The 142,202-nt window shown below is 40.5% G+C and overlaps 13 protein-coding genes, 3 long non-coding RNA genes and 3 pseudogenes across 19 annotated transcripts in view; 14 read left to right on the top strand and 5 right to left on the bottom strand.

Moving 5' to 3' along the window:
• LOC115731447 (disease resistance protein L6-like) overlaps window positions 1–804 on the top strand; it is a 12,967-nt gene extending 12,163 nt beyond the window's left edge. The window contains exon 5 of the mRNA XM_048271358.1: window positions 415–804. Coding sequence (XP_048127315.1) covers window positions 415–804 — 390 coding nt within the window. The remainder of the gene's footprint in view (window positions 1–414) is intronic.
• A 529-nt stretch (window positions 805–1,333) lies between these two features.
• On the top strand, window positions 1,334–3,040 carry LOC115729633 (disease resistance protein RPV1-like). The gene is made up of 3 exons (XM_048285964.1): window positions 1,334–2,884; window positions 2,928–2,952; window positions 2,997–3,040. The coding sequence occupies exon 1, from the start codon at window positions 1,551–1,553 to the stop codon at window positions 2,817–2,819; it is 1,269 nt and encodes a 422-aa protein (XP_048141921.1). The 5' UTR covers window positions 1,334–1,550; the 3' UTR covers window positions 2,820–2,884; window positions 2,928–2,952; window positions 2,997–3,040.
• A 3,258-nt stretch (window positions 3,041–6,298) lies between these two features.
• LOC115729632 lies at window positions 6,299–10,109 on the top strand (annotated as a pseudogene).
• On the bottom strand, window positions 8,968–9,532 carry LOC125316753. Its single transcript, XR_007199834.1, has 2 exons — window positions 9,422–9,532; window positions 8,968–9,180 (listed from the first exon to the last, which is right to left on the bottom strand). It is a non-coding gene; the product is annotated as an uncharacterized LOC125316753 (long non-coding RNA).
• Window positions 10,110–27,867: 17,758 nt separating the features above from the next.
• Window positions 27,868–43,849, bottom strand: LOC125316754. The gene is made up of 3 exons (XR_007199835.1): window positions 43,838–43,849; window positions 30,366–30,369; window positions 27,868–28,001 (listed from the first exon to the last, which is right to left on the bottom strand). It is a non-coding gene; the product is annotated as an uncharacterized LOC125316754 (long non-coding RNA).
• Window positions 43,850–48,226: 4,377 nt separating this feature from the next.
• LOC115732324 (disease resistance protein L6-like) lies at window positions 48,227–72,500 on the top strand. Of its 2 annotated transcripts, none has more exons than XM_048285942.1 (4): window positions 48,227–48,556; window positions 67,657–68,370; window positions 68,442–69,538; window positions 71,666–72,499. In XM_048285942.1, exons 2-4 carry the CDS (start codon window positions 67,782–67,784, stop codon window positions 72,053–72,055), a joined length of 2,076 nt encoding a protein of 691 aa, XP_048141899.1. In that variant the 5' UTR covers window positions 48,227–48,556; window positions 67,657–67,781; the 3' UTR covers window positions 72,056–72,499. The 2 variants fall into 2 exon arrangements, with proteins under 2 accessions (XP_048141899.1, XP_048141898.1); XM_048285941.1 differs by lacking the exon at window positions 48,227–48,556 and adding an exon at window positions 67,216–67,273 and having other exon boundaries at window positions 67,697–68,344; window positions 68,443–69,538; window positions 71,666–72,500.
• LOC125316747 lies at window positions 48,550–55,576 on the top strand (annotated as a pseudogene).
• On the top strand, window positions 57,122–58,248 carry LOC125316743. 2 transcript variants are annotated; one of them, XM_048285986.1, is made up of 3 exons: window positions 57,122–57,445; window positions 57,578–57,625; window positions 58,045–58,248. In XM_048285986.1, exons 1-3 carry the CDS (start codon window positions 57,183–57,185, stop codon window positions 58,223–58,225), a joined length of 492 nt encoding a protein of 163 aa, XP_048141943.1. In that variant the 5' UTR covers window positions 57,122–57,182; the 3' UTR covers window positions 58,226–58,248. The 2 variants fall into 2 exon arrangements, with proteins under 2 accessions (XP_048141943.1, XP_048141942.1); XM_048285985.1 differs by having other exon boundaries at window positions 57,122–57,517.
• Window positions 72,501–73,186: 686 nt separating the features above from the next.
• Window positions 73,187–74,344, top strand: LOC125312638 (disease resistance protein RPV1-like). The gene has a single exon (XM_048271357.1). It carries the CDS (start codon window positions 73,187–73,189, stop codon window positions 74,342–74,344), a length of 1,158 nt encoding a protein of 385 aa, XP_048127314.1.
• A 7,152-nt stretch (window positions 74,345–81,496) lies between these two features.
• Window positions 81,497–82,113, bottom strand: LOC125316748. The gene is made up of 2 exons (XR_007199829.1): window positions 81,960–82,113; window positions 81,497–81,857 (listed from the first exon to the last, which is right to left on the bottom strand). It is a non-coding gene; the product is annotated as an uncharacterized LOC125316748 (long non-coding RNA).
• An 18,950-nt stretch (window positions 82,114–101,063) lies between these two features.
• On the top strand, window positions 101,064–105,860 carry LOC115729766 (transmembrane protein 87B-like). Its single transcript, XM_030660391.2, has 5 exons — window positions 101,064–101,419; window positions 102,355–103,288; window positions 103,989–104,084; window positions 104,208–104,344; window positions 105,399–105,860. Exons 1-5 carry the CDS (start codon window positions 101,163–101,165, stop codon window positions 105,520–105,522), a joined length of 1,548 nt encoding a protein of 515 aa, XP_030516251.2. The 5' UTR covers window positions 101,064–101,162; the 3' UTR covers window positions 105,523–105,860.
• A 482-nt stretch (window positions 105,861–106,342) lies between these two features.
• LOC115729104 lies at window positions 106,343–108,396 on the bottom strand. Its single transcript, XM_030659548.2, has 3 exons — window positions 108,176–108,396; window positions 107,739–107,839; window positions 106,343–107,308 (listed from the first exon to the last, which is right to left on the bottom strand). Exons 1-3 carry the CDS (start codon window positions 108,271–108,273, stop codon window positions 106,824–106,826), a joined length of 684 nt encoding a protein of 227 aa, XP_030515408.2. The 5' UTR covers window positions 108,274–108,396; the 3' UTR covers window positions 106,343–106,823.
• A 3,400-nt stretch (window positions 108,397–111,796) lies between these two features.
• On the top strand, window positions 111,797–112,498 carry LOC115733330 (non-specific lipid-transfer protein 1-like). The gene is made up of 2 exons (XM_030663994.2): window positions 111,797–112,205; window positions 112,404–112,498. The coding sequence occupies exons 1-2, from the start codon at window positions 111,856–111,858 to the stop codon at window positions 112,411–112,413; spliced, it is 360 nt and encodes a 119-aa protein (XP_030519854.1). The 5' UTR covers window positions 111,797–111,855; the 3' UTR covers window positions 112,414–112,498.
• Window positions 112,499–114,539: 2,041 nt separating this feature from the next.
• On the top strand, window positions 114,540–115,318 carry LOC125316744 (annotated as a pseudogene).
• A 6,429-nt stretch (window positions 115,319–121,747) lies between these two features.
• Window positions 121,748–140,065, top strand: LOC115729768 (non-specific lipid-transfer protein 3-like). Of its 2 annotated transcripts, XR_007199828.1 has the most exons (3): window positions 121,748–122,169; window positions 122,292–122,499; window positions 140,054–140,065. XR_007199828.1 is itself a non-coding variant. In XM_030660393.2 (2 exons), the coding sequence occupies exons 1-2, from the start codon at window positions 121,805–121,807 to the stop codon at window positions 122,299–122,301; spliced, it is 375 nt and encodes a 124-aa protein (XP_030516253.1). In that variant the 5' UTR covers window positions 121,748–121,804; the 3' UTR covers window positions 122,302–122,578. The 2 variants fall into 2 exon arrangements, 1 of the variants encoding a protein (XP_030516253.1); XM_030660393.2 differs by lacking the exon at window positions 140,054–140,065 and having other exon boundaries at window positions 122,292–122,578.
• Window positions 124,849–125,925, top strand: LOC115729106. The gene is made up of 2 exons (XM_030659550.2): window positions 124,849–125,201; window positions 125,320–125,925. Exons 1-2 carry the CDS (start codon window positions 124,878–124,880, stop codon window positions 125,623–125,625), a joined length of 630 nt encoding a protein of 209 aa, XP_030515410.1. The 5' UTR covers window positions 124,849–124,877; the 3' UTR covers window positions 125,626–125,925.
• Window positions 128,389–132,976, top strand: LOC115729767 (probable serine/threonine-protein kinase PBL18). Its single transcript, XM_030660392.2, is given in 6 exon segments — window positions 128,389–128,563; window positions 129,476–130,157; window positions 130,432–130,689; window positions 131,760–131,879; window positions 132,015–132,537; window positions 132,540–132,976. Coding segments are annotated over 5 exon segments (1,647 nt in total). The 5' UTR covers window positions 128,389–128,563; window positions 129,476–129,524; the 3' UTR covers window positions 132,653–132,976.
• Window positions 133,862–137,311, top strand: LOC115729770 (elongation factor P). Its single transcript, XM_030660395.2, has 7 exons — window positions 133,862–134,094; window positions 134,215–134,292; window positions 135,102–135,208; window positions 136,054–136,131; window positions 136,352–136,453; window positions 136,729–136,810; window positions 137,091–137,311. Exons 1-7 carry the CDS (start codon window positions 133,932–133,934, stop codon window positions 137,207–137,209), a joined length of 729 nt encoding a protein of 242 aa, XP_030516255.2. The 5' UTR covers window positions 133,862–133,931; the 3' UTR covers window positions 137,210–137,311.
• Window positions 137,585–139,855, bottom strand: LOC115731414 (pentatricopeptide repeat-containing protein At5g39710-like). Its single transcript, XM_030662076.2, has 2 exons — window positions 139,825–139,855; window positions 137,585–139,358 (listed from the first exon to the last, which is right to left on the bottom strand). Exon 2 carries the CDS (start codon window positions 139,330–139,332, stop codon window positions 137,725–137,727), a length of 1,608 nt encoding a protein of 535 aa, XP_030517936.2. The 5' UTR covers window positions 139,333–139,358; window positions 139,825–139,855; the 3' UTR covers window positions 137,585–137,724.
• Window positions 140,066–142,202: the final 2,137 nt, after the last annotated feature.

The raw sequence follows: 142,202 nt of genomic DNA, 5'->3' as shown, positions 1-142,202 counted from the left end.
ATATGAGTTAGGGTTGTGCTGTTTCACATATAAAGGGCATGAATTTTGCTAGATATATTGAAATGGGGTGTGCATAAAGAGAGGCCTCAATTGTAATTTCAAAAGGATGCAATTTCTGGGAATTCTTCTTCTTTTTTTTTTTTGGTCAGAATTTTCTGGGAATTGAAAAGGTGCAAATTGAGAAGGGCATAGTTAGAAAAGGAGAAGTTCGGAAACACCCTTGCGAGCTTCACATTTTTACATAAATTAGATAAATATTTGTCAAGCACAACCTGTCATTTAAGGAAGCTGAAAGTGAGAAGCCTACACCATTATAGTATGACAACCTATTGAATTTAGTCCAACTTGTCTTAAATATAGTTGGTTTCATCTCATCATTCAAAACTTACGGTCCACAATGCTTTCTAATTGCAGGGCACTAGTAAGATTGAGGCCCTTCGTCTGGACAAATGTGGTTGTAGAAGAAGCTACACGGGTGAACTATTTAAAGAACTCGACCGGTTGAGGTTCCTTCAAGTGAACGCCGCGAATCTCGTTGGAGATTTCCTGAACTTGCTTCCTCAATTAAGATGGCTTCAATGGGAGGAGTGTCCCTTGGATTTCGCGGCGGCCAACTTCCATCCAAAGAAATTAGTCGTGCTTGATCCGTCGTGGAGTGGGATTTCGGAGGACTGGGGAGGATGGGGTCCAGTTAAGGTAAGATGTAGCAGAGAAGGCATATCTCTTGTTGATAATCATGTGTTGTTGAGAGTCCAATCTCACCAAGTTCTCCTTTTCTCCTTTCTTTTTCTCGGAGAGGTTTAATATCCTTACTCGGATTAAGGATTTTTCTCTAGGAATTTGTAGGCACTTAAATGTACGATAAGCTTCTCTCCTTAATATGTTAACAAACAATCATGCTTAACACTAGACATACTGAGAATTAAAAACTTGTTTTAACTGTATTAATTGCAATCTTTTAGAAATATAACTACAATATTTGTGCCCATCTTGAGTTTTTTTAATCCGAATGGTTTGTGGCTTCTAAGTGAATCTCTCCTGATGCATGTCTTTATAGCAATTCTTGTTACATCTGTAAACACTAATATTTGAAAATAAGTGCATTGCTTCATAATGGTTTTTGTGAGGGCGAATTATATGTTAGTTTTGTAAGTGCTAGCCGGTTGATATTTAGCCAAATTGGAAGATATGCCTAATTCAAGAAGAAAATATAGTTAGCAGTTGTATGTCCCTAACATTCTTTTTGCAGCGTATGCTGAAAAATTATTTCTAAGTTGGTTAGTTATAAAAAAAAATTATTTCTATGTTGGTGAGGTAGCCAAACACTACTACTTGAGGAATGTTTAAATAAAACTTTTGTGAGGTAGTGGAGTATTATAGCAATGATTGAATGGGGACTGAGCTATGAAACATTTATATATTCTTCTAAAAAGTCCAAATAAAAGGAGTGGTGGAGCATTGATATTTTTCTATGGAATTTTAAGTAGTCCAAACAAGAACGAAGAACATCGGAAACGCAGTCCAATCTCATTGTTTTTTTTTTTTTCCGGATGGCAACAGAGCTCAAAGTTCTCAACCTCTCGAATTGTCGGTCTTTGAGAAGAACTCCCGACTTATCCACTTTCAAAAGCTTGGAGATTTTATCATTTGAAGGATGCTGGCATCTAGAAGAGATTCGTCCTTCTATCGGTGACATCAAGACCCTTGTCTCCTTGAATGTCAGGTGTTGTAAGAGACTGAAGGAGCTACCGGCAGGAGTTGGTAGAATGGAAAAATTGAGGGAACTTCTCTTAGATCATACGGATATACAAGAGATTCCTATTTCGAGAGGTTGTTTGACGAAGCCGGAGACACTAAGTGCCTCATCTTGTAGACGATTGGCTCAACTTCTAGAATCCATGGGCTCCCTTGTGTCGTTAACTTTATTGGACGTATCCGGGACACGGATTGAAGAATTTCCTGAATCCATTGGTTCTATGAAGGAGCTTAGGACTCTTGATGCCTCTAATTGTGTGTCGCTCGCCCGCATACCTAGCTCCATAGGCCATCTAGCATCATTGCAGTGCTTGTTATTATGGGGATGCCCCTCATTGAGAGAAATTCCTCATTCAATTGGGAACTTGGCGTCATTGGCCGAACCGCATTTAGCAAGGACAGCAATTGCAGAATTACCCGAAAGCATTGGAAATCTGCAGAAGTTGAGGATCTTGGACATTTGTCGATCTCGCATAACGGAATTGCCTGGTGCCATTGGAATGTTGGCGGAACTCCAAGAGTTGAGAGCTTCAGGATGCAAAAATCTGAAAGGACTACCTAGTGAAATAGGCGAACCGGTTTCCCTAAACAAGCTTAATTTAGACAAGTCGGGCATTACGGGCTTGCCGGAAAGCATTTCTAAGCTCTCTTGTGTCCAAAACCCGAGGGTTCGATATTGCCAAAAGCTTCGAGAAATACCAGAACTGCCCTCCGGCATAACAGCTCTATGTATCACCCGCCGTAGTACATCCTTGCCGCATCTTTCCCAGCTAACCCTTCTCAAGAAGCTCACTCTTTGTGATTGCCCTTGGCTTGAATATCTTCCACAGCTGCCCGTTGGGCTATCGATGCTTTCTATTACACGTTGTGGAAAATTGAAAGCAGTGACGGATTTGTCGAATTTGAAGAACTTATCTGAATTGTATCTTGAGGAGTGCTATGAGCTAACAGAAGTCACCGGCCTGGAAGGTTTACGGTCCCTCTATAACTTACGGGTACGGGAATGCCCTAATATATCATGGCTTGATGGTGCCGAATCCCGTGATTCTGCATGCTCGACATGATATCGAGAACCAGACTTTTAGATTAATAACCTCTGTGCAAGTTCTGCATTCGAAGGTTGTGGTTGCTCTCTGGTCATCTACTAATGTGCTTATTTTGTTTACGTGGCCTGTTAAACTTTTATATTCTGTTTGATTCTTGTGTTGCCTGAATTCGTCAGGTTCTTCAAGCTAATTTCAGAGGGTGTGAATCCAATAGGCTGCAAGTCTGCAATAGTGAGTTCATATTGTCAATTTTGATTCTCTATGAATTGTCAACTGTGTTGAGTTTGATTTATCTTCTGCTCATTATTCATTCTAATGTTCGTTAGGCCAATGCGGATTTTGTTCTAGTGATGCTCTGATTCGGCTTTCTGGTATGAAAGTTTGTCTCCTCTGCTCTCCAAATTTCTAATGATCTTGGTCTTCATGATGTAGGAACTGCGAATTTTAGAGCCGTATTTTAGAATTTCGGGGCATAACCTCATATGTAATCCAGAGAAAACTTATGAACTATTACGAGTTTCATATGAAGCTGCAGCAGCACAACTAGTGAAAGAGTTCAAAAGCTTTAAGGAGATACGCTCAAAGAGGCATCTCACTTTATGGTATGTCCAATACTTTGGTCCTGTCCGTCCGTGTATCCTGCACACAACAACTATTGGAAGAGAAGTGAATGTCAAAATCAAATTCACAAAAAAGATAATTGGATATCCAAATGTTTCTACTATGACTAGCTATTATGATTGTAGTATAGGTTCAAACTCAAGACTAGATAAAAGATCTTGATATAGAAGTGAAGCCGGCATAGGTTCAAAATCATTATTAAGTGCGTCCAGAAATTGCATTACACACCCACACGATCCTGATGTTCAACATATTTGGGAGCATCAGTATCCTCTTCCACGGTGCTAGTTGATACAAACAGCATGCATCACAGTCCGGCAAAATCCTCGCTCGAGGATCGACCTTGATACGCCCAACCGATCATTCAACATCACATCACATGAATCAACTCATGGATGGTCGTGTGAATCACCCAGCATCGATCCCCCTCAATCAAGCATCAGCCAAGATAGTCGAGCGGGCGGATGAGGAGGATCATCTACGCATCAGTCCCTGCACAATGCAAACACCGATCAGAATCAATTCATGCATGATGCACAACTTGAGCAGAGCGATCCAATGCACGATGCAGGACTCGTGCGACATAGTGTCGCGCATCATGCATCAGACGCCTCGAGTGACCGATTGAGCGAGTGGGCAGACGAAGAGTCGCGCGTGACCCCTCACCAGCCGAGCCTTCTAGAACATCACATGGGTCTGCAACAGCATCGTGCCGCATCATGGGGAGCTGAACAGCCGCATCAATGCACGCACCATTCAAAATTCAAACGAGCCATGCCAAGCGCATGAGACAAACGCGACAAGACAACGCACGAGCAACTCTAGAGTCACACGAGCTGCTGCCTCTTGTATTATATAGCCATGAACATCAACATTGTAACACACCTTGCATCGCTTTGCATCAGCCGTGTATCATTCAAACATGAATACAACATTATCCCATTCTCGCCATGACTTGTCTGTCTTGATTCACTCTCATTCTCTCCACCAAACACGAATCGTGAGGATGAACATTGTGTGATTGATCCTCGGACCAAGCTTGACTCGTGTGCAGCATCATTCGCATCGCTGCGAGTTGCCGCACCGTCGTGGTCCAAACCCTAGCCCCGTGACACATGCATGGGGAATAAAAATCATTAACTACCAACCTGTCTTCTTTAGCGTACGATGCAAATTCCCTAACAATTGATCTCGATGGGTAATGTCTAAGGTGGAATATCAGTTGGCAAGTAGAAATTGAGGCGACCAAATTGAAGTTCTGTACGTGGAATCGAAGTACTTCGAAACCATGTTAGGATGTGATGATTCTCTATCCCGCTTCTCCGGATATTTACAAAATTGTCCTTAGATTTGCCAATAGTCTTTGTAGGCGCACAAACGTCACAATGCTAAAGCCTATGTCCCCCATAAAAAAGTGATAATTTTTTAGGGTTAATACCACGAAAAACTCTAAATTGGTACATCTGTGATAAATTTATCCAAAATTATTTTTTTGACCACGAAAAACACCAAACCGGTACAGTTGTAACAAATTTACCCCAAATTATTTTTTTGACCACCAAAAATCACAAATTGGCCCTAAACTAATTTTTTTAACCGCGAAAAACCCCAAACTAGTTTATCTGTGACAAATTTTCATCCGTTAAATTAAATTAATACCACGAAAAATTATAAATTGATATACATGTAAAAAACAGAGGGTAAAAATCTCAAACTGGTACACTTATCAATTGCCACGTGTCATATAACTTAGCACTTTAACGGTTAGATTTAACGAAAATTAACGGAGGATAAATTTGTTACGGATGTATCAGCTTGCGATAAAATTGTCACAAATGTACAAGTTTGGGGGTTTTCTGTGGTATTAACCCTAATTTTTTAAGCCCATGAAATATAATTTGAACTATTTATATGGTCTGAACGGATAATGAAATTTCCAATTTGTCCATTATATGCGCTTTACCAGCAAAAACAGTAGAATGGACAAAGAAATTGAAAAAACCAACACCTTAGAGGATATATACAAAGAGAAATGAGGCTAAAAACAGACTCAAAACGGTGAAATACCTTATACCTTAAGAATCGGTCTGAAATCTTCAGGAACCGATCAGAAGCTTAGCTTTATTTTATTTTATTTTATTTTTGGTGGTGGTTGAATTGGACAGAAAAGGAAGAGAACCAGTCTAGTCGGATAATTGAACCGGTTCGGTCTAGGAGGATGAATCGGCTCGGTCTGCAGAGGAAGAACTGACTGACTGTACATGCTATGCATTAGAGGCTGACGTGGTTGATGATTTGGTGCTGACATGGCAATATAACGTGGCAGCCACAGAGATAAAAATATTCGGAAGAGAGAATTGTGTAATATTTTGTACATTTAATAATGAAGAGTACTTGGCCTATTTATACCCTTTACAAGAGAAATCAAGAGTACGCATAATCAAGTGAAGATAATTTGCAATCCGGAGAGATTCGGAGAATCATGAAAGATATGAGAAATCGCCTGATTATTTTCCAACTATTTCTGACAGTTTTAATAAAACAGAGTAACAAATATGAAGTAATGATCTCCTTAGGCCTCATAAATAATAATTTTTGAGTTGAGGGAGTTAAAACATCGCCCCCATCGATAAATAATAACAATGTTCATAACATTAATAATAGTAATAAGACAAGATGTTCACTTATTCTTAGAAAGAAATTGCGATTTGTCATGATATCATCTGCTGTCGACCTTACAGTAACTCCCACGCGCCGCACGTGGGGATGGCTAGATCCCACAAGACGTGGAATTTTCGCACCACCTGCCACGTATCTTCCTTGCCTCTTGCCTTTCTCACTTTGGTCGATCCTCTTGCAGTTTACCAAGAGCTCTTTTGTCCTCTCTGTTGACTTTCCTCGCTCATCACATCACAAAGCAAGCAGAAGACCTTCAGGTCGCATCAATGGAGCGCTGCGCTTGGCCTAAGAACCTCTCCTCAAGCCGCAAGCACGCGATCAAGGAGCTCTTCCATGGCCAGAATCCCACGAAGAGGCTCAGACAGCTCTTCGATGCTCACTCTCAAACTGGCAATGGCACAGCGCAGCCCTTGATTGCGGAAGATCTGATCGTCAACGTCCTCAGGTCTTTCAGCAACACCCTATCCCTATCGAGCAGTGCCGCCGAGTCCTACGAGGTCTTGCAGGCCCCGACCAACGCCTGTGTTAGGTCCGAGGTCTCCGAGGAAGTCTCCGAGGAGAGCATCAAGCCCCCGCTGGTCCCGACCAACGCCTGTGTTAGGTCTGAGGTCTCCGAAGAGAGAATCAAGCCGCTGCCGGTCCCGACCAACGCTTGTGTTAGGTCCGAGGTCTCCGGGGGAAGTGAGAGCATCCACACCCCGGTCCCGAGGTAATTCAGGGAAAAAATTCGTGGGTTTTCTTTTTCCGACTTTATTTAAGTGGAGTTTCGCGTAATTCGACAAACCTATTAAGTTTCTTTTTGGGAAGAACAGTCATATAAAAGGTGAGCATCCCACGTTTGAAAATGACGCTGTGAAGATGTCTCGAAATTTAGGAGAAGGAGAAGACACGAATAGATCGTTTCGCTGTTCATATGATTTTGGGACACAACTTGACACTTGACAGATGATGATTGGATTATAACGAACTTGTCTAACTTGTAGAAAATACAAGTTATTTTTTTTATTTCATTTATCTTGTTATTAGGTAGAAGATGAGAGAGGTTTCATATGGAGCTAAATTTTATATATGGGTCTAAGTAATTCTAAAATGAAATGGAAATTACTCATTTTTGCGCAGAAGGACTTCGGATACATGGACAAAACTGGATCAGAATTTGATAGACGATCGGCACCAATGGAGCACAAATGATCAGCAATCGATTCCCAACTTCGAGTTACCCGCGTACTTCACAAATGATACATACATTTTCATTAATTTCTCTCATTATAGAAATTTGGAGTTCTATTCCATTTTGAAAATTTGACAATGTGCGGAAGCATGGTGTTGATATTCATGGTAGTTTGTGGTTTGAATGTGTGCAAGTGTATGTGTGTGTATGGAATAGTGGGTGTAGGAATGGACAAGGGACAAGGTAGAGTATCCAAGGGATAATATGCTACGGGATATGGAAATATAGTTTCATAGTTTTTATATGGAGTACATATGGTGTGGTTGGAATGGTGAGGAAACTAAGGGACACGCACATTAGTACATGCTCCCCACACCCAACATGAATGATTCCAAGCTCTATTTATGGAGCATTCTTCTTTGCAAGCTGATCTTCTCACGTTCCTTAAGTAGTCTTCAACTCTTGCAAGATTCATTCAAGTTTATAGATTGTTTAGAGAAAACGGATTAATGTTTCCAACACTCGCATAGATTTTTTTATCTGTTCTATTATTAGTTAAGATGTGTACATGAATCTTAATAATTCTGACATGAAATGAGCTCGTCAAACTTGCACAGAGTAGACGTTGTCTTTTGTTATTTCAGTTATCTTGTTAGTGGGCTGAGGATGAAAGAGGTTTTATATGGAGCTAAAAATTATATATATGTGGGTCTGAGTAATCCTAACGTGGGATGGGAATTACTCATTTTTGCGCAGAAAGATTTCGGAAAGACTGGATCAGAATTTCATTGACAACCACGGGCACGAAAGGAGGATGGATGATCAGAAATTGATTCTTAACTCCATGTCACCCAAGTACTTCACAAATGATACATCCATTTTCATTAATTTCTCATGTAGATTTTTTTTATTGTTCTGTTATAAGTTACGATATGTACATGAATCTTAATAATTCTAACATGAAATGGGAATTACTCATTTTTTTTCACAGGATTTCGGATACACGGAAAAGACTGGACCAGAATTTGATCGCCTGGAGGACATATTATCAGAAATTGATTCTCAACTCTGAGTGAGTCGTCCAAGTACTTCGCAAATGACATATCCAGTTTTCATTAATTTCTCATATAAATTTTCTTGGCTGCTCTGTTATTAATGAAGAAATGTACATGAATCTTAATAATTGTAACATGAATTGGGAATTACTCATATTTTCACAGAAAGACTTCCCCTTTATGGACACCAGTGATTCTTCATTTGGGGGAAGGGTACCTATGGACGAAATATGGTCAGAAACTGGATCTCAACTCCGAATTCCCCAGGTACTTCACAAATGATACACCATGTCATAAATATCTCATAAATTGTGAATAATTTTGTATAAAGTACAGAGAAATCAATTCTAGCTTCTTGTCTAAAACGAATAGTATGTGGGATCTTTGCGACAAGTCATGTGTTTCGGCTAAATTATTCATGCTTCTCTCATGATGAAACAATTAAGCAAATAATGGGTTTATTAATGTGTTGATGATGTTCATACAGGAGCGTTTGTTACAGGAGAAGGTAACAGGGAAAAAGTGGACGGATCTCTTAGAACTTAGGAAGAAAGAAAGACATGAAAAGATCGTTTTTTGCTGCTGTTCATAGATTGGACACAACTCGACTGATCATGATCGGAAAAAAAACAGTTTTTTCTTGTCTTTTTATTCATTTATGGAATTTGTTATAAGTTAAATTATGTATGTGGGTCTAAATTGATTCTAACATGAACTGGGAATTATTCAAATTTTTTTTCTGCAGAAAGACTTCAGATACACGGATGAGGATGGACCCCAATTTGATCGACGACGGGTACCAATGGAGCAAATATGGTCAGAAAGCGATTCTCAACTCGGAGTTCCCGTGGTACTTCACAAATGACGTATCCATTTTCATGAATTTCTCCGTTGTTCCTTAAATTTACTAAATTTTAAGTTCACTCTGCCACGGCACGGCACATAATTTAGAATCTAATTGAAACGAGCACGCTGTCGCTGTTCATCGTCTATCATCGTATGTGAAATTTTCTGGGTTACTTTTCGGATTTGAAGCATCCGAAGCCCCGAATCTTCAAATCAAGTGTTGATTAATGTGTTGATGATGTTCATACAGGAGCTACTTCAGGTGCACTCACAAGTTCGACCTGGGGTGCCCCGCGACCAAGCAGGTCCAAAAGATAAATGACGACCCATCCGTTTACAGGACCATATACCATGGCCACCACACTTGCCGGAACCTCGTACTCGAATTGGCCCTGCTCATCCTGGACTCACCAAGCCCTAGGGACTCCTCCATCCTCCTCAGTTTCAACACCAGCCACACCCCCAAGCAAGATGGCGACAGCAACAGCAACCACTCCTTCTCTTCCTTGGCTTTCTCGCTGGTGAAACACGAGCAGAAGGCGCAGCTGTGGCAGCGGAAGCGACGATGACAATAACAACAGCAACAACAATCAGTCTGCATCGTTGGACTACTACGACGTGTTCGAGTCGGCTGGGGAGATCTCTGCCCCGTCATCGGATGAAGGGGATGTGATGTCTAGCTGTCATAGGTTCGACATGATTGTGGGGTCCGATTTCGATGATCTGTTGGACATTGTTGAATGTTGATCTTGGTGTAGCCTTTCTTCTTCTTTTTCCAAAATTTGAGAGGTGTTAGCTTAGTTTAGTTTCCTTGTACAAATGTGTCCCTATGTGATAGTTTGTTTAGAAGACAGAAGTGAGCCAAATAATAGCTAGTGTAGCTGTATCTATGTTGTGGAACATATGTTGAAATGACATGCATGGGAGTTTTATCTATCCTTGATGCCAAAGATTCTCTCACTTTGAGGAACATCAAAGACATGGTCCCGCCCACTAAAACATTTCCTTTGTCTTGGCATAAAAACTGGGAGTGTCCTTGAAGACAAAAGATCGTGGAAAACTCTCTTTTGACGTTGGCAATTTTGGTGAGACGTCCATTGGAGCAATGGCGTCCATCTAACATTAGGGTTGGGCTTTACTTAGAAATACTTAGGTACGTAACCTTGTACGAGGGCTGCATTTACGGTCGATGATGTTGAGTAGGCGCGGAGGAAGCATGAATAGTCACAGACGGTCGCCGACCCAAAGAAAATGGAGAAGAAAATGATGAGGACTTTCCTACAATAGCATCAACACCATCGGCGGAAGAAGCTTGGAATAGGAAGCTGCTAACTTGACAGTTTGACAAGATCGTCTATTATTTCCGACAACACGATCGTTCAATCAATGAATATTTAATGCAAAACACGCGGTGATAGTGCGTGGATCTACGGTTGAGATTGTATCGTCGCACCGTCAGGAAAATACTCGTTTTTGCGCAAAAGGACTTCGGATACATGGACAAGACCGGACCTGAATTTGATAGACGAAGGGTACCAATGGAGCACATATGATCAGCAATCGATTCCCAACTTCAAGTTGCCCGAGTACTTCACAAATGATACATCCAGTTTTCATTAATTTCTCTCACTGTAGAAATTTGGAGCTCTATTCCATTTTGAAAATTCGACAAAGTGCGGAAGCATGGTGTTGATATATATGGTAGTTTGTGGTTTAGAAAATATTTTTCAAAAACAACTCATTTTTCGAGAAACAAACAGGGCTTAAGCATCGTATGTCGAGAAGGCCAGGGATGACCCATCCCTTTACATGACCACATACGGACGACGCCACCCTTGCTTGGTCAGCACGCGCAAATCCCGCTTAGTCATCCTGGACTCACCAAGCCCTAGGTACTCCTTTATCCCCTTAAGTTTCAACACTAGCCTCATTGCCGAACGAGACGTCGATTCTAATTTTCTTTAAAAAAATAATCATCGCATAAGTTTTTAGGATCGTGAAAAGCAGGGAGAGCCGTGAGTTGAGGTGAGTGCGTCGTGGGTGTGAGGTCGGAAGTAAGGGTGAGCAAATCGGACTATTCGGACCGGAACCGGTGGTCCAGTTCCCGGTTCTAGAGGGAGCTGTTTGGTTTCCGGTTCTAGGGTCCTAGGATCGGACCGATCGATTCTTTTTTTCAAAATTTACCCTCTCTTTACTTGTTAAGGGTGTTCAAGAAATTTTACCAAATTAAGAAGCAATTAGTACTTTCTATTTTTTATTCTCTTATGTAGAAGTCTTTTTAGTTATACTCTGTTTTATTTTTTGAAAGTAACCAAGCTCATGTGCTCCATATTAGGAATGACGCATATTTTTTTTGGCATGTGTCCGGCTCAATGAAACTTCCCGGAACCGAACGGAACCGGTGGTCCGATTCTTGGTTTCGAAAAATTGAGAACCGATATCACCGGTCCGGTTCTCGATTATTGAGGGGAACCGGACCGGATTTGGAACCGATCACCCCTAATTGAAAGAACAGAGGAGATCATCTGCCTTCACTCTTTGTTCAAGGTAGGATGTACGCTTCATTTATCAATTTTTTTTTTGTAACTCCTCCATTGCGTGACGGATCGTGGTGCCGGAGTTGAAAGTCGGAGTTCATAGGTTCGTTTCACCCTTCCGAGCCTTGGAGACTCGCTTTTTCCGATCCGCCGGTTCACTCAAGCCGGTCGCGACAATGGGTGCACATTTGATGCTATACGTATACACAAAATGAGACCAGCCCTCTTGTTTTGAAAGAACTTTTCCTTGCTAGGTCCTTATTTAAAATTTTCCTTTATATCATCGACCTAACAGTAAATCGCACGCGCCGCGCGTGGGAATGGCTAGATCCCACAAGACGTGGAATTTCGCGCCACCTCCCACGTGTCTTCCGTTGCCTCCTGCACATGACCATGTGCTCTTTTGTCCTCCTCAAAAAGCCACTCTTTTTTTTCCCTTCACTCTCTCTCTCATTTTCCTCCCTCGTCACAAATAAGGCACAAGATCTGTGCATCTCATCAATGGAGCGTTCCGCTTGGCCGAAGAACCTCTCCTCAAGCCGCAAGCACGCGATCAAGGAGCTCCTCAATGGCCAGAATCCCGCGAAGAGGCTCAGACATCTCTTCGATGCTCACTCTCAAACTGGCAATAACACAGCGCAGCCCTTATTTGCGAAAGATCTGATCGTCAACGTCCTCAGTTCGTTCAGCAACACCCTATCCCCATCGAGCAGCGCTGCCGAGTCCTACGGGGCCACCGAGTCCTACGAGGTTCTGCAGGTCCCGACCAACGCCTGTGTCAGGTCCGAGGTCTCCGAGGAAGTCTCCGAGGAGAGCATCAAGCCCCCACCGATTCCAACCAACGCCTGTGTTAGGTCCGAGGTCTCCGGCGGAAGTGAGGGCATCCACACCCCAGTCCCGAGGTAATCAAGGGATAAAATTTGTGGGGTTCTTTTTTCTGACTTTATTTAAGTGGAGTTTCCCGTAATTCGAAAAATCTATTAAATTTTTTTTTTGGAATAACAATTACATAAAATGTGAGCATAACATGTTTGAAAATGACAGTGTGAAGATATCTTGTAATTTAGGAAAAATAAAAGACATGAAAAGGATCATTTCACTGTTCATATGGTTTTGGCACACGACTTGACAATTGATAGATGATGATTGGATTATCGCGAGCTTGTCTAACTTGCAGAGAATACAAGTTATTTATTTATTAATTTTTTATTTGGGTAGAGGATGAAAGAGGTTTTATATGTAGCAAAGGCTCCTTTAGTTTTCCGAAAAGTAATTTAGAGATTTTTTTTTTCGAATTTCCAGCGTTTATTTCACATGAAATAAATTAATCAAAAAATATTTTTCACTGATAAAAAAAAACACATTTAAAAGTAGGAAAAATGATTTTCAAATCATTTTCCCATACTATTACACTCTCACATTCCTTAACTTTTTGATTTTTTTTTTCTTTCTTCTATGCCTCAGCAAGGCTTGGTCAAAATATAGTAGCATAGCAAGAATGTGCTCTTGGCCGTCCGGCAGAGAAAGGAAGAAAAAAAAAAGAAGAGAAATTTTTTATAAAATATAAAAAAATAAAAAATTATTTAAAAATTCAAAAAATTATTAAACAATTTGAAATTTGTTTTTCAAAAAAAAATTTATCCATATTAGCGCCGGCCGTACCACGTAGAATAATCCACGTTAGCGATTTCCGATCAAATGACGACGCGAAAAATCAAATGAGATTTTCCTTATCAAACATCGGAAAATATTTCCCAATTCATCTTTAGGTCTCAATGAAACACCGAAAAATAAATTGTCATTTTGTGCCCACTGGGCCCGGGTCCGATTCTCTCCCTCGGACTGGATCAAGTCTCGACGACCGATCCAGGTTTGGGTCCGAGAACCCGACCCGGACCCGACTCCATTTAATTAAAAAATAAAAAAATATATTAAATAAAAAATAAAAAAATTTGAAAAATAATAAAAATTTAAAAAAATCAGAAAATTTTCAGAAAATTAGAAAAAATGGTTTCTTAACCTTTTACGCCTAATGTGAATTTTCAAGCCTCAAATTGGCATTGATTGAAGACCAATATCCAATCCGGTCTCATAACACTTGTAATTCGACTTTCGAGTCGAAATTGTTTGTTTAAATATCGTCATCATAGATTTGGTCCGCATGTGCTTATCCCGATCTTTATTTGGCATATTTACATGATTGAGTGTTTACATACATTGTCGTTTGAAAAATTGCCTGTTAATTGCTTTTCCTATATTGTTAGGTTAAGGATAAATAGGTAATTGCACGAAATGACAGAAAAACATTATGCATGATCATTTAGTACTGGTTAGATACCCGATAAGTTTAAAATGATATGCAGAACGTGTGGTCATCTTAAGGAATATCAACTGGTTAGATACCGAAAGGGCGCTAATTATCTAGTTGGCGTAAACAAGTCTCCGAACCCAGAAGCTCGGGTTGTATAGGATCGAGATAACACTCCCGTGTCTCGATTAGTTTCTAGCCGACCCTAAGAGGCTAGTGGCGACTCTTAATAGCATTTTAATTTGCAAATCGGTAAAAAGAAATCCGATGTCACGCGAGGTAGGACTTGGGAGAGTCCACGCCATTGACCGATGGCAATACCTTTAAACCCATCGGACCCTCGGGGAAGGTCGAAGGAGGGTCGCGACAGTTTGGCGACTCCACTGGGGACAAATAGGTTAAAAACCTGTGTAAACTTAGGCCTTAATAATCGGTTGATTGTTTCCTAACTTGATTGCCATTTTGCTGTGTTGTTAGAAAAATCAGGTTAATATGCTAATTTTGTTGTTAGATGTTCGTGTAGGTTGGGAGTTATAAGGGGTGGAGTGATTGTTGACCTATCTGTTTTGCGGGGAGTCGTAGGAATGTATGTTTTACGTATGTATATAGAAGCGATGTTTGATATACCCCGCTATGCATATCTCTCATACACTACACTTTTTGCACACACATCCAGTAGTCAAACCCGGACTGCGACCCCAAGAAATCCTTAGGAGGTGTCAGAAATAGATTGGGTCATACGCAAGTCTGCAAATGGCACGATCATTTCTGATCCCACTCATCATCTCAAAATATGTGTCCCGACCCGATTATGCTGTCGGTATTTTTGGGGACGGTACATCATTTCGTTGTGATGGGAGCCTTTAGCCATTAGCCTACCCTACCCTTTATGTGTCAAAGTTCACTGTTAGCATGCGTGTGTTTATGCCATTAATAGGTACCATTCACCAACCACTGTGAGTATAATCTCTACTTCGTCCCAATTTTTTCAGTGTCACTTTTAGTGATGCTTTTGTTACGTTAATTAACCGACCGAAATACTCATCTATGTTCACTCGTCCGCACTAGGTCCCTAATAGCACATATGGAGACATTCGCGATCGAGCCCGACAACTTATTAGCCGAGCCCGAGGACGCGATCGTACCCGAGATGACGCTAACTCGGTCGGATGAAAGTAATGACCTAGAAGATGATTCCCTGTGTAACCGGCGCCATTGGGATCAAGAGTTCTCGCGAAACGCTTATGTCAGAGGCGAAATAGTGGATACCTTGGGGCAACCCAATGGTGGATATGATTTTCTGGTTAAGTATTCACCCCCGCCTTGGTTCTTTGAGGAGCCCGTCCCGGAGACACGAGCTTATTGGAACGAGTGGGGGGATGAGTTCGACGCGCTGGAGCCCACTAATGAAGCACTTACGCTAATTGAAGCAGAACAGACTGTCGACATCGAAGAGGTAGCTTCTGATGATGCGGTCGTCCCCGAAATAGTACCGAATTTGAATGAGACGTTTATTGGTATGGCAGAGCCTGTTGTAACCGACCTGACCATTGAAGAGGATCTAGGTAATTACCAACTTGAAGACGAGGGCCACGAGGTCATTAACCTCACTTCTAAAGAGTTTACCCGGATAGAACCGGATAACAGTCCTTTCGGACTTGGATATTCAGGAAGCCGTAACCGATCTGATGGCCCCACTGTCCGTTTGCTTCGACATAGGCGTCGTAATACAACTAGTCCATACTCATTTCCCCCCTGGAGTGGTCGCTAAGGACAAAAAGGTCGGGGCAATCAAGTAGGTCGTATGGATAATGCCGCTCGCCTAGGGATAGGCGAGAGTTCTGGTAGCCAGCCTATTGGAAATCCCCTCAAGTTGTTTTTCCCCCGTTCGCCCGGAATGTTAGATGACATAAGCCTCTCCAGCTTAGAAGGGATAGCGCAGCTATTCCAAGAGCCTGTTGTTGACACCGTCATCACACTTCTTGATATCGACGACTTCTTTGGACCGCGGACTCCCGAGGATAAGCCGATCGACTCTCAGAATATCATTCTCGGGGAGTCTTCCGCATGTGCTATCACATCCAAAGAAGCAGAATCGTCGGCTAGTTCCCCCAACTCTCTAGAGTAGGATTGTAAGTTTGTCTGTTTTTTGTTATGTACATATGCTTTTCCCGCTCTTGCCAAGAACTTTGTTGGTGATGTGCCAACCATTTTTTGCATACCCCCAGGTCTCGAGCCGTTGGCTTGGGGGAAATACATATTGTAAAGCGGCTCCCGATTAAATAAAACGAGCACATGTTTATTAAGGACGTGTGAAAGTATACCGCCGATCCCATGACGATGCGATTATGAGCCTAAGTATAAGCCCGAGGACTAGACTTTCACACGCTTCCTAGTTTTGGCTTTTCAAAAAAAAAATCCGGATGACCCGATGATATGAGGGTATTTCCCGGAGCTTACCAATTTGAAAAATGTTGTTGCAAATCTATTTTGAAAAACACACCTTTCTGCTCCTTGTTTATATATTATTGAAATGAATTGACCTTTCTGCATCGTGTCTCAAACATAGCATTCATCAAATTCATGTTAAGAGCGCATGTGACTCGGACTCGCCGGACAACGATTCTTCAGATTCAGGCAGCGATAGTGACGATCCGAAAGGGATTGAGATCGAATGGAGTTGCCACGAGGAATCAAAGCCATTGATAGTTGAGCCGATCATGACAGTGAATTTGGGTACTAAAGATGATATCCGAGAGACCAAAATTGGGGCGGGGTTATAGGAAGTAGAAGCCGCCAGATTGGTCAGCCTTCTTCGGGAGTTTCGGGATGTATTCGCACGGTCGTATATTGACATGCCAGGATTAAATCCGGATATCGTGTAACATGCTCTACCGACTAACCCATATATACCGCCGAAGAAACAACGGTTGAGAAGGATAAAGCCTCAATTGTCTAAGAAGATTGAGGAGGAAGTAATGAAGCTCCTAAAAGTCAATTTCATTGAAGTCGCTCATTACCCGGATTGGATAGCGAATATCATCCCGGTGATGAAGAAAGACGGGAGAGTCGGGGTGTGCGTTGACTACCGTGATCCGAATAAGGCCAGCCCCAAAGACGACTTCCCGCTCCCGCATATTGATGTGCTAGTTGATAATACGGCTGGGTTTAAGCTTTTCTCCTTCATGGATGGTTTTTCCGGTTATAACCAGATTCGGATGAAAGAAGAAGACAGAAGCAAAACTTCCTTTATAACCCCATGGGGAACTTTTTGCTATAGGGTCATGCCTTTCACCCCGAAAAATGCGGGTGTCACGTATCAAAGAGCCATGGTGGCCTTGTTCCATGATATGATGCATAATGAAATAGAACCGTACGTCGATGACATGATCGCGAAGCTAAGATCAGGTGAAGACCATGTTGCGATTCTCCGCAAGCTATTTGAGTGCCTACGTAAATACCAGATTCGTCTCAATCCCGCAAAGTGCGTATTTGGGGCAAAGTCGGGGAAATTATTAGGCTTCACGGTCGGTAGTAGGGGCATCGAGATTGATCCGTCCAAGGTGAAGGCCATATGCGAGCTGCGACCCCCGTCTTCTGTGAAGAAAGTTCGCAGTTTGCTGGGGAGATTGAACTATGTGGCAAGATTCATATCCCAAATGTTAGAGACTGCTAGACCATTTTTCAATCTTCTCAAGAAGAATGCGAAGATTGTATGGGATATCGAATGTCAGACCGCTTTCTTGAAGATCCAACATTATCCGACTTATTCCCCTATTCCGGTTCCACCTGTTCCCGGTGTACCTCTGATCCTTTATCCGACTATCTACAAGGAGTCCTTGGCAGCCGTATTGGTTCGAAAAAGACCATCGGATGGGAAAGAATGCGCGATATACTATCTTAGCAAGAAATTCTCTAATTCCGAAGCCAATTACTCAAAGGTCGAGAAGACTTGCATAGCTTTGGTTTGGGTGTTACACAGATTACGGCAGTATATCCTTCACCATCAGATCATGTTGACCACCGAATGTGATCCCATCAAGTATCTACTGGAGAAGCCGGCGTTGGTAGGCAAATTGGCTAAGTGGCAGATTCTCATTTCTGAGTTCGATGTGCAGACCATGGCACAAAAGTCGGTGAAAGGTCGAGCCATAGCGGACACGTTAGCAGAGAACAATGCAAGACCGCAGGCTAGAGAAGAGATAGACCCTTTTGATGACCATGTTTTACTGGTTGCTGCAGAAAAGTGGGTCATGTACTTCGACGGGGCTGTTAACTTATCCGGATCCGGCATAGGGGCAGTCCTTATCTCCCCAGGTGGCCAGCACCATCCAAGAGCCGCCAAGTTATTGTTTTCGTGCACCAAGAACATCGCTGAATACGAGGCCCACATTCTCGGGCTCTAGGCTGTTGTGGAGATGGAAATCCAGAGACTACGGGTTTATGGCGAGTCGGCCCTCATTATCCTTCAAACAGAAGGCAAGTGGAAGACTCGTGACTCGTAGTTGATCCCATATCACGAGGTTTTGGAAGATATAATCGAAAAGTTCGAAGAGATAGCGTTCGAGTATCTTCCCGCAGCCCGAGAACCGGTTGCGGATGCATTGGCCACCCTATCCTCAATGCTTCAAGTGATCACGGGTTCGGACATTGAGCCATTGAGAATTGAAATCTTAAAGTGTTATGCCTACTCCATGCTAATAGAAGAAGAGACAAATGGAGAGTCCCGGTATCAAGACATTAAGGTCTACCAAGAGACCAGATAGTTTCCCGAGGGTAGTGAAGTAGCCGACAGGAAGTATCCGATGAAATTGTCTTCAAAGTTTTTCCTCAACGGCGATATGTTATACAAGAGGTCATATGACTCCGTTCTCCTAAGGTACATTGACTCCAAGGAAGCCAATCGCTTGATGAGTGAAATCTATGAGGGTGAATGTGACCCCCATATGAATAGCCACCTGTTAAGTAAGAAGATCATGAGATTGGGATAATATTGGCTCACCTTAGAAGCAGATTGTATTCAGCATGTTCATTCCTACCATCGGTGTCAGGTCTATGGAGATAGAATCGTTGCTTCCCCCAATGAGCTGCACCGGATGTCCGAAAAGTAGCCTTTCTCAATGTGGGGGATCGAGGTCATAGGGTCGATTAATCCCAAAGCTTCAAATGGACATCGTTTTATATTTGTGGCAATTGACTACTTCTCAAAGTGGATTGAAGCTAGTTCATACACCAATGTTACAGCCAAGAACGTGGCCCGATTTTTGCGTCGAGATATCTTTGCTCGATATGGAGCGCCGAAGGCTATAATCACTGACAACGATTTAAACCTCAATAACAAGGTGGTTGTGAGGTTTTTGGCGAGTTTCGCGTTCGGCACTTGAATTCTTCGCTTTACCACCCGTAAATGAATAGTGCTATAGAAGCGGCGAACAAGAACATCAAGAAGATTCTGTCCAAGATAGCAGAGAATTTTCATGATTGGCATGAAAGGCTTCCCTATGCACCGATGGCATACCGGACGTCAAGCCGTACTTCAACCGGGGCAACTTCTTTTTCATTGGTATATGGTATGGAAGCGATGCTACCAGTGGAAATAGAGATTCCATCACTCAGGAATTTGCCACAGTTGAAACTATCAGAAACAGAGTGGATTTAGCAGAGATATGAACAGTTGAATATAATCCACGAGAAAAAACTGCGGGCTATCTATCACGGTCGGTGTTATCAGAAGCGTGTGGAGAAGTCATTCAACCGTAAAGTTCGTCCCCGGCTTTTCGAAATTGGTGACTTGGTGCTAAAGAAGAGATTGACATTTATACCGCACCCTGAAGACAAGTTCACACCGAACTCCGAAGGGCTATATGTGATCGAGAAAGTCCTCCTTGGTGGCATGCTGATTTTAGCCGAGATGGATGGCCAAGTCCGGTCGAGCCCCGTAAATGTCGATATGGTGAAAATTTATTTCCCATGAATAAAATTAGAGGCTCTGATGGCTGTTTCATGTGCGGATCCGAGTTACTCCAATTGTTAGCATCATACACATCATACATACATGCATATCATATTTGTGTTGCAGATTTAGGTGTAATACTCAATGAACCTAAGCCAAATGACTGGACCGACTCAATTTGGAGGGCTTTAGGTGCGGGAAATCTGCAAATGACCGACGCCCGAAGCCGCATGAAAAGTCGTGCCCTACCTCAGCGGGATCGCTTAAATAAAAGCGAAACCTCCACTTGATGCCAACAACGTCGTAGTCTGCTGGTTAGGAGAATGAAAGAGGTCCAGAGCGACAAGGTTTGAACCCCGGGGATGGCATCCTAGTGATCCCCATTGTAAAAATGGAGGGGGGGTCCCTTGTAAATATAAAAAAAAAACTTTTTGCACTCATTTCATTTTTTTTTTTGAATAATAAAAAAACTTTTTTCACCCATTTCATTTTTGCAAAAAAGGAGAACATTTCACCCTAGTGGAAAATTGAATGAGGCATTAGGGCGTTTCCCCGCCCTGTATTGAAGATTGAGCTTCAACAATAAAATTTTTGTTGGATCGTATCATTTTTCCCCCAGCAGTGGGTCTGCGAAGAACCGTGTCACCATTCAGCGGTGCATCGGACTCTCTCGATAATTGGTCAAATGGGACAATTTGCAAAATCTCAAGATGCTCTGCTAGCATGAATTCTCGTAGGAGTCGGCGTAAAGAGTCAACTGGTTACTGTAACCCGGTAAGTATCCCTCTCCTAAAATTGCTGTAAGGAGCATGATTGTTCAAATGTTTCATCCCCAATCGAATTGGAGTAAACACACCTATTCGCCCAAAAAAAAAAAAAAAAGAAAGGAGCATCCACGTTCACCGAACCGGTGCATCCATTCATGCATACATGCATCTTGCATTGAAGTCTCCCGCAGGTTCATTTAGTCAGATGATTTCGCTGAATGAAACGGGGGTATTGAGTTTGCCAAGTGAGAGTGATTAGGACGAAAGGCAAACCCCACCTAAACACGCCCCAAATACTCTCTGAGATTGAGTGAAGTGCAAACAAGATTCGTGTCTTGGGACAAAAGATCCATTCGCAATGTGTATAAGGGTCGAAGTGACGAAAGGCAGTTCTTTCTTTTTCCCATACACATTATATCCCTTGCTAGCCACTTTGAGCCTAAATAAGGAGAAATTCAAAATACCCCTGTCAAGAACCATCCCACACCGAGGCAAATGCAAAAGATTGTAGTTGAAAATCAATCGCAGAAAAGGTAAGAAAGATTTAATTACCTTCACTTACCATAACCTTTGTGTAGTAACTTCAGGTGAATTTTTATGGAGGCTCGAAGCATCCCAAAATAAAGAAGAGCATTTCTTTCTCTACCCAAACACCGAATACCATTTGCTATCCAAGTTAAGCTTGAAATCATTCATTTCTAAACCAGAGTGGTGACCATCTCCCCAAATTGGGGCAAGACAAATGATTTACCAGAAAAATTGGTGTTAATGTGAAATGTCTCGAGAGTCTAGAGAGCTCATGAAAATAGCAAAGAAGAGAAGAAAAAAAGAAAAAAGAGGGGGCCAAAAAAGCAAAGTGCCTAGTAAAAGTAAGGCCAAGGCTCATAGAGGAAAAAGCCAAATACTGAAAAGCATTGAGCTTACCATGAACAAAAACAAATGTAGAAAATAAAGAAAAACTCTTTTCTTGCCAAGCAAAAACAGATAGCTAATTGGACTCTCGAGGCATGTTGTAATCCCTAGAGTCATATGCTTTCCCCGAATGAAGCGAAATTGGTAAAGACACCAAAATGGTCACTAACTCGTAAACCCCATAAAAAAAAAAATCATCAGAGCCTATAAGCCTTCCCAAACCGACATTACAACCCATCCGAAGACTCTTCCGATGGGGATGTTTCGAGTTGACATTGAGACTTTACAAAGAAGCTACCGCTTGAAGGAATGGAGTTAATCATTTCTTGTCTTATCTTCCAGGTTCTTGATTTGTAAACTTGGTGAAGATAACAACTTCAAATATTTCCCCAGTGTGGCCTCAAAGCAAGAGAAACCCCTTGTGTAAGCCCATGACCAAGCCGACATTATGGTCCCCGAAAGACCTTTCGCATTGATCAATAATGTATGCATTGTGAATATGTCCGAAACCTTAGACACGAAAAGAGTACGAGGTCTCGAGAACATTTATCCCATAACTCTCAAGTGAGCGATTGGGATCAACGGAATATCCCCAAGCGAGAGTGTGTGAGAAGCCCTTTCAAATTAAGAATTTTAGCCTGGTATACTCAATAAACCCTTTTCATGAAGCAAAATTGTTGTTTTCATTAACCAAGGTTTTCATCTTAAAAAAAAAAATTCATTTTCGGGAACGATAGTTCTCCCGTCAATTAATTTTCTCCATGGAGTCTAATGGCGTAATGCGATTACGCCAAGTAGCTTCCCCGGCGAGTAGACTTAGCTCTATTTGCCCATGCATTTAATGTCATCTACCCATCATTCCAAATATGTTTCATAAGTCCCGAGTTATGTAGGGACTCGGCTTGAGCAGTTCGATTATCTGCGGCGGGTTTTGAATTGTGAAGGAACATATCACAGGTGTTCATTGGCATTAGTATTTGTTCGAGCTAACCTTATTTAGACGGATATGACGCCAAGCGCTTATCAAGAGCCAAGTCACGCGAGTGTAATTCGTGGTGGCAGAGTTCGTTGATGACACTCTCGGTTCATTCAACAAGTTCCGATCGACATGGAAGTGCTAAGGTCAAGAGCTTGTCCTGTACAATCCATAATCAGCTCCGGAGTAGCACTCTCTCCCCATTGAAATTATTATTTGTCGGCTAACCTTCTTTGGATAGGTAAGGTGAACTTTAGCTTCCCAAAGCCCCGTTTCATAAACAGGTTCCTCACTCGGGTAGCGAGATACAATGCTAAGTGGAACCGAATCCTTCTAAAACAGCCTTTTCATGGGTCATAGACCGTGAGTTGAGATTTTTCAAAACAGCCTTTTTACGGGTCAAAGACCCCGAACCGAGACTTTTCAATAGCCCTTTCATGGGTCAAAAACCCTGAACCGAGAACTTTTCAATAGCCTTTTCACGAGTCAAAGATCCCGAACCGAGACTTTTCAATAGCCTTTTCACGGGTCAAAGACCCCGAACCGAGGCTTTTTCCAAGATCGCCTTTTCATGGGTCAGAATACGTTGAATTGTATCGTTTCCTTTGAGGCCAAGCCCATATCATTTATACGATCGTCCCAGAGGTGTGTTTGTTTGAGCTAACATTGCCTAAACGGGTACGGAGAGGCATGGAGCCCCGGAGCCAGTTCCCCGAGCAAGTCCCCTCAAGTCCGGTGAGCCTTAAAGCCCAGAGCAAACGCAATGCCAAGTGAAGGCCAAGCCCGTATCATTTATACGGTCGTGCCATTTCCATCCGAAGGCCAAGCCCGTATCGTTTATACGGTCATGCCATTTCCATCCGAGGACCAAGCCCGTATTGTTTATATGGTCGTCACAGAGTTTTGTTTGTTTCAGTTAACCTTGCATGCACAGGTGCCGAGAGGCGCAGAGCCCCAAAGCCGCTTCTTCGAGCGAGTCTCCTCATTTTTAGTCCCGATAGTCGCTTTAGTGGTTTTCTCAAGCACTGTCGGGTTAGTTTACTGACAAAATTAGGTGTTATTTCATCTTGGAATGGAACCTCTTTGAGCTCCCATTCCAAGAGAGGCAAATGTTGACATCTAATTTTGGCAATCTCATATTATTATTATTATTATTATTCGTTAAATAAGAATACGTCTAATTTATTTTTGTCTTATTGCAAAATGGAAGAAGTAAAAAATATATATGAAACGAATTTAGAAAAAGAAAAAGAAAAATCGAATCGGGCCGGTCAAGCCCGCCCGTGCGAACCTCGGCCTACGTTTTCTTTTCCTCTCGCGGAGAGTAGGCCCACGCGGGCAGCCCAGCTAGGCTCCCTTTTTCCCGCCCAAATGGACAGCCCATCTCCCCTTTTTTATTTTTCCTCAGCCCATCTCTTTCTTTTCTCCTCCTCAGCCCATCCTTCCCTTTTATTTCCCAATAACCCATCTTCCATTTTTTCACCCCACTTACGTCTCCCTCTATCGCACAGATTCACGTCACTCACCATTCCACCATATACTTCACGTGGTCTCTCGCTAACCCACGTCCACATCAAGCGAGATTCACTCCCGTCCACGCGATGAAACTTGTTGAAGGAGGCAAGACAAGCATAAAAGAAGGAGAGGAGGGCAGGCTCGGGGTTGGCCCGGGCGTTCCGTTCGGCGACAAAAAATGGAGAGAAAATAGAGAAAAGGGAGAGAAAGTTGGAGTAGAAGGTTGGTTCGGCTCTAGGAAGAAGTGAGGGGTTCAAAAGAAAAAGGGAAAGAACAAGGGGAGCTCGTGGGAAGGCTTCCCGGTGAGGTTGATAAGCAAGAAAAAGGAGGGAGCAGTGGGTGAAGGGAAGGGAGCCCTCCCCCTCTAGTGCTCTAGATAGTGGGGAACGAGAGAGTAGAAGGCTAGAGAACGCGCATTTGAGGACCGACGTATTTCCTTGTTTGGCGAAGGCTTGCTCACACTAAAACTACTCTCCCACGACTAGTTGGCGCCGTTGTTTGTCTTTTTCGAGTATATTTCTTTTGTTGCCGATATGGAGTTCGATCTCGAGTCCTCGTTAAAAGCTTACCCTCTCCACCTTAATTTGCGCCTATAATTCGTCGGGGCGGGCTATCCGGTGGTCGGGGGTGTCAAGGTCAGAGTTCGTTTTGGCGTTTCGAAGTTGAGTCGGTTCAAGTGGTTTGCGTCGACGGCCATCTCGCGCCCGGCGTTTAGTAGAGTCCCCCGAGCGCGAGCAGAGGCATCGCGAGCTCGTATCGCTAGCAACGTAAGCGTGAGCGAAGGCGACACAGGATTAGAGCCGGCAGCGACACGAGTTCATACGGTAGTGGCTCAGATATGAAGGGGTTTATCGGAACCGAATCGACGATCACACGAGAGAATCAAGAAAAATTGGAATGACGCACGAGATTATCCAGGTTCACCCCAAAATTAGGGCTACGTCTTGCAAAGAGATTTTACTATATTTTTCCGGTTTACAGCCAATTCGCACTTACATAATGATAAAACCGAGCAAAATATATATGCCCCAAAAACGGGCTAAAAAACCTAAAACCTCTTAATTCCACCATACGGGCCAGCTTAAATAAAAGCCTAAATCAGCGGAACCCCCGCCGGGAGGCGCCGCTCCCGAACCCCCACCCGCCGGTCGGGCAAAGGGACACCCGTGTCGGGGCGCGCCCCGAACCCCCGCATCCCGCGCGCAGGGGTCACATGTCGTTGGGTAACACTTCAGCTTCCCTAAGCTCACGTGGGCGTACCCGGTGTGAGAAACAAGGGTCCTCAAAGTATTCGCCAACTCCAACAAGATAGTGACGAGACGATTTGGACTCGGCGAACCCACGAACAGATTCCGTGAGGGAAGCATTGTCGACGACGGTCTAGAGAGGTTGTTGAGGAGGGCCGATATTCAGAAGTGGTCCCAGTTGTCGCCTGATCCAAACAAAGACAGAGTCGGTCCGACGCCAACCGGAGCTCCGACCGTCATGGCTGAATGCGAGGGCACTTTGGATGAGTGGACACATTCGCGTGTCTGTCTCGGGTGCGAACGCAAAAAAAAAAAAAAAAAAAACAAAACAAAAGGACGAACGGTGAGGCGACCAGAACCGATAATGGATGAGCACATCCGACGAGCGAGTCCAGGCAACGCAAGGGTGAATGGAGACGATGCGAGCTCGAGTCCAGGCGACGTAAGCATCAACGGACGGTGACACCAACTCGTGCGTAATCAATTGGTTTCCGGGAGGTCCGGCGGATGTGCTCTGGTAGCGGCGGCGAAAGATCTCCGGTGATGCAATGGCGAGGCGAACGAAGACCAAGAGCGGTGCTGGGTTTTGGTCACGGCTATAGGCGAAGTTGGTGTTGCAGAGGAATAAAAGACGTCGCACGAAGAAGGTAGTGAACAGGGAAGAAGTGATCTTGGGTTGGGGCCGGCCTTGGCTTGTTTGATACTTGGGCCTAACTTTTACTTAATTAAGATCGGGCCTGTGTTAAAATTGAGGAAAGAAGTTCGGGCTTAGAAGGTGTTCCGTGAAGGGCCGAAATGAAGAGGGGCCGTCGGGCTGTGCTTGATTTGGGCGCTAGGGGCTTGAACCGGAGAAGGGCACGGACCCAATTTGGTATAAATAGGAAAAGTGGGCCTAAGCCCTTTTGTGCCCACTGGGCCCGGGTCCGGTTCTCTCCCTCAGACCGGATCAAGTCCGACGACTCGATCCAGGTCCGGGTCCGAGAACCCGACCCGAACCCGGCTCCATTTAATTAAAAAATAAAAAAAGATATTTAATAAAAAATAAAAAATTTTGAAAAATAATAAAAATTAAACAAAATTCAGAAAATTAGGAAATGGTTTCTTTGACCTTTTTACCCCTAATGTGAATTTTCAAGCCTCAAATTGGCGTTGATTGAAGATCGATATCCAATCCGGTCCGATAACCGTTGTAATTCGACCTTCGAGTCAGAATTGTTTGTTTAAATATCGCCATCATAGATTTGGTCTACATGTGCTTATCCCGATCTTTATTTGGCATATTTACATGATTGAGTGTTTACATACACTGTCTTTCGAAAAATTGCCTATTAATCGCTTTTTCTATATTGTTAGGTTAAGGATAAATAGGTAATTGTACGAAATGACAGAAAAACATTATGCATGATTATTTAGCACTGGTTAGATACTTGATAAGTTTAAAATGATATGTAGAATGTGTAGTCATCTTAGGGAATATCAACTGGTTAGGTACCGAAAGAGCGCTAATTATCTAGTTGGCGTAAACAAGTCTCCGAACCTAGAAGCTCTGGTTGCGTAGGAATCGAGATAACACTCCCGTATCTCGATTGGTTTCTAGCCGACCCTAATAGGCTAGTGGCGACTCTTAATATCAGTTTAATTTGCTAATCGGTAAAAAGAAATCCGATGTCACGCGAGGTAAGACTTGGGAGAGTCCACGCCACCGATCGATGGCAATACCTCTAAACTCGTCGGACCCTCGGCGAAAGCCGAAGGCGGGTCGCGACAAAGGGTCCAAGTAATTCTAACATGAGATGGAAATTAATCATTTTTGCTCGGAGAAACTTCATATGCATCGACAAGACTAGACCGGAATTTGATCGCCGATGGGCACCAAAGGAGGCCATATGATCGACAATCGATTCTCAACTCCAAGTTACTCGAGTACTTCACAAATGATATATCCATTTTCATTAGTTTCTCATATACATTTTTTACTTGTTTTCTTGTTAGTTAAAATATAAATATGGGTCTAAGTAATTCTCACATGAGTTGGGAATTCCTCATTCTTCCGCAGAAAGACTTTAGATACACGGACAAGACTGGAAGACCACGATCGTGTCGACGACGGGCATCGATGGAGGAAATATAGTCAGAGAATGATGCTCAACTTCGACTTCCCCATGTACTTCACAAATGATTTACCTTTTTATAAATATCTCATATATTATGAATACATTGAGAAAGAAAACATTGTGTAAAGTAGAGAGAAATAAATTGTTGCTTGATGTTTAGAACAAATATTATGTGGGTTCTTTATAATAAGCCATGTCTTCAAGTTTAATAAGGAACACATCCATTCTGTCAACTTTGCTTCGTCGTGGATCAACAATCAAGCAAATAATGTCTTGTCGCTTATGATTACAGCTGTGTTTGGGGGGCACTTGCAGGAACTACTTCAGGTGCATTATCAACATGGACCGGGGATGCCAACCGACCAAGCCGGTTCACAAGACAAAGGACGATCCACCCGTTTACAGGACCATATACCAAGGCCACCACACTTGCGGGAACCTCGCCCTCAAACCGCCCCCGCTCATCCTGGACTCACCGAGCCCCGGGGACTCCTCCATCCTCGTCCGTTTCGACACGGACATTGCCCCCGAGCAAGATGACGACTTCGAGCAACGTGTCTATTTAAGTGGAGTTTCGCGTAATTCAAAAAATGTGTGGAGTTTCTTTTTGGGAAGAACAATCACATAAAAGGTGAGCATCACATGTTTGAAAGTGACGTCGTGAAGACCTACTAGACACAGGGAAAAAGAGAAGACATGAAGATGATAATTTCTCTGTTCATATGGTTTTGGGACACAACTTGACGGATCATCATTGGATTATAACAAGCTTGTCTAACTTGCAGAGAATACAAGTGTTTTTTTGTTTTTGTTTTTTTAGGTTATTTGGGCAGAGGATGAAAGAGGTTTTACATGGAGTTAAATTTAATTTATGGGTCTAAATAACTCGGCATGCTCATTTTTCCATGAGAGAGGCTTCGGATATTTGGACAGAGGTGTGCTCTCATGTCATGGACGACGAGTTCTCATGGGGGGAACACGGTCGGAAAAGTGATTCTCAACACCAAATTCACCAGGTGCTTCACAAACGATATACATTTTCATATATATATATATATATATATATTAAGTGAACAGAGTCCGAGGAGAGGAGTAATTAGTGTGTTTTAATTCAAAAGGAAATTCGTTTTCTCATATAATTTGAACAGAGTCTCGACCATTTTAATGCCACTTTTAAAGGAAGGCTTGAACACCTCGATTTTGCTTGTTTTGATGCAAGTGTCTATCGATCTCGGTTCCCTTATGGTATCAGAGCCATGGGAGAGGAGTAATTAGTGTGTTTTTGAGTGAAGTTTTATATAAGTTTTGTGGAAAAAGTACTTGAAAGGGGATACCTCCGGTATGCCACCGTGGTCCCGGCAGAGGTGCGTAAAACCGTTGGTCAACGGGGCTTTGAGGAACTGATCAAGTATTTGGAAAGCATTATTTATATAAGATGAATCTTTTAAGACGTACTAATTCTTCCTCTTCAGGTTCAGTATCCGAGGTTTCTCGGACTGAAGGACCCTTGCATAGAGAACAAATTACTATTGAAGACTTTAACAAGTCCATTAAAAATTGGAAAATACCCAAAGTTCGTTATGACCAGATTTACGAACAATCCTCGTTCCGAAAGATCTTTAAATCTTCTGACTATGTGATTACAACCGAGGAACGCGACATTCCTCTTAATTCTGCATATTCTTTGATTCCCCTTTTGAATAAAGACTCTGTTAAAAGACATGCCCAAAAATACAATTATCTTCATTTTGGAATGGTTCAGGTTGGCATTAACCCACTTTTAAAGGAAGGCTTGAACACCTCAATTTTGCTTGTTTTGCGTGATTCCGGACTTTTGCGTTATGAAGATTCAATTTTGGCAACAATTGAGACTTCTTTGTGTAATGGACCAATTCATTTTGATTGTTTTCCTAACTTCTCTGTTTCTTTAAGAGACAAGAACATTTTGAAGTCACTAGTTCTGCAAATCAAGACCCATAATTATGCGATAGATGACGGATCTATTCCACTTTCTCTCATTTACAAAGTTCATTACAAGGCGATGAGTTCCGCTTTTGACGTTCACTCTTTAAACTCGGCACTTAAAAGTGAAACACTACTTTTGACAACTGACATTAAAAAATCAAATTGCATAATTCCGAAGTCCATATCTTGGAATGACGTTTTGCCGGATCAATGGGAAATTGAAAACCCGATACCGCGTCCCATTATCCGAAACGAAAATCCGACGAACATTGTTCAACATCCCGAAGGAAGAGTGACCATCCAATTTCCTCGACGATCTTTTGATTTCTCAACTCATATCTCTTCAAGACCTTCTTTTTCTAGTTCTTCTTCCTGCGGATCCGTAGATTTAAGACCAAATCTACCTCCCGTTATTACTATTCCGGTAAGCAGCCAAGGTGATTCCATTTCTCAAACACAAGGACATGCAACTCCAAGTGCTCCTCCTTTAAATTCTGATTTAAACATTAGTGGTCTCGACACAAGCTCGGGAATTGCAAGACCTATTTATCAACAACAGGATCCGGGATCTCCCGAACCCACACCATCTCAAATGGAGCAAGACGAAGACCCCGATCTTCACGTTTTAGAAAAAGACTTTGAACCGGACCGAATTCTTTTAAGCAAAGAATCTAATTTTGATTATAATACTCAGATTAGAAACTGGTTTTTTGACAAATTCAAAACCCAAGCTTTAAAAATCAAAGACCAATATTATGAATTCCTAGGACAATTAGGAGAGCATATGTTTTTCTTTGATTGGTTTGAAAACCATTTTCTTGAACAAAGAGAGATTTTTAACATTAACAAAATTTTTAAATGGAGATTAGACGATGGTCATGAGATTGATTCTAATCACCCCCCTTTGAGAAAAATTAACATTGATTATAGGACTCGGATCATTCCAAATGCACCTTTCAAAAAACCTTGTGAAGAAGGCAAAGATTTCAAACCGGAAAAGGAATTCAAAAAAATTATTGACCAAAACAATTTTGCAAATCAACATATCCACACGATAGGAGAACAATTGAATAGGATCGAAATGACTCTCGACTCTACGATCTCTTCTCGTTCATTTCCCAATCCTATCCAGCCTGTTTCTACTCCTTCTTCTTCTTTCAATTTAAAACAACCGCTTTTTAAGAATTTTGAAATGCCAAAGAAATTCAGCAAAGAATTTTATGAAGCCCTTCAAGAAAAAAGAAATTTCTTTTTAAAAGAAAAGGAAAGAAAGCAAAAGGCTATGGACATTCCTGTTCTTCAACCTGTTTTGAGCACGCCAAAGGTTGAAAGACCTTTAACAATTTCTAGTCCTAAGGAAGTTGCCATTTTAGATTGTGATCAATTTTCCGAAATTTCTGATACTCCAAAGATTTCTACGCTAGACTCTGAAGATGGTCCTCAAATCAATAGGCTATCTTGGAAAGAACCTCAGAAACTTTATTATTCTCGTGCCACTCCTCCGGATCTCATCAAGGAAGAATCTTCCACTAGGTTCCAGAATAAATATTCTGCCGACGCGATTTATGAATGGAACATTGACGGTGTTTCTGAAGCAAACTTAATCCAAGTTTTGAATCAAATGGTTATGCTTGCAACAACTTACAAAACCATTCCAGACACAACAGACCAGCAAATTGCTTTTATGATTATAGCCGGTTTTTCAGGAACTTTAAAAGGATGGTGGGATAATTATCTCACTGAAGATCAACGAAATCAGATTTTGAACGCAGTCAAAACTCAAGAAAATGGTCAAACTGTTTTTGATGACCAAGGACAGATGGTCCAAGACGCCATTTCAACTCCGATCTATTCTATTTCTCAACATTTCATTGGTGACCCTTACATTGTTCGTGATCACAACCAGGATCTTCTTTCAAATTTAAAATGTAGATCCTTAGGTGAGTTCCGACAATACAAAGACGAATTTTTCCAACGTGTTTTGCTCCGACCCGATTGCAACCAACCATTCCGGAAAGAAAAGTTCCTTGCCGGTCTTCCTATCCTTATCGGAAACCAAGTTCGAAAGCGTATACGTGAGCAATTCGGCGAGGAAATACCTTTTAACATCCTTTCTTATGGTGAACTTGTTTCTTATGTTTTTAAGACTGGTTCTGAGATGTGTAATAACATTAAGTTGCAAAAACAGCTTAAGAAAGAAAAATCTCTCGGTAACAAAGGATTAGGAGACTTTTGTAGACAGTATGACCCTTCTTATGACTTTTCTTCAAAAAAGACATCAAAGTGCAAAGGAAATTGCCCTCCCGAGAAAACCGAACAAAAGAAAAAGAAAAATTTTACTAGAAAACCTAATAAGTTTTCTAAAAAGAAAAATTTTGACTCCAAAAAACAAGTTGTGAGAAAGGATTTCTCAAATTTCACTTGCTTTAATTGCGGGAAAAAGGGACATACCCGCAAATTTTGCAAAGTTTTCAAAAGGATTAATGAGTTGGAATTAGACGAGGAAACCCTCGACCAGTTAAACCAACTCATGATTGATTCGAAAAGTGAGACCTCCGATTTCTCCGAACCAGAGGATAATGACGATGGTCTCCAGTTTGATGAACTTGCAAATCTTTTTGATTCCGACATTGATGAACCTAAGGACCTTGAGAAGGATTCAAAGGTTATTTGCGTTTTGACTAAGGATGAAGAAGAAATTTTAGATAAAATTGATAATCTTTCCGATTCTGAGATTGCCATGAACTGTTTTCAAAAAACAAAAATTTCCACTTTAAAACTTTTTGACAATCCTTACAATTTGACTGATATTTTGAATAGAGGAAAGAAACAGTTTTCTCGACCAACAAATTCTAATGATCTGCAGTTTGAGATAAATGAATTAAAAAAGGAAATTCATTTTCTCATTAATATATATATGAAGTAGAGAGAAATTCATTCTTGCTTGATTATTAAGAAAATCTTAAATATTTTGCACTTTTCTTTCTAAAACTTTTTACCTTTTTCTTGATTCAGTCCTATTGATCGGCTAATGTGGACCTAACGTGCCATTGCCCCCCTCCCCCCCAAAAAAAATTAATGTTTTTCAAGGAATTAGGCTATGTATTAGAAAAATCAATGACCTTACTGTAACTCGCACGCGCCGCGCGTGGGGATGGCTAGACTCGCAAGACATGGGACTTTCGCAGCACCTCCCACGTATCTTCCTTGCCTCCAGCACATGACCATGTGCCCTTTTGTCCTCCCCAGAAAGACACGCTCTCTCTCTCTCTCTCTCTCCTCACTTTCCTCCCTCGTCACAAGGCAGGGACAAGACCTGCAGGTCTCATCAATGGAGCGTTGCGCTTGGCCAAAGAACCTCTCCTCAAGCCGCAAGCAGGCGATTAAGGAGCTCCTCCATGGCCAGAATCCAGCGAAGAAGATCAGACATCTCTTCGACGCTCACTCTCAAACTGACAATAACACAGCGGAGCCCTTGGTTGCGGAAGATCTGATCGTCAACGTCCTCAGGTCGTTCAGCAACACCCTATCCCTATCGAGCAGCGCCGCCGAGTCCTACGAGGTGTTGCAGGTCCCAACCAACGCCTGTGTTAGGTCAGAGGTCCTCCGAGGAGAGCGTCAAGCCCCCAGTGGTCCCGACCAACGCCTGTGTCTGGTCCGTGGTCTCCGGTGAGGAGAGCATCAATACCCCGCCGGTCCTGAGGTAATAAAGGGACAAAATTCGTGTTTTTTCCTTTTTGTGTTTTTCTGACTTCGTCTGAAATGTAATTTGTCTATTTAAGAGAAGTTTCTTTTTGAAAAGAACAATTACATAAAAGGTGAGCATCACATGTTTGAAAATGACTATGAAGATCTCTTGAAATTTAGGAAAAACAGAAGACATGAAAAGGATCATTTCGCTGTTCATATGATTTTGGGACACATCTTGACAAATCATGAGTGGATTGTAACGAGCTTGTCTAACTTGCGGAGAATACAAGTTATTTTTTTTGTTATTTCATTTATCTTGTTATTGGGCAGAGGATGAAAGAGGTTTTATATGGAGCTAAAAATTTTATACAAATATATATGTGTGTGTCTTAGTAATTCTAACATGAAACGGAAATTACTCATTTTTGTGCAGGACTCCGGATACATGGACAATACTAGATCAGAATTTGATAGACGACGGTCACCAATGGAGCACAGATGATCAGCAATCGATTTCCAACTTCGAGTAACCCGAGTACTTCACAAATGATACATCCAATTTTCATTAATTTCTCATATGTATTCTTTACTTGTTTATATACATGGATCTTAATGATGCCTCGTTTGTTTCACGTAATTCGAAAAACCTATGAAGTTTCTTTTGGGGAAGAACAATTACATAAAAGGTGAGCATCACATGTTTGAAAATGACAGTGCGAAGATCTCTTAAAATTCAGGAGAAGAGGAAGACAAGAATAAATCGTTTCGTTGTTAATATGACATTGGGACACAAGTTGACAGTTCATGATTCTATTGTAACTTGCGGAGACTAGAAGTTATTTTTTTGTTATTGGGCGGAGGATGAAAGAGGTTTTATATGGAGCTAAAAGTTATATACATATATACTAACATGAAATGGAAATTGCGCAAAAAGACTTCAGATACATGGACAAGACTGGACCTGAATTTGATAGACCAAGGGCAAGAAAGGATGCATGATCATAAATCGATTCTCAACTCCGAGTGAGTCGCCCAAGTACTTCGCAAATGACATATCCAGTTTTCATTAATTTCTCATATAGATTTTCTTAGCTGCTCTGTTATTAATGAAGAAATGTACATGAATCTTAGTAAGTGTAACATGAATTGGGAATTACTCATTTTTTCACAGAAAGACTTATCGTACATGGACAGAAGTGGCTCTTCATTTGGGGGACGGGTACCAATGGAGGAATTATGGTGTGGAAAGGATTCCCAACTCCGAGTTCCCCAGGTACTTCACAAATGATACACCTTATCATAAATATCTCATAAATTGTGAATGATTTTGTATAAAGTAGAGAGAAATCAATTCTTGCTTCCTGTCTAAAACGAATAGTATGTGGGATCTTTACGACAAGTCATGTCCTTTAGCTAAATTATTCATGCCTCTCTCATGATGAAACAATTAAGCAAATAACGGGTGATTGCTTGTGAATCTGTGATTAAAGCTGTGTTTGGGGGCACTCGCAGGCAATACTTCAGGTGCACTCATAAGTTGGACCAGGGATGTTGTGCAACCAAGCAGGTCCAAAAGACAAAGGATGACCTACCCCTTTACACGACCACGTACCGAGGCTACCACACTTGCAAGAACCTCTTCGGCGGATTCCCCCCAATCAACCTGGACTCACCAAGCCCTAGGAAGGATGATCTGAACCCTAGCCTCATTGCTGAACAAGACGACCGCAATAACAACAACAAACCCATCTTCTTCGACTTTCTATCAGTGAATCAGGAGCAAAAGTTGCCCAGTGAGGATGATCTGAACCCCGCGGCCACAGCCATGACAACAATAGCGGCAACCACCAGTCCACGACCAAAAACTACTTACACGTGCCCGAATCTCTAGAGATGGATCTTCTGCCCAATTTGTTTCGCTTTGAAGCCGAAGTCCCCTTTGATGGAAGTGACTATTTTGACAGACTCCTCAGTTTGATCACCAGCCGCAGCCCCACCCCCCCCCCCAAGCAAGAGGGCGACAGCAACATCAACCACCCCTTCTCTTCCTCGACTTTCTTGCTGGCGAATCACTAGCAGAAGCTGCGCCACGGCGGTGGCGGCAGCGGCGGCTGTGGCGGCGGAAGCAACGATGACAACAACAACAGCAACAACAACCAGTCTGCATCGTCGGACTACTACACCGTGTTTGAGTCGGCCGGGGAGATCTCGGCCCTCTCGTCGGATCAAGGGGATGTGATGTCTAGCTGCCATAGCTTCGACATGATTACGGGGTCCGATTTCGATGATCTGTTGGACATTGTTGAATGTTAATCTTGGTGTAGCTTTTCTTCTTCTTTTTCCAAAATTTGAGAGGTGTTTGCTTAGTTTAGTTTCCTTGTTCATATGTGTGCCTATGTCACAGTTTGTTTAGAAGACATAAGTAGCCAAATAATAGCTAATTGTAGTAATATCTAGTTCTATGTTTGGGGAACATATTTTGAGATTACATGCATGGGGTTTTTGTCTATCATTGATGCCAAAGATTCTCTCACTTTGAGGAACATCAAAGACATGGTCCCGCCACTAGAACATTTCCTGTCTTGGCAGAGGAACTGGGGGGTCTCCTCCTAGACAAAAGATGGTGGAAAACTTTCTCCTGACGTTGGCAATGTTGGCGAGAGATCCAATGGAGCCATGGCGTCCATCGGACCTTAGGGTTTGTCTTTTAGTAGAAATATTTAGGTACGTACCCTTTGTACAAGGGCCGCGTTTACGGCCATCGTTCGATGTTGAGCAGGCGCGGAGAAAGCATGAATGGTTGCAGACGATCGCCAAATCAATAAGACAGACAAGAAAATGATGAGGGCTTTCCCCCAGTGGCATCAAATACCATTGACATAAGAAGCTTAGAATAGGAAGCCGCTCGTCTAGCGGTTTTGACGGTATTGTCGATTACTTCTGATCACGCGATCTCCTAATCAACAAGTATTTTATGCAAAGACCGTGGTGGTGGTGTACGGATTTACAATTGAGATTGTACCGTTCATGACAATACTATTACGGAAGCATTTTCCCGCGGCATAATACTGTATTTCTTTTTAAACTCTCATTTGAAAAGTGATGAGAGAACGTCATAAATGGTTTCTAGATTAGGGTGTAATATGCAATGTGATCCTTAAATTTTAGCATAATATTCAACGTGATTACCGAGCTTTTAATTTGTTTAATGTGGTTTCTAAAATTTTGGTACATGTTCAATGTAGTCCCTAAACGACATGAAAATGTCGGAGACAACATCGAACATTTTCTATATGATGCGGGGGGCTAAGTTGAACATACATCAAAAGTTCGGGGACCATAGTGAACAAATCAAAAGTTTAGGAACCACATTGCATACGGAGCTGAAACTCAGAAATCACGTTGCATGTTGAAGTAAAATTCAAGAACTACTTATGCCATTTTTCCAAAAGTGATTATGCCCCCGCAAAGAATGGATGCATGAATGGCTGGTCAAGTCATGCTGACTAAAAGGAAAAATATCATTAGACCTTATCGGATGCAGACTACATAATGTCTTGGACAAATTTGTTTGAATTTGACAACAGACAAACGCCATGATTTCGATGGAGTACATTGAATTTCTACCAAAACAGCGGTGGACAATTTGCTTTTTCTATCTTCCAGTGGGGACCCGTTCTGTGGCTTTTATGGCGTCAAACTGATTCAGATCATCTCATGCATAACCTTCGATCGAGCTGCTTTAATAGATGGACTCGCCATCATAATTGCCGGTTCGAGGATCTAGTTTTCTGAAGAAAGTGGGACGGAGACCATATAAAAAAGGGGTTTTCTTCTAAATATTGCATACAGTCTAAGTAGAGTTTGACTCCTATAAAACCTATCTTTGGCTAAATTAATCCGAGAGGGAAATTACGCGGAAAGTTTTGATAATCATTTGAACGTGTGAATTTCTGTAATCAAGTTTGACGTGGTGTTTGTTAGAAAGTACTCATTGTCATCTCAACACCCCGAAAGTCCACCCAAGGGCACGTGAAATTTGACTAATAGGGGGTGAATGCACAATCCCCGATAGCACCAACTACGATACTATATTAGAAAGTCCGACTTAAAAGCTTAAGTTGATAGGTGAAGGGTGATCATATGAATATAAAAAGCATATGACATGTCGTCGGGCGATGTGGGACAACAGCTTCAACAGCTTTTTCCAAATATTTTTTAACATATGTGGCACTAACATGGCATTGATGTGGAGCCACGTCAGAAAAAGTCATATATGAGAGAGAGAGAGAGAGAGAGAGAGAGAGAGAGAGAGAGAGAGAGAAACCAAGGGTGGGTGAGGGCTCCTGAAGGTTAGGAGCGACTGGCCTCAAGGAGGGCATGTCGAGGCTCCCGGGCCCTCACATGGTGGTGGCTCGACAACTAGCCACCATTGCACGAGTGCCGATCAACCAAGGGTGGGTGAGGGCTCCCGAAGGTTAGGAGCGACCGGCCTCAAGGAGGGCATGTCAAGGCTCCCGGGCCCTCACATGGTGGTGGCTCGACAACTAGCCACCATTGCACGAGTGCCGATCAACAATCCAAATGTGTGTAATTTGACTATTGATGTGCTTTTTATACAGATTGTGTGTACTTCGAATATTGATGCATACAAAACCTTTTTTGAACTAAATTCATATACGAATTCTACTTGGATTATTATTGTTTCCATCACCAATTTAAAAGAATCTTTACATATTCATCGTTGGATAAATGACATGGGTTTTTATTGGATTATCTACTAAGATTGTTTATTAAGTAAATTAATAAAATTTGTTGTCATCGGCCCTAATCTAACAATGTCCTGACGAGCGAGTGTGAACGGGGGAGCCTTTTCACATGCTCGAAAGTAACCTTCTAAAAACCACGTGGTCGAGAAGAAACCAAAACCAATATTGGGCGAGTTAGATATGCCGTGGAGGCAAAATAACACTCCACTCATTGATTGCCATGTGTCCAAATTGGGCCCACCTTACAGATTTTTTCCTCCCCTCCTTTCCCCTCCGTTACTTCTTCCTTCTGCATCTCACCATGAATCAGGAACTGCTTGCACTCCATTAAAGCTCCAAACATAGATGTGCAAAACACGATGACCGAATTTACAGGAAAAAATCACGAGCGAAACCTCTCGAGCTTTATTGAATGAAACAAATGGAGAAATCAAAACCCGCTTCAAGTTGCAAACCCTTCCTAAACTCACACCCAACCTCGAAAAAACACAAACACCTCAACCTCTAGAAACCCTAAGCCCGAGCCTTCCTCTACCTCACTCTCGTTGCCAAGAACATAAAGCGTGACGACGCCATCGCCAGGCTCGACGATCTTGACCAAAGTGCACGTCAGCAGCTCCCTGCTCTGCGAGCCTGACGGTGACCACCGTCCGGTCGCCTGGAACTTCGGTCGGAAGCTCTACAGCGGCGACTCCGGCCGAAAGCATTTTCACCTTGTGCACGCGAGCTTCAAAACCCACGACGTCGCGGTGGGCTCGTTGAGGGTGAGGAAGAGGTGAACTGCAAAATATTGACGCCATGAGAGAGAGAGAGAGAGAGGAGAGATAAAAAGTAACGGAGGAAGGAAAGGGTAACAGTGGTGAGAAAAAGTCGAAATGATGGGTCCCACTTGGACATGTGGCGGCCAATGATGGGAGTGGTATTTTGCCACCGTGGCATATTAAACTCACCCAATATTTTCTCCTAATTTTATCATCGTTGTTTTTGTTTTTTTCACTTTACTGGCCACAGAGGTTCCCTGCTTTAACATGGTCCTCTTGCAAGAGGACACGTGGACCAATCGAATCAAAAAGCAGAGTGACCTTTCAGATCTAGGGCTTTGAATCTTTCCCCTCTGTTCACACTGGTATGCACTCGACATGTGTATCACGACTTGTTATCATTTAAAATTCAAAATAAGAAAACAATGAAGCTAACCCAATTTTAGTTTTCTTTATTATTATTCTTAACCATCTTATTTAAAAATAGAACGAGAAATAAGGAAGAGCATGTTCAGTGTAACTATCTAAATTAGTCAGATCATATTCTGGTCTCTAACCAGTGTCACCCCCTTTACAAGCTCAAATCGGGGACCAAACCCGTTCTTGTTCTATAGATCCGTGCAATGAATCTGAAATTTATGGGGTAAATTATCAAAAAATTCTTAAACCTACTGTATTTATGTCAATTGAGTCACAAACTTTTTTACATTTTGTCAATTCAATTCAAAAATCGTTGACGTAGATAATTTTTTATAATTATTTTCTCTTCTTCTTTTTTTATATCAAGATTAGTGAGAGTCGCCGACCGATCCTTGTCTGTGGCCGGCTAGAGTTGGCTAGCGGCCTGTGCTGGGCTTGGGAGAGACAAAGGAAAAATAATAAAAAATTATCTACGTCGGTGCTGTTCGTGTCACGTATGTCGATCGACGTCTACGTTAATGATTTCCGAGTAAAATTAATTGGATTGAGTCAATTGGCAAAAGATAAAAATATTTGTGACTCAATTGGTACAATTGTAAGGTTTACAACTAAGTTGACACAAATGCAACATGCTTAAGAATTTTTATACACCCCCTGTATAGAGAAAAGCCGAAAGCTTCACTTAGAAACAACTACTAAATCTTGTTACCATGAGCGATATCGTGTTAAGGTGCACACGCAAGAGTTCTGGCCAATACGAAGTCCATATTAGCAGCATGGGTGTAATGCCAATCAATAAATATAATGGCACATTATTAATTAATTTAAGTTTTTGGGATAATGACACAATAATCCCTGAATTTTGGCCCAATATATAATGTTGTCCCTAAACTTTTAATTTGTTCAATGTTGTCTATGAACTTTAGCCTAATTTGTAATGTCGTCCTTGAATTTTTAATTTGTTCAATGCCTTGAATTTGGTTGAATGTTCAATTTAGTCCGGAAACTATTATTTTTTCATTATTTTCAAGTTTATGGAGAACATTGAACATTTTCATATAATTTATGGACTACATAAAATATGCAACAAAAGTCCAACGACCGCATTAAACAAAATAAAAGTTGAGAGACGACATTGTGACGACCTAAATTTCTACCAGGTTGGATTAACAAGCGAAACGATAATTGTCGAGCTTGGAGTATTTGAGATGGTGAATAATTTAGGCTTTGAACTTTCCCCCTCTTTGTTCCCACACGTATGCATGAACATGTGTATCACGACTTGTCATCATTTAAAATTCAAAATAAGATAACAATGTAGCGAACCCAATTTATTTATAAAAATACAACAAAAAATAAGGAAATGCATGTTTTATGGTTATGGAAACTATCTTAGGAAAGGGTTCGGACAGACCAACCAAATGGAAGGTCAGATTCTATTCCAGAGCAACCCTATATAACCAGTGTCACCTTCTTTAAAGGGTCAAATCAAGGACCAAACCCCATTATTGTTCTTTAGATCTGTACGATAAATCTGAAAATCATCCCCCGTGTAGAGTATAGCCAAACGCTTCACGTTAGAAACAGCTACCAAATCTCGTTGCCCTCAGCAATATCGTATTAAAGTGGACGAATGAGAGTGCTGGGTAAAACGAAATCCCGTATCGGCGGCATGGTGTACGCCCATTAACAAACATATTCTAATTGGCCCATTATTGGTTGGTTTAAGTTTTTTGAGTGAATGTGGATTCAATTGAATATGTTGATGGAGTCAAATTTGAATTTAGACTTCCTCTTAGTGACTTCCATGGACGGAAGTATTGGATTTCTTTCGTGCATCTCGACTCACATTAACAACAAACATAACATATGTAATGACTCCATCAATTCAAAAAGGCATATTCTCACATATTGCTGTTGCAAATTGCCCGTGTTATAACGAGAAACTACTCACATGGCAATTTTAAATCGGGACACCATTACAATTTCCTGCTACAGTTTATGGAATAATTCAATCATACCTAAAGATTTGATTCTTGCTTGGTGATAGTCAAGGAGTAATACATGCCATTTCGTAATGTTGGTGTTTATCTATCTAGACTTCTAGGTATTAATTTCTTTTTTGTTTTGGTGATGTGATGACAAGATATTTGGTTTATTCCTAGTACCGACACATATTTCCTTTTTTGTTGTCATAAGAAAATTTTCAATTCACACAAAACATATCTACATAAATTCAAGACAAAACTAATCACAAAGCATTAGTGCAAATGTGAAAAATAAATCAACTTGATATGGCATGCAGAAACTCATTCATTCCACAGGAATATATATGTCATAGCATCATAGCACAATCAGCGGCTCATCACCGAACTCGCATCATCGTCGGTGAGCACATGTCGAAATTTCCCTATCTAATAGCTACAAATTTGCCAAAAAGTGATGCGCACCGCCCAAATTCAGCATCTTTAGTAGCGTTACTGTGACGTCCCAGCGAGCCACCCACTCGCGTTCTTCCTTTAATCTTTTCACTTATAGCACAAGCGGAAGACAATTATATAACAGGCAGTAAGATCATTCAACAAATGCAATATATGTATCCGCCCGTTTCATCATATTCGCATTATATCCCATTTATGTACATGGGTTCAGAACCCATGGCCAATGGATAAGCACCTCTGCTGGTTCTGCTTCATTTATCAAACATGTGTCTAGTATCCGTGTGGCAATCTTGACATTGACTCGACACTGGTCCTTGTTTTGTTCCTAAAACACCTCACACTATGACTGAAGCCTCCTTCGACTCTTGGCCCCATGGCGTGCATATTTTCGAAATGCATAGTTCACATCGCAAGTTGACCTTAAAGATACCAAATTTGTCACAGTTGTCCACCGCACAACATACACTGCCGTCAAGATAAGAGTTGCTCCATAGCTTTTATTTTGTCAATCATAATTAGACCTGTTAAATGAATAGATTGGGTCGGGTCATGAGTCGGGTCATAAATGACCCGATTCAAATTGACCAATATATTGTAATGCAAATTTTTCGATCCATATTCGACCCAACTCATATTATAAAACACTTCCATATGCAATTCAAATTAGCAAAATTTATGAATTATTAAAAAAATCATATTGCTAAAGTATTGTGGATGATTTTTATATTATTTTAAAAATCATAAATAAAAATATAGTTTATTTTTTCCTTTTCCTTTTTTATTTTCTTTTTTCTTTCGCTCTTTTTTATTTTTTTTATTTTTTCTTTTCCTTGTACTCTGTCTCATATTAACTGTTATGGTCCTTCAAGGAGGAAAGCAGAAAGAAAGGTCCATAGACATTAGGACAACCCGACTTTTCAGAAGCTTCTTGATTTATTTATGCTAGATTAGTATATCTATTAATGTAATAACAGTTTTACTCTTTGGTCTCAGGACAACTTAAATTTCTTTTCCGTGGCAAAAAAGATAAAAACTCAGTTAATGCATGTAGAGACAAATCGACACACCTGTAGCCTATCCAAACGAATTATCCAATTCAGGGCTGGATCTCTGTTGCTGTGTTTCGTCTTGTTTTTTTTTCTTAATTATGTTTTGATTATATTGTTTTGTTCTTTTTGGATTTTCCTTTTATGTCATGTTTCTTTTGGGACAATGTATATGGGGCACGATGAGTGGGGTGTCGTGTTGCTGCTTTTTGAGCCCCAGGGTGGCTCCTAAATCGAACATGTGAAAGTTAAAGCAAGAATTGGGAGTGGTCTCTCTCTCTCTCTCTCTCTCTCTCTCTCTCTCTCTCTCTCTCTCTCTCTACGCTTTATATTTAGAGGATAATGGATTGTCGCTTTGGAAAAGCCAAGACTATTTTACTGGTGCTTCGGATGAGGACGTGAAAGCAAAGAACGGAACAGTCCTGTTCGCCTATTGCTTTTGTTGATTCGGGTAAGGAGCCGAAATCGAACGGAACAATCGCGGTAAGAAAGGGAGGAGGATGCGCAAACGGGCGGATATATATATGTACATGAGTCCATCAAAAGAATATCTGGGAGGTCGAAAGGGTAACTACTCCCCCGAACATCCAACATAGTAACCATCACAGTCCCACAAGCTTCGGGTTGACATCAGCTTCAATCCACAGAAGAAATGACGAGAAATTCGAGAGGGAAAGAGGGTGTCGCGCACGCGGAGGGGGAGAGAAAGAGAGAGGAGAGTGCCACGTGGGGTGCGGGGTCTATGTGGCGGCGAAATACGAGTATACAATTTACTTGCACGGTGGTGGTGGTGGTGGTGCTGGTGCTGGTAGTGGTTGGCCGGATAAAAGAGAGTGGGAGAGTCTCGCTTAAATCTGGACACGAAATTGACCATTGAAAATCTTAATTGGTCACGTCCATTCCCTGAGCAAATTTCTAAATTCCATATCATCCATATTTAATTGTGGCCTGAATAGCATTGGGGGTTAATCGGAGCCAAGGATGTCACAGTTACCATATAAAGACGACTATAACACCAAAACATTGAAAGAGCACCAATGATGTCTTGTAAATCTCAGATCTATATCTATATTGTGATAGAAGATCACTCAAATTTAGATTTAACTCTAAACCGGAAGAAAAGAGCTGTAAAATAGATATTTGATCACAAAAACACTCATTGAACACAGCGAGAGAGGAGCTTTAGAGACTTGTGGAGCTCTCAACTTTCTAGAGCAAGCAACTAGAATCAAAGTGAGCGAACAGATCCGAAGAGAGCATATTTTTCCAAAGCGGTCACGCTTTGATCTTCAAAGCAGGGACAAATCTCTCCACCACTGTGGAGAAAGTCGACAACGACGTCCACAAAATCATCCAAGTAGTCTTGAATGATTCTTGAAGACGAAGAGATAGGAAAATGGAGAAGAAGAGGAAGAGAGAGAGGGAGGGCTCTACTCTCCCTCGGGGACGATCTTCAAAGAAGGGACGTGGGGTTGACGGCTCGGAGAGGGCAAACCCCAAGAGGAGAAGGGGGGGCCCCGTTCCACAACACATATTTCCTTAGAAAGGTCATGTCCTTCTTTCATCTTCTTCTGATCACACTTTTACTTGGTAGGTTACAAGCATAGACATTAATTACTGATTTTTAATTTAAATTAAACTTGCATATATGCAGCGAACTTGTAACAAGCCAGTTAAAGACATGGTTGAGAGAAATCTGATCCAACCAAGAATGGAGGAAAATGCTGCCCTCCTTCTAAAACTATAGCACTCATACGAGAGAATCATAAATGACAAAAACCAGACTCAGCAATAGAGAAGTGAAAATTATGGAAAAAATAACGGTAGAAGTACACTTCAGGTATCAATATTTGTGTACGGAGCTCACTTTGGTGTCGATATTTTTCGTTGGCTCATTTAAGTGTCAAATCGGAGAAAAATCATCACTTTAATGCCAACAGTGAGAGATTCCAGCCAACTAATTACGTGCTATTTGTTTTTAATTTTTTAACATTAAGTGGGAATTTTTTTTTTTTTAAAAATAGGCAACATTGCATTCACGTGGACTTTTAAACTTAAAAATAAGTTAATTTTCTTTAAAAACTAAATTAAACAGAAAAATAAGCTAAAAATAATATAAAAAAAGGCTATTTGTTGTTGTGAGGGCTTGCACAACTCCCACGGCTACCACCCTACCATCGTCGGCAATGGCCGATGAGAGTGGGGATGGGCGAGGGGGGTTGTCGAGCCTCGGCAACTCCCGAGGCCTTCCGGACCCACAACGAGGCTCCATGGCAAGGCCTCGGCGGGGGTCGTCGGGGCTTGGCCATCCTTGACCCTCATTGGCCGTGAGGGTTGCAAGCCCTATTATTTTTTTTTTTATTTTATTTTTATTATCTTTTTTAGCGTATTTGTTTTATTTTTTTTCCATATTATGCGAAATTTTTGTACTAATTTTTTGCTTTTTTATTACTAACCGAGATGCTCCAGCTAGCTACATAAATGTTACATAAGATTTTTGACAACGCTCACCGGAGTTGGCATTGAAATAATCATATAAAAAAAAATTTTGCCCTTACATGATTTAAAAAAATATTGTCACAAAAGTTAGCATTGTATATAAATATTGGCACTTAAGATGGCTTTACGCACGACAATAACTTTTAAGTTAAAACATCTATATAAGAGAGATTGGTTTATAGGTGAATGTTACCAAGTCAAATTCGGTTAAACTACACACGGTAGAATCATATAGTTTCTCCTTTTTATTATTATTATTATTATTACAAGTTTCAATAATATGTTCACAGCTCTTTAAGCATCAAACTAATTCATATTATAACGCTAGTTCCGGTCTCACAAACATTATATTGAACGAATGTGCAAGTTTAGTGATACCAAATAAGTAGCTATTTCCTTTTTTTTTTAAATTAAAGTAAGCTAAAAAAAAATGATGTGTTTTAACTTCATATTTTTGCTTAATCGAAATTTGGCTTTGTTGAAAATCCACTTTTGTAGACGTGCGAGAAAAGACCATTAACATACGAGGAAACACTGTTGTGACCTATAATACAAAAAATTCAATTCCGATGTGACATTATATACATATGTATTCAGGATCCCTTCTATGCGGCCCCGCAACAGAAAAATGAGATTGGGTCCCTTCTAAATCTTTTAACGATTTTTTGATGTAGTCCTTTAGCCGATTTTGGATGGGAATCACTAACATGATGATCTAGTCAATACCAGCAATTTACGTGGCATGGTGGGTGCTGGCTTGGACGGTTTTTGCAATATTTTTTAAAATTTTTGAATTTTTCTTTTTCTTTTTTTTCCTATTTCCTTGTGCTTCACTTTTTTTTTTATTTGATTTGACCTTTATTTGTTTGAGTCTCCATGCAAGATAACTTAGATTTTTCATGTTTTATGAGGGAAAAAGAAGAAGGAAAGATCACATGCAAACCTTTTCATAAAAGAGAAAAAAGGTACTGATAATAGGCATTGGACGATTCTTACATAATCAACTCTCAGGGCTCACGAATTTCTAATCAGTAAACGTAAGGTGGGCTCCCGTGTCTTAGTTGGTCTCTATTAGGCCCATTATAGGTTAGAATGGACTCTAAGTACAAGCAAATGGCATAATTAACAACAAAATTAAGTTACGATGGATAGGGTTCATAAGGGCCCGTTCTTAATCGAAATCGTGGGAGAATTATAAAAAAAAAAAAAGATTATAGATCTATCACAATTATGCTAATTCAATCTAAATCTTTTGCATTTGTGTCTATTCAATCTATTCGGATAATTTTGATAAAAAACATTGACATGGTGCTTGTTCTCGCTCGCCTAAGGCTAGCGAGTCGTCGGTCCTCGTCTCTGGCCGATCGCCGAGATAAGAAAATAAAAAAAAAGAAAAGAGAAATAAAAAATTTTGAAAAAAATTTTTGTATTTGCACCGGCAACGTCATGTCGGCAATTTTTGACCAAAATTAACCGTATGAATTGAAATGGTCCACATATAAAAGGTTTAGAACTTAATTGGCAAAAAAAATTATGGCTAAATTAACATAATTATAATAAGTTTATGATATTTTTGGGAATTTTGATCAGGGAGAGAGGGATTGCGGCTGGGTCGGAAAGGTGCGAGTCGAGGAGGCAGGGGAGGGTGCCCGCAATGGGACGGACGAGGAGCAGAGTTTTAGGGAAGGAAGCTAGTGGATGGCAATGGCGCTAAAAGAACAACGAGAATGGAGAAAAGTGAGAACGGAAATGAGAGGGACCCACAAGGAAAGGAAATGAATAAACCAAATAAATGGATATGGACCCATAAAGGATATAATGGTCAAAGCATTGTGATAGGGAGTGTAATAGTGAAAAAGGAAGTGGAAACAGCATGACCCATATTTTATTGTTGTCTTTTCTCCTTGTGATTGTTATTTTCTCAATGTCTCTCTCTCTATATATATAAACTTCTACATCAAGACTCCGTTCCTTTCGCGAAAAACAAATTTCAAGAAAATATTTTTCGAATTTTCAGGGGTTCTGTTCACGGAAGACAAACGAGTCGAGAAAAATATTTTTCTTACATGGAAAAAGCACATTCAAAAATGGGAAAAATATTTTCCTCATCTTTCATTCCTTCTCTCTTTCACATTTCCTTTCTTTTTAATTATTTTTATTCTTTTTAAGTGTCAAATTTTTTATTTTTCTTTTTTATTTTTCTTTTTCTCTTTTATTTTTCTTCCCCCTTCTTCTTTGGGCCGGGACTCTCCGTGGCCGGTGATCGACAAAAGAGGGTGAAATTAAAAATATATATAAAAAATAAAAAAATGAGAGAATAAAATAATAAAAGAAAATAGAGTAAAATAAAAATTAGAATTTTAAAAATAAATAAAAAGAAAATAGAAAACAAAAAAATTTAATATCATTAAAAGGAATTCAAATCTGATTTTTTATATTGAAAACGAAAAAAATTTTCAAGGTTATTTTTAAGTTTCAACCAAATGCCAGAAAATGTTGCTATTTTCTTGAAAAATGACTTTTGAAAAGTATTTTCCAGAAACACCTCATTTTTCGTGAAATGAGCAAAGCGAAAAAACTCTAGTTGGAAATTTATTTCAAAAGACATCTATATAAAAAACTTTTTTTTTTTAGTCGAAACAGAAATCTATTTGAAAACTCAATGTGGATTGTGAATAAAAATGTAGGAGAACGAGACTTTGTTAAGTAATACAGACATTTCTCCGAAAAACTTAATAAAGTTTCTCGGAGACATTTATTAACAAAGTCTCGTTCTCCTAAATAATCCGATTATCGATACTTTCTTGCGATTGACTCAGGCACATAAGAACATCAGTATTGCTCATTAGTCTTTTTTCCCTCTTTGGTCTGCATAAGTCCACTTACAATGCCAATTAAAAGGGAGGAGGGCCTTTTAATCAAATGGGCTTTTTTAGTTTTTACCACCTAATCTACTAATTAGTTGGCTTCTGTTGGGGAATGGACCATTTGGATTTCTTGATGTCAAGATCTGGGGAGGCAGCATAAAAGACCAAGCTATTCAGATTCCACAGTGTAAAGTCTCCATTCAGTCCCGTGCGCTGACGTAGTTGACCGTCTCCGCGCTCCCTAGGCTTCCGCCGGCGAAGCCAAGGTGACCGTCGACGACTTCGGTCAAGGCATGCGCGACGCTATAGCTCCGGCGGTGGACCCATACAGACGGTGAGTTTTCTGGCTGCGATCCTGGGTGTTGTTCCATTTTTGTTGCCATCTGATGTAAGTGGAAAAAATTATGGCGAGCTTTCTGCAAATTCCAGAGTGCTCCTCCCTAAACGATACGCCTTGGTCTTTCTTCTTCTGTTTTCTTGTTAATAGAAAAAGCAAGTCAAAGTCAAAGTCAAAGTCGTGTTCTCTTTCAATCAAAACACCTGCCTAAGTGGAGATCACAGCAGTGGATGGGTTTTCTTGTTTGAGCGCTCCTCAGGTAATCAATGGCTCCTCGCTCTTCTCTTCTCTACCCTGTTTCCTGCTTTGATTGCTCCATTTTGGTCTGATGAGTTGTATGGGATTTTTCTTTTTTTTTTTTCTGTTCGAATGTAGCTCCGAATTGAGTTTTGAGAGACATTTCTGCAATTCCCAGGCCTGGGATTTCGTATTCCTCTTCTGCCGAGGCTCTGCTCCATCAATCTCTTTTACTGCCTCTGTATTGCTGCAATCCTCTCGAGATGAAAAGAAGAGAACCCACTGGCCCAGAAGATCCGATGTACGGGGCGTCTTCCTCATTGACCTCTCCACATGTAGGTGATTCTGACTGCAGAGCCAAAAAGCAAAAAGGAAATGACCACGAAGTATTCTTGAGCTTCAGAGGGGAAGACACGCGCAAAGGCTTCACTGATCATCTCTATAATAGCCTTGCCAGTGCGGGAATTTATGTGTTTAGAGACGACAACGAGCTCCGTGTTGGTGAGAAGATTGGTCCGGAGCTTCTCTGCAGTATCACGCAGTCGAAGATCTCCATCCCAATTATCTCGGAGAACTATGCTTCCAGCAGATGGTGCCTTCGCGAGCTGGCTCAGATGTTGAAGTGCAAGAGAAGCAGTGGGCAAATAGTGCTGCCCATATTTTACAAAGTGAAGCCCTGCCAGTTGCGACGTCTTACGGGGAGTTTGGGAGATGCTATCAATGCACATATAGAGAATTTGGATGAAACGGTTGTGAAGGAATGGGAAGAGGCGCTTGAAGAAGTCAGTTCCTTGAAAGGATGGGTATCGGACAATGTTGATAATGGGTGCATTATTCTCAACCAAAACTTTGTTTTGTTTCTTAGAACTAGATCTAGAGTATAAATATTGCCATCCTATACTGAAACTCATTATTATTTGGCAGGCATGAAGGGACATTAGTTAAAATTGTTGTCGGAAAAGTTGCGAGCGAGTTAAAAAGGCTCTTTCGGCTAATTGTTCCGAACCAGTTGGTGGGAATCGATGATCGTGTGGAAGAGGTAATGAGCTTGATAGATCCTAAATCCAATGATACAAGGATTGTCGGGATTTATGGAATGGGCGGCATTGGTAAGACTACTCTTGCAAAGGTGTTATACAACAAACTCTCCGGTGATTTTGAGTGTCTTAGCTTTGTGGCAAATATTCGAGAAATATCTTGGCGCAAAGGTATTGAAAGCCTACAAAAGCAGCTCATTTACGATATACTGAGAAGTCCACATGATGTGTCGACTGTGGACGAGGGAATTGGTGTCATCAAATGTCGTTTTACAAGTAAGAAAGTCCTAATTCTTCTTGATGATGTTGATGACAAGACTCACTTGAATGCTTTGGTCGGAGATGGTAGTTGGTTTAAAGCTGGAAGTATAGTCATCATCACAACTAGAAACAAGAGCATTCTTGATGAGGCTGGTGTAGGCTACATGTACCAACTCAACGAGTTGTCTTTAAAGCAATCATTGATTTTGTTTAGTAGACATGCATTTCGGAAGGATTCTCCTGAGATTGATTATCGGCTTATCTCTCGTGATGTGGTATCTACTACCGGGGGGCTTCCATTAGCCCTTGAAGTCATAGGTTCATTCTTATGTGGAAAGACAAAAAAAGTATGGAAAGATACCTCAAATAAATTAAAGAAAGTGCACGAGAAGAAAGTCCAAGAGACTTTGAGGATAAGTTATGAAGCATTAGATCTTGAGGTGCAACAGATATTCTTGGACATTGCATGTGTCTTTATTGGATCATCCAAACAAAATCCAACTTACATGTGGGATTCCTGTGATTTTTTCCCGGAGAGTGGGATTGAAGTATTGTGTGTTATGTCCCCGATTAAAATTGACAAAGACGGCAAGCTGATGATGCACGATCAATTGAGAGACTTCGGAAGGGAAATTGTCCGTCTAGAAAATCAAAAGGAGCCTCAAGGCCGTAGCAGATTGTGGATTCATGAGGAAGCCATAGATGTGCTTGAGAGCAACAAGGTATGAATTTTCTCTACTTGTCTTAGTCGGTGAATGTGAGTCCATCTTCTCTTTCTTGTTTGAGATAAAAATTATAGTTAGTCCCGAGTCTCCAAAACTTGCTGCTTCTACCGACAAAAGAGCTCCTTCATTTAATTGCTGTTGTTAAAAATTATTGTTAGTCCTGAGTCTCCAAAACTTGCTGCTTCTCCTGACAAAAGAGCTCCTTCATTTAATTGCTGTTCTTGCCTGATTCAGGGACATGATTAATGAGCAATTTCTTGGTTACTGATGATGTGGGTGTATTTATATGTATTTACCTTGTAATATTGTGGTGAGGACACTCTTTTGGTAATTTCAATGCAACAACAAAACTACAAAAAAGTAATGATTGACAGAGCACTTTCGGAGGAAACATGACATCTATAAATTGTTGGGGCCAATGCTTTTCCACGTATCTGTATGATGCAAGTGTTTGATTTTTGGACTCTTCTTTTGATTTCTCGTGCGCCCTTTTCTTTCCTTTTTTATTTTACTGAGTATTGACTTCTCTTATGAGTTGTTTTCTCCGATAAATGAGATTTCTGTTTTGTGAACATTAGCTATAATGGTTCTGTATTTTTCAGGCTGGGTTAAGTACATATAGTCCCCAAGCATTATTGTTTGTGCGATTTAGTCCTCCCTCTGTATTTTTTGCTCAATGTGGTCCTCTATCTTTCACAGCTTGTGCAATCAAGTCCTTTGCCGTCAAGTCTCCCCTTAGTTAACAAAGTCAATTTGTTGTTGGCTTTCATATTTGCTTATGTTATATGCGCAACTGTGTAATATAACCCTAAATATATATTATTTCATTTTATAGACTTTTCAGAATCGGGGATGAATTTCTTTCTATAAATTTGCTATTTTTTTTTTCGTGATGATTGACAACGGACAATTTTGCTAATAATCCCCCGATAACATTTACATGTCAAATATAGGCCATCATGCTGTCACATTGATTCCTAGATCGTGCAATTCTTATTGAGCATCTTAGTTAGCAAAGACTTTGTTAATTTTTATATCATCGTGGGCTATCATGTTGCGCGATATTTCTACCTGTTGAACCTTTAGTGAGCATTTGTAGCACATATCTAGTACATTTATATCGTTTATTTGTTGAATATGAGTTATCGTGTTATCTAATTTTTATTTAATTATTGATTAGTATCATTTACTTACGAAATACATAATAGTGTTTTCTCATAATGACTGTCCATACAACTTTTCAATCGTAACAGCCATCACTTATTATACATTTGGTTGTACCCATTATTGACATATATGTAGTCATGTAGTATAACCCTCTAAAGATATATTATTTTTCCTTTTGTGATGGACAACTTTATTATATTCACTTATTTGTAAAGCATGTTGATTAAATTTTTTTTTTTCGATGAATATCATTTAGTCACAACGGGTATCGATACACCTTTTCAACTATAATAGTCGTCGCTTGTTATATAGAATCAACACGACAATGAAAAGATAGCATCAAATGTCCGTAGATTAGAGCAGTAAAAATCATTGATATAACATTTGATATAAAACACATCCATACTTTTTCAGCTTACATTCTCGTTGTGATTTTGATATGAGAAGTGCAAACAAGGGGGATTCTACAATTGGAATTCTTTGATGGCAAATTTGATGGTTGTATTCGATCTGTAAGAGAAGAGTGCTGGTGTTTCACGTATAAAGGATATGAGTTAGGGTTGTGTTGTTTCACATATAAAGGGGCATGAATTTTGCTAGATATATTGAAATGGGGTGTGCATGAGGAGAGGCCTCAATTGTAATTTCAAAGGGATGCAATTTCTGGGAATTCTTCTTTTTTTTTTTTTTTTTGGTCAGAATTTTCTGGAATTGAAAAGGTGCAAATTGAGAAGGGCATAGTTAGAAAAGGAGAAGTTCGGAAACACCCTTGCGAGCTTCACATTTTTACATAAATTAGATAAATATTTGTCAAGTGCAACCTGTCATTTAAGGAAGCTGAAAGTGAGAAGCCTACACCATTATAGTATGACAACCTATTGAATTTAGTTCAGCTTGTCTTAAATATAGTTGGTTTCATCTCATCATTCAAAACTTACGGTCCACAATGCTTTCTAATTGCAGGGCACTAGTAAGATCGAGGCTCTTCGTCCGGACAAATGTGGTTATAGAAGAAGCTACACAGGTGAACTATTTAAAGAACCGACCGGTTTGAGGTTCCTTCAAGTGAACGCTGCGAATCTTGTTGGAGATTTCCTGAACTTGCTTCCTCAATTAAGATGGCTTCAATGGGAGGAGTGTCCCTTGGATTTCGCAGCGGCCAACTTCCATCCAAAGAAATTAGTCGTGCTTGATCCGTCGTGGAGTGGGATTTCGGAGGACTGGGGAGGATGGGGTCCAGTTAAGGTAAGATGTAGCAGAGAAGGCATATCTCTTGTTGATAGTCATGTGTTGTTGAGAGTCCAATCTCACCAAGTTCTCCTTTTCTCCTTTCTTTTCTCGGAGAGGTTTAATATCCTTACTCGGATTAAGGATTTTTCTCTTAAGTATAAGAGGAATTTGTAGGCACCTAAATGTACGATAAGCTTCTGTCCTTAATATGTTAACAAACAATCATGCTTAACACTAGACATACTGAGAAATAAAAACTTGTTTTAACTGTATTAATTACAATCTTTTAGAAATATAACTACAATATTTGTGCCCATCTTGAGTTTTTTTAATCTGAATGGTTTGTGGCTTCTAAGTGAATCTCTCCCGATGCATGTCTTTTTAGCAATTCTTGTTACATCTGTACATCAATCTTCCTTCATGAAAAATGAAAAGTTGCAATTATTTAGGTATAGTTTGGTATGTTCAAAGAAGCAAAAAAAAAAAACTCTTAACTGTTTTTGACCCGAAATACTATTTGAATGGTCATAGACAGGATCAATTGTTATAGAAACAAAAGTAAACATTAATATTTGAAAATAAGTGCATTGCTTCATAATGGTTTTTGTGAGAGCAAATTGTATGTTAGCTTTGTAAGTGCTAGCCGGTTGATATTTATTTTAGCCAAATTGGAAGATATGCCTAATGCAGTAAGAAAATATAGTTAGCAGTTGTATGTCCCTAACATTCTTTTTGCAGTATATGCTGAAAAATTATTTCTATGTTGGTTAGTTCCAAAAAAAAAAAAAAATTTATTTCTATGTTGGTGACATAGCCAAACACTACTACTTAAGGAATGTTTAAATAAAACATATGTGAGGTAGTGGAGTATTATAGCAATGGTTGAATGGGGACTTAGCTATGAAAAATTTATATATTCTTCTAAAAAGTCCAAATAAAAGGAGTAGTGGAGCATTGATATTTTTCTATGGAATTTTAAGTAGTCCAAACAAGAACGAAGAACATCGGAAATGCAGTCCAATCTCATTGTTTCTTTTTTTTTTTCTTCTCTAGATGGCAACCGAGCTCAAAGTTCTCAACCTCTCGAATTGTCGGTCTTTGAGAAGAACTCCTGACTTATCCACTTTCAAAAGCTTGGAGATTTTATCATTTGAAGGATGCTGGCATCTAGAAGAGATTCATCCTTCTATCGGTGACATCAAGACCCTTGTCTCCTTGAATGTCGGGTGTTGTAAGAGACTGGAGGAGCTACCGGCGGGAGTTGGTAGAATGGAAAAATTGAGGGAGCTTCTCTTAGATCATACGGATATACAAGAGATTCCTATTTCGAGAGGTTGTTTGACGAAGTGGAGACACTAAGTGCCTCGTCTTGTAGACGATTGGCTCAACTTCTAGAATCCATGGGCTCACTTGTGTCGTTAACTTTGTTGGACGTATCCGGGACACGGATTGAAGAATTTCCTAAATCCATTGGTTCTATGAAGGAGCTTAGGACTCTTGATGCCTCTAATTGTGTGTCGCTTGCCCGCATACCTAGCTCCATAGGCCATCTAGCATCATTGCGGTGCTTGTTATTATGGGGATGCCCCTCGTTGAGAGAAATTCCTGATTCAATTGGGAACTTGACATCATTGGCCGAACCGCATTTAGCAAGGACAGCAATTGCGGAATTACCCGAAAGCATTGGAAATCTGCAGAAGTTGAGGATCTTGGACATTTGTCGATCTCGCGTAACGGAATTGCCTGGTGCCATTGGAATGTTGGCGGAACTCCAAGAGTTGAGAGCTTCAGGATGCAAAAATCCGAAAGGACTACCTAGTGAAATAGGCGAACCGGTTTCCCTAAACAAGCTTAATTTAGACAAGTCGGGCATTACGGGCTTGCCAGAAAGCATTTCTAAGCTCTCTTGTGTCCAAAACCCGAGGGTTCGATATTGCCAAAAGCTTCAAGAAATACCGGAACCGCCCTCCGGCATAACAGCTCTACGTATCACCCGCCCGAGTACATCGTTGCCGCATCTTTCCCAGCTAACCCTTCTCAAGAAGCTCACTCTTTGTGATTGCCCTTGGCTTGAATATCTTCCAAAGCTGCCCGTTGGGCTATTAATGCTTTCTATTGCACGTTGTGGAAAATTGAAAGCGGTGACGGATTTGTCGAATTTGAAGCACTTATCCGAATTGTATCTTGAGGAGTGCTATGAGCTAACAGAAGTCACCGGCCTGGAAGGTTTACGGTCCCTCTATAACTTACGGGTGCGGGAATGCCCTAATATATCGGGGCTTGATGGTGTCGAATCCCGTGATTCCGCATGCTCGACATGATATCGAGAACCAGACTTTTAGATTAATAACCTCTGTGCAAGTTCCGCATTCGAAGGTTGTGGTTGCTCTCTGGTCATCTACTAACGTGCTTGTTTTGTTTACGTGGCGTGCTAAACTTTTATATTCTGTTTGATTCTTGTATTGCCGGAATTCGTCGGGTTCTTCAAGCTAATTTCGGAGGGTGTGAATTCAATAGGCTGCAAGTCTGCAAGAGTGAGTTCATAGTTTCATTGTCATTTTTGATTCTCTATGAATTGTCAGTTGAGTTTGATCCTAACAAGATTCACACCGTTTATGCTGTACACGATTTATCTTCTGCTCATTGTTCATTCTAATGTTCGCTAGGCCAATGCGGATTTTGTTCTAGTGATGCTCTGATTCGACTTTCCGGTATGAAAGTTTGTCTCCTCTGCTCTCTAAATTTCTAATGATCTTGGTCTTCATGATGTAGGAACTGCGAATTTTAGAGCCACATTTTATAATTTTGGGGCAGAAACATATATGTATTCCAAATAAGCTTATGAACTATTACAAGTTTCATATGATATTGTGGCAACAAAGCTAGTAAAAGAGTTCAAAAGCTTTAAGGAGATAAGCTCAAAGAGGCATCTCACTTTATGGTATGTCGAATGTCAAATTCAATTTCAAAAAATTGTCCCACATATATCATAGTTTAATGAAAATTTAGGATCCAAGAAAGTGTCGGGTAACGATAATTTGGATGTCCAAATGTTTCTACTATGACTAGCTATTATGAGTGTAGTATAGGTTCAAACTCGAGACGAGGTGAAAGATCTCGATATAGAAGTGAAGCTAGCATAGGATGTGGTGATTCTCTATACCGCTTCTCCAGCTATTTACAAATTTGTCCTTGCTTTCACCAATACTCTTTGTAGGCGCACAAACATCACCAATGCTAAAGCCTATGTCCACCAGAAAAAAGTGATATTTTTTAAGCCCATGAAATATAATGTGTACTATTTATATGGTCTGCTGAACGGATATAATGAAATTTCCAATTTATCCATTATATGCAATTTACATTCGAAAACGGTAGGATGGATAAAGAAATTGAAAAAACCAACACCTTAGAGGATATATATATACGGAGAAAAATAAGGCTGAAAACAGACACCAAAAACATTCAAATACCTTACACCTTAAGAATCGGTCTGAAATCTCTTCCAAGAATCGGTCGGAATCTGGTTGAATTGGACAGAAAAGGAAGAGAACCGGTTTAGTCGGATAATTGAACCGGTTTGGTATGGGAGGATGAAGGGATACCGGGCCCAGACATCTAGAGCTCTGATATCAAGATAACAAAAATAGGCGGAAGCGAGGATTGTGTCACGTCTGTACATTTAATAATGAAGAGTACTTAGCCTATGTTTATAACCTTTATAGGATAAGTCAATAATATGCACAATCAAATCAAATGGAGATAATTCATAGTTCCAAGAGGCTTGGAGAATCATGAAAGATCGATATGAGAAATCGCTTGGTTATTTTCCTATTATTAATAAAACAGAGCAACAAATATGAAGTAATGATCTCCTTAGGCTTCATAAATAATAATTTTTGAGTTGAGAGAATTAAAGCATCGCTCCCAGCGATAAATAATAACAATAATCATAACAATAATAATAATAGTAATAAGACATGATATCATCTGCTGTCGACCTCACAGTAACGCCCACGCGCCGCACGTGGGGATGGCTAGATCCCACAAGACGTGGAATTTTCGCACCACCTCCCACGTATCTTCCTTGCCTCTTGCAGTTTTCGTTTTCTTTTTTCCTTTTTGGTCGATCCTCTTTGCAGTTTACCAAGAGCTCTTTTGTCCTCTCTGTTGACTTTCCTCGCTCATCACATCACAAAGCAAGCAGAAGACCTGCAGGTCGCATCAAATGGAGCGCTGCGCTTGGCCTAAGAACCTCTCCTCAAGCCGCAAGCACGCGATCAAGGAGCTCCTCCATGGCCAGAATCCCACGAAGAAGATCAGACATCTCTTCGACGCTCACTCTCAAACTGGCAATGACACAGCGCAGCCCTTGATTGCGGAAGATCCGATCGTCAACGTCCTCAGGTCGTTCAGCAACACCCTATCCCTATCGAGCAGTGCTGCCGAGTCCTACGAGGTCTTGCCGGTCCCGGCCAACGCCTGTGTTAGGTCCGAGGTCTCCGTGGAAGTCTCCGAGGAGAGCATCAAGCCCCCGCCGGTCCCGACCAACGCCTGTGTTAGGTCTGGGGTCTCCGAGGAGGGCATCAAGCCGCCGCCAGTGCCGACCAACGCCTGTGTTAGGTCCGAGGTCTCCGGGGGACGTGAGAGCATCCACACCCCGGTCCCGAGGTAATTAAGGGACAAAATTCGTGGTGGTTTTTTTTTCCTGACTTTATTTAAGTGGAGTTTCGCGTAATTCGACAAACCTATTAAGTTTCTTTTTGGGAAGAACGGTTACATAAAAGGTGAGCATCCCAAGTTTGAAAATGACGGTGTGAAGATGTCTCGAAATTTAGGAGAAGGGGAAGACAAAAATAGATCGTTTCGCTGTTCATATGATTTTGGGACACAACTTGACATTTGACAGATGATGATTGGATTATAACGAGCTTGTCTAACTTGCAGATAATACAAGTTATTATTTTTTTTTGTTATTTCATTTATCTTGTTATTAGGCAGAAGATGAGAGAGGTTTCATATGGAGCTAAATTATATATATGGGTCTAAGTAATTCTAACATGAAATGGGAATTACTCATTTTTGCGCAGAAAGATTTCGGATACACGGACAAGATTGGACCAGAATTTGATCGACAACAACGGGCACAAAAGGAGGACATATGATCAGAAATTGATTCTCAACTCTAAGTCACCCAAGTACTTCACAAATGATACATCCATTTTCATTAATTTCTCATATAGATTTTTTTATTGTTCTGTTTTTAGTTAAGATATGTACATGAATCTTAATAATTCTAACATGAAATGGGAATTACTCATTTATTTCACAGGACTTGGCATGCACGGAAAAGACTGGACCAGAATTTGATCGCTTGGAGGACATATTATCAAAAATTGATTCTCAACTCCGAGTCATCCAAGTACTTCACAAATGATATGTCCAGTTTTCATTAATTTCTCATACAGATTTTTTATTTGTTTTGGTATTAGTTAAGGTATGCACATCACATGGATCTTAATGATGATCCGTTTGTTTCATATAAAATGAATGATTTGGAAAATGTTTTTCAGAAAATAATCGGTAATATCGCTTGTAGAAATGATGAGCAGGAATTTCTTTTATTGTCCACGAAAATATTTAGACATAAGTTGTTGTAAATAATAAGAATATGTTTTATTAACTAATTATTTGAAATGATACATACGATCATTTTTGGAGAAATATTTTTTAAATCTTTCATTTTCTACGAAATAAACATACTGCAACATGAACCAGGAATTACTCATTTTTCTGCAGAGAGGCTCCGTATGTATGGTCAATGGTGAGGACTTATTTCACTGACGACGGGTACCAATGGAGGAACTTTGGTCAGACAATCGATACTCTATTCCAAATTCCCCAGGTACTCCACAAATATTGTGCATATATTTGAGAAAAATATTGCATAAAGTAGAGAGAAATCAATTTTTGCTTAATGTCTAAAACAAATATTATGTGGGCATCTTTACAACAAGTAACACATCCACCTATCTACTTGACCAAATTATTTGTGCTTCTCTCATGAGTCAAGATGAACAATTAAGCAAATAATGTGTTATTGCTTGTGATTAAATCTGCATTTGGGTGCACTTGCGGGAGCTACTTCAGGTGCGCTGACAGATTCGACCAGGGATGCCTAGCAGTCGTGCATTTCCAACAGATCGAGGATGACGCACCCCTTTACATGATCACATACAGACGACCCCACACTTGCTTGGTCAACTCCTCCATCCCCTTAAGTTTCAACACTAGCCTCATTGCCGAACAAGACGACGACGACGACGACATCCATCTTTATCAACTTCCAATCCTCATCATCCGATAACAACCCTGTGTTCAAATCTGTCGGGGACATCAAATCCTGGTCATGAGATCAAGGGGATGTGATTTCTTAGGGTCTCATAGTCTTGAGATAATCGTGGGGTCTGAGTTTGATGATATGTTGGATTATGAACTTCCATGTTGATTTTGGTGTAGATTAGTTGATTAATGTAAGAGGTGATTGCTAGATGAGTTCCTTGAAACTATTTAATCCTATGCGGCGGTTTGTTTAGGAGGAAAAGGAACAATATAATAGCTAGTGCAACAATTGTTATCTTTTTTTTTTTTTTAATTACAGGGTTTTATATATACTCTAAAGATTCTCTCGCTTTGAGGAACACGAAATACAATGAGAAATTATCCAATCAATCTTAAATTATTGTATGGATACCAATTTAGTACTAAACTTTCAAATTTGTCAATTTAGTCATGAACTTTTGTGTGAAATTTCAATGTAATTTGTTTCAGCGAAAAGTGATTAAAAGGGCTATATTGTAATTTTGTGCAAAGGTTTTAGGACTTATATTGGAAAAATTTAAAAATTTAAAACTGAAACAAAAATTTCATGCAGTTACCAAACGCATTTCTATTTCAAGAATAGAAATTTTGTGCAGTTACTAAACACGTTTTGATTCTCCAAAACTAATTTAAGGAACATAATAAAAAAAATTAATTCTAATCAGAATCACTTTTTGAGATCAGAATCTTTATCATGCAGGTCCTAAATAATTATGATGCAACGGATTCATGTAAATCTTGGCACGTTCAAGTATTTTTCCTAATTGGTTTAAGATTTTAGGATAACTACATAAATAATCTCTGAATTTTAGCCCAATATGCAATGTCGTTTCCGAACTTTTAATTTGTTCAATGTGATCCATGAACTTTAACTTAATGTGCAATGTTGTCCTTAAACTTTTAATTTGTTCGATGAATTTCCTGAATTTTGGTGAAAGTTCAATCTAGCTTATGGACTATATTGAACATTTTTATATAATTTAGGAACTATATTGAATATGTACAAAAAGTCCCAGGACTATATTGAATAAATTAAAATTTGAGAAATGACAGTGCACATTGGACCAAAATTCAAGGACTATTTGTTTTGTTTCCCTACATTATTAAAAGTTTAGGGACGACATTGCACATTAGGCTAAATTTTATGGATCACATTGTACAAATTAACGTTGAGGGGTAATATTACACATTGGGCCGAAATTCAAGGATTATTTATTTTTTCTAAGCCATTTGAGTAAGTTGGTCTAATTGGGGTATATTTGGAATGTGGACTCCCTCCATCTGATTTTTCACATATAAGAGCATCGAATTTCTGCCGTCCATCTGACACGTGAACTTTAAAAACATAACATTTGTAATAACTCCATCAAATCGAAAAGACGTGTATTCACGGGTCACCGAACTTTTGCTCCTTCCTCACATGATAAATTGATGCATTCCGCACTATCTTGAAAAGTTTGGTCTCTAAACTCTCGACTCTTCACAGCCTACAAAGCCCAAGTCAACTCTCCATCCTAATAGTGGCTAAACCCCATCGGGAAGATTCTCTCTCCGGAATTGGCTCACTAAAATCCTTCACCCTCTTTGATCTTTGTTATGCCTTGATTTCGAACCTTCTTGAGGTTAAATTCCGATTATTAATGAAAGTTTTATTTGGCCCAAAAAAAAAAAAAAAACTCTCCATCCCAATCGCCGATAGTTCACAGAATATTCTACGAAATACAATCCTGTCCTAATCAAACCTATTTAACTTGTTTTAATCATCTTTTAAGCTTTTTTTTTTTTTTGGTAAGGATCTCTTAAGCTTTTACTTTCATAAATAACAATCAAGTCCTTCCTACTTTTACTGGTGACGTGAATTGTCCGTGTGATACCGAGGAATTACTTATGTGGCGAATTTAAATTATACTTTTCAATAAAAATTTGAGAGGCGATTTCAATTTTTCACAAAAATCTATTGGTTCGTTCAATGAGAAAAGCACCAAAAAAGCCCTAAACATATTGCATTGTTACCAATTCAATCATAAACACTCAATTAGACCAATTTAATCCTGAACCTTTTGTATCTATACCAACTCAGTCCATCTGTCCAATTTTGATCGAAAATAGCTAATGTGGATGCTGGACGTTTTACGTAGGTATGAGTTGACGTAGACATTTTTTAAATATTATTTTTTAAAAATTAATGTTTTCTTTTTTTCTTTTTCTTTTTTCACTTTGGCTTTGCCCAACGAGGGCCGCCGGCAACCCTTGCCTAAGGCCTTTGGGGCCCCATCGGCCGCTGGTGAGGCGGCCCCCGCCTAGTGGCCGGCGAGGGTTGCCGGTGACCCTCGTCACCCAAAGCCAAAGTGAAAAAAAAAAGGGAACAAAAATTAAAAAATTATTATTTAAAAATGTCAACGTCGACGCTGGCTATGCCATGTAGGAAGTTCAGCGTCCATATCGGTGATTTTCACTCAAAATTGGCCGGATGGACTGAATTAGTACGAATGCAAAAATTTTATGACTAAATTAATTAAATTAAAATGTTTAAGACTAAATTGGTACCAATAAACTATGATTATGATTTTTCTGATACTTTTTCCGTATTGAAAAATTCGATACTTGCTTTGACCATGTCATTGAACCCAAATTTTCTTTCCCGACTTCTGTTTTAAGTAGGGGTGAGCGGTTCTAGGTTCTTTACAAGTTCCACTTGGAACTTGGAACCTACCCATCGGAACGCATTCCTCATTTTTTGAAACTTGGAACCTACTCGTCACACCTTGGAATTTGAAATCTACCCTGTTACGGGTTCTAGGGTCGGTTCCAGGGTATCCGAGAATCTATCAATTTCTTTTATTTTTTCATTTTTAGTTAAGCAAAATGAGAGTGAACGCTATAACATCTAAGAGAAAGTAGAGGTAAGTGATTTTAGGTTCTATATAGGTTACATTTAGAACCCGAAACCAATCCATTGGAACGCGTTTATCATTTTTTGGAGCCTAAAACCTACAAAATTGTTTGGCTCCAAATTATATACTCATCATCGGATGCCATAGAACATTATATGATTGTGCAAAAATATATACCAAGAAAAATATAAAAATTTATTTCAGAATCTATGGTCTATGTTCTAAGTAGTGGAACCCGAAACCTACCCGTTGGAACAGGTTCCTCAATTTTTGGAACTTGAAACCTACTTTACATACCTTGGAACTTGGAATCGGAGCGGATCCTACGGGTTCCGGTTCCGGGTTCTCGGTTCTACCCTGGAACTATGCTCACCCCTAGTTTTAAGGCATTGTTTCTCTTTTGGTTTTGGGATAATGAGAAGATATGTTGGTTTTTCCTTAAATGCCGATATAAGTCACGCTTCGACGGGGTTTTTTTTTTTTGGGGGGGGCGGGCGGGAGGGTGGGGGGGGGGGGATGGATTTGGAATGGACGCCTGTGGAAGAGAGAAGGAGAACTAGGAGTTTCCCACCACTCTTTTGTTTTGCGGGTCACAAATGCGAATATTACGAAAAATCATAAACCGATACATTTGTGATAAATTTATCCTAAACTATTTTTTTTACAGCAAAAAAATCCAAAATGGTACACCCGTGATAAATTTATCAAACTATTTTTTTGACCACGAAAAATTCCAAACTGATATACACGTGATAAATTTACCTTAAACTATTTTATTAACTACCAAAAATCCTAAGTCAGTACATCTGCGATAAATTTACCCCGAAACTAATTTTTTTACCACCAAAAATCTTAAGTTAGTATACCTATGATAAATTTACCTCGAAACTATTTTTTTTTTACTATAAAAAATCCCAAACCGGTAAACGTATAACAAATTTATCCTCAATTAGTTTCTGTTAAATTGAGTTAATACCACGAAAAATCTCAAATCAATGCACTTGTGACAAGATGGTAAAAACCCCAAATGGGTATATCTGTCAATTACAACGTATCATCTAACTTAGTAATTCAATGGTAAAATTTAATGAAAACTAATAAAGGGTAAATTTATCGCAAGTATATCGGTTTGGGGTAAATTTATTGCATGTGCACTAAATTTAGGGTTTTTGGTGATCAAAAAAATATTTTGGGATAAATTTATCACAAATGTACTAGTTTGGAAATTTTTGCAGCAATAAAAATAATTTTGGGGTAAATTTATCATATGTGTATCAATTAGATTTTTGTGGTACTAGCCCTTTTTTAATAGCCGAGTTTGCATATCCGTGGTGTTTATAATTCATAATATACCACTCGGAGGTATCATTAGAAGAAGTCCCGTCGAACCAAGAATGGAGGAAAATGTTGGCCTTCCAAAACTATAGCACTTGACGAGAGAACTATAATTATAAAAATAGAATCAATCTCGACAAGATGAGAATCGAAAATTATGATGAAAAAAAAAACTTTAGACAGATTACAGCACCCAAATGAGAGATTTGCGCTAGCTAGGTTGACTTTGGAATCAAAAATAAATTCAGATATTTCCACTAATCTCATGCTAACGCAGGTGTCAAAGTTGAATGTTACCGAATTCGATTAGACTAAACTGAACGCAATGGAATCGTATAAAAGTTACAATAGTGTGTTCCGAGCCCTTTGAGCATCTAACTAATTCGCATTATAGCACTAATTTTCCGGTCCCGCGAACTCGAAAAAAATGTGCAAGGTTTCGTGATATTATAGTGCTTGTTATGACAAGAACATATCAAATTTAGAAGTTAAAATGTAAGACGGGCTAAGTCATATGGGCTGGTCGTACGTGGGTCTCTAGTCAAAGCCCATCGTTGACTCAGTTAGCGGGCTGGATTCAACGCGAGTGGAGAAGACGAGATTACAAGAGTGCCCAATGCCAACGTATCTAAATACCAGTTAGGTAAATCCCCAATTTTTTTAGCGGAAAATAAATAATCTGAAGAATATTTTTATAATAATAATTGATTGTATCGCTTACAAAAATAAATAAATAAAAAATATTTGCATCGTCCATGAAAATGTGCAGAAAAATTGTTGTTGAAAATGAAGACGTTTTTCATTGGCTAGTTATTTCAAGCGATACAAGTGATTAATTCGAGAAAGATGTTTTCCAAATCACTCATTTTTTGGGAAACTAATGGAACCTAAGGGTGCGTATGGTTCACTAAAAACTAAAGATTTTAAAAATATTTTTCATTCATGCTTGAAAATAGTGGGTTATGAATTGTTTTCGATAATGAAAATAATTTTCGTTGATTATTTCTTTTCTAAAGGATACAAACCATTTCCGGAATTTTTCCGTGAAACAAAACGCGCACTAAATGAGCTAAAGGCTTTGTTTGTTTTGTTGAAAACGAATGATTTGGAGAGCATTTTCTTAGATATTTCGCTCATATCACTTGAAATAATTGGTCGATGAAGAATATTTTCCTTATTGATTGAAAATAATTTATGTCTAAACCTTTTTGTGGACAACGATAATATTTATTTATTTTTTCTATGCGATACAGGTGAATATTTTCAGGTAGATGTTTTTGAGATCATTCAATTTTCGTGAAACAAATATATCCTAATATCCTATTTACTTCCCCTTAGTTTACAAACAAATTTCGAACGTATTACAAGCGTAAAATCTTCTGTATTAACTCGGTCTAGGATGTATTTCCACGTGTCAAAAATCTGGATTGCGAGCCCGTGTCAATTCATATTTATCATATCGCAAAACATTACGTTTTTCCTTTATTAAAATAAGCTAAAAATGATGTATTTTACATTCATATGTGTTATTAACCCGAAATTAGGCTGTTGACCTAAAACAATAATTTTCAGTGACTTGGATTTATATATATATATATATAGATATATATGTATTTATTGGTAAGGATGCTTCTCCACTGACTTAAAACAATGCCATTATTAGTAAATTACCTAATTGTTCATAACTTTCCTTTGGCATACCGCGTATGTAATTGATCTCAACAATAGTAATTTATCGTGATAATATTTCGAAAGGTATTCAACATGATCAATTCAGTATTAAACTTTTTAATTTTACCCTAAAATCTTATGACGGTTTGTCAATGTAGTCCTTCCAATCAATTTGACCTAGAAATGCTTACGTGGACACCCAGCTAGCGCTAGCCAACCACCCTATATGACATGGTCGGCGTTGAGATGGATAATCTTTACAATTTATTTTTTTGAAAATTTCTTTTTTTCCTTCATAGGATTTCCTAGCAGAAATTACAAAAAGTCATCCACGTTAGTGCCGGTTGTTCCATGTACGATGACCGATGCTGACCGGCCCCGTAAGCGTTTTCTCGTCAAAATTGACCGGAAGAGATACATTGACAAATTGACAAAAGATTTAGAGCCAAATTTGTAAAATTGAAAAGTTTACAGCCAAATTAACTGCAGAGTAATAAGTTTAGGACTCTTTGGACAAATTTCCCGCAAGTTACGGGTAAAATGATCTTTCATATCTTTTCTTTAGAGGGCGGAATTTTTCTTTGAAGTGTGTAAGTTCTCGGGATCTTATGATTCATAATATTTTTTCACATGGATAGTAATACATCTAAGTTAATAATAACATTTATTGCGTCATTGTTAGCTAGTAAGATATCCAGAAGTTTTTTAAAAAGAAAAAGTCCAGAAGTTCTCCATTTTTACAGAAATTAAAACAAAAAACAACGGAAGCATCTCACTCTGTCAGAGTTCAAGAAAATATTTTTCGAATTTTTCAGGTGTTCTGTTCACGGAAGACAAATGAGTCGAGAAAAATATTTTTCTTACATGGAAAAAGCACATTCAAAAGTAGGAAAATATTTTCCTCATCTTTCCTTCCTTCTCTCTTTCACATTTCCTTTCTTTTTAATTATTTTTATTCTTTTTAAGTTTCAAATTTTTTATTTTATTAATTTTTTTTTCTTTTTCTCTTTTCTTTTTCTTCCCCCTTCTTCTTTGGGCCGGGCCTCGCCGTGGCCGGCGATCGACAAAAGAGGGGGAAATTAAAAAAAGATAAAAAAAAAAAAAAGAGAGAGAATAAAATAATAAAAGAAAAGAGAGTAAAATAAAAATTAGAATTTTAAAAATAAATAAAAAGAAAATAGAAAACAAAAAAAATTAATATCATTAAAAGGAGTTCATATCTGATTTTTTATATTGAAAACGAAAAATATTTTCCAGGTTATTTTCAAATTTCAGCCGAACACCAGAAAATATTGTCATTTTCTTGAAAAATGACTTTCTGAAAAGTATTTTCTAGAAACACCTCATTTTTCGCGAAACAAGTGGAGCAAAAAAGCCTAGTTGGAAATTTATTTCAAAAGACATCTATATATATAAACTTTTTTTTTTTTAGTCGAAACAGAAATCTATTTGAAAGCTCAATGTGGATAGTGGATAAAAAATGTAGGAGAATGAGACTTTGTTAATAAATGTCTCCGAGACACTTGAAAGTAATAAATTTATTAATAAAGTGTCTCGGAGACATTTATTTTCAAGTATATCGGAGACATTTATTAACAAAGTCTCGTTCTCCTAAATAATCCGATTATCGATACTTTCTTGCGATTGACTCATGCACATAAGAACATCAGTATTGCTCATTAGTCTTTTTTTCCCTCTTTGGTCTGCATAAGTCCACTTACAATGCCAATTACAAGGGAGGAGGGCCTTTTAGTCAAATGGGCTTTTTTAGTTTTTACCACCTAATCTACTAATTAGTTGGCTTCTGTTGGGGAACGGACCATTTGGATTTCTTGATGTCAAGATCTGGGGAGGACGCATAAAAGACCAAGCTATTCAGATTCCACAGTGTAAAAGTCTCCATTCAGTCCCGTGCGCTGACGTAGTTGACCGTCTCCGCGCTCCTTAGGGCTGCCGCCGGCGAAGCCAAGGTGACCGTCGACGACTTCGGTCAAGGCATGCGCGACGCTATAGCTCCGGCGGTGGACCCATACAAACGGTGAGTTTTCTGGCTGCAATCCTGGGTGTTGTTCCATTTTTTTTGCCATCTGATGTAAGTGGAAAAAATTATGGCGAGCTTTCTGCAAATTCCAGAGTGCTCCTCCCTAAACGATACGCCTTGGTCTTTCTTCTTCTGTTTTCTTGTTAATAGAAAAAGCAAGTCAAAGTCAAAGTCAAAGTCGTGTTCTCTTTCAATCAAAACACCTGCCTAAGTGGAGATCACGGCAGTGGATGGGTTTTCTTGTTTGAGCGCTCCTCAGGTAATCAATGGCTCCTCGCTCTTCTCTTCTCTACCCCTTTTCCTGCTTTGATTGCTCCATTTTGGTCTGATGAGTTGTATGGGATTTTTCCTTCTTCTTTTTTTTTTCTGTTCGAATGTAGGCCCGAATTGAGTTTTGAGAGACATTTCTGCAATTCCCAGATTTGGGATTTCGTATTCCTCTTCTCCTGAGGCTCTGCTCCATCAATCTCTTTTACTGCCTCTGTATTGCTGCAATACTCTCGAGATGAAAAGAAGAGAACCCACTGGCCCAGAAGATCCGATGTACGGGGCGTCTTCCCCATCGCCCTCTCCACATGTAGGTGATTCTGACTGCAGAGCCAAAAAGCCAAAAGGAAATGACCACGAAGTATTCTTGAGCTTCAGAGGGGAAGACACGCGCAAAGGCTTCACTGATCATCTCTATAATAGCCTTGCCAGTGCGGGAATTTATGTGTTTAGAGACGACAACGAGCTCCGTGTTGGTGAGAAGATTGGTCCGGAGCTTCTCTGCAGTATTACGCAGTCCAAGATCTCCATCCCAATTATCTCAGAGAACTATGCTTCCAGCAGATGGTGCCTTCGCGAGCTGGCTCAGATGTTGAAGTGCAAGAGAAGCAGTGGGCAAATAGTGCTGCCCATATTTTACAAAGTGAAGCCCTGCCAGTTGCGACGTCTTACGGGGAGTTTGGGAGATGCTATCAATGCACATATAGAGAATTTGGATGAAACGGTTGTGAAGGAATGGGAAGAGGCGCTTGAAGAAGTCAGTTCCTTGAAAGGATGGGTATCGGACAATGTTGATAATGGGTGCATTATTCTCAACCAAAACTTTGTTTAGCTCCTTAGATCTAGATCTAGAGTATAAATATTGCCATCCTATACTGAAACTCATTATTATTTGGCAGGCATGAAGGGACATTAGTTAAAATTGTTGTCAGAAAAGTTGCGAGCGAGTTAAAAAGGCTCTTTCGGCTAATTGTTCCGAACCAGTTGGTGGGAATCGATGATCGTGTGGAAGAGGTAATGAGCTTGATAGATCCTAAATCCAATGATACAAGGATTGTCGGGATTTATGGAATGGGCGGCATTGGTAAGACTACTCTTGCAAAGGTGTTATACAACAAACTCTCCGGTGATTTTGAGTGTCTTAGCTTTGTGGCAAATATTCGAGAAATATCTTGGCGCAAAGGTATTGAAAGCCTACAAAAGCAGCTCATTTACGATATACTGAGAAGTCCACATGATGTGTCGACTGTGGACGAGGGAATTGGTGTCATCAAATGTCGTTTTACAAGTAAGAAAGTCCTAATTCTTCTTGATGATGTTGATGACAAGACTCACTTGAATGCTTTGGTTGGAGATGGTAGTTGGTTTAAAGCTGGAAGTATAGTCATCATCACAACTAGAAACAAGAGCATTCTTGATGAGGCTGGTGTAGGCTACATGTACCAACTCAACGAGTTGTCTTTAAAGCAATCATTGATTTTGTTTAGTAGACATGCATTTCGGAAGGATTCTCCTGAGATTGATTATCAGGTTAACTCTCGTGATGTCGTATCTACTACCGGGGGGCTTCCATTAGCCCTTGAAGTCATAGGTTCATTCTTATGTGGAAAGACAAAAAAAGTATGGAAAGATACCTCAAATAAATTAAAGAAAGTGCTCGGGAAGAAAGTCCAAGAGACTTTGAGGATAAGTTATGAAGCATTAGATTTTGAGGTGCAACAGATATTCTTGGACATTGCATGTGTCTTTATTGGATCATCCAAACAAAATCCAACTTACATGTGGGATTCCTGTGATTTTTTCCTAGAGAGTGGGATTGAAGTATTGTGTGTTATGTCCCCGATTAAAATTGACAAAGACGGCAAGCTGATGATGCACGATCAACTGAGAGACTTCGGAAGGGAAATTGTCCGTCTAGAAAATCAAAAGGAGCCTCAAGGCCGTAGCAGATTGTGGATTCATGAGGAAGCCATAGACGTGCTTGAGAGCAACAAGGTATGAATTTTCTCTACTTGTCTTAGTCGGTGAATGTGAGTCCATCTTCTCTTTCTTGTTTGAGATAAAAATTATAGTTAGTCCCGAGTCTCCAAAACTTGCTGCTTCTCTTGACAAAAGAGCTCCTTCATTTAATTGCTGTTGTTAAAAATTATTGTTAGTCCCGAGTCTCCAAAACTTGCTGCTTCTACTGACAAAAGAGCTCCTTCATTTAATTGCTGTTCTTGCCTGATTCGGGGACATGATTAATGAGCAATTTCTTGGTTACTGATGATGTGGGTGTATTTATATGTATTTACCTTGTACTATTGTGGTGAGGACACTCTTTTGGTAATTTCAATGCAACAACAAAACTACAAAAACGTAATGATTGACAGAGTACTTTCGGAGGAAACATGACATCTATAAATTGTTGGGGCCAATGCTTTTCCACGTATCTGTATGATGCAAGTGTTTGATTTTTGGACTTTTCTTTTGATTTCTCGTGCGCCCTTTTCTTTCCTTTTTTATTTTACTGAGTATTGACTTCTCTTATGAGTTGTTTTCTCTGATAAATGAGATTTCTGTTTTGTGACCATTAGCTATAATGGTTCTGTATTTTTCAGGCTGGGTTAAGTACATATAGTCCCCAAGCATTATTGTTTGTGCGATTTAGTCCTCCCTCTGTATTTTTTGCTCAATGTGGTCCTTTATCTTTCACAGCTTGTGCAATCAAGTCCTTTGCCGTCAAGTGTCCCCGTAGTTAACAAAGTCAATTTGTTGTTGGCTTTCATATTTGCTTATGTTATATGCGCAAATGTGTAATATAACCCTAAATATATATTATTTTATTTTATAGACTGTTCAGAATCGGGGATGAATTTCTTTCTATAAATTTGCTATTTTTTTTTTTCGTGATGATTGACAATGGGCAATTTTGCTAATAATCCCCCGATAACATTTACATGTCAAATATAGGCCATCATGCTGTCACATTGATTCCTAGATCGTGCAACTCTTATTGAGCATCTTAGTTAGCAAAGACTTCGTTAATTTTTATATCATCGTGGGCTATCATGTTGCGCGATATTTCTACCTGTTGAACCTTTAGTGAGCATTTGTAGCACATATCTAGTACATTTATATCGTTTATTTGTTGAATATGAGTTATCGTGTTATCTAATTTTTGTTTAATTATTGATTAATATCATTTACTTATGAAATACATAATAGTGTTTTCTCATAATGACTGTCCATACAACTTTTCAATCGAAACAGCCATCACTTATTATACATTTGGTTGTACCCATTATTGACATATATGTAGTCATGTAGTATAACCCTCTAAAGATATATTATTTTTCCTTTTGTGATGAACAACTTTATTATATTCACTTATTTGTAAAGCATGTTGATTAATTTTTTTTTTTTCGATGAATATCATTTAGTCACAACGGGTATCGATACACCTTTTCAACTATAATAGTCGTAGCTTGTTATATAGAATCAACACAACAATGAAAAGATAGCATCAAATGTCCGTAGATTAGAGCAGTAAAAATCATTGATATAACATTTGATATAAAACACGTCCATACTTTTTCAGCTTACATTCTCGTTGTGATTTTGATATGAGAAGTGCAAACAAGGGGGATTCTACAATTTGAATTCTTTGATGGCAAATTTGATGGATGTCTTCAGACCGTAAGAGAAGAGTGCTGGTGTTTCACGTATAAAGGATATGAGTTAGGGTTGTGTTGTTTCACTTATAAGGGGTATGAATTTTGCTAGATATATTGAAATGGGGTGTGCATGAAGAGAAGCCTCAATTGTAATTTCAAAGGGATGCAATTTCTGGGAATTCTTCTTTTGTTTTTTGGTCAGAATTTTCTGGAATTGAAAAGGTGCAAATTGAGAAGGGCATAGTTAGAAAAGGAGAAGTTCGGAAACACCCTTGCGAGCTTCACATTTTTACATAAATTAGATAAATATTTGTCAAGTGCAACCTGTCATTTAAGGAAGCTGAAAGTGAGAAGCCTACACCATTATAGTATGACAACCTATTGAATTTAGTTCAGCTTGTCTTAAATATAGTTGGTTTCATCCCATCATTCAAAACTTACGGTCCACAATGCTTTCTAATTGCAGGGCACTAGTAACATCGAGGCTCTTCGTCTAGACAAATGTGGTTATAGAAGAAGCTACACGGGTGAACTATTTAAAGAACCGACCAGTTTGAGGTTCCTTCAAGTGAACGCTGCGAATCTTGTTGGAGATTTCCTGAACTTGCTTCCTCAATTAAGATGGCTTCAATGGGAGGAGTGTCCCTTGGATTTCGCAGCGGCCAACTTCCATCCAAAGAAATTAGTCGTGCTTGATCCGTCGTGGAGTGGGATTTCGGAGGACCGGGGAGGATGGGGTCCAGTTAAGGTAAGATGTAGCAGAGAAGGCATATCTCTTGTTGATAGTCATGTGTTGTTGAGAGTCCAATCTCACCAAGTTCTCCTTTTCTCCTTTCTTTTTCTCGGAGAGGTTTAATATCCTTACTCGGATTAAGGATTTTTCTCTAAGTATAAGAGGAATTTGTAGGCACCTAAATGTACGATAAGCTTCTGTCCTTAATATGTTAACAAACAATCATGCTTAACACTAGACATACTGAGAAATAAAAACTTGTTTTAACTGTATTAATTACAATCTTTTAGAAATATAACTACAATATTTGTGCCCATCTTGAGTTTTTTTAATCTGAATGGTTTGTGGCTTCTAAGTGAATCTCTCCCGATGCATGTCTTTTTAGCAATTCTTGTTACATCTGTACATCAATCTTCCTTCATGAAAAATGAAAAGTTGCAATTATTTAGGTATAGTTTGGTATGTTCAAAGAAGCACTCTTAACTGTTTTCGACCTGAAATACTATTTGAATGGTCATAGACAGGATCAATTGTTATGGAAACAAAAGTAAACATTAATATTTGAAAATAAGCGCACTGCTTCATAATGGTTTTTGTGAGAGCAAATTGTATGTTAGCTTTGTAAGTGCTAGCCAGTTGATATTTATTTTAGCCAAATTGGAAGATATGCCTAATGCAAGAAGAAAATATAGTTAGCAGTTGTATGTCCCTAACATTCTTTTTGCAGTATATGCTGAAAAATTATTATTATTATTATTATTATTTTTTTTTTTTGGTAACCGAGGTATCCACGCGGCGGGCGAGCTATGGCTCAAACCAGCGGTGAAGCACGACTAGTCCCGGGGTGGCAACCCACCGCCACGACCCCCGCTAAATCACCGACGCCACGAGTTTGAACCCGGACCTCTCGTGAAAAGGGCTCAAACCATCGCGGCCACCGATGGGTGGGTGAAAAATTATTTCTATGTTGGTTAGTTCCAAAAAAAAAAAAAAAATTTATTTCTATGTTGGTGACATAGCCAAACACTACTACTTAAGGAATGTTTAAATAAAACATATGTGAGGTAGTGGAGTATTATAGCAATGGTTGAATGGGGACTGAACTATGAAAAATTTATATATTCTTCTAAAAAGTCCAAATAAAAGGAGTAGTGGAGCATTGATATTTTTCTATGGAATTTTAAGTAGTCCAAACAAGAACGAAGAACATCGGAAACGCAGTCCAATCTCATTGTTTCTTTTTTTTTTTTTCGGATGGCAACAGAGCTCAAAGTTCTCAACCTCTCGAATTGTCGGTCTTTGAGAAGAACTCCTGACTTATCCACTTTCAAAAGCTTGGAGATTTTATCATTTGAAGGATGCTGGCATCTAGAAGAGATTCATCCTTCTATCGGTGACATCAAGACCCTTGTCTCCTTGAATGTCGGGTGTTGTAAGAGACTGAAGGAGCTACCGGCGGGAGTTGGTAGAATGGAAAAATTGAGGGAGCTTCTCTTAGATCATACGGATATACAAGAGATTCCTATTTCGAGAGGTTGTTTGACGAAGCTGGAGACACTAAGTGCCTCGTCTTGTAGACGATTGGCTCAACTTCTAGAATCCATGGGCTCACTTGTGTCGTTAACTTTGTTGGACGTATCCGGGACACGGATTGAAGAATTTCCTGAATCCATTGGTTCTATGAAGGAGCTTAGGACTCTTGATGCCTCTAATTGTGTGTCGCTCGCTCGCATACCTAGCTCCATAGGCCATCTAGCATCATTGCAGTGCTTGTTATTATGGGGATGCCCCTCGTTGAGAGAAATTCCTGATTCAATTGGGAACTTGGCATCATTGGCGGAACTGCATTTAGCAAGGACAGCAATTGCGGAATTACTCGAAAGCATTGGAAATCTGCAGAAGTTGAGGATCTTGGACATTTGTCGATCTCGCGTAACAGAATTGCCTGGTGCCATTGGAATGTTGGCGGAACTCCAAGAGTTGAGAGCTTCAGGATGCAAAAATCTGAAAGGACTACCTAGTGAAATAGGCGAACCGGTTTCCCTAAACAAGCTTAATTTAGACAAGTCGGGCATTACGGGCTTGCCGAAAAGCATTTCTAAGCTCTCTTGTGTCCAAAACCCGAGGGTTCGATATTGCCAAAAGCTTCGAGAAATACCGGAACCGCCCTCCGGCATAACAACTCTACGTATCACCCGCCGTAGTACATCCTTGCCGCATCTTTCCCAGCTAACCCTTCTCAAGAAGCTCACTCTTTGTGATTGCCCTTGGCTTGAATATCTTCCAAAGCTGCCCGTTGGGCTATCAATGCTTTCTATTACACGTTGTGGAAAACTGAAAGCGGTGACGGATTTGTCGAATTTGAAGCACTTATCCGAATTGTATCTTGAGGAGTGCTATGAGCTAACGTAAGTCACCGGCCCGGAAGGTTTACGATCCCTCTATAACTTACGGTGCACGGGAATGCCCTAATATATCATGGCTTGATGGTGTCGAATCCTGTGATTCTCGCATGCTCGACATGATATCGAGAACCGACTTTTAGATTAATAACCTCCGTGTGCAAGTTACGTATTCGAAGGTTGTGGTTGCTCTCTCGGTCATCTACTAACGTGCCTGTTTTGTTTACGTGGCGTGCTAAACTTTTATCTTCTTTTTGATTCTTGTATTGCCGTAATTCGTCGGGTTCTTCAAGCTAATTTCGGAGGGTGTGAATTCAATAGGCTGCAAGTCCGCAAGAGTGAGTTCATAGTTTCATTGTCATTTTTTATTCTCTATCAACCGTCGGTTGTGTTGAGTTTGATCCTAACAAGATTCACACCGTTTATGCTGTACACGATTTATCTTCCGCTCATTGTTCATTCTAATGTTCGCTAGGCCAATGCGGATTTTGTTCTAGTGATGCTCCGATTCAACTTTCTGGTATGCAAGTTTGACTCCTGTGCTCTCTAAATTTCTAATGATCTTGGTCTTCATGATGTAGGAACCGCGAATTTTAGAGCCGTATTTTATAATTTCGGGCCAGAAACATATATGTATTCCAAATAAGCTTATGAACTATTACAAGTTTCATATGATATTGTGGCAAGACAACTAGTAAAAGAGTTCAAAAGCTTTAAGGAGATAAGCTCAAAGAGGCATCTCACTTTATGGTATGTCGAATTCTTTGGTCCTGTCCGTGTATCCCGCACACAACAATTATTTTAAGAGAAGCGAATGTCGAATTCAAATTCCAAAAATTGTCCCACACATATCTTAGTTTAATGAAAATTTAGGATCCAAGAAAGTGTCAGGTAACGATAATTTGGATGTCCAAATGTTTCTACTATGACTAGCTATTATGAGTGTAGTATAGGTTCAAACTCAAGACGAGGTGAAAGATCTCGATATGGAAGTGAAGCTAGCATAGGATGTGGTGATTCTCTATACCGCTTCTCCAGCTATTTACAAATTTGTCCTTGCTTTCACCAATAGTCTTTGTAGGCGCACAAACATCACCAATGCTATAGCCTATGTCCACCAGAAAAAAAGTGATATTTTTTAAGCCCATGAAATATAATGTGTACTATTTATATGGTCTGCTGAACGGATATAATGAAATTTCCAATTTATCCATTATATGCAATTTACATTCGAAAACAGTAGGATGGACAAAGAAATTGACAAAACCAACACCTTAGAGGATATATACGGAGAAAAATAAGGCTGAAAACAGACACCAAAAGCGTTCAAATACCTTACACCTTAAGAATCGGTCTCAAATCTCTTCCAAGAATTGGTCGGAATTTGGTTGAATTGGACAGAAAAGGAAGAGAACCGGTTTAGTCGGATAATTGAACCGGTTTGGTCCGGGAGGATGAAGGGATACTGGGCCCGGACATCTAGAGCTCTGATATCAAGATAAAAAATAGGCGGAAGCGAGGATCGTGTCACGTCCGCACATTTAATAATGAAGAGTCCTTCGCCTATTTATAACCTTTATAGGATAAATCAATAATATGCACAATCAAATCAAATTGAGACAATTCATAGTTCCAAGAGGCTTGGAGAATCGTGAAAGATCGATATGAGAAATCGCTTGGTTATTTTCCTATTATTTCCAATAGTATTAATAAAACAGAGTAACAAATACGAAGTAATGATCTCCTTAGGCTTCATAAATAATAATTTTTGAGTTGAGAGAATTAAAGCATCGCTCCCATCGATAAATAATAACAACAATCATAACAATAATAATAGTAATAAGACATGATATCATCTGCCGTCGACCTCACGGTAACTCTCACGCGCCGCACGTGGGGATGGCTAGATCCCACAAGACGTGGAATTTTCGCACCACCTCCCACGTATCTTCCTTGCCTCTTGCAGTTTTCGTTTTCTTTTGTACTTTTTGGTCGATCCTCTTGCAGTTTAGCAAGAGCTCTAGTCTTTTGTCCTCTCTCTCTCTCTCTCTCTCTCTCTCTCTCTCTCTCTCTCTTACTTTCCTCCCTCATCACATCACAAAGCAAGCAGAAGACCTGCAGGTCGCATCAATGGAGCGCTGCGCTTGGCCGAAGAACCTCTCCTCAATGAACATGTTTGTTCAAAGAAGAATTTCAGACCAACGTGTCTGTTCGAATACGGAAAGGTTTTCATACAAACATGTCCGTTCAAACCATGCCTGTTCGAACAAAACACAAAAAGGTTTCCATGTACATGTTTGTTCGAAAAAGTAAAGATAAAAAATAATAAAACTGATGAGTAAAAAAAAATAGGAACATGCGCACCCGGCCTGAACTGAACAACGCTGGCCGGCGGGCTAGCGGCGGCGCACGCGTAGGCCGACCTAGCTTGCGTAGATCCTCTCCCTTCCACAAAAGTGGGGTGCCCCTTAGAGCCCAAATTTATTTGTGAGGTTCCAATATTTAAATCCATCTCTCCACTTCTATTTTTCCTATGTGGCACTCTCCATCCTTTACTCTCATTCACCTCTTATGGGACTTAGAGTTCAAAGTCCCAACAGTTGAGTAGGCACGGAGAAAGCATGAATAGTCGCAGACAATTGCCGACCAAAAGAAAATGGAGAAGAAAATGATGAGGACTTTCCTACAATAGCATCCAACACCATCGGTAGAAGAAGTTTGGAATAGGAAGTCGTTAACCTGATAGTCCGACAAGATCGCTTATTATTTTTGACTACACGATCTCCCAATCAATGAATATTTGATGCAAAACACGTGGTAATAGTGTGTGGATCTACAGTTGAGATTGTATTGTCGTACCGTCAGGAAAATGCTTGTTTTTGCGGAAAAGGACTTTGGATACACGGACAAGACCGAACCTGAATTTGATAGACGAAGGGTACCAATGGAGCACATATGATCAGCAATCGATTCCCAACTTCGAGTTGCCCGAGTACTTCACAAATGATACATCCAGTTTTCATTAATTTCTCTCATTGTAGAAATTTGGAGCTCTATTCCATTTTGAAAATTTGACAAAGTGCAGAAGCATGGTGTTGATATACATGGTAGTTTGTGGTTTGGAAAATAGTTTCCAGAAACAACTCATTTTTCGCGAAACAAATAGAGCCTAAGCATCGTATATCCACAAAACCGGGGATGGCCCATCCCTTTACATGACCACTTACCGACGACGCCACACTTGCTTGGTCAGCACACGCAAATCCCGCTCACTCATCCTGGACTCACCAAGCCCTAGGTACTCCTTTATCCCCTTAAGTTTCAACACTAGCCTCATTGCCGAACAAGACGTCAATTCTAATTTTCTTTGAGAAAATGATCATCGCATAAGTTTTTAGGATCGTGAAAAGTAGGGAGAGCCGTGAGTTGAGGTGAGTGCGTCGGGGGTGTGAGGTCGGAAGAGCAGAGGAGGCCATCTGCCTTCACTCTTCGTTCAAGGTAGGACGTGCGCTTCATTTGTCAATTTTTTGTTTTTGTTGTAACTCCTCCATTGCACGACCGACCGTGGAACCAGAGTCGAAAGTCGGAGTTCACAAGTTTGTCTCACCCTTCCGAGCCTTGCAGACTCGCCCCTCCGGTCCACCAGTTCACTGAAGCCGATCGCGACGATGGGTGCACCTTTGATGCTACACGTATGCACAAAATGAGGCCAGCCCTTTTGTTTTGAAATAGAACTTTTCCTTGCTAGGTCCTTATTTAAAATTTTCCTCGACCTAACAGTAAATCGCACGCGCCGCGCGTGGGGATGGCTAGATCCCACAAGACGTGGAATTTTCGCGCCACCTCCCACGTATCTTTCTTGCCTCCTGCACATGACCATGTCCTCTTTTGTCCTCCTCAAAAAGCCACTCTCTTTTCTCTCTCTCTTCTCACTTTACTCCCTCGTCCCAAAGCAAAGCACAAGACCTGCAGGTCTCATCAATGGAGCGTTCCGCTTGGCCGAAGAACCTCTCCTCAAGCCGCAAGCACGCGATCAAGGAGCTACTCAACGGCCAGAATCCCGCGAAGAGGCTCAGACATCTCTTCGATGCTCACTCTCAAACTGGCAATAACGCAGCGCATACCTTGTTTGCGGAAGATCTGATCGTCAATGTCCTCAGGTCGTTCAGCAACACCCTATCCCCATCGAGCAGCGCCGCCGAGTCCTATGGGGCCGCCGAGTCCTACGAGGTCCTGCAGGTCCCGACCAACGCCTGTGTTAGGTCCGAGGTCTCCGGGGAAGTCTCTGAGGAGAGCATCAAACCCCCACCGGTCCCGACCAACGCCTGTGTTAGGTCCGAGGTCTCCGGGGAAGTCTCCGAGGAGAGCATCAAGCCCCCACCGGTCCCGACCAACGCCAGTGTTACGTCCGAGGTCTCCGGGAAAGTCTCCGAGGAGAGCATCAAGCCCCCACCGGTCCCGACCAACGCCACTGTTAGGTCCGAGGTCTCCGGGGGAAGTGAGAGCATCCACACCCCAGTCCCGAGGTAATTAAGGGACAAAATTCGTGGGGTTCTTTTTTCCGACTTTATTTAAGTGGAGTTTCGCGTAATTCAAAAAACCTATTAATTTTTTTTTTTTTGGAATAACAATTACATAAAATGTGAGCATAACATGTTTGAAAATGACAGTGTGAAGATATCTTGAAATTTAGGAAAAATAGAAGACGTGAAAAGGATCATTTCACTGTTCATATGGTTTTGGGACACAACTTGACACTTGATAGATGATGATTGGATTATAGCGAGCTTGCCTAACTTGCAGAGAATACAAGTTATTTATTTATTAATTTTTTGTTTGGGCAGAGGATGAAAGAGGTTTTATATGTAGCAAAGGCTCCTTTTGTTTTCTAAAAAGTAATTTAGAGATTTTTTTTTAATTTCCAGCTTTTATTTCACATGAAATAAATTAATAAAAAACTATTTTTCACTGATAAAAAACACATTTAAAAGTAGGAAAAATGATTTTGAAATCATTTTTCCATCCTATTACACTCTTTCACATTCCTTAACTTTTTGATTTCTTTTTCTTTCTTCTCTTCCTCAGCAAGGCTTGGTCAAAATATAGTAGCATAGCAAGAATGTGTTCTTGGCCGTCCGGCAGAGAAAGGAAGAAAAAACCAATGGAAGAGAATTTTTTTTTATAAAATATATAAAAAAAATACAAAATTATTTAAAAATTTAAAAAAAAATTATCAAACAATTTGAAATTTGTTTTTAAAAAAAAAAATTATCCACGTTAACGCCGGCCGTACCACGTAGAACAATCGGGTCCACGTCAACGATTTTAGATCAAACGACGATGCAAAAAATCAAATGGGATTTGCCTTATCAAACATTGGAAAATATTTCCCAGTTCATCTTTAGGTCTCAATGAAACACTGAAAAATAAATTGTCATTTTCCTGAAAAATAACTTTCTGGAAAATATTTTCCAAAAACGTCATATTTTTTGCGTAACAAACGGAGCCTAAATTATATATAAGGGTCTAAGTAATTCTAATATGAAACGGAAATTAATCATTTTTGCGCAGAGAGACTTCATATGCATTGACGAGACTGGACCAGAATTTGATCGTCGATGGGCACCAAAGGAGGCCATATGATCAGCAATCGATTCTCAACTCCGAGTTACCCCGGTACTCCACAAATGATATATCCATTTTCATTAGTTTCTCATATACACTTTTTACTTGTTTTCTTGTTAGTTAAAATATAAATATGGGTCTAAGTAATTCTAACATGAGTTGGGAATTCCTCATTCTTCCGCAGAAAGACTTCGGATACGCGGACAAGATTGGACGACCATAAACGTGTCGACGACGGGCATCGATGGAGGAAATATAGGCAGAGAACGATGCTCAACTCCGACTTCCCCATGTACTTCACAAATGATTTACCTTTTTATAAATATCTCATATATTATGAATGTATTGAGAAAGAAAACACTGTATAAAGTAGAGAGAAATAAATTGTTGCTTGATGTTTAGAACAAATATTATGTGGGTTCTTTATCATAAGCCATGTCTTCAAGTTTAATAAGGAACACATCCATTCTGTCAACTTTGCTTCTGTCGTGATCAACAATTAAGCAAATAATGTGCTGTCGCTTATGATTAAAGCTGTGTTTTGGAGGGCACTTGCAGGAACTACTTCAGTTGCATTTTCGAGATGGACCGGGGATGCCAAGCGACCAAGCAGGTTCACAAGATAAAGGACGACCCACCCGTTTACAGGACCATATACCAAGGCCACCACACTTGCAGGAACCTCCCCCTCAAACCGCCCCTGCTCATCCTGGACTCACCGAGCCCCAGGGACTCCTCCATCCTCGCCCGTTTCAACACGGGCGTCGCCCCTGACCAAGATGACGACTTCGAGTAATGTATCTATTTAAGTGGAGTTTCGCCTAATTCAAAAAACATATGAAATTTCTTTTTGGGAAGAACAATCACTTATAAGGTGAGCATCACATGCTTGAAAGGGACGTCGTGAAGATTTACTAGAAATAGGGAAAAAGAGAAGATATGAAGATGATCATTTCGCTGTTCATACGGTTTTGGGACACAACTTGACAGATCATCATTGGATTATAACGAGCTTGTCTAACTTGCAGAGAATACAAGTGTTTTTTTTTTTTTTTTTTTTTTTTTGGTTATTTGGGCAGAGGATGAAAGAGGTTTTTTACATGGAGTTAAATTCAATTATGGGTCTAAATAACTCTGGCATGCTCATTTTTCCGCAGAAAGGCTTCAGATATTGGGACAGAGGTGTGCTCTCATTTCATGGACGACGAGTTCTCATGGGGGGAACCCAGTCGGAAAAGTGATTCTCAACATCAACTAATGAAAGGGATTTATTTCCCAGAAGGGAAGTTTTTAAATGCAAACAAAGGATCTAGACCATCGTGGGGGTGGCAAAGCATACTTGTGGGCAGAGAGACTATAAAACAAGATGTGAAATGGTCAGTGGGAGACGGATCTAGTATTAGAATTAGAGAAGACAAATGGTTGCAGCGGGGCTGCATTGGAGGGCCAGGAAACCAAGGAGAGCCTCAATTTGTAGCTGAATTGATAGATCAGGAGTCCAAACAATGGGATGATCAGAAATTGACAAATTTTTTTGATGAAAACCTGAAAAGGGAGATCCTAGCTATTCCACTCAGTTCCAACATGACGAAAGACAAATTAATATGGACTGGCAATGGCTCTGGGGAATATTCAGTTAAAAGTGGGTACAACAAAGTCCACTCAGGAGTTTTTATCAATAACAGTAACCACGCATCCTCATCTTACCAGCCTCCCAGAAAGTTGTGGAATTCAATTTGGCTATTGCACACTTACCCAAAGATCAAGTTTTTCTTGTGGAGCATATGCAACAATGCCCTCCCCACGAAAGAAAATCTCTTTAAGAGAAATATTGTACCTGACCCACTGTGCCCTGTTTGTGGTCGAGCACCAGAAACATTGGAACACTTGTTCATCCTCTGCGAAGGCACCAAACCGGTATGGACAGATTCTCAGTTCAGTATTAACTCCTCTCCTCAAAAAATTACCAGAATCGAAAGGTGGATCTCACAGATACTTACCTCGGACTCTACTTCACTGTCGAACGAGCTTTTCGCTGGAATACTTTGGCGGATCTGGAAGGGCCGCAATAACCTGGTCTTCCAAGGGCTGAAGCCATGTCCGAGAACCTATTCAGAAGATGCAGAAGCAGACCAATTTCTTTTCAGGAGATGGAACCCACTCGTGAAAAATCGCAAGAAAGGCAAGAACGATTCACCTGTCCGATGGGTTCCCCCGGAGAAGGGGACCATGAAATATAACGTTGACGGATCTTGGATCAGCGATGCCTTGGAGGGATCGATAGCTGGTATCTGCAGGGACTCCGATGGACTAATTATTGACGGCTTCGCCGTGAAAGTTGAAGCTGGATCTGCCCTGGAGACCGAAGCCCTAGCTGTTCGTGAGGCTCTGTCGAGGATAGCGAAGACACGAGAAGTACATTCATCTGATCTGAAGGTAATAGTTAGTACTGATAGCATATCAGTTAAAGAGTGCTTATCAGACCAAGTTATCTGCCCATGGAATGCGAAGCCCATCTTGGAAGATAGTAAACAACTCTTGGCCCAACTCGCTGGCGTCTCAATAGTTCATGAGGACCGAGGGAAAAATCAAGCCGTGGATTGGATTGTGAAAGCTCACAGAAGGAATGCTCTCCCTAAGAATTGGCTGTCTATGCCCCCTCGCCCACTATGGGATTTATTGTGTTTTGATTCTGAACTTAATGTCTTTCATCCGTGAGTTAGTAATGAAGTTTATCTTATGACCAAAAAAAAAAAAAAAACATCAAATTCACCAGGTGCTTCACAAATGATAGACATTTTCATATATATATATATATGAAGTAGAGAGAAATGAAATTCATTCTTGCTTGATGTCTAAAACAAATATTATGTATCTTCGCTTCAAATTAGGAAAATTATCAAGAAAATCTTAAATATTTTGCCCTTTTCTTCCTAAAACTTTTTACCTTTTCTTGATTCAATCCTATTGACCGGCTAACATGGACACTAGCTATTCTACATGGCACTGCCGGACCAGATGTGGACAATTTTAAATAATATTTTTTCATTATTTTTTTTTTCTGTTTTTCCTTTTTCCCTTTTCTCTTTTTTTTTCCCCTCTGCCGGATCGGGCGAGGGCAGCCCTCGCGATAATCCATGACCACTTCGCGAGAGTTTAGTTAATTTGCTTCTTTGCGCTGATGTTGAGTTGTGGCGGCACCATTTTTTTGGTACTAATTGAGTCTAGGAAATTAAACAGCTCCACGGCCGGATAGACAATCGGATGTGAGACCAACATTTATGCTCTCTCTTTTTATTTGCACAGATGGGCACGGCGACAGATGACCCGAGCAAAGGGGATGATGATTCCGCAAAATCGTACGACGCGGCGAACATCTTCGACAACAACAGCGGCATCTTCTTGGGCTTTGATCCAATGAACAATTTTGATGCTCATGGCCTTGTCGGGGGGGCATGGCAGGTACCCCACCATTTTTGCAAATTATCATTTGAGTAATGCTAGAGATGGCAAGACTCGTACATGAAATGGATTTATTTAGTAATTGGGATATGGACACTAGAAACCCTAAAACTTGTTGCGAAAATGCAATTAGGTCCTAAAACTTCTAAAAAGTGCAATTAAGTCTTAAAACTTGTTAAATTGATAAAATTAAGTCCTTCCGTTAACACCGTCAATTTTATTAACGGAAAATGCTAATGTGGCATTTTTAAATTAATTTCTCTATCCTATTTGGCATTTTTTTTTATTATTTTCTATTCAGATCTTCTTTAAATTATATTAAAAACTAAGAAAGAAGAGTTAAAATTGTATTTTAATAAACAAAACAATGGAAAAAAATGAGAAAGACAAGGCTCGCCGGTAGGGGTTGCCACCGTCACCGCCCATCACCGGAGGGGCCGACGACCTCCGATGGGCAAGGGCAAGGGCAAGGGCAAGGGCATCTAGATCTGGGTGACACCGGCAACCCTCTCAAGGTCCCGGCCAGGAGTCGACGGCGACGATCACATCCACCCCTGCAGATTGAAACCGCTCCCTATCGATCGGAACCAAAAAAAAAAAAAATTCATGCGGTATTTCTCGTCTCACCCTCTTTTCTTACGCCATCACTCTCTTTTCGACTACGTCCGCTTCGCCGACTTCCACTGCTGCCCACTGTCTCCCGAGACCATCGCCACCCACACCCCCCCCCCGGCGTCCACCCTCAGCCGCCGCCGACCACCGCCTACCACGGCCGACCACCGCCGGCCACCTCCCATCACCAACCTTCGCCGGCCACCACCCGGGATCAAAGCCGGGCCGCCCCCCATCACCGACCTCCGCTAGCCGCCACCGCCACGACCACCGCCAACCGCCAATCATCACCCATTGCCGCCCACTAAAGACTGCTGCCGACCGCCGCCCACCGCCACCCAAGACCGTCGCCATCTATTGGTGCCAACCATCACTAATCGCGAACCATCGCCGACCACCGCCGCCATCGCCCTTCGCTGCCCACGACCAATGCCACCACCCGCTTCCGCCAACCTAGGTCTTTTAATGCTTATTCTAGTTACTAGGTGTTTTATTGCTTACTGGTTCCCATAGCATCTAGTTCCTATGTTGCGTCCGGTTCCCAAGCCATTGTTAGTTAGGTGGTTCTTGAGTCTTTAATTCCTAGTCTATTTTGTATATTATATTCCCTCTATATAATGAGACGAAATCTCGGATGTAAGGCAGACGATGATTTTGATGAATGAATATACATATGAGAGTTTGCTTAGCTTGAGTGAATATCTTTAGAGGTTGGATAACTTCCTAGTTTCTTTATCCTTGAAGCGTGGATCATTCCTCGGTGGTGAGCCAAAAGGCTCTTTATCCTCGGCTGGTGATATCTTTAGGCCTTGATGAAGAGCTTTCTCACTCCCAAAGTCCTTATCCTTGGCGGGCGTCGTCACCTTTAAGCCTTGGTGGAGAACTTCGTCAATCCCGATCTGTATTGTTAGCTGGTGTCGCATCCTTTACGCCATCGGTTTAGATCGTATCTACCCAGCATTTTTGCGTCATCCATCGATACTCCTTCCATGTACACTCTGATCTCTCCTTGTTTCCTTCATCTATCACTCGAAACAAAATTCGCGCGCCCCGCACACGCATCACAAGCCGCAAGCACGCGATCAAGGAGCTCCTCCATGACCAATGGAGCACGGATGATCAACAATCGATTCCCAACTTCGAGTCGCCCGAGTACTTCATAAATGATACATCCATTTCCTTTAATTTCTCATTGTAGAAATTTGGAGCTCTATACCATAATGAAAATTTGATAATGTGCGGAAGCATGGTTTTGGTGTCCATGGTAGTTTGTGGTTTGAATGTGTGCGAGTGTATGTGGGTGTATGGTATAGTGGGTGTAGAAATGGACAAGGGACAAGGTAGAGGTATTCAAGCGATAATAGGCTATGGGATATGAAAATATAGTTTCATAGTTTTTATATGGAGGAGTACATATGGTGTAGTTGGAATGGTGAGGGAGCTAAGGGATACGCACATTAGTGCATGCTCCCCACACCCAACACGAATGATTCTAAGCTATATTTATAGAGCATTCTTCTTTGCAAGCTGGTCTTCTTTACATTCCTTAAGCTGTCTTATTCATCCAGTTTTCTAGATTGTTTAGAGAACACGGATCACAGTTTCCAACACTCATATAGGTTCTCTTGTATGTTCTGTTATAAGTTAAGACTTGTACATGAGTCTTAATAATTGTAACATGAATTGGGAATTACTCATTTTTTTTCGCAGAAGGACTTCTCCTTCATGGACACAAGTGTCTTCATTTGGAGGACGGGTACCAATGGACGAAATATGGGGGGAGACCGATTCTCAACTCCGAATTCCCCAGGTACTTCACAAATGATACACCTTATCATAAAATATCTCATCTATTGTGAATAATTTGTTATAAAGTAGAGAGAAATCAAGTCTTGCTTATTGTCTAAAACGAATAGTATGTGGGATCTTTACAATAAGTCATGTCTTTTGTTTAAAATATTCATGCCTCTCTCACGATGAAACAATGAAGCAAATAACGGGTGATTGCTTCTGGGTTTGGTCGCAGGAAGTACTTCAGGTGCGGTCACAAGATCAACCAGGGATGTCTAGCAACCAAGCAGGTCCAAAAGGACAAAGGATGACCCCCACCCCTTTACAGTAAAACATCCGTTGAAGTCATGCATGAACGGATGCAGATGATCGCCAACCCAAGAAGACAGATGAAAAAACGTTGGTAGAATGATGCTGTATTTCTTAACTCTCGTTCGAAAAGTGATTACATACGGCAGCCAAAAATGGAAGAAGCCTCAATTCCTCTAACAGCAATTAACATGCTGAATGCTTTTTTAGACCTTATCAGATTCAGACCATGTATTGAGAGGATAGCCTCCCATTAAAGGGAAACAGCTGTGCGAAATGTAAATGGAGCAAGACCTAATTCTATCTTTCAGCGGGGATGCGTTCTGTGGCTTTCAAATCTTAGATAATGCAAATCATTTTGCACCAAACTGATTCAGATCATCTCATGCATTGACCCAAGATTCTATCTTCGATCCAACTGCTCGGACAGATGGACTCGCCGTAGGGACATAATTGCTGGTTCGAGGGTCTGGCTTTCCGAAGAAAGTGGGACGGAGATGACATAGATAAAAGGGTTTTCTTCTACATGTCGCATACAGTCTGAGTAAAGTTTGACTCCCATAAAATCTTTCTTTGGCAAAGTTAATTTGAGGGGAAAATTACACCGAAAGTTCTAAACGCTTCTCCAATGTCCAATCAAGTTTCTGAACGTGTGAATTTTTGTAATCAAGTCTTGAATGTTTTGAATCAGGTTTAGTCAAGTCTTTCCGAGAATTGTTTAGGCAAATATGTTGATGTGGTACACTGAAATCTCTCTCTGGTCTTCGATATATTTATTTTAGAAAAAAATTGGCTTAATTAACTTTCCTCAATTTTATTGATTTTTCTTTGATTATTTATTATGTATTCTCACGTGACATCACATTAGCAACACATATGCAAGAATTAATTAAGAAACGGCATGCCGGAGTCCGGCATGTCACGTAAGAAAATTTTGTTGAGAGCTTGCCCGAAGTACTGAATTGGACTCTATAAAAAAAAAAAAAAAAAAAAGGTCTACATTTGGCTATGGATGTACTTTTTATACTCATTACGTGTATTCCATATGGTATACGAATCTTTTTTCGAACTAAATGTGTACACGACTCTATTTGGACTATTATTGTGTCCATTGTCAGTTAAAAAAAAGAAAACTTTACATATTTATCGTTGGATAAGTGGCAAGTATTTTTATGGATTATCTATTGAGATTATTTATTAAGTAACTTTGCCCCAAACCCTACACAGCCCAAGTCAACTCTCCATCCCAATCGCCTATAGTTCACAAAATATTCTACGAAATACAATCCAGTCCTAATCAAACCTATTTAACTTGTTTTACTCATCGTTTAAGCCTTTTACTTTCGTAAAGAACAATCAAGGCCTTCCTACTTTTACTGCTGATTTGAATTCTCGGTGTGATAGCGAGGAATTACTTATGTGGCGAATTTAAATTAATACTTTCCAATAAAAATTTGAGTGGCGATTTCGATTTTTCATAAAAATCTATTGGTTCGTTCAATAGAAAAAGTACCAAAAAAGTTCTAAACCTATTGCATTAATATTAATTCAGTTATAAACTTTTTAAGGACCAATTTAATCCTAAACTTTTTGCATATGTACCATCTCGGTTCATCGTGGTAAATTTTGATCGAAATCGCTGACGTGGACACCGGACGTTTTACGTGGGTATGGGTTGACATTGACATTTTTTAAATATTATTTTAAAAAAATTAAATTCTTAATGACTTGTTTTGTTTTTTTTTCTTCTTTTTTCTTTTCACTCTAGCTTTGGCCGCCGAGCGTCGCCAGAAACTCTCGCCTAGGGCCTTCGTGGCTTTCCGGAAAAATATTTTTCATGAAACAAACGGAGCCTAATAGCACTTGATGGAAGAACTATAATTGATAAAAACGGAATCACTCTCGACAAAACGAGAATCGAAAATTACGACCAAAAAAAAAAAAAAAAAACTCTAGACGGATTACAGCACCCGCATGAGAGATTTGCGCTAGCTAGGTTGACTTTGGAATCGCAAATAAATTCAGATTTTTCCACTAATCTCATGCTAACGCAGGTGTCAAAGTTGAACGTTACGGAATTCGATTAGACTAAACTGAACGCAATGGAATCGTATAAAAGTTACAATAGTGTGTTCCGAGCTCTGTGAGCATCTAACTAATTCGCATTATAGCACTAATTCTCCGGTCCCGCGAACTCGAAAAAAATGCGCAAGGTTTCGTGATATTATAGTGCTTGTTATGACAAGAACATATCAAAATTAGAAGTTAAAATGTAAGACGGGCTAAGTCATATGGGCTGGTCGTACGTGGGTCTCTAGTCAAAGCCCATCGTTGACTCAGTTAGCGGGCTGGATTCAACGCGAGTGGAGAAGACGAGATTACAACTACAAGAGTGTCCAATGCCAATGTATCTAAATACCAGTTAGGTAATTCTCCAATTTTTTTAGCGGAAAATAAATAATCTGAAGAATATTTTTATAATAATAATTAATTGTATCGCTTACAAAAATGAATAAATAAAAAAAATTCTCGCCGTCCGTTGACGCCTAAATTTTGATTAATCTATTTTTTGCATAAAAATTATAAAAAATCATCTCACATATTTATTTTTAGCGTACATTGCATTGGCATATAATCGGGCAAGCAGAACACTTAATTTAGCATGCGTCTAGACTAGGCACGGGATGGAAAAATACACCGAGAAGATTTGAAACTTCAAGGACTGTATTGCAAATACTTAAAATTTCGTGGACTGTATTGCAAATACTTGGAACTTCAGGGACTGTATTGCAAATACCAAAAGAAGATGATGAAGGGAAGATGATGAAGGGAAGATAATGAAAAGAAGATGAAGAAGGGAAGATGATGAAGGGAAGATAATGAAGGGAAGATGAAAATGGAAGGTGAAGAAATGAAGATGAAGAAGGGAAGATGAAAATGGAAGGTGAAGAAATGAAGATGAAGAAGAGAAGATGAAGATGGAAGGTGAAGAAATGAAGGTGAAGAATGAAAGATGAAGAACTTTGCCTATAAAAGAGAGAGCTCTTGAGAAGAGTTTTAGAAGGGGAAGTGGAAGAGAATTGAGAGAGAGAGTAGAAGAGAATTGAGAGAGTTTTTTTAGGAAGAGTGGAAGAGAATTGAGAGAGTTTTGAGAGAGTTTTTTGAGAGGAATTTTTAGAGAGGAAAAAGAGAGTTCTTGAGAAAAATCAGAAGAGAAAATTCGAGAGTGAAGAAAAGTGTTTTAGTCGAGCATCATCTTCGACGAGTCCCGACACATATTTCGCCCTCGCAACCCAACAACGCCATTGCTTGCCATTTTCGACGACAGCCGCGTTCTTCCAGCTCCGAGATCTTGAAGGGAACTATAACGTGTATGTGAGTAAGATTTTGTGTAATAGAAGGTAATCCTTTCCATCTCGATCTACAAAAATGTAATCGTTTGGTGTGAACATTCGTTTGTTTATTTTAGACATGCCACGTGTTCCAAATTTTAGCATTATTACATGTTAATTTATTTCTGTAAATACTCGTGATTGGCTGCGTTTTCTTTCTTTCTAAATCACCCATGGTGTATATCGTACAAAGTTCAATGTTTTACATCCCCATAAAAAGAAGAAAAAACCAAAAAAATTGCATCTTTGAATTTCAAGTAAAATCCATCAAAATTGCCAAATCAAATATTTTTCATGAAAATGGTACCGAAAGGGCGTTAGAGAAATCGACGTAACCAAATCCCCCGAATTCAAAATCTCCGGTTCGCGGAAATAAGATAGTTTTCTCCCGCTATTTTATTTAGGTTTCTAATCAACCTACCGAAAATGATTAGTGGCGACTCCAATTCAAAACACGTTGCATGTTAATTATTTGAATCTTAAGTTGCGATTTGGTATGGACTTGGGAGAGTCCGAGTTAGGTTAGTTAATTAATTAACCTGATAATCCATTAGCCCGAAAATAAACTCGTTTATTTTTTTAGAATGTCGCGATAGCTTGGCGACTCCACTGGGGACCCAAAGAGGACTTAGGCCAGATAATTTCATGAAAAAGAAATCACTTGATTTGGTAAACTTTGGTTGAATTCTCATTCTTAGGTGTTAAATGTTTTTGCAGATTGGGAGTTATAAGGGGAGGAGTGATCGGCTAACCCTTTGTTTTGCAGGCTTGGTGAATTAGAATTGTGATTTAACTTTTGAATCATTGAAGCGGTGTTTGCCTTTAATTGTTGTGCATGATTTATCGTATTTGCACTACACCGCACACAACCCGTGACCGGACCTGGGTCACACTAATAGTTTTAAGATGGTATTTAGATGGTTCTTTAACCTTGGCGGTAAGGTTTCGCTAAAGGTTATCCCATCCGGATCCCGAAAATTTTTCCAAAAAATGGCTCAAGGGTCGTTCTCATACACGTGAGGCTACGATGCATGAGAATTGCCCTTGTCGACCGAACCAAGCCGAAGTGATTGGACCCGACTAGTCATGACTATTGTACGCGAGGTTGCGACTAGTCATGATGACTGTGCGCGAGGCTGCGACATGTCGTTTCGTTCATCATTTCACTTTGCAAAAGCCTTTTGGATAGATAGAATAAGATTTAAACTCACGATTCATGCGCATGTCTTTGTGATTGACATTTTCTTCGTATGAGAGGTAATTTCTTGTCTCTTGTACCCTGTTATCTCATTTTTATTTTGGGCCGGTCCATGGTTTAGGTTGATTGTTTAGAAGTTTCATTGTCTTATTTCCAATTTCGCACTTTGCTTCCGCAGCTTTTTACAATTTCATCAGTTGTCCTCAATTCTGATTTGGCTTATTCCTGTTGTGCGATTTTTACTAAATTCTACGATCGAGTTTTGAGTAAGTGCCAAACATGAAAGTTGTAGACCTATGTTTCAACTAATATCTTACAAAATTTCAGAATTAAATTCATAATTTAAGATGGCCCTTCGTTTTTTCAACAACATGCGGTTATAACAGTTTTCTGAACGTGATTTTTTTGGAAAGACACATTAAACTGATTTAATCCGTGCATTTTTAGTCTGATTGGCCAACATAAAAGTTGTTCATCATCTTCTCAACTACAAGCTCGTAAAATTTGGACGTGTTTTGATCAACGTACGAATTAATACGGATTTTTTCGTAAAGGCGGACAAACTGAAAATTGCATGTTCTAATCCTTTGGTCATAATTACTTTGTTCGTTTGAGTCTAGAGGGATGCCATGGGCTGGCTCGCTATTCTTGCTCCCTGTACTCATTTTGGGTTTATTACTGCGTACAGGTAATTTATCACGGATCCTCCGCATATTACCCGATCGGTCGCGAAGAGGATGGCCGACATTAACGCCGCCGTTAGTGCTGCCCTAGACGAGAAACTTGGCTCCTTGACCGAGCGCTTTGAAGGGATGATGTCCCGAAAGATAGAAGAAATGATGGCCGCCTTCACCGCCAAACTTCAATCATCTGCCGCCAGCCCACCGCTTCCTGCTCTAGTTCCTCCTACGGACTCACCATGCAAAGTGTCACGAATCACCTTCAAAGGGTTAGAGATAAGTCGAGGAAGCACGATGCAAGTTAGGACCAACGCGACCGGACCATAGTTGACCGGAAGATCAATACCAGGAAAACCTACCGAGCAAAAGGTACCCGGCCACTTCCCAATCAAGAATACAGGCCATACCAACCTTCCGCCGGTGGTTCTAGCAGCAGACCGGTTGATCATCCCTACAAGTTTCCGAGCAACGGCGGAAGCTCAAGCTCAAGGAGTCGACGGCCACAAGGTGAAAACAAAGTGGGAAATCCGTCGCTAGTGTTAGCAAGTAACACTACCCAATTCGAGTATCAATCAGAAGATTACTTTGATGATGAGCTCACCACCTTGATCGGCCAGTTCGGAGCTGAAGGACCTCCAAAGTTGTGATCCGAATATAGTGATTATGGGTCCTCAAACAACAATCGTTGGAGTCCGATCCAAGACAAAATCAGTCAATCATTAGAGTGGCCAGTAGAAGAGGTGGAACCAATCTTGCATGAATACTCCTTTAATTCCATGTATAGTTCCCCTGCGTGGGATATTTTTTACTTTCTGGCTGTCTAGAATTTGTCTAGAGTTAAAGGGCGAATTTTCTCCTATCTTATCAAATGCGTAAGTTCCTTGTTAAGCTAGGCCCGTAGCAAATCAATTTGTGGACGACGCCCCTGAACGCCCGTAAAGAGAGATTCCGAATAGCCTTACTTGGGAGAATACGAGTAAAAGACCAAGCGGACTCAAAGATGGGTAACTCCGTATCGTCCCAATTGGCCCTCGATCATTTCAAACTCTAAATTATGCTTATTTTATTCTCGACAGTGGATTGCCAACTGTTTTGAGAACAATATAGCAAAAAGCGAACCAACCATGGACGCCAACATCACCACAGCCTAGTGGTTGGGGGAATGACAGTGGTCCGAGGCATCCCAGGTTCGATCCCGGGATTTGGCATCAATGTACAAAGATTAATAAAAACCTTTTTGCTTCGCAGTTCAATGCCGATTGAAGCTCAGCCTAGATGGTTACAAAACCGGAGAGATAACATCCCGGACATACAATCCGATCCAGATGAATCGATCTTTTCAAATTCAAAGTTTGCAAGGAATACGTACAAGGGTAAAGCAAGATCGTTTCAACTCGTTTAGAACATGAGAACGTACATTGACGCTTTCCCTTTTGATTTTTACAGGGGTCACCGCCTTTTCAGATAGGAAAGTATCCATTCTCCCCGAAAAATTAATGAAATGAGAAATTCCTAGAGCCTTTGACAATCTCATGTCTTGAACCGGATAATGAAGTTTTGCAACTCATTTGCATGAGCAGGGGCAACTCCCGATCCACGCCCCTAAGAAGTTTCTTATGTGCTTGCGAATTCTGTCCACCAAGATAAAAAGTTGCTGCATTTTATATGCTCAAAAACACTCATACATTGCATAGTTTGCGCATGACTGTTCCTCATGTTTAATTTACCAACTCTGAATAAGGAACATGAACCGCATAAGATACATCGAATGTATGGAATGGGGCACGACATGATGATGTAAGGCAATCCTTTCCCAAACACGTCCAATTTTTTCAGGCGAGATGAACGGTGGCAAAATTCCGCATTCCCCGAGGTAAAGAGTTTTCTCGCGAAAGGTACGATAACCGAAGTGACGGAGGCGTTCATTTCTCTATCCCAAACACTACAGGTGATCCATTGATTACCCTTTTTGAGCGGTGGTTTCATTTCTTTACCCCTGTCAAGAACCACCCCCACATCGGGGTCCGGACGAGTTAATTCCAACGGCAACACAAGGTAAATGGTTAGAAATTTTCTTGCTGGGACTAACATTAATCTTCGGGTGTTTCTTTGCATTTATACTCGAATTTTAATTCAAGTGCCTTAGGATGATGAAGAGCATTCACTTCTCTATCCTATACACTTCATTCTTTGCATAGCCCACTTGAGCCTCGCAAATTCATTTCTTAAACCCTTGTTGGTGATCATTTGCTCATTCCAAAGACGAAGATAGCATTTTCCCAAGGATTAGAATTGGAGATGGTCGGGTCAACGAGACAATTCCCGAATGGACTCATTTCTTGTATGCTAGATTTTTTATGTTTACATAATTTTTCTTTGTAAATGTTTATGTTTGTTGTAATTCCCGGTTCAAAATCATGGGATTGTAAAAAAAGGAGAGGCAAACTCAGCTTAAAGGAGAAGGGCCCGCTCTCGAAAAAAAAAAAAAAAAAAAAAAGTAAAATAAAGAGATGTTGAAGAGCTCTCAAAGAAAAAGGAAAAGAAATCTCTTCTCGAAAAAAAAGAAGAAAAAAGAAAATGAGAGTCGGGAGTAAGAAAAGCAAAGGCCGATCTCATACGAAAATTTCAAGCATAGGAAAAGCAAAGTGCCTACCAAAAGTAAGGCCAATGCACATTCATTTGTAAAGTACTTCTGAATTTTGAATGTACATTTTTGCCCGTTAAGTTGTAAATTCCATGTACATGTTTGCATTGTGTCTCTTGCAAATCCTTGACACACTTGTTGTGAAAAAAACTCCCCAAGAAATCAGTTTGCAAAGTGCAATTTTCAGTAGAAATCTACCATCCCTCATTCAATGATGGTATTCTTTCAAGACATTTCCGAAGACCAAGATCGGTGACTAGTCGATGATGATCACCAACGTCAAGCCCCTTCTCATTTAATTTCGAGCCAAAACGAGCCTTTTCGTTCCTCGCTCCCCAATCCTAGCCTACGTTATAACCCTCCAAAGTCTCTTCCGATTAGGGCACTTGAGTTAACGTAGAGTTAAATGATTTTAAGCATCACTCGAAGAAGTTCGAGCAAGATTATTTCTCTCATTTTTGCAGGATTCTTGACTTGTAAATCCGGAGCAAATGATGAAGAAATTCATTTCAGCAACCTTGACTCAACTGGAGTCCCCTTTGTAAACCTTTAACCTAGCTCTCATTACGGTCCTAATCAAGACCTCCCGATCGACTCGATCGTATCAATTGCGAGATTACTTGGATCCTTATCGAATGCGATGATGGAAAGATTGAGTGATTTCTCTTGAATCCTGCAGACAGGATAAATAGCTTTTCTCGAGAGTGAGAGAAAGCCCTTTCGGACCGAAGTCCCCCCATTCAGCTCACATTCGAGGTATTCGTAATGTGAGAACCTCCCTAGACAAAATTGGTAATGCAAACTTGACAGAATGGTTATGCATGAACCATAGTATGAGTGATTGCATTATACTCATTGTTGAATATGTTTGTGTGTGTTACCTCCGACATTCTATGATAGGTAATACATTCCCGATGTTCGAGTTCCCTCCCAAGGTCTCGAAATTCTTCCAAGGATTATTGAATGAGCAAGTTTTGCTGGCAAATGCCTACCAGTGTACGATACAAAGAATCGCTTCGTTCCTTGATTAATCGTTTGGAGAACCCGGGTAAGTTTTCCGAACCCCTTTTCAAATTAACAACTCTTCTCATGATAGTTGTTATGATTCAATTCAGCAATATGCCCCTTTTGTACTTATCGATTCCATTTGATGGTGCTCCTATCAAATATTGTTCAATTCGGGCAATATGCCTCTTCCGTCAAGTCGTGTAGACATATGCACTGGCGATCTTGACATCTTATCAAATCATAACGACGTAGCTTTTATGGTTTCAATCTCGGGACGTGAAGACATATGCACCGGCGATCTTGACATCTTATCAAATCATAACGACGTAGCTCTTATGGTTTCAATCTCGGGACGTGAAGACATATGCACTGCGATCTTGACATCTCTTCAAATCATAACGACGTAGCTCTTATGATTTCGGTATCAGATCACGAAGACGTATGCACTGGTGATCTTGACCTTTAGTCGGCTCATAATGACATAGCTCTTATGATTTTCGGCTCCTTTATCAAATCATGAAGACATAAGCACCCATATTTTTGATCCAAACCAAATCATAACGACGTAGCTCTTATGATTTTGGTTCCCCTTTATCGAATCGTGAAGACATATGCACTGGCGATTTCGACATTTAATCAACTCACAACGACGTAGCTCTTGTGAACTTGATCCCACTTCTTTCGACTCACAACGACGTAGCTCTTGTGATCTCAAACGACACACATATCTTGCGCTGTCTTGCATTAGGGAGAAGTCTCCGATAACGGATAGGCCAAATACCTTAAAATCCTTGCATCCGCAAAAGAAGCTTGGAAATTAAGAGAACCATTAGCTTACGAGAAATTTGGTAAAACAGGTATTCTTGTATGCGATCCATGTGCAGGTTTCTCTAACATGAAAAAGGGAAATTATGACACGTGTTATTTACGACTTGCATATCATGCATCACTTCATTACATAAAAAATGGGATTAAAACTCTCGCCAAAAAGTTCATCCATAATTTGCACCGTCAAAATTTAGGATTCAATTTTGTCTTTGAGCGGAACCTCTACGAGCCTCCACTCAAAGAGGGGCAGCTGTTGACGCCTAAATTTTGATTAATCTATTTTTTGCATAAAAATTATAAAAAATCATCTCACATATTTATTTTTAGCGTACATTGCATTGGCATATAATCGGGCAAGCAGAACACTTAATTTAGCATGCGTCTAGACTAGGCACGGGATGGAAAAATACACCGAGAAGATTTGAAACTTCAAGGACTCGTATTGCAAATACTTAAAATTTCGGGGACCGTATTGCAAATACTTGGAACTTCGTGGACTGTATTGCAAATACCAAAAGAAGATGATGAAGGGAAGATGATGAAGGGAAGATAATGAAAAGAAGATGAAGAAGGGAAGATGATGAAGGGAAGATAATGAAGGGAAGATGAAAATGGAAGGTGAAGAAATGAAGATGAAGAAGGGAAGATGAAAATGGAAGGTGAAGAAATGAAGATGAAGAAGAGAAGATGAAGATGGAAGGTGAAGAAATGAAGGTGAAGAATGAAAGATGAAGAACTTTGCCTATAAAAGAGAGAGCTCTTGAGAAGAGTTTTAGAAGGGGAAGTGGAAGAGAATTGAGAGAGAGAGTAGAAGAGAATTGAGAGAGTTTTTTAGGAAGAGTGGAAGAGAATTGAGAGAGTTTTGAGAGAGTTTTTGAGAGGAATTTTTAGAGAGGAAAAAGAGAGTTCTTGAGAAAAATCAGAAGAGAAAATTCGAGAGTGAAGAAAAGTGTTTTAGTCGAGCATCATCTTCGACGAGTCCCGACACATATTTCGCCCCTCGCAACCCAACAACGCCATTGCTTGCCATTTTCGACGACAGCCGCGTTCTTCCAACTCCGAGATCTTGAAGGGAACTATAACGTGTATGTGAGTAAGATTTTGTGTAATAGAAGGTAATCCTTTCCATCTCGATCTACAAAAATGTAATCGTTTGGTGTGAACATTCGTTTGTTTATTTTAGACATGCCACGTGTTCCAAATTTTAGCATTATTACATGTTAATTTATTTCGTAAATACTCGTGATTGGCTGCGTTTTCTTTCTTTCTAAATCACCCATGGTGTATATCGTACAAAGTTCAATGTTTTACATCCCCATAAAAAGAAGAAAAAACCAAAAAAATTGCATCTTTGAATTTCAAGTAAAATCCATCAAAATTGCCAAATCAAATATTTTTCATGAAAATGGTACCGAAAGGGCGTTAGAGAAATCCGACGTAACCAAATCCCCCGAATTCAAAATCTCCGGTTCACGGAAATAAGATAGTTTTCTCCCGCTATTTTATTTAGGTTTCTAATCAACCTACCGAAAATGATTAGTGGCGACTCCAATTCAAAACACGTTGCATGTTAATTATTTGAATCTTAAGTTGCGATTTGGTATGGACTTGGGAGAGTCCGAGTTAGGTTAGTTAATTAATTAACCCGATAATCCATTAGCCCGAAAATAAACCCGTTTATTTTTTAGGTCGCGACACCGTCCATGAAAATGTGTAGAAAAATTGTTGTTGAAAATGAAGACGTTTTTCATTGGCTAGTTATTTCAAGCGATACAAGTGATTAATTCGAGAAAGATGTTTTCCAAATCACTCGTTTTTTGAGAAACAAATGGAGCCTAAGGATGAGTTTGTTTCACTAAAAACTAAAGATTTTAAAAAAAATTTTTCATTCACGCATGAAAATAGTGGGTTATGAATTGTTTTCGATAATGAAAATAATTTCCGTTGACTATTTTTTTCTAACGATTACATACCATTTCCGAAATTTTTCCGTGAAACAAAACGCGCACTAAATGAGCAAAAGGCTCTTTTGTTTCATCGAAAATGAATGATTTGGAGAGCATTTTCTTAGATATTTCGCTCGTATCACTTGAAATAATTGGTTGATGAAGAATGTTTTCCTTATTGATCAACAACAATTTATGTCTAAACCTTTTTGTGGATGATGATAATATTTATTATTTATTTTTCTATGCGATACAAGTGGATATTTTCAGGTAGATGTTTTTGAGATCATTCAATTTTCGTGAAACAAATATATCCTAATATCCTATTTACTTCCCCTTAGTTTACTAACAAATTTCGAACGTATTACAAGCATAAAATCTTCTGAATGCATTGTAGTAACTCGGTCTAGGATGTATTTCCACGTGTCAAAAATCCGGATTGCGAACCCATGTCAATTCATATTCATCATATCGCAAAAACATTGCTTTTTTCCTTTATTAAAATAAGCTAAAAATGATGTATTTTTGTAACGACTCGGACTCTCGATCAACCCGCTTGTTCTGATACTATCCGTAGCAGCCCAACCTTAAACCTCGACTCCGATACCTTAACAAGTGCAAGTCGCTTACCTAAAAAAAATAATCAACGGAAAGGGGTGAGATAAAATCGGTAAGTCAAAATTCTCAATCACCGACTAAACTATTAAATGAAGTGAGCAGGCATCGGTAAGCCACGAAGGACGAAACACTCAATAGTCAAACCACACTACTCATCATGAGGATTTTTCACGTGCCAAATACGCAAAAGATGTTAATGTATGGCATGAAACCATATACGCACGATATCGTCTCGTTCCACCACAGAGACGGATCCAGATCACACGGCGGGACCCCCAGGATCACACGGCGGGACCCCCCCAAATCACACAACAGGGTCTTCCCATACACTCCATGGGGTATCATTCATCGGGCGCGAGGCTCATTCATTTGAATATCACTCGATGCAATCTCATGAATGAATGCTTATGTTATGCAAAGTTCAGATTATCAAGGCATGTTGTTAGGCAATGCGACTTATCAAACGCATCCATTTTTTTTTATAGCATCTCTAGTTTAGCCATGTTAGCATTAACTGCAATCCACCAGACTATATATTACAGGTCACTAGCTAGGTATTACCTAACCAATACAATGATCTCATTAAAAGAACCCTAGCTACTAGAGCTTACTGGCTCACACGGTTCTCAGCCTTCGCCAATGCCTTAGCTAAGCGTAACCTGCCCGTTTCCACAGCTCATTCATCCGCCGAATTCCCACCTTTCATTGACTACCCCAAATGGTACCTTGCTGTCGCTTCCAGTCGCTACCGCAACCCCGCCTTCCATCCTCAAAAGCCAAAACATGTTCATTCAATGCTCGATTTTCCTGTCCAGCACCGCGAGTCGAACGTCTCACTTGACACCGCTCCACACCAAACCCGGGGCTTGCCGAATCAAACCCATACAACGTGTAACAATCCCGTAACATCACTGCCCCTAGCACAAGCCCTTCGGCAGCCCTTCAACATCCTAGTCGATACCACAGTTCCAACACTGACACTCGGCAGCCCTTCACCACGAGCACCTCCCATGCTCGCCCAACTTTCTACTCGACCCGAAGAACAGCAATGACTCCAGTTTTAACGCAAAATTCCACACGCAGTCTCAATTGAACCTCACACAAAAGAGAAATCTGCGTTTGACTGCACTGGAAGTCCACCTCGAACCACCCGACTCGAACGCCAACCCATTTTGCAGCCGAGTTCCCCCTTTTTGTTGTGTCCACATTCCAACCCTCACATGCGCACCCGGTCGTTTTCATTTACTCACCCACCTTGCTGCTCCCCACCAACAGGCCTGAGCCCACTCAGCACTCCCTCGTCGCTCTACCCCAAAACCTGACACCCATTCCACAATTTAGTGAGTGAGTTAGAGATCGACTTGCCTTGGGTCTTACTGCGCACTTGGGTTTGAGATTGCCAATCCGATTCCTCCTCCAATGAAGCTGCGGATTCAACCAGGAAGGGGAAACGAGCAGTAGAGCTGAGAGAGAGAGAGAGAGGTCAGTGGCCTTTGGGTGATCTCACCAAGAGGCACGCACGAAGAAGAAATAGCAGTAGTAGGTGGGCTTCATGTTCGACGATCTAATCGTCTTCGGCTGTCCAAGATGGCGGCCAACAGACCAGGCCCACAACCAGTTCCAGCGTGGGGCTTAGTGGGCCCACGGCTGGTATCAAGAATTTAAAAGGTGGACCAGTTGCCTGTGTGGGGCGTCACAATTTTACATTCATATGTGTTATTAACCCGAAATTAGGCTGTTGACCTAAAACAATAATTTTCACTGACTTGGATTTATATGCATGCATACATACATACATATATATTTTCGGTAAGGATGCTTCTCCACAGACTTAAAACAATGCCATTATTAATAAATTACCTAATTGATCATAACTTTCTTTTCGCATACCGCGTAAGTAATTGATCTCAACAATAGTAATTTATTGTGATAATATTTCGAAAGGTATTTAATATGATCAATTCAGTATTAAATTTTTCAATTTTACCTTGAAATCTTATGACGGCTTGTTAACGTAGTCCTTCCAATCAATTTGACCTAGAAATGCTTACGTGGATACCCGGCTAGCGCTAACCAACCACCTTACATGGCATGGTCGGTGTTGATATGGACAATCTTTACAAATTTTTTTTTTTGAAAATTTTTTTTTTCCTTCATAGGATTTCCTAGCATAAATTACAAAAAGGTCATCCACGTCGGTCTTGGCTATTCCATATACGATGACCGACGCCGACCGGCCCTCTAAGCGTTTCCCGTCAAAATTGACCGGAAGGTATACATTGACAAATTGACAAAAGATTTAGAGCCAAATTTGTAAATTTGAAAAGTTTACGACCAAATTAACTGTAGAGTAATAAGTTTAGGACTCTTTGGATAAATTTCCTGTAAGTTACGGGTAAAATGATCTTTCATAACTTTTCTTTAGAGGGCGGAATTTTCCTTTGAAGTGCGTAAGTTCTCAGGATCTTATGATTCATAATATTTTTTCACATGGATAGTAATACATCTAAGTTAATAATAACATTTATTGCGTCATTGTTAGCTAGTAAAATATCCAGAAGTTAAAAAAAAAAAAAAAGTCCAGAAGTTCTCCATTTTTGCAGAAATTAAAACAAAAAACAACGGAAGCAATCTCACTCTGTCAGAGTTCATTCTGCTCACCGGAAAATTGAACTCCGCCTCAGAGAAGGAGAGAGAGAGGAAGGAAGGAAGGAAATGGAAGTGAGAGAATCGTGCAGGATTAAGCGCCGGTTAGGGCTCTTCTTCGTAGCTCTGCTTTGCTTGTGCGATTCGATGATCGTCGTCACCGTGGACGCTTCGGTCCACGATTACTTCAACGAAGCCTTCACCTCGCGCTCCAACGCCTTCTTCTTCCATGGCGGCAGCGAAGGCCTCCACGCTCCCCGGTCCACGATCCCGCTTCCGACGGCTCCTAATATCACCACGAGCCCCAAGGGGAAGTCCTTCATCAGGTGTGGGGATCTTTCGTGTCTTTTTTTTTCTACTCCGGCTCCGATTCAGCTCCGAGTGGTTTTGGTTGCCTTGTCTTGTTGCTCTGGAAGTTTGCTGGTTGCTGGAATGTTGTGCTGAAACAGTGAGATCGTTCAATTTCTTAGATTCTTTGTGGTTTGTACGTATGCCTACGGGAATTTAATCGGAACACGAAATTGCCGACGTGTCACTACAGAATTGTCTACGTTTCGAATGTAAGTTTTAGGGACTTAATTGCATTTTTCAACAAAGGATTGAGACTTGATTGGAAATTTTAGGACGCGATTGCATTTTATAGTAAAGTTTTGGGAGTATATTGCATTCCTTACATAATAAGGTTTAGGACTTAAGGTTGCAGTCTACTCGTTCTCTTTTTATCTTAGATGGGGTGCTGGAATTTCTTGTTTTACTCTGCATCAATGATTGAGTAGAGCTTTCGCTGAAGGTCCAAGAAGTTGATGATTCATTGCAAGGTTATAATGGATCTTTTTCTATCGTTGGTTATTGTGGGAGAACTAATTTGTGGGTCGATTGTATGTCAGGATGTCTAAGGAATAACCTTTTTCTCTATTGAAATCCGTGTAATGAGTGTTTTAATGCTTTGCTGTCTCTAAATTCTGCTGATTTTCTTTCTATGGGATGGTTCAGGTAATATAAGAATCATATTTGTACCTCTTGGTGGGTCTGCTTTCCGTTTCTTTTGATGTGCCGGCTACCTGCTATATATACACGAACACATGCGTTTGCGGCAAATAAATAGCCTGAACTTAGTGCATATCGTTACTGGATTGGAGACAGCATTGTAGACTCTGTTTAAGGATCTTTTTTGTTCAAACCCTTGTTAATCTCGGTTTGGAGGTTTTCCCTATGGCTATTGATATTGATTCGATTTCTTTATCTTGATTCCGCAACTTAGGTTTGATGACGTCACCTTCATAAGAACAAAGGAGTCTGTTAATGCACAGAATGCAATGCAACAGAATACTGGCTTGGTGGAGGCTATCATACTTGATATAAAAGATCGGAAAAGGATTGGAGGTTCTTACTTGAAATCTGATATGATATGTTGCACTCCTCAGTTGGCTGATGAGGGAGCCTGCAAATTAGGTGAAGTTATTATTCAGAGAAACCCAGATAACCCTGACTGGCCTAGACGCATAAAAACTTTCTTTGCTGGGACACATCAAGAAACAAAAATGGAGAGTGTGACTATTGAGATCGATAAGACAGGGATGTACTATTTGTATTTTATGTATTGTGATCCACAACTCAAGGGTACCATAATTAAAGGGAGGACAGTATGGAGAAATCCAAGTGGTTATTTGCCTGGAAAAATGGCTCCTTTGATGGTAGTGTTTGGTTTAATGTCATTGGCTTACCTTGTACTTGGACTTATATGGTTTTTGAAGTTTGTTCAACGCTGGAAGGATATCATACAGTTGCATTACCACATAACTGCAGTTATTGCTCTTGGAATGTGTGAATCGGCTCTCTGGTACTTCGAATATTCAAACTTAAACTCTACTGGAAAAAGACCGATGGGCATCACGATATGGGCTGTCACTTTTACTGCTGTTAAGAAAACACTCTCTCGACTTCTCTTATTGGTAGTGTCAATGGGTTATGGAGTGGTGAGACCTACCCTTGGGGGCATAACCTCAAGAGTGCTTCTTCTTGGTGGAACATATCTAGTTGCATCTGAGTCGTATGAACTTGTTGAACATCTTGGGAATATCAACGACTTTTCTGGAAAGACAGCATTGTTTCTTGTTTTGCCAGTTACATTTCTGGACGCTTGCTTTATATTATGGATCTTTTCATCATTATCCAAAACTCTGGAGCAGCTTCAGGTACTTAATTTTTTTATTTCAACCAGAAACCTCTCATGCTTATATTGCCTTTATCTGTTATGCATAGCTAATTCTATTCTTAGTTATTTAGGAGTAGCGACTAATCGGTAGAATGGTTTCTAGTGTCATACTGGGAACATTTTTTGATTACATTCATTACTGGAGACATTTTTGAAGTTGATGTTCGGTAAAGACACACATGCAGATGAAGATCTTATGACAATAGTTATGTTTTTCTTTTTGAAAGGAATATTTTCATTAAATATCGATATCTTCATTTCAATATGAACAGGAATTCAACATATTCAATTGACTATAATATAACAAGTACAAAACAAAGGAATTGATTGATATTTGGTAATGGATCAAAATAAAGAATTCTATTTTAAGGAAATGAAATTATGTTTATGTTCAAGTAGCATCAAAAGCGTAAATTTCACCTCGACCATGAATAGGTTTGGCCAGGGCATTTATGTCATTGCAATCTACTTGAATCATATCACTGGGAAAACCCCTTTTTTTGGGTCAAAAACTGGGAAAACCCTATTTACAATCCTTTTTTAGCAAATGTTTCTCTACTTAATCAAACAAATAAACTAAAGAGAAACCTTGAAAGAAGTCATAATGTCTCATTTGACATGCTGTTGAAACAGTTCTTCCATCTCCCTTTTGATTTGATGATTTTTGAATCTCTGTGCAGATGAAGAGAAATATGGCTAAATTAGAGCTTTACCGAAAATTTACCAATTCTCTTGCTGTATCTGTGCTACTTTCAATTGCTTGGATTGGCTTTGAGGTAATGAACTTTGTCCTCTACGAATTGATATTTAACCATTGCATACTGATCGGATATGACTGATATATGTGAGCTGATGATATGATCAAATAACATCTGCAATTCTGAATTATTCTGGGCCAGTTGTACTTCAATGCTACAGATCCATTGAGTGAGCTGTGGCAAGTTTACTGGATCATTCCAGCATTCTGGACTATTCTTGCATACTCTCTCTTGGTTGTTATTTGCATTCTCTGGGCTCCTTCACACAACCCAACTAGGTATGATATATATGCTTCCAGTGTTCATTACTTTTTGCTACTGCCTTTAGTACGATAGCAAATGTTGGCTCTGAAGGGCCTCCACATGTGACTTTCACCTCTATATTTGTTCCTCTGCTTGTTTGGTGGAATCAGAATTAACATGTCCTTGGAATGTTCTCACATTTTGTTCCACTCTGCTTATATTCCATTACCAACAGGAGTGGCATAAATTTCTTGATCTGCTATTCTGAGTCTTTTTAGATTTCTATGACGGGACTTTTTTCATTGGGAGCCAAATTAGACCGCAGTCAACGGGATGAATATTGAACTTGTTAGTAAACAGCTGTACACTGCTGCATAGATTGTACCCTGCAATTTGATGGGTCAACTGTTAAATAGTGAACTCTATAGTCTTGATGAATCAATATGCATTTTTGTTTTTCATGATTGAGAGGTATGCGTGCTGATATATTAGCCTGTGAGTTCTCTGCAAAAAAGGAAAATGAAAAGAAATGGAGGATACCCTGGAATGTTGGATGCTAAATTTATTCTGTCTGTTGCTTCCTCAATTCCAACATCATTGAGTCTGGATATCTGTCATCGTCCTGTCTCATTAACCCCTTTAGGATGTTTACATGTGTTTGCACTATGTAATCCTCCAAAGCGGAGAAGGAAATGGCAATGAGAATTATATGGTACAATATTGCGATGAGGAGTAGACGATATCCTTTCAAGTGGCAAACATAATCCTATTCTAGCTACTCACTTTATTTGGTCATCCTACTTCGTAATTTTTAAAGTTTGACTATGCAACGTGAATTAAAGATGATAATCTTGCCAATGCGTTTTCATTGTCATAGACACGATGGCAGTTCTTTTGAATCTATTCGGTTCCCAATGCTTGTAATGGTTTCCTTCCCTCATTTATATGTAATCATCCGTCTGTTGCTTGTTAAGGCATTGTTCAATGTGGTAATCCCTCATTTACATGTAATCATTCTTTGGTTTGTTAAGGTACTGTTCAATGTGGTAATTTTTCGTTGGACAAATCTAAATGGTTTGCGACTTGTAGATATTCATACATGGAAGAGAATGAAGACATTGAGGAGGGCATCTCTTTGACAAACAGTAGCAAGGCGACAGGTGATAGTGTGACCAAACTCGGAGAAGACCTTGAGGAGGATAAGCGCGAATAGATGGCACTCTATCTGTGGTGATGTCATAGTTCTCTGTACATTTTGTTGCACAATCCATGCTGTACCAACTACACACTCGTGACTGATATGTTCATAGAGTTTGCAGACAGGGAGGGGAGTAATACTAACGAGATACTATGGATTTACAGTGTGAGGACACCTCTATCTCTAGTTCCGATTTTTCTTCCTTCTGTGATTATTTAATGGAGAAGGAAATGGAGCTGAGCAATGAGAAGATGTCTTATAGAGGCTCTTAACTCTGTGCCCCTCTTTCTCCCCCATATGATGATTACTCATAGTTGACATCTTTCCGTTAATGTAATTCAATCCCTTGTTGGGATATTTCCCAGTGTGCACTCGGTTTCATTGGAATCGGATGTGCTTAATGGCAGGCTTTGCACTGTTAAATGTAATTCAGAGATTGCAATAACCACTGAAAGTTAGAAACTGTTTGAGGCATTAGCATGAGGCCATCTCTACTTCTAAAGAATTAGCCGCGGAGAGAATGCGGCATCGAACCAGTCATTGGGAGACCATCAGATACCTGAAAGATCTGTATGGAGGATTTCTATACAAAGACGGTTGCACCAGGTTCGCTAACATGATACTGCTTCGAATTCATGTCATGTAGAAGAGAATGCATTCAATCAAATTTTCTTCTTTTGTGAGCCCCGCATCGCATTCACAGTTTAGTTGTCCTTATGCCCAGTGTAATGAAAGGGTAACAAGCATTTTGTTTCCTGGTCAATCTATACGTAGCAATTCTGTGCGAAACACCCCTATCTATCATTACGAATTTGGCGTCAAGAAGATCCTGTTTACCATGAATTCAGACCTCTAGGTAAATATTGGCAGTTCGAAAGAACAATGGAGGTTTCTGTCGATACTTGCCTTTTCGAAACAAGAAACATGGGCATGCATAGCATGTGTACACCACATTAGATTGATCGCCTCTAAAATTTGTTTTTCCTGCACGTACTTCCCTGGGCATATCACAGCCGATAAAGATCGGAAATACTCGCCGAACATGTATCATCGGAACTTGGATATAGGCGTGATCCGATCACTGCAAAGAGAACCTCATCTAATATCTTAAAGCTCACCCGGATCTGGCCATTGCTAGTGCTTCAAAGCTCACCCCATGCAAAAACGTTTGCAGCAGACCCTACCTCGGTGTTTCTGTATTGTAACTGCTGTCTTCAATATGGTGGTAGTCAGGTCAACGCAATTCTTTCTTGTTCGTTGGAAGAGAGACGAAACATCGGTAGACAGTCTCTTTTTAACTGCAGCTATTATGATCATCATCGGACCCTCCGCCGCTTGAAAGTCCCACCTCGTCTTTCAGCGTGTAACGTGCTTATCTGGTGAGGTCTCGAAATCCTTGATGTCCATGAACCTCTCCCCGAGGCAAAAGAAACCCGCCTTGACTTCAGCTTCACATGCCTGTGGTGGTGATGGCGACGGTGCCGGCGGCTGTGGTTGCTGTATGAAGCAAGTGGGCCTTCTGTCCTCTCTCTGAGCAGCTTCCTTTTCCTACTTGTGCTGAGATGACGACTCGAATAATCATCAGTTATGTCACTCAGGCTATGTCCCGCTTCAAAGTCTCGGAAGCGGTGTCGCCCACGGTATACCCGCTTGGTGCTGGTTATCTTGTACCACCCGAAACAGCAAATGTGGGCGAGCGCGTGCCAGTACGTCTCGCACGCGGCCCAGCACATGTTACAGAGGCTTCTCCCTATGCACTGGCAAATCCCCAGCTTGAACAACAGATACAGGAACAGTAGAGCTGAAAACCATCAAACGGGTCAGCTGATCATGAAATTGTAGGAAGACCATCGAAAGAAAAAGACTACAATGCGAGAATTACTCATGAAAGCTTCAAAAGAAACGGGCAGATGGTTCTCTAAACTCTGCATTTTGCCAATAAACATATCTTAAAAGCAGAGAGTATCCAAGACTTGTCTGGAATCGGAGAGAATATCAGACGACGAAAGTCGTTGAGGGAAAAATCCTCAATGATTTCTCGGATAGAATGCTAAAATGAGATTATAAGTGTGGAAAAGACACGACATATCCTTTACCACAGTCTCAACCAAAAAGTACAGCGGAAGAACAATTGAAGGATTGATCTTTGGCTAGCAAATCAAATCCATTTTAGCCTAGCGGAGAGAATGACATTCCGAACGGAGATATAACAAGGGGAATGAGTACATTACCTATGTAACAGAGAACACATATCAGCAAGAGTTTGATCAGATTCGTGACGCATAGATGCTCGATAAAACAAACTACGTCCCACGGTCCCGAGCATAGTTCCCTGCATCAGCGCAAAATAATGGGGAACTAGGTAAAAACATGGAGACCGGAACAATGAGGTGTGAAACAGAAAGGTAACTTGAGATTTTAGTATGGAAGAAAGATGAATCGCGCGTAAAAGATATCGAGCAATGGCAGAAACAATTAATTTCTTTTGTTACAAGCTCTATGCGGCAGATTGTTTGCTAGGTTTTTGCCAAACCAGACCAGGAATTGACTTGTATGGTTTCAGCCATTACAGCATGAACAAGAACTGAAAATAACAACTCAGAAGTTGTAATTGGCTGACTCCAAAACATCCTCGGCGAAGCAAGAATATTGTTGAGGAAGCACTTACTCGCACGATCCACCGAAAATGGTCTTGAATGGAGCGGCAACGGCATTTCCAACAGCAGCCCCGACGCTATTAGCAGCTTTACTTAGAACGCCTCCCATCGCTCTATGTGCCTTTCTCCATCCAAATCAGTGGCTGAGAAAAATCATAAATTGCAACACTAATGTCATTCCCTGAGGGTACAAGGATAACCAAAAAAAGGGACAAAACGATCCTCCAACTTCTGTTCTTTGGTTTCACAACGTTTCATTGCCACTGTTCTGGTTTACATTACGAGAAGAACTGAACAGCCTCCTGCGATTAGCAATGCAAAAGCACGAGGCTTTCTGCCATCCTGAATTCATCGAAAGCATCCGGCGAAAAAGGAAAATGCGCTGCTCCCTCACATCACACAATCTCATCGTTTTCTAAACTTAGTGTCATGGCTTTTACGCAAACAAGAAAAAGGGAAACTGCATATGAAGCAGAGATTGGAGGAACACTTTGTAATGCGAAAACTCTCCCGGTCCTCCGGCCGATCTTTGCCGGATGCTTTGGGCCACGACGCGCACTGCTCCAGGGATGCCTCTGTTGCCCAGAGCAGCATCCACTCCAGAAGGGACAATGGGAGGGAATGTCGGAAACCCCGTTTCGGAATACGTTCGACAGAACAGAATGCTCGAGAGGAGAGAGAGAGATGGAAGCACCAAGATCATCTACAGGGATTCCCATCTGAACTGACGACAAGGCCATCGATATACAGATGTCCCAGCAGGCTTCTCCTTCCACGACCATCAGAGACGACAAAATCCGAGGAGGCGGAGACCAACGGGAACCACTTTTTAAAGTGTTAGTTAGACTCGAAGGAGAGGATGAACGAACGGTTGCCATCCCTCCTTCATATACAGTAGTTGTGTAGATAAACTACCTTCCACTCTCCCTTTTAAACTTATATACTAGCATATGCACTGAAAACGTACCAAAAAAGTTCTAAATATATGGCATTGGTATACCAATTCAGTCATAAATTTTTCAATGTGATCAATTTAGTCATGAACATTTTCACATTGATACCAATTCGGTCCATCCGTTCAATTTAGGCCCCAAATCGATGGTATGAACACAGATCTTGTCACGTGATGTGGCCGGCTATATTACTAAAATTTATTATTTATTTATTTTTTCCTTTTTTTGTTTTTTTTTCCCTCTTTGTTTTTGCCGAAGGTCGGGCCGGGCCATGCCTAGATAAGGGCGACCGGGCCACTGGCAAAAAGAAGAGGGGAAGAAAAAAAATGAAAATATAAAATATTATAAAAAAATATTGTTAATTTTTTTTTAAAGAAAATTGTCCATATCGGCATCGATAACATCACATAGAAAGTCCAAAGTACATGTCAGCGATTTGCGGTCTAAATTGATCAAATGGACTAAATTGGTATCAAAGCGAAAAGCGTGGTCCAACCGAAAGATTTAGGAATGAATTAATATCAATACAATAAATTTATAACTTTCCCGGTACTTTTTTCTCTTGCACGCTCCACCCAGGCGAGCGGCGGGATTCATGCCGCGTCGTCGTTTGATCGGATTCTCATTCGGAAATTGCCCTTCCTAAAATCGGGCCATCCGTATCCATTACCCGCCATTTTAAACACAAAATTGCGAAGAAAAGCGAATTGGTCAACCCGAATTATGATCCCGAAGAAGCACCATGAGGCGGCCCCAGTCGAAAACATCTGAATTAAGTACTCTAATGAATCGCAACGACCAACCGATACGTACTCAACTTCCCCCGACACACGTGTCCTAAAGACGTTATTTTTTTTTTCTTCAGATCGACTTTTTCACACCGTATCGACTATCTAATCATGAGATTTTCATACACTGGGACCCTAATAAAGCTCATCTTAATAGGACCATCCCCTCGTGTTAGGACATCTTATCCTTGATGCAAATAGCTAAGTACCCATTTCAAGCGGTACAATTTCCAACCCATTTGTCCAAGATGTAAAGTGGGAGAAGGCTACACGTTTTGAAGATCTAGACGACAAACCCTGTTAGTTTTCCACACAGCCCAACTTGATCCAGCGTTTGAAGGTGAGAAAACATCAAACTGTTTTAACTTTAATACTTAGCACTTATATTGCTCGGCTTACAAATTTTCAACTTTTATCTTTCGGTTTGGTGAAGCAATCGCTGAGTTTACACAACATTTTCTCCTGTGGTAAGAGCGAACTGCGAAGTCGAGACGTTGAAATAGTTTGTTATCTATAAATAGTTAAGAGAAGAGATTGAATTCGACATAAAATGAAGTGACTGTCGACATGAAAACAAGTGATGGTTGAGCGTGGAAAGTGGTGATGATTTTGATAAAGTACCTATACTCGAGAGATGTGATGTTTGGTTGTCTACAAACAAGACCAAATTATACATGACAATACTAACAACTCTTTCTTCTTCATAAATATCTCGTCTTTTCTTACGCAAGTTTGATAACACATTCAAGTTGAAATTCCAAGAGGTAAATTTCACAATTGCAAAACTCGTTTCTATGTGACTTTGATTTATATCCTAGAGGTATATTTATTTTAAATTTGGTAGCAATAACAGTGAGGAAAAATAATACCTTAAGGACGATGATCCTCATCACTCATCAAAGCATCAAGAAACTATAAATTGCGAATTATATCTTCATCATCAATCAAATTTTCCCAACACGAACGTATTGTAATTTGTTGCTACACCACAATGCACATCTTCATCCATTGTATTTCAATAGTGCATACTAAATGAGTTATCCGGTGGAGGTCTACGCTCCACTCTAATGCCTTCGCATATGCACCTTAACATAATTAATGGCAATCAAAATGCATGGTTGCTCTCAATAAATTAGTTTTAAAGTGAATTGTTAAGCTAAACATTAGCAGATTTTTTTTTTCAAGAAGTTAAAATTGTTATAAAATGGATAGGCATTATATAAAAGTTGTTTAGAAAGTTCTAAACCTATTATACGGAGGCTAATTCAGTCATCAACTTTTTAATTGTGCCAATTTAATCCTAGACCTTTTGACTATTTGTCAATTTAGTCATAAACCTTTCAATTGTGTTAATTTAGTCTTAAACCTTTTGACGTGATGACTTGCCAATTCAGTCATAAACCTTTTGACGATTTGCCAATATTATCCTTCTGGCCAAATATCGGAATATAAGATTTAGAACTAAATTAATAATTTTTTAAAATATTTAAGACTAAATTGGCAAATAAGATTTATAATTAAATTGCCACAATTAAAAAATTTAGGACTCAATTGATCGCCATAGAATAAATTTATGACTTCATGGACAAATATATCGTGATCTAGATAGATCCCGCCATAGCTTCTCGGCTTCTAACACGTACTTGTTGTCTGAACGAGAAACAGGTCGGTCTTTGTCAGGGAAGTAAGAATCACAATTATGCCGCACCGGCAACCGATTGACTTGGCATCACGAGGTTGCGTGAAATTAAGACATCCAATTACTTTCTTAAGCTCGCAACGACCAACTAATACTCGACTTTCCTGGACACGTGTCAACTGTTCAACCCCTCCTCACTTTCCATATAAACTCACGAACCCAATCACATCTACACTCGCCCAGTTTGCCAGAACAATAACCTTTACATACTCCACAAAAGTTGCTCTCACTTGTAACTCGGAGACTCCACCATGGCTCGCTCTGCATTGTTGAAGCTGGCCTGTGTGCTGCTCGCGTGCATGGTCGCAGCGGCACCTGCGGCTCGAGCAGCGGTCACATGCGGCCAGGTGACGGGCGCTATGACCCCGTGCATTCCCTACGCAAGGAGCGGCGCGGGGCCCGTGCCGGCGACTTGCTGCAACGGGATCAGGTCGCTCAACTCGGCGGCTCGGACCACCCCGGACCGCCAGGCCGCCTGCAAGTGCTTGAAGTCGGTCTCGGGAAGCATCTCCGGCCTTAATTACGGAGTCGTTGCCGGGCTTCCTGGGAAGTGCGGGGTCAGCATCCCGTACAAGATCAGTCCCAGCACCAACTGCGACAGGTACGTGCCTTTAGTCTCGCAGTCCGAAGGTGCGACCAAACCTTATTTTTTTTTAATCACGTTAGTACGTCATGTGATATGTGTTGCCAAACACGTACTTTCTTCATATCTAGGGCGGCTGTTTTTTAGCATCTGCTTTAATTTTGTTTTCGTGAAGTTTACAGATAGGAAGCTGATCGTTGGAAGTTTTTGTTGCAGCGTGAAGTGAAAATGGATTATACGACTACGTTTCAGCTTCTGAGATAGCAAGAGTTAGCTTCGAATAAAATGAATGTGCGACGAACCAATACTAGGTTCGAAACTTCGATTATGTATGACTAGTGTCCTTTGCTCGTGCTATGTACTAATAAGTGAAGCTGAACTATAAAATGTTTCCTCTTCCATGTTCCAAGCACTTTTCAATTTTAGTACTTTAGTCGTAGTTTTTGATACTCCATCGTTGATTAAATTCCGGCGTTATATCTCTCTATCATCTTACTTTTTCGTCGATTAAATGCCGGCAAAGTACTTTGCGTTTCGTCATCGATTAACTCTTATGACGCACATACGTTTCTTGTGATCCATTGAGACTCCTATCCGGAATCGCCATGGAACTCATCCCTTCTCATTAAAACCGAAGAATCAATTTCGCTAAAAGATATTTCGCCGTCGAGACATTTCTGAGGAAGCAGTATGGTTCGAGATGAAGGGAGTTCAATGAATTGATGGGGATGATATTACTTATTAGAGTGAGTCCAACTCGAGCTTATTAATATCTCTACTTAGTACCCATTTGACTAGCAGGAATTGATTGTACACGATGCATGGGAGCCAAATTCACATGCACCGCTAGATGAAGCGGATTTCGCGTGGGACTCACCTCATCCGACAATGTTCACATGCACGAAGAGTAACTAACACTTCCCTCCCATTTCACTCAAAGGTTATAATCAATGAATTAAGAGCAAATTACATAAATAGACTATTTCACACCATATCGACTATCTGATCATGAGATTTTAATACACTGGGACCCTAATAAACGCATCTTAATAGGACCGTCCCCTTATGTTGGGACATCTTATCCTTGGTGCAAATAGCTGAGTACCCATTTCAAGCGGTAGAATTTCCAACCCATTAGTCCAAGATGTTAAGTGGGAGAAGGCTACACATTTTGAAGATCTAGACGACAAACCCTGTTAGTTTTCCACACAGCCCAACTTGATCCAGCGTTTGAAGGTGAGAAAACATCAAACTGTTTTAACCTTAATACTTAGCACTTATATTGCTCAGCTTAAAAATTTTTAATTTTTATCTTTCGTTTTGGTGAAGCAATCGCTGAGTTTACGCAACATTTTCTCCTGTAGTAAGAGCAAACTGCGAAGTCGAGCCATCGAAATCGTTTGTTATCTATAAATAGTTTAGAGACGAGATTGAATTCAACATAAAGCGGATGATATCTTCATCATCAATCAAATTTTCCCAACACGAACATATTGTAATTTGTTGCTACACCACAACGCACATCTTCATCCGGCATGAGACTATGCTCCACTGATGCCTTCACGTATGCACCTCAACATAATTAATGGCAATCAAAATGCATTATTGCTCTCAATAAACTAGTTTTAAAGTGAATTGTCAAGCTGAACATTTGCACATTTTTTTTTCAAAAATTTAAATTGTTATAAAATGGATAAACAATATATAAAAGTTGTTTAGAAAGTCATAAACTTTTCAATTGTGCCAACTTAATCCTAGACCTTTTGACGATTTGTCAATTTAGTCCTAAATCTTTCAATTGTGTCAATTCAGTCTTGAACCTTTTGATGATTTGCCAATTCAATCTTAAATCTTTTGATGATTTGCCAATATTGTCCTTCCGGCCAAATATCCGAATAATAGATTTAGAGCTAAATTGGTAATTTTTCAAAAGGTTTGGGATTAAATTGACAAATCATCAAAAGTTGATGATTAAATTGGCACAATTGAAAGGTTTAGGACTAAATTGATCGTCGTATAATAAATTTATGATTTTTTGGACAATTATAATGTGATCTAAATAGATCACGCCATAGCTTCTCGACTTCTAACACGTACTTGTTATCTGAATGAGAGACAGGCCAGTCTCTGCCAGGAAAGTAAGCACCACAATAAAGCCTCACAGGCAACCAGTTGACTTGGCATCATGATGTTGCGTGAAATTAAGACATCGAACTACTCTCTTAAGCTCCCAACGACCCACTAATACCTAACTCCCCTGGACACGTGTCAACTTTTCAACCCCTCCCCACTTTCTATATAAACTCACGAACCCAATCCCATTTAGACTCGCTCAATTGCCTGGTACAATAAGCTTCCATATGCTCCACAAAAGTTGCTCTCACTTATAACTCGCAGACTTCACCATGGCTCACTCTACATTGTTGAAGCTGGCCTGTGTGCTGCTCGCGTGCATGGTCGCGGCGGTACCTGCGGCTCAAGCAGATGCCGCCGGCGGCCAGGTGAGGGGTGCTCCGGCCCCATGCATTTCCTACGGGAGGAGTGACATGTGCCCCGCGCTGGCGCTTTACTACAACGGGAGCAGGTGTCTCAGCTCGGGCGGCTCGGACCGTGGCTTGCAAGATCTTCAAGACGGCCTCAAGAATAATCTCCAGCCTTAATTACGGAGTCGTCGCCAGGCTCCCGGGAAGTGCGGGGTCAGCATCCCCGTACAAGATCAGCCCCAGCACCAACTGCGACAGGTACGTGCCTTTAGTCTCGCAGTCCGGAGGTGCGACCAAACCTTATTTTTCCTTAACCACGTATCGTCACTTGATATGTGTTGCCTAACACGTACTTTCTTCATATCTAGGGCGGCTGCTTTTTAGCTTCTGCTTTAATTTTGTTTTCGCGAAGTTTACAGATAGGAAGCTGATCGTTAGAAGTTTTTGTTGCAGCGTGAAGTGGAAATGGATTATACGACTACGTTTCAGCTTCGGAGATAGCACGAGCAGTTAGCTTCGAACAAAATGAATGTGCGACGAACCGATACTAGGCTCGAAACTTCGATTGTGTATGACCAGTGTCCTTTCCTCGTGCTATGCACTAATATAAGTGAAGCTGAACTATAAAATGTTTCCTCTTCCATGTTCCAAGTGTTTTTTTCATGTTGTCCTTTTTCATTATTCTTCTCATGCTGGCACTTTCTTCAAGGAAGAAAAGAAGAAGTGTTGAATGGTAAATGAAGACAAAGTGTGATCGAGCGTGAATTAAGAGCAGAATTGGTTGTTCACAGACGAAATCACTCGTGCAAGAAATAAATCGCAGAAATTAAACCCGGATAGGGGGCGTCTTATGTGATCAAGCGGCGTGTCTTCTCTGCGGGAAGAGATCGACGAGATCGTTTCACTGTGATCGGCATATCGGAGATTACAATTGCTCGAACGCTCACGCTCAAGTCTGGATACACCCAAACTCACAAGAAATCAATCGCAAGAAAGGGTTTCCTCATGCCCTCGGTACTTTTGTATGACGGCTCTTTTGGGCTCTCTAGATTGTTAGTCAACCGGCCGGTATTGGTTTGTTCGACGGGTGCTGGGTCAGGCCGTCTACTCCCGTGCTCCGGTCCTCCAACTGACCGTCGCGAAAAACATCAAACCGGTGTGATTTTCGGATCGAATGAGATAACTATGAGCCACAATCGACATGCATGTAGCATCGAGTTTTGTTTTTGTTTTTTTTATAGGGGGTGGGGTCAGAGCTAAGTAACGAGTTGAAGTGGTAGAATTTCCGACCCAATAGTTCAAGGTGTTAGGTGGGAGAACACTACATATACATGAAGATTCAGATAAACCCTTGCAGACATAGCATATCAGATACTTTACACATCATCCTTATTGGAGTGTGATTCATACTCTCCTGCGACAGGAAAGCACATGGGTCTCGCTCATTTTACTTCACCGTGATTGTGCGCCGATCCTAACAATCTCAACTTGATCCAACGTTTGAAGGCAAGTAAACACTAAACGGTTTTTTACTTAATATTTCAGCACTTGATTTCAGTTCAAAAGATTTTCAACGCTTGTTTTTCAGTATGGTGAAACAATCGCCGGGTCTACGCAATATTTTCTCCTATATTCGAAGCATTTTGCGAACTCCAACATATAGTAACTTGTTGCTGCACCACAACACCCGCCTTCATCCATTGTATCTCTTGCCGGTACATACTAAAATTAGTTATCCAGTGCGAGACTACGCTCCATTAATATGAGAACATTGACCGCTCGGAGTAATAATTCACCAACGAAACCATTTGATAAGAATATTTCCGGTTATCATTGCCTAAACTACTGAAATAGGTGCACGACCTACAGACTACATAGATCAAACACACTAAGATAATTGATTATTGGGGACTCGTGTTGTCATTCACATGCTTAATGATTGGGATGATATTACGAGAAACGTGTCTATCTTAATTAGTATGAGATGTCTGAATAACAATTTAAGGCTCAACAGCAACCAAATGGGTACGCATCATGAGGTTGCACAAATATATTGTTTGGTTCGAGATTGTAGGGAAGAAAAAGTTTTGTCTAACCACGATTAGCAAAACTAAACAAGTACCATTTTCAATAGTTTTCAATTCTCTGCTTTTTTATTCCCTCAAAAACCTCAAATTGGTCTTCGGCATTTATTCGCGTTTTCCATCTGCGTGTATATAATATGATAACAGTATGGGGACTAAATTTGTTGCGAAGCACTGGAAAAAAGTATCAAAAAAGTCAAAAACCTATTATATTGATAACAATTCATCCCTAAACTATACAATTGGACCAATTTCGCCCTAAATCTTTTGCATTTATGATAATTTAGTTCATATGGCCAATTTTGTAATAAGTCAGTCTTACATAGCGTGGCCGGCACTGACATAAATATTTATATTTGAAACAAATATTTTTTTCAGGGTTTTTAAATTTGGCTTTGGTTGGCAAGGGTTGTTGGGCCGCCAAGGTGAGCCTTCAACCTCATGTGCAACCTCAAAGGCCCTCGACTGGGGCCTTCCGGGCCATGAGCGAGGTGGCCATCGCCCGGTGGTTGGTGACCCTAATCGGCCAAAGCCAAAGTGGAAAAAAGAAGAAGAAGGGACAAGTAATAGTTAAAAGACACTATTGAAAAATGTTTAGGTCACATAAGATAGCCGGCATCTAAATTAGGGATTTTATGCCAAAATTAGCCGAATAGACTGAATTTGTATCAATGCATTAAAGATTTAGGACTAAATTAGTTTAATTGGAAAGTTTTGAACCGAATTGGTACCAATACAATAAATTTTGTACTTCTTTGGTACTTTTTCCCAAAGTATTGATACTACAATTGAATGGAGAAATTTCCTCGGATCAAGTTTCAAGGTAAATATAGTCCATCATTACGTATGAATTGTTCTTGATCAAGGTGATTTGCACAAGTCAAAGGACTGGACTTAACCAGTTTTTATATGGGGCTTTAAGGTGTTGAAGAGTTCCATAGAGAGTTAGATCTCCGCGCTCGTGCTCCTAAATTAAGATGGGGCTATACTTTTCTTTATCCCAACACTAGAGGAAATTTACCCTAATCTGGTTAGTAGTGTGCAAATTTATAGTTAAATTCGGAAGATGTCCATATTTATAATGGTTCTCCAACAGATCGGAGAAAAACAAGATTTCATCTATAACCTTTTCACAGTTTTTCGACATTTGAGTAAGTGTACGTATCAATAGGCAAGCGAACCTATTGATAAAGGGATAGGGGTGGAGATGAAAAGGGGGGGGGGCTCTCGCGCTTTAGGATGTTAGGATTCGGCACAAGATTTTATCTTAGTTCAAACTAGGATTACGTCCAATAGAAGAGGATTCCACTATAACTAGCACCCCCCTCACATTACTTCACTATATTATAAACGAAAAAATATATATAGCAATAGCTATTTATAAGTCCAAGCGCCAAATTGCTAATGAAAAATTATGAGTTTAAATAGTAAAAGTCATTTGGTGTCCAGAGGACACTGCCCCCTTAAGACCCCTACCAGGGCGGCTTTCCCGGATCCCTACTCAAGTCCCTTTCCTATCGCAAGGGAGTATAAATCACACCCCAACATAGGACAGACAAAAAAAAAAAAAGCGGTACATAAATAAAAGTCACAAGTAGTTGACAGACACATATGCCCATGGCTATAACTTCAAACTTAAATAATAGAGCCAGATTATATATATATTTATTTATTTGGCGGGCTTTTTTTTTTTTTTTTTTTTTTGGTCGAATCGTTTGGCATAGGTAAAATAACCACTTCACCCTTGCTGGGACCCTCTCTCATTCATGACCGCATTTACTCCATGAATTGGGCAAAATGAGCCTTTCTGATGCATTTTTTTTTTTTTCCTCTTCTAAGCGTGATAAGCTAACAATCAAAATTAAGAAAAATCCTTTCATGAATTACCAAGTTCGCGAGAAACACACATACTTCAGACATTTATATAGGAGGTGGAAGAGATTTATCATAAAGATGCTGGAGCAGCACGATGAATCAAAAAAGCGTCACTTTGGAATATGTTAGAAAGTTCGGCCCGTAGAATTAATCTAATGTTTGAGACTAAGGGCGTGTTTGCTTCGGAAAAATTTAATGATAAAGAAAAACGCTTTCCAAAAATTATTTTTGAAAAATTTTCTCCTTTTCAGGTTAGAAAAGCTATTTTCCTAACTCCAAGAGTCGCGTAATTTTTTTTAACTGTAAATGGTTTTAATTGAATGATCGTTTTCAGTAAACATAACGTGCGACAATTTGAAAAATTAAACCGTGAAAAATTACTCCGCCCCTAAATATTTACGTGAAATCTTGTCAAACCGATGAACGAGGGTAAAACTCACCCTAGAATCTCGATTTTCATACGTTATAATAGTTGGAGTACGGATCCAATCAAGGGCTCGGCAGCCACAGACAGCATAGGCATTCAAATCACGGTAATAACTACTCAACTACCAACATTAACCTCCTGTACTCCGACGCAGACGTGTCGTGCAACCAATCGACTTCTCTTAACTATGCAAAGTTATAAACCCTAGCCACACCCAATTGCACTCCTACCCATCCAATTTGCTAGGACAGTCTTTTCCATTCTCACAATTAGGGGTTATCGGTTCCCGATCCGGTCCGATCTTGTTTCCCTTAAGAACCGAGAACCGGACCGGTGGTCCCGATTCTCAATTTTTCGAAACCGGGAATCGGACCACCGGTCAGGGTCCGGTTCCCGGGCGGTTCCATTGGATCGGACACATGCAAAAAAAAAAAAAAAGAATACACCATTCGTGGACCGTCCCAGTCCAGCAAATATAAAGGCTAGACATAAAAAAAAATTTGAATTCATTTCCTGAAACAGGTCTTTCAAGGTAAAGCTAAGAACTTTTTGTAAGATTATTTTCAAAATGCACATGGGATTCAAACGGAAACGAACTCCTTTCGGGGTCAAAAACGGCCTAAGAACCAACTGAGGCAAGATCGAGATGAGGATTTTGTTTGAGGACTAAAAAGGCAAGATCGAGAAAACTCCATGCGTATGGAGTTTTTTTGATAAAAAAAAAATCGATCGGTCCGGTCCGGGCGGACCCTAAAATCGGGAACCGGACTACTCCCTCTAGAACAGGGAACCGGCCCACCCGTCTTGGCCCGATTTGGGTGGGCCTGATCCGGGCAATCCAATTTGCTCACCTCTACTCACAATATGCATGGTGGCATCCGGTAGGGGCGGCCGCGGCAGCTCCGGTGGCTCAAGCCTTAAACCTGCAACTTGTCGTCGAGGGCGCTTTGGCTTCGTGCATTCCCCCTCGCGAGAAGCTACAAGTTGCCCATGCCGGCGACTTGCCGCAATAGGATCAGATCACTCGACTTGACGGCCAGGACCACGCCGGACCGCCAAGCCGCTCGCAAGTGCTTGGAAGTGGCTTCCGAAGCATCTCTGGCCTGAATTACGGAGTCGTGGCCAGGAGTGCGATGGGGTCAGCATTACGTACCACATCAGCCTCGGCGCTAATCGTGATAGGCATATATGGTTCCACCAATATAAAACCTGTTTTATTTTATAACATATAGTAGAACAACGTAGATCAAGGTTTAACAAAGAGGATAATTTAGGAAACTCTTAAATGCGGTTGGCTTCGTACCAAATGATGAGTCATTAGGCCAAAACCCAACACGATTAACCCCTCTAATTTAAGTTGGTGATTTTATTAGAAGAAGTCATAAATTCGAAGCGTTGATAAGTTATCGACAAATTGCCTGGGAAAAAAAAAAGTAAATCGTTATTCTACGAAAGAAAATTGGTATTCAGGAAACCGTGAAATTCAAGAGAAGGTCCCTTTTTTTTTTTTTTTCCGGAGTAGTATTATATGTACATGTGTGGCTATACGAATCTTAGAAAATCAGTCAAATAAAAATGATATCATTGTTCCATCTATTAGAATTAAATATATGGAGACTACCAATCGATTTTACGAGCTTGTACACGTTAAGAGTGGTCATGTTAATACTATTGCACTTTTTTCAATTCAATCCCAAACCATTTGATTATGTTCATTGAGTCATAAACATTTTCACGTTTTGCCAATTGAGTCTATCCTGTCAATTTTGATCGAAAATAGTTGACATGAAATGGCGACCACCTACGTGCCACGGCCTACGTGAATAATTTTTAATAATTTTTCTTACGAATTTTTTAATAATTTTTTTTATTTTTTATTATTTTTTGTTTTTCTTATCTTATCTTTTTTCACAACTTCAATCGACGAGATCACATGCAAACCATCGCCGGCCAACAGGCGAGGCCGTCGGGCACTCGCCCAAATTCGGGCGAGGGTCGACACCCTCGCTTCTTGGCCGGCGAGTAGGAGTGAGCATGGTTCCGGATAGACCAACCGGAAACCAACCGCGCCGGGCAAGGAGCGGAGGCAGGTCCAAAAAACGCCGTGGCAAGTCCACCACTTAACCCGGACCTGAAAAAAAATTTTTTTTTTTTTTTTTATATATATTTTTCACAATCATACAATGTTATATGGCATCCATATGAGTGTATAATTTGGAGCAAACAATTTTTATGTTTCTCCAAAAATATAAATGTATTCCAATAGATTGGTTTCGAGTTCTAAATGTAATCTCCTAAAACACTCATATCTACTTTCTCTAGATGTTTATCTATAAAAATAAAAATAAAAAAAATAAAAAAATATAGGTTCGGCCGACCCTACGGGGTAGTTAGGTTCAAAAAAGAGAACTTCCGGTGGAACTTGTAAGAACCGAACCGCCACCCCTACCGGCGACCACTTGCTCATTATGAGACAGGTATAAAATTTGTAAGGTACACACTCATACCGTATAAATGCTTGGAACTTTATTACGATACAACGTTGTATACTTGTATGATACAGTGCACCGTAGAAGTGCCCGATCGTTGGCAGATTCAATTCTCCAACCAAACTCCATCAGAACACTAAATGAGATTCACCTACCAATTCAGGCCTCGAGTTCCGACCTCCTCCTATTTAAACACCACCTTCTTCATCCCTCCCCAAGAAGAAGAAGAAGAAGAAGAAGAAGACTAGTATCCACGAAAATGGCCAACCCTGGACTCCTCAAAACTGCAGCCCTGGCGGTCGCCGTCCTGTGCATGGTGGTGGCCAATGCGCCTCCGGCCGCTTCGCAGGTGTCCTCCTGCAACCAGGTGGTCAACACCCTGATGCCGTGCGTGTCCTACGTGCTCAACGGAGGGGCCGTGCCACCCGCCTGCTGCAGCGGGATCCGGTCGCTGTACTCGGCGGCGAGGACCACGGCCGACCGCCAAGGCGTCTGCAACTGCCTGAAGTCCGCCATCAACGGGATCTCCTACAACGCCAACAACGCCGGCCTCGCAGCGGGCCTGCCGGCCAAGTGCGGGCTCAATATTCCTTACAAGATCAGCCCCTCCACCGACTGCAAGAGGCAAGTTCTGCATCATCATTTCCTCGAGCACCATTAGAGCACTGTAGTTCGAAAATACTTTCGATATGTACGCGCTAAGTCTCATTTTTTTTTTTTTTTTTTTGTGTGGATCTGTGTTGCAGCGTGAAGTGAGAGAGAAAGATGGGGCGCAGGACCAAAATGCTTCCAAGGGCGAACATACGGTGTCGTTCTGGATCTCTATGTTAACGTTAGAATAAGAGGAACTACTGCTGCTACTGTTGCCTCGAGCGACGGTGTCTCTAGTTATTACGATAGTAGTCGTTGCGGTGTCGTTCCGGATCTCTGTATCGACGGTTAGTACGACGCGTCGTTTCATATGGTCGAATGTATTCTACGCCATGTATGGGGAAACTACTTTGTACTTTTGAACGAAAGTGTTTTCACTGTGCTTCGTAGACCAGCTTGCCCTCTGTCTCTCACTCTTTTTGTTCTCGATTCGACACAAAGCTGCCGAATATATGCTCTTGAGTACTAGACCCCTCTGAGACGAAAATGGTTCAAATCAAATAGATATATTTCACCCTTTTTAAACCATTTTCATGCAATGCAAATTTAATAATCATACTCGACCCGACTCATATCTAAATCGTACTCGATCCCGTCTAATATTCCTAAAACACTTTCATATCTTACCAAATCTAAGAAAGCTTCCACACAAATTAAGGCGAGTGTGCGGAATTATTAAGTACAAGATCGAGTAGAAATAAGAGAGAATGAAAAGAGTGTCATAAAAGTGGACTGTATCTAAGTAAGTTGTAAACGCATTTATTATCCATTTACGGCTCATTTATGACTCGTTTACGATATATTCACGACTCTTTTGACACTCACATTATATTTAAATAGATTTATGACTTACTTATTAAATATAACTAACTCTTCCACACACATATATATAAAACTTATCGAACAACTAACCCATCATATATGGATGGAGAAATGGTTTTATAACCCATTATGTCTGGTCTAATGAGAACAAACATGGAGTGAATATAACATATCTGAGTCAAGATCATAGAGATGCTTTAAGATCACCAAAGGACTTGTCGAGCTCTGGCGATGAAGGTTGTTATGCAAGAGGAAACTTTTAACTAACATATATTAGGAATGCGAATAAGATGGGATTAGGATCTTTGATCCTGCCGACAAAGCAAACGCTGTATTTATAAATCTCACCCCCTTAATACCTAAGTTTGTATATATTTTACACATTCGTAAGGATGAACTGCATAAATGGACGAGTCACTGAATGGAAATACCGACGGAGATAGACGATTTATTCCCTTACTTCCGGACTTTTTAGTTATTTAAAATGGTCGAGCAGTACGTTTTGAAATCCCGGATCCATGATTTCATCTAGGATCCGTTTGTTTCATGGGAAACAATGATTTGGAAAAATATTTTTCCCTAAAAATAATTGTTTGTATAGCTTGAAATAATCCGTCAATGGAAGATATTTTTATCAGTGACAACATTTTATGTTTGAACATTTTTATGGGCGATGAAAATGTTTTTTCGTTCGTTCATTTTCGGAAGCGATACAAATGATCATTTTTAGTACGAAATTATTCATTTTTCTCGAAACAAACAATGTCTTAGGACATCAAAAGATAGCCCTCTCCAATTACGATTCTTTTTTTTTTTTCTTCAAGTGATGGGCTTGTTTCGAGGAAATTTGAAAGTAGCGGTAAAATGTTTTCCATTTCAAGGATTCTTGTAATTTTTCTGAGTTGCATTGAAATTTTGAGATCAGTTGGAAATCATTTTCTAATTCTTTACGAACTTTTTTTTTTCAGTAAAATAATTGCACATGGGTTAGATTACCGGACACAGGATTGGGCACCGACCCCGCCCTTGAGCAAGATCTACCAGTTGAATATTTTTGCACAATGCTGGTTAGATACTACGAGCAAGAGTTGCAATTGGCATAACTGAGCATGAATGTTTGCACTAATTGATCTGATTTACCTTCAGTAACTCATTAAGCATCGGTAATATAGACTAACCATTAAAAATAAGGGCTTAAATACACTATACATGCTAAAAGTGTTTACTTTAGTACCAAAATTTTAAAAACAATCACTTAAGTGCTAAAACTTTTAAAACGACCACTAATTAATCTGATTTACCTACAGTAACTCATTAATTCTTGGTAATATAGAGTAACCATAAGAAATAACTAATAAAAAAAAAACTTTTACTGCCTCATGAGCTAGATTCAAGATCATTCATGGCGCTCCAGGGACCCCCAATTGGGGTCACGTAGTGATCACAATTGAGATTATAGAAATTTTGACGACCTCATGTTGGCGCTGCGCCTTTAAGAGAGAGAGAGAGAAGGCGGAGGAGGGACAGGTGAGACGGGTAAGAGAGAGCGTACCAGAGGAGGAGCACGGAAGCACGAGCTCAGGACGGGGGGCGGAAACTTTTGCCGGGGACGGGGGCGACAGTCGGAGGTGGCCAAGAAGCAGACGACGGCGGTCGGTGGTGGTGGGGAGATTGGGCCTCGGGAGAGATGGGCAAAAGAAGTCCATTCATTGATGGGCCTTCCCTTTTCAACCTAACAACTAATGCGACAAAGAAGCCCAAACAACGAATCCCAGTCTCCGATTGCAACTCTCTCTTTCTCCCTCGCCCTTTCCAACTTGGAAAACTGGTTGAGCTCGCTGTGACCTAACGGCCTCACCATGCGAGCAGAGCAAAAGCATCCGCATCAGCAGCAGCAGCAGCAATGGAGAGTCAACCTCCACGCAAGGTCCAGGAACTTCAGCGTCGCGCTCACAGCCACAACGCCGATTCCGACTTGGAGTCCTCGCGGCGGTCACCATAGCCTCTCGATCTTGCTCCGGCTTTGGAGCTTCGTCCTCCGCGTGCGGTCGGATTGCGGGACCGGACCTCCGAGGCAGCGCCGGCGATTCCTCGGATCCAGATTCCTCAGAGCTCTCGGGAGAATCCGAGGATCGCGAGCTAAAAAGGAAACCGTCGCCGTCGCGACGCGCGAAGCCAATAAGGTACGGTACGGTACAGACTACGGATTCGCGCAACGCCATTAATACCCATTGCCTTGATAATGGAGTTTCGAAACTGAGAATGTGGACCTTAATTCCATTTGATCCTGTGCGTATGTAGGCCGAGATTGGGGCTGTGCGGCTGTCCGTCGTCCTTGTCCTGATCTCCGCGTTCCTTCTCGGAGCGATCTCGGCCAACCGCCTGGCCAACATCGGTGCAGGCGTCGTCGCGGTGGCGTCGACGATCCTCGCTCGCGCGCCGAAGCAATTTCTCGCGAGACAAGCGAGCTTCGCGTTGGTGCTGTTGAGTCTGTGGAGCGCGGTTGGATCTCCGTCTCGAGCGTTCGATCTGGCGAAGTACGTGGACTTCGCCGGGGATTGGGTGCCAGGAATCTTGTGGAAGATCTGGAAGAGCGCGGCGTCATGAATTCCTGATCGGCTGATTTGACGGATTGGATCAGGTGAAGCGAAATCTCAGGTACCGTGATTTATTTTGCGCGAGCCCTCCGTCTCCGCCGCCGCCGCCGGCCAATACGAGTTCGAGTAAAGCCAGAGTAATTTCTACGCCGTGGATACAAGCATAATCATGTCATTTACGAACCGAAGTAGGCCGGAGCCGGCTCGGTCGATTGCCTCCACGTGGGTTTCAATGAAATATAATTGGTTTCGGGCTTGATTATGCGTTCTATCTAACTCAAAAGACTCGATTCGAGTATTCGGGGTTATTTTCTACGGTACAATACGGTACATAGTTCAATTGAGCCTCAAAACTTATTAAATTAATGCAACAAAATTTGCGCGTCAACTCTATTCGATTCTGTGAATACTGACGAATTTTTTCGTTATTACTATCAATTAAAGCATTCAACTATGGCAGAATAAATATACTTTTTTCTTTTATGGAATTAGGCTTCGGTCGTCGGGAACCCTTGCTCGGACACAGGCAAGGGCTCGCAGCCTTGGCTTGCGCGCGGTGGCTAGCAGAGCCACCGCCACATCACCAAGGATGACAAATGCGGCAATTTGAGGACTTCGATAGACATTACCGTCCCGAAAACCGCTCCGATGTCATCCTACCGGATGAAGCTGCTTCTCTTCGCCTAACAGTGTTCCAATCAGGGATCCTCACCAAGTTCCGGCCACAGAACAAAAGATGCCCGAAAACCCAAACACGCTCCCAGCAATGCATCCAAACGATTTCTCTCAAAAGGAACGTTCCAAAATGCCGTCCTTTCCAAATTGAAATTCCATATCAATCTGGAGTGCAGCCATGCCGGCCACAACCGGGCGTTAAGGGCCACAGAGAGAGTGGAATCGTATTAGCAACCGTTTGAAAGTCGCAATCACGAGCCGCATAAGTCCCCCGAAGTTGCGAGCCCGGGAAGCTCAATGTATGCGTGGTTCTCCTTTGTGAAATTCTCCGATCTGGTCGCGACATCCACACAAGTGATGTCCGACCCTCACGCCAAAGGTTGGTGGGGGTCGATAGCCCTCGCCGACAAAGTCGGATACTAGATCGGCGTCGTGAGTCCTTGAAAAACAATTAGAATACCATGCTAATGGCTATAATTTTATTAATTGCGGAGTTTTAGGACTAAGTCGAACTACTTGAAAGTCTGGAGCTTGATTGGACTTGTGGAACGAGTTTGAGAAGAATCTCTAGTACAGTTGATCTTGGGTGCTTAATGCATGATCGATTAGCGTCGCTACATAAATGGGCCGGATCCTATGTTGTGTGGCCTGGACGTGGTCTCCTTCGGCCCAATAATCCACATATGACAACAACATTCGAATCCACTGGGCCCCACGTGGGCCCACCCTCTTTTTGAGGGGGCCCGGGGGGGAGGAGGGGGCCCTCAGTTTGTGATGATGGGAAGCTTCGGCACGAGTGCATGGCGCGTGTGAGGTGCCCACTCAATTAAGCATCATCGACGAGCTGTCCCGTGTCAGGTGGGCCCCCATTGAATTCTTTGGTTGGACGCGGGCGAGCCGTCGATCGCCCTCCCGGGGTAGCATCCGACGGCGTGCGTCCAAAGTCAAAGCGGAATCCCGATGGGTCTCTTTGACCACACGGGAATTGTGTTGTTGGAAATAATTGTTTTTTCTTTTTTTTAGTTTCGTTTCTCATTTTCTTGTTCTCTGCCTTTGACTGGATTGTCACTTCAAACGAGGCTCTCTTTCGTTGAAATCGGAGGCCAGGGGACCCGGCTTTTACGTAAATGACCCCTGCCCCTTTTTGGTCATTTTATAATCTCTCTGTCTCCTCTCCCATCTTACACAACTTATACAGTAATATTAAAAAAAAAAAAGAATTAGGAAAATCGCAAGAGTCGGCTTGAATTTTCCTCAATTGTATTTTGTGTTTCGTAATCCATAGTTTCCTTCGATCCTTTTTTTTTAAATTATTATTATAAAAAAGATGCTTCTTACGTGATAATATTTTTCAAAATCGTATCTCGCATCCTCTTGTAGATACTATAAAAGCATAGCTGCAAAATGCAAATCCCCAAAACTTTGAGAAATGAAGCCCTCATTCGAAATTCCAAATGTCGCCGTAATAGAACGTGACTTTCCTTTGCCGTTCCGCACGCTTACATTATTGATCGTTGTCCCATCGACTAAAGCTCGATAATGTTCTGACTCACGTGACTTTTCTAGTCAATATAACACGATAACGACTTTCGAAAATATCGTGCGAAGAAGTTCGCTTGCTATCGCGGCCGACGGACATCGGGAAGTGGGCGAAAATTCTTCGGCGCGCATCTTAGGAAAAGCATTTAGAGCGCACGCATAATGCTCTCTGATGAATACTTCAAAGCATGCCGCATGCCTTGGAAGATTTCAAATTTCCGGACAATTCAACCGCACGAGTGTTTGACCAAAATATATTTGTACCGCACGAGTAATTCTGCTTAATTCGTGTTCTCCGAAATGTGCAAAAATATAAAGAGGGGGGAGCTGGGAAGAAAAGTCTCGAGGGGCAAAAAAGTAAAATCATTTTCCTCCAGTCATGGGAAGGAGATATTAGATAATGATTAAATTACTAAATCCCCGGGTTTTCTTTTTCTTTATGGTAGGTTTGACCACTACTCATTGGGCCCCACCTCCCCTCTCTCTCTCTCTCTCTCTCTCCATTCAATTCCAATATTCCTCCCACATCTCTCTCTCTCTTTTCTCTCTCTGTCTGCTTCGACACCATTTCCTTCTGCTTTTGTCCTTTCTTTGACCTGCTTCCGCACCAAAATCGTCGATTGGACTGAAACGAAGAAGCTTTTGGCCAGCACTCCTCCTTCTTCCCCCACCCTCTTCCACATCTCGCTGGCGAATTGAGCTCCGAGCTAGTCCGGGGATTCGAGGTTTCTCAGGTAAGCGATGTGTTTTCGTTTTCTTGCTTCGGATTTTGGCGTCGATTTCGCAGTTGTTCTGGTCGGCTTGGTGGATTGGGAGGACGCCGTGGCGGTTGGTCTCGAGTCCTCGTTAGCGGCGCGGTTAGGTTTTGAATGGGGTCTTTTGTCTGTGGGGGGGGCTCTGGGATCTTCCCGGTGGCTGCCCGCTTTGATTTGCGCGGCCGTAGATTCTTCAGCCGTTAGGAAGTCACGGGGTGCAAATGGGTGTTGGGTTTTGGGGTTTCGCTAGATCTGTGGTCGCTGTCGACCCGATGAGGCGGCGAATCGAAGCCCTTTTTTCTTTTTTCCCGTTGTCGTGCTTTGATGAATGAGTGGTGATTATTGTTTGAGCGATTCGTAGCGGCGTCTCGCTGGACTAGCGTATAGGACGATGTGTTTGTTCATATTGTGGACGCAAGTGCCCACCTGTGTCGAATGGCTTTGTTCGCTTTTTGAATTCCGATTTCTGATTGCCTTGAAATGGTTCACCATGTTAGTCTAGGAAGTAATGGAGTGAGTGCCTAGTATCTCCTTTTGGGAACAGCCGATAAAAGCAAATGAAGACCAGATCTTTGGTATTAATTTTTAGCGGCTATGGTGCAGGCTGAAGGTGGGGCAAATTATAATAGGAGAAAAAGACAAGCCTAATTAAGCGGAGGGGAGAAACAGTTTGTACAACCTGTTATTTATGATGCTCATTTGCTTTTGCAGTTTGATATGACTTTTTTCAATGTGTGTTGGTCGATATGTTTCATATAAATCATGCCTTCAGAGTTGAAGACAGTATTCGTGGATTGCACAGCCAGATGGGCTTCTTTTATGAACCCATATGAAGTTCTGAAACATGTAGAGGTTTGAGATGTTTATGTGTTCGTTGTTTTTCTTTGGCAGGAACATAGACAAGACAACCAGATAGCAGCTGCAGATTTCTGAATCTAGAATGGGTTGTTTCACCGTTTTGAAGTGTAGGAAGAAGAAACCTGAAAGAACCAGTTACACCAAACATAATAATGACTCTAAGGAGCAAATGCCAATGATTCTGCCTGAACCCCAAATACGGACACGGTCATTGCAGTCTGCTCCACCGAGTTTCAAAACTAGAGTTAAACCTGTTCAGACAGTTTACATGGTCACAAATGGTAGGATGCGTGCATTATCTGCTCCATCTATTGCCTTTGATATGGCCGAACAAGATGCTCTCTCATCAGCTGAATTCGATGAACTAGAAGATTCAAGATACCGTGCTTCCATGAAAGAACAAAGGTCCTCGAGTCCACAACCTCTTCCCCTTCCATCACCTCAGGGTGCTGCTGTCCTAAAAACTGCAGGAAGCTTTAAGTCCGCAGCAGGGAGTGGCCCACTATATCCTTCTGGACCATTGCCTTTGCCTCCCTCAGGAGCCCTTCGTAGCTTTTTACCTGACGAAATTGCTGCAGCTTGCAATAATTTCTCTTTAGATCGATGGACATCAGAAGGTCTATCTTCAATAATGTATAGAGCATCCTTTGGAGAAGATAATTCGAGTTCAAGGAAGTTTGAAGCTACCGTCACTCGCCTTCAGACATCCACTCAGGTAGCAAGTGCTTTAAAATGTTTTGAATGCAACATCCGTAATTTCTTGCAGAGCTTAAAGATATTGGATGCAAAAGAATGCTAAGTAGTGCTTTCCTTCACTTTGAGTATGAATTTGACAGTTTTTGAAACCTAGATCTCATGACACTCACTAGAAGTTCAGTTTTAATAAGACGATTTGTCCTACAATTATCATCGGCTTACATGTATATGTTTGATTTGATTCGCCTACTTGTAATGTGGCCTTACAAATTTCTTTCACTTGTTGCTTTTAGGGGATAAAAGAGTTCATAAGTGATGCAAACACTCTTGCATCTTTGCAGCATCCTTACCTTTGTAAGCTGCTTGGGTACTGCGCACGTGAGGGTCCGGAGCCAAGAACTCTTGTGTATGAGAGGCTTTACCATGGAAGCTTAGACAGGCTCCTATATGGAAGATCTGATGGACCACCTATAGATTGGAACACCAGAATGAAAGTTGCCTTATGTGCTGCACAAGGGCTTACTTTCCTGCATGAAGAAGGGCCCTTTCAGGTAAGCAAAAGGCTTTTGTTTCTCGTGTCTCTATGCATTATGGGTGACACGTTGCAGTATGTGATGAGAAAACTTGAGAAGGCTTTACAAAAACCAGATACAGTTAAAGACAAAAATCTGACATGATGAACTTGGATTCCTAGGGCCTGCATGGTGACCATTCTCATTCTTTGATTCTCATCCCAGAACAGTAAAAAATGAGAATGCTGTTTGGTAACATAAATAATTCTGATTCTGATTTTGATTCTGTTCTCAGAATCAGTTTTTGAAAATCAAAATCGGTTTTTGAGTAAAATCCAGAAGCAAAAAAAAGTTGCTTCTAGGAAAAGAATGACTTTTGAAAATAGCAAACAGAATGAAGTCTCACATCTCTTACTTTTTCCTTGTAATTTTCTCGTCATTTTTTCCCCTCTACCTAATAAAAATAAATTAAAAAAAAAATAACAAAAAATTTAGAAAATTCTAAAAAATAGAAAAAGCTTAGATTATGCTAGTTTGACCTTATTTTCATAAAGTTGGGCCTAAATTTCATAAATTTCATAGCTTTCACTCTCCTACAAAGAATATTGCAGAGGATGAGGGCATCCAACATGCATACTGATAGCCGTGCGTCACAAGATATTTCTATGTATTTAGAAAATGCAACATTTAAAGAACTTTAAACATCATGTATTAAAATTTGTATTTCATTCATGACATGCTAAAAAATAATGTATTTTAAATTATTTGAGTGTGCATTGAAAATTAGTCTTTAATTTAGGATGACATTTTATAAATTAACTGCATAGTTATTTGACTTAAATGAAAAAAATAGGGAAAGAATCATTTTTTTGAAACATAAATTTTGTGCGGTTATCAAACACATTCTGATTTTCTAAAACCCATTCAATAACAGAATCAAAAAATTCATTTGAACCAGAATCGGTTTTTCCGGATCAGAATGAGAATCGAATAATGAGAATGGTTACCATGCAAACCCCTAGGGTCCCGATTCCAGGATTTTGGCCTTACTGATTTGTATTTTGATTGTTCAATGGTTTTAGATACTTACAGGATTGTTAATTTGACAGGCTATGTTCAATGAATTTTCAACGGCCAACATCCAAATCGACAAGGATTTCAGCGCCAAGCTTTCAGGATATGGTTGCATTGGGCACATTCAAGAGTCAGATATGTCCAACAGTTCAGTGGTAAGTTCTTACGCTGACTTAGTGTTCTGAGTTCCTTGGATTGTTCCGGCAGATTCTTGGTCAACAGAATTTGTATTAACCACCATGTTTGCCTAAGTTCGATGATAGATATAGTTGTCATTTATGTGTGTTCAGGCATTGGCGAACCTTTCTGTGGAGACAGTGGAGAAGGGATTGCTCACTCCAAAGAGCAATGTATGGAGTTTCGGCATAGTTCTTCTCGAATTGCTCACTGGTCGGAAGAGTCTGGATAACCGGCTTCCTAAAGAAGAGAGGAACCTGGTCAAGTGGAGTCGGCCTTTCCTGGCCGATGATTGCCGGCTATCACTGATAATGGACCCTCAGCTCAAAGGTCGTTTCCCGGCTAAAGCAGCAGGAACTGTAGCTGACATTGCTCAGCGATGCCTCCAAAAAGAACCTTCAGAAAGACCCACGATGCGAACCATTGTGGACCTTCTAAAAGTCATACAAGACATGAAGTATTCCTGCCGATTCCCTTTGCAAGAGCCGGCAGCAATTGCCGGGAAGCAAATGTTGAAATCCCCAAGCCTAAACGGAATCATGGTCCCGACACCCAAGTTGAATTTTTCCCCGTCCCCACCGCCTAGAGTGGCCCCACCATCCGCCGCTCCGGGAAATTTCGTGCTCTACCCACATCTCTTCCTCCTCGCGCATGTTCCTCGACCCTTGCCTTGGAGGAATTGAATTCTCAAGAAAGCCGTAAGTCTTCATCATCATCAGCCGTGCGAAGGGCTAGTGTGGAAGGATTTTGATTGTTGATACGTGATTTTATTTATTTTTTCTCAGGTTCTCTCGTGTTCATTCGTGATTTAGTAGTATGAAGTATAGATTATAAAGGTGTGGTTTTTTCACCTTGCCATCCCTCTATATCGGGTCATAGAGGGGATGCTTTTTGTAGATAAGAGTGCAAGATCATGCTGTTTATTGTTATACAAGAATCCCATTTAAAGCAGAGTGGCCATGTGCATCGCCGTCGCCATGTTGTCACGGCCGCTCTTCAGTGTATATGTATATGTTTCTGTCTGATTAATGGTTTTTGCAATAAGCCTCCGTGGAGGAAGATTAACGTCGATAAATTCCTTTTAAGTGGAACTGCAGATGAAGTGTAATCTTTGAGGACGGAACATCCTTGTGTCTCCACAAATTTCGTTCCTGACCTGTTTGGTTGGCAGGAATGTCTGTACCACCAATCGGAAATAGTTCTGTCTATTTCGTTGGACTATTTCAGGGAGGTATTTTGGGGATGATTACCTCCATGGTCCGATGGCGGTGGCTCACGGGCCTTGATCGAGGTTGTGCGTGGCTTCATTGCGGGTGGCAACCTCAATTGGGTGTTCCGAGCCGCTATGAATGACCTTGATGGGAGGTCATCCTGGCATGAGGGGGGCTCGTCCGCCTTAGATTAAGCTCAGCATTATCATGGCGAGACATTGATCAATCAAGAGAGTGCCCAAAAGCATTGCAAAAAGGATAGAGGGTGGTGGCGCCAAGGTCGGCGGCTGCTGTGACCTTTTCAGAATGGCCTACGCATCCAGGAGACAGGTTTAGAGCTAATGCCAAAAGCGGACCAACGGTCCCCAATCGGAAATTTAGAGGTTATAAGAGGAATGGCCTACGCATCCTGGAGACGGGTTTAGAGATAATGTCAAAAGTGGATCAATGATCCTCAATCGGAAATTCAGAGGTTAACAATGGCAAGTTTAACGACAATAGCGGCGGCTATTGCGTTTGTAAGAGGGAATTTAGGATTTAGGACATTTTGAAAAAGAAAACGGTATTGTCGTTAATGAAGTCGTAAAGATAATCGACGTGAACACACGAAAGTGTCATTTTTAAAAATTAGAGGCATGTAAAATGGAAATGAAAAAGAAAAATTACTTCTATGATTCTGGTATCTTCCGAGAAAAAAGTTAAAAAGAGAACAGGAATCACCTTCCTTATCCGACTGGTCTTATTCATGGCATTGTAAGAAGGAACACTACACCGGACCAATTCACTTACCGAGACAAGAAGCAACCGCTTTGCCCCGTAATGGCGTCTCTCAACCTCTCCTGCTCCGTGGCATCGTCGTCGTCGTCGTCTTCTTCCGCTTCTTCGATGGTCCGTGCGCCTGCGCTCTCTCTCTCATCCTCGAAGCCCTCCGTCTTCCCGGCCCGGTCTTTCCCCGGATTCCATCGACGCTCTTCGTATCCGAGTAATCAGTCAACAGCCTCAGTCCCATTCATCTCCCTCTCTCCCTGCGCGGAGCTCAAAGTCCACTCCTTTCTGATGTGGGTTTCGATTGACGCCCTCGCATTTGCGATTGTTTTGGCAGGGATATATGCTCTGTCCAGTAACGACATAAAAGTCGGCACCAACCTTGTCGTTGATGGAGCTCCTTGGCGAGTTATCGGTAACTGCTTCCTCCGTTTCCGTTTGAGATAATCTCGGCTTTTCTCGCTTTCCCTACTAGTGTTTGTTGGTGTATTTGAGCGCTTATGACTGCGTTTATGGTGTATCCTCCGACGTCATTACAATGCATTCTTGGTTAATGAAATGCTGATAGTTTGGTGCGTTTTTACGTTTGTCTGGTTTCTGATTGTGTGGATAGCTATGTTGCGAAAACCCAGCGGTGGATGCAGTGTTTTGACTTACAAGGGGACGAGGAGCTAAGAAATTTGGCAAAATCTATGCTTAGGGGCGTGATATATACAGATTTGACATGAAAAATTTTGAATAACATAGCAAATACTACTGAAATTAGATCGAACACCTGACAGTCGTGGGGGTGGGTTTGGTTAGCGCCAGTACGTACCTGTGATGGGTCTTTCTCCTTTTCTCTCATTGCTTCCAGTTACTGTATATGGATTGTTCAATGGTTTTAGGCCCAGTTGGCTCCATAAATCGCCGGCTTTTAGTTTACTTAACTACCTATAGAGACGAAGTTCCCTTGTGGAAAGTCATTATCACACTGGACATTTTAATTAGTATACCTCGCACTTTAATTGTTTCTCTTTTTTAAGTAGTCTTCTTCTTCTTCAAAGCTGGCATTGGCTGAGCATGGGACTTTGGTTCAGTGTGCTGTATGTTTTGCGAAGTTTTAAGCTGTCCACAAGGCTCATGTGTTTCCTACTTAATTCATTTGGCTTATACGTTTCTGTGCTTTACTGTGACATTTTTCTCCATGTAAGTCCTAGGTCTTCTGCTGTTTGGTATATGCAGAGTTCTTACATGTGAAACCGGGAAAAGGAGCAGCTTTTGTTAGAACCAAGATGCGCAATTACGTAACAGGAAACACTGTTGAGAAAACCTTTAGAGCTGGAAGTTCGGTTAGTTTCTCAGTCTTAGTGGTCTCTTGTTACCCTTTGTGTTATTAAGAAGGCTAGCGTAGTATGAACTGGTATTTCCAGTCAAATGATTGTTGATATGAGTAGAAAGTGTAATTGTTATATACTTTCACATTTCATATATGGACTCAGACTTCTATTGTATAAACTCTATCACAGGATGTTCTTGAGTGTGCCATACCTGCCTAGATACAAATTCATTGTTCAACCGCAGGTTTCGTTTTATTAAAGTGATGGTTCAGTCTATTAAAGGTGAGGTGTCTGAGTGTGGACAGAGGAATCACGTTATCCAGACAAACCTTGGTCAAACTAAAGACTGCCTTGATATTCGTAACAACGATGATAATATATGCAACCTCTAATTTGCAAATGGAGTAGCTCTGTCACTATTATCTTGCACATCGGAGCCTGTGGTCCTTGACTCCTGGGCTAATTGCATAGAGTTCTATTGTCTAGCTTAAGTAACTTATCTCAAATACGCCTTATGGAGAAGAAAGTCGAAAATAGTATGTCGACTGCAATAAGTTGGGCAAAGCTTTTTGGGACTTATGGGTTCTGTTAGAATTATTAATGTGCACTTCTACTTTGATTGCGATTATTCAAGAATTGCATTTTGGATGGTTGTGAACATGGCTGTGGTCCTCCTTTAGAAGAATTGCCACAGTTGTAGGATGATGTCGCAGAAATAAGTACCTGTGTCTTGATTCAGCGCCTTCAGCAGAACCCTTCCCGGATCCTTTTTTCTTATTTAGATCATGCCGAGCATTTAGATCTTTTGGAGATTGCTGTCTAAGCCAAGACTATCTGATGTCTGGATCTTTTTCCAGATCGATGAGGCAAATATATCCAAGGAAACCAAGCAATTCACTTACAAAGATGCTGCCCAGTTTGTCTTCATGGACTTGGTATGTTTCTTTGTTCATTATAGTTTCCATGTAGTGCACTTTTCTCAACCAGTTCTGCTCTGCTCAAGCATCACCTGCTTCATCACTCTAGGAATGTCTTTTTTACAGTTGTTTATGTGAGTGTGTTACATTATCTAGGCCACATTAAAAATGAATTGAAAAAGGAGTGACTGGTATCATTATGTTCCGTCTTCTAAGATATGTACTTCTCGTATGACAGACTACCTACGAGGAAATTCGTCTCAATGAATCAGAGGTTGGTGACAAGACAAAGTGGTTAAAAGAGGGTATGGACTGCAATGTGCTGTTTTGGAATGGGAAGGTAATTTTAATTTCAGATTCTGGGTTTGGTGATTTCAGGTGTTCTCACCTTATGAATATGATACACCTCCAGTGTTCTTGTGTCACAAAGTAAATATGGATCTAATTAATCTAGGAGCAGTTTAATGTAGGGCCAGCATCCAACCGCACCTTGCCAAAAGCCATTATGTGCTTTTGTAAATTAAAGAGCATACTGGATAACATCTCTCAAATGACTATCAACCTGCTATATTCATTTATTAGCCATCTCATCGTGCAGCGTTGTATCTGTTGCAGGTTATTGACTTTGATCTCCCAATCACAGTTAAGCTGAAGGTGGTGGATGTTGACCCTGGTCTGAAAGGCGATACTGCTCAAGGTAACTTCCTTCGTTCTTTCTCAAACTATAGAAACTATATTCTTAATAGTGAGGTACAAGGCCACCAAGTGTCTCCAGGAATATGAAGTGAGGCACGTGGATCTTTAAGGTTTCATGCACCTCTGTTTGATTTCGCGGTATCTGAGCTGTGCATGATATACTGAGAAAAAAGTTCAGGACTTTGTTCTTTTCCTTTGTTGCATTAGGGGCTTGGGTGGTGAAGGAGAAGTTGGTCGTTCTTTCTTACCATCTGATCTGATGATTCATATTCTTATAATAGGTGGATCGAAACCTGCGAAACTTGACACAGGTGCTGTGGTTAATGTCCCACTGTTCGTGAACATAGGCGATGAGATTTTGGTAGATACAAGAACTGGGCAATACATGAGTCGTGCGTGAGGTTTTAGCGCTGTATGATTCTTACTCCAAACGTCTAGGCTTTTCATCGGATCTGTGAAATTCACTCATGAGGCTTAGATAGCAAAGAGGTAGTTGCCCAAATTTCATCGTTGCGCAATTCTTTTTTGTGTAGTCGATTGTAGTATTTATTGCTTATCATACCTGTAAGAAAAGAGCAAGTTTTGTGACCAAAGCTATGGCCGATCGAAATAGTATTGAAAATACTTTGCAATTGCTTTATTTGTTTTAAAACTCTTCAAGTGGGGGAGACGTTCATAATCCAGGTTTAATTGATTTTTTTTTTGTTCAAATGTTTAATTGAATGTTTACAAGCCAATGACTGTACAAAAGTCCTTGTTTACAAGTCACATCTCAATAGTAAGAAGCATTTGCTCCGTTGATGGCTTCTATTCAAGAGCTGTCGTCACACCAAGCCGCTTGGAACTATGAGGCGATCTCCCTTAGGTAGTGATCCAAGAAGGTGGCTACTGTCGTCAGTTAGCCAAGACTCTTCCCTAGGCATCTTCTGGCTTCTTCTCGGGCACGACACCTCGCTTCAGTGCCATACCATACACATTACAAGCGCATAACCACCTTCCTTGACGATTAGACTCGTTTATAACGACGTTGTATGCATCTTTAATGGGATGCGTAAATCTTTCATCCATTAGGACCAACAGAGCCTTGTCAAGCTTTCCCTCCCCGCAAAGTGCTCTCACTACTCTAGCTAAGCTAGTCATTTTTGGTGAATGCCCCATTCTCATCATGTGCTCTATATTGAACAAAGCTTCTTCATCTCTGTTCCCTACAGAAAGTGTTTGTATGATAAATCCATAAGAGGTCTCATCGATAACACAACCCCTGCTTCTCATTTTCTCGAACATCTGGTAGACATCATCCAATAGGTTTCTCTCTTTCAAAGAAATCCTGCGCACAGCCCTAAGTAATGTATTCAACATCCTCCCTTCAACTTCAAAACCATCTCCTACCATCTCTTTATAAGCCCTCAATGCAGCCCTTATTTTCCCCCACTTCAACAAGCCGTGAATCAAGGTGCTATAACTGATGTTGTCTGGCATGCAATCGCTCTCCTTCATCAGCTTCAACACACCAAAGCCTTTCATCGGCTTCCCTTCTTTGCAATACCCATTGAACAAAGTATTGTAAGTAACAACATTCGGAGACAACCCTGCCTCTAGAGCTTCATCAAGCAATTCCATGGCCTCTGGCGACCTGCCCACTTTGCAAAACCCATCCATTACAGCTGTGTATGTGTATATGTCCGGTTTGATCGAAAACGAATCCTTCTTGATATTCTCCAACATCTCATATGCTTCCTCCACCCTCCCAACGTAGCACAACCCTTTGATCAAGCAATTGTACGTCTGAATTGTGGGCTCGCAACCGACTCTGTTCATCACGCGGAACACCTCAAAAGCCCTCTGCATTTGGCCCTTTCTGCAAAACGAATTCACGAGGGTCGTGAAAGTCGCGACGCTCGGGCATAGCTCGTTATCCACCATGAAGTCCAAGATTCGTGCAGCATCATCTAAGTTGTTCTTCAAACAGTGGCAGACGATCGCGGACGAAAACGTCCACGAGTCCGGGTCCAACCCATGAGACGGCATTTCGTCGAACACTTGCAAGGCGATGTCGGGCTCGTGCGCCATGGCCAATGCCGCGAGCAGATCGTTGACCCCGGACAAGCTCCCCATCTGCCCATCTCGCCGTAGGAGACGGACGAACTCGACCCTGTCCGTAGCGGGCAACGCCCTGATTCTTTCGGCCAAGCACTGGACCCGGACCGTGCAGCTTCTCCGCTCGCGTTCCTGATTCTCTCGCCCCTGCACTTCACTCGGCGGTGTTAGGATCGCGCTAGTTCTATGGACAGAGCCGTGCGAATGTCTGCTCGGCGAGAATCTTGTGACGAGCTTGCGTCGTTGGATCTTCCAAAGATGTCGTGGGGAGATGATGATGCTTCGAAACGAGCAAGGGTTGCGCTGCGGAGGAAGATGAAGGAGTGGGGATGGGGGAGGATATGGAGTGGATGACAGTAGGGAAGGATGAGGCGGCATTATGCGCAAGGATGTGTTCACCGTGCCCCCAGCCAATAGAACCAGCATTTAGAGGATGTTTAGGGCGTGCAAGGCAACACTTCTGCTTCTGAAACACCATCAGGAGCAGAAGTTGATTTTTCAACTCTTCCATCAAAAGTTAATTTCTGATAAAAAAAGACGTTTGATAAAATTTCTACTTTTGAAATTTCTACTTTTAATCAAATACCGACAACGAGCGGCGGCCGGCGGCCGGCGACCGGCGGCCGGCGAGCGGCGGCGAGCGGGCGGGCAAGCGGGCATTGGTCGGCGGAGTCAAAGAAGTGATTTCTGACGCCGAGAAGTAAAAATTTTTTACTTCTCAAAGTTGGCCAAAAATCTAACCATAAGTAAAAATCTCTTTCAGAAGTAGAAATTCATACTATAAGTCAATATTTTTACCAAACGGATTTCGGTTTCAAAAGCACTTTTGAAGTGTCTTTACCAAACGGATTTTAGCTTCAGAAGCACTTTTGAAGTAGAAATTTTGCTTCTGAAGTGTTATCATGCACGCCCTTAGTCTCGTCGAACGGTGATTCGCTAACTACATCTAACTTAGCTCGGGTATTTCGGTGCTCTGAATGAGATGCGCAGTTCTATTAAGCGAATAGAAATCGATTCGGTCATATCTCGTGATTCTCATCAAAACTATTATATCAACTCATGTTATCGTCGCATCACGGGAATACGATATATTGAAACCAGTTGTTGCGTTTGAAATTTGCCTAACACAGTAGGTGCCGAGGTAAAGGTGTGGTATGGTTGGAAATGCCATGTTGATTCTGGGATCGTCGTAGGAAAATAAGTTGGTCGTGCATGCTGACCTAAACATCATTTTCATTTCCCTAAAATGTAAGTCCCTTTTCCGCAGCTTTCATACTTTACCTGGAACATTTGATTAGACACTGCGATAGTAAGCTAGGAAAATTCCTAGAGGGCATGAACTGGACCTATTTTATCGACTAAAGATCCAAAGTGCACTTTATTTCGAAGAAAGGTTTGAAATGGCCAAGTCGGTCTCGCATAAGGGCCTGGGCTCGCAGGTCGGCCGACTATTTCCTAGCTCACATTTTTCGGCAATTAAAATAGGGACAATATTCGTCCGAAGTCTATATAATCGGTTAAAAAAGATAAGGAAAATTTTCAAATAATGACTTAAAGTGGAGTCATTTTCTCAAAAGAGGACCCATCGTGGACCTTATTTTAAAGAAATGTCTAAAGTGGCCAAGTTAGTCTTGAATAAGTGCCTAAACTCGCCGACCGCTTGAATTTTTATAAGCGATATAATCGATCATTTTTAAAAATATATTTTCCAAAGCATCCTTTTTTCATGAAACAAATGGAGCATAGATGACATTTCTAGAAAATGTTTTCTAGACATTTTCCAAGAAATGAGAATATTTTTTGGTGTTCGGTTGAGACTTGAAAATGAAAAAAAAAAATTATGTGATCATGCTACCCGTGAGTGGAATTAAAAAAAAAGACGATTTCCAATATGAAATTTTCTTCCTCATGCCGGATTTAATTGCATACTTTTCCCCCCCTTCCCAATCATCACATTTGTCCCCACGCAATGAACTTCTGGGAAATATAGGGTTCATGGGATTAATTTGAAAACGCAGCTCTGTCCACAATTAATCAATCTTCCAATATTTGTGGTCATCAAACTTCTATTTTTTTATCACTCCTTTTTTATAAGTGATTATCTATAAAAAAAAAAAAAAAAGAATGACAAGTCGGTCACACGGTTGCTAATTTTTTTAATGGAAAAAATTACCAAAAAAGTCTTAAACTTATTGTATTTGTATACCAATTTAGTCCTAAACTTTTTGACAACTTGCCAATTCAATCATAAACCTTTCAATTATGTCAATTTAGTCCTAAACATTTTGAGATTTTGTCAATTTAGTCATAAAATCTTTTGAAATTTTGCCATTTTAGTCATGAACCTATCATTTGAGTAATTTGCCTAAAAGACTAAATTGGCAATTCATGAAAATGTTTAGGACTAATTTGACAAATCATTAAAAAGTTTAGAACCAAATTCGTAATTGAAAAGTTATCAAAAGGTTTAGTACTGAATTAGCATAAATGCAATAAATATATGATATTTCGGACAATTTTTCCTTTTTAATGGGCTCTATGCGAACATGCGTTATCAAGTGGGCCTTCAATTGAAAAAGCGAGAAAACAAACATCAAAAGGATCATTGATCAATTTGATTAGACCAAAGGACAAACGAAAAATTCGGAAAAAATCTTTTATGACAATCTAACAAAGTCCTTATGAAATGTTTTCAAAATCATCCTCTATTTTTTTTCTGCAAAATCGTCCCTAATCCTAGTATTGGGTCCTAAGAGAAATAGTACTTCATTTTTACGAAGCTCTCAACAACATTCCCCTTGTTACGGCAACGTTTTAGTGAGACATTCATGTCTTCTCTTATGTTTTTACTTTCCCGCGTATGCTTTCGAATGGCAAGGAGTTGTAGTTTTGGTTTGCTCCTTTTGGTTAAATCATTTCCAAATAGTTTTTTTTTTTATTTTTTTTTTTTTAAATAATTTAAAAAAAAATTTTTAAATTTTTTTTTTTTTTTTTTTTTGGGGTTGTATTTTTTTTTTTTTTTTTTTTTTTTAAGGAAGAGAAAAAAAAAAGAGAAAGCTAATGAACCTAATATTTCAATATAAAAATAATGAGGATCGGGGTGAAACCTTTTTATTTTATTTTTTTACCAGAGAAATGGGGAAAGCATCATTATCTAAAACAAATTCAAGGGAAAATGAAAAATCACTGGACCATAGTTATTATGTTAAATAGAAAATCATAGAACAAAACACCTTGATTTTTTTTTATTTTTATTTTTTGGTCGGAACACCTCGGCTTTTTTTAAAAATTCAGCA

Source organism: Rhodamnia argentea, chromosome 10, assembly GCF_020921035.1.
Source record: "Rhodamnia argentea isolate NSW1041297 chromosome 10, ASM2092103v1, whole genome shotgun sequence".
NCBI lineage: Eukaryota > Viridiplantae > Streptophyta > Magnoliopsida > Myrtales > Myrtaceae > Rhodamnia > Rhodamnia argentea.
The sequence above is the reverse complement of the archived record's forward strand: the minus strand, read 5'-3'. Positions and strand labels throughout refer to the sequence as shown.

Bases quoted from the DNA above. Each gene is read 5' to 3' on its own strand.
- LOC115731414 (XM_030662076.2), bottom strand. From the start codon at position 139,332: ATGCTGGTTCTATTGGCTGGGGGCACGGTGAACACATCCTTGCGCATA.
- LOC115729770 (XM_030660395.2), top strand. From the start codon at position 133,932: ATGGCGTCTCTCAACCTCTCCTGCTCCGTGGCATCGTCGTCGTCGTCG. The intron at 134,293-135,101 runs GTAACTGCTTCC...TGGTATATGCAG, and splicing joins AGCTCCTTGGCGAGTTATCG to AGTTCTTACATGTGAAACCG. The intron at 136,132-136,351 runs GTATGTTTCTTT...CTCGTATGACAG, and splicing joins AGTTTGTCTTCATGGACTTG to ACTACCTACGAGGAAATTCG.
- LOC115729768 (XM_030660393.2), top strand. From the start codon at position 121,805: ATGGCCAACCCTGGACTCCTCAAAACTGCAGCCCTGGCGGTCGCCGTC.
- LOC115729106 (XM_030659550.2), top strand. From the start codon at position 124,878: ATGCGAGCAGAGCAAAAGCATCCGCATCAGCAGCAGCAGCAGCAATGG. The intron at 125,202-125,319 runs GTACGGTACGGT...GTGCGTATGTAG, and splicing joins CGACGCGCGAAGCCAATAAG to GCCGAGATTGGGGCTGTGCG.
- LOC115729633 (XM_048285964.1), top strand. From the start codon at position 1,551: ATGGCAACAGAGCTCAAAGTTCTCAACCTCTCGAATTGTCGGTCTTTG.
- LOC115733330 (XM_030663994.2), top strand. From the start codon at position 111,856: ATGGCTCGCTCTGCATTGTTGAAGCTGGCCTGTGTGCTGCTCGCGTGC.
- LOC125312638 (XM_048271357.1), top strand. From the start codon at position 73,187: ATGGCAACAGAGCTCAAAGTTCTCAACCTCTCGAATTGTCGGTCTTTG.
- LOC125316743 (XM_048285985.1), top strand. From the start codon at position 57,183: ATGGAGCGCTGCGCTTGGCCTAAGAACCTCTCCTCAAGCCGCAAGCAC. The intron at 57,518-57,577 runs GTCTGGGGTCTC...CGCCTGTGTTAG, and splicing joins CCGACCAACGCCTGTGTTAG to GTCCGAGGTCTCCGGGGGAC. The intron at 57,626-58,044 runs GTAATTAAGGGA...ATTTTTGCGCAG, and splicing joins ATCCACACCCCGGTCCCGAG to AAAGATTTCGGATACACGGA.
- LOC115729104 (XM_030659548.2), bottom strand. From the start codon at position 108,273: ATGGGAGGCGTTCTAAGTAAAGCTGCTAATAGCGTCGGGGCTGCTGTT. The intron at 107,840-108,175 runs GTAAGTGCTTCC...GCGCTGATGCAG, and splicing joins ATTTTCGGTGGATCGTGCGA to GGAACTATGCTCGGGACCGT. The intron at 107,309-107,738 runs GTAATGTACTCA...GATGGTTTTCAG, and splicing joins ATGTGTTCTCTGTTACATAG to CTCTACTGTTCCTGTATCTG.
- LOC115732324 (XM_048285941.1), top strand. From the start codon at position 67,233: ATGCGCGACGCTATAGCTCCGGCGGTGGACCCATACAAACG. The intron at 67,274-67,696 runs GTGAGTTTTCTG...TGCAATTCCCAG, and splicing joins GCGGTGGACCCATACAAACG to ATTTGGGATTTCGTATTCCT. The intron at 69,539-71,665 runs GTATGAATTTTC...TTCTAATTGCAG, and splicing joins ACGTGCTTGAGAGCAACAAG to GGCACTAGTAACATCGAGGC.
- LOC115729766 (XM_030660391.2), top strand. From the start codon at position 101,163: ATGGAAGTGAGAGAATCGTGCAGGATTAAGCGCCGGTTAGGGCTCTTC. The intron at 104,085-104,207 runs GTAATGAACTTT...ATTCTGGGCCAG, and splicing joins TTGCTTGGATTGGCTTTGAG to TTGTACTTCAATGCTACAGA. The intron at 104,345-105,398 runs GTATGATATATA...TGCGACTTGTAG, and splicing joins CCTTCACACAACCCAACTAG to ATATTCATACATGGAAGAGA.